The 144,179-nt window shown below is 42.4% G+C and overlaps 1 protein-coding gene across 1 annotated transcript; it reads left to right on the forward strand.

The window, feature by feature from the left end:
• Positions 1-42,788: 42,788 nt before the first annotated feature.
• chl1b (cell adhesion molecule L1-like b) lies at positions 42,789-103,141 on the forward strand. The gene is made up of 26 exons (XM_041963151.1): positions 42,789-42,908; positions 76,456-76,654; positions 79,222-79,330; positions 79,475-79,665; positions 80,272-80,394; positions 81,459-81,629; positions 81,893-81,919; positions 82,057-82,168; positions 82,376-82,557; positions 83,205-83,336; positions 84,050-84,190; positions 85,094-85,205; positions 85,497-85,663; positions 85,744-85,909; positions 86,012-86,136; positions 86,493-86,594; positions 86,926-87,123; positions 87,343-87,413; positions 88,204-88,426; positions 89,872-89,987; positions 90,226-90,430; positions 90,564-90,686; positions 93,578-93,757; positions 98,828-98,959; positions 99,880-99,952; positions 101,491-103,141. Exons 2-26 carry the CDS (start codon positions 76,555-76,557, stop codon positions 101,693-101,695), a joined length of 3,486 nt encoding a protein of 1,161 aa, XP_041819085.1. The 5' UTR covers positions 42,789-42,908; positions 76,456-76,554; the 3' UTR covers positions 101,696-103,141.
• Positions 103,142-144,179: the final 41,038 nt, after the last annotated feature.

A 144,179-nucleotide genomic window follows, 5' to 3' on the forward strand; every position in this document is an offset into this window, starting at 1 on the left:
GTGCATGATCTAGAACCTTGATTATTTTTGTCATGGATTTCTGTCAGATTGGCTTGGGAGGGGAGGCTGGTAAAAAGGTCTAGTCCAAGATAACAAGAACGTAACGAGAGATTCCAGGCAGCCATTAACGCTCCAAACATCGAAAGGTATGGCATTCTTGGCAGATGCAGCTACATGCTCCTTGTGCAATGCCAAGGACTGGGGCTTTTGTAGCTTATATTAATTAAATTTATACTTCGTTATGTTCTGAGAGAAGCATCATTGCATTCACAGGCACTTAAGAAGCCGGGGCCACTGTTTTCTGCAGAATCCTGAGCCCTTTTTGATCAAACGTCTACTTAAAATGAAAAATCAAAACAAAATTTTCATTATTCACGTTTATAAACACACGTACACAGGTAACAAACCAATGTATCACATTTCCCTTGTATGAAGCCCTGGCCCTGCTCATGTGGATACTGCTTCAAGGACTGGCTTGGAGGAGACAGAGATATTGGCCAGATGGGGTAAGGCTGGACGGTATATTAATGAAAAAATAATGAATATTAACAAACAAACAAAACTAAATGCTAAAGAGTGAGAATGGAGGCAGATGTGTCATAGTTTTAACCACAAATTACTTCAACCTTAATGCATCTTTGCATGATGTAAATATTCAGAAAAATCAATGTGTCAATCATTCATTCTCATTTGCTTGTTTCTTGCTGTTTAATATTCATATTGTTCCTGTGTTTGGGGTTGTTTACTGTGTTTATTATGCTTATTGATTAAATGAACGTAGTGCTATGAAAACCTTACATTTGTCTTCATGGCGGTAGTTACTAGCATACAATACACGATGAAGCATATGCTTGGGCATTCATCACCATACCAACATTAAGTGTGGTTGTTCAACACGGCAGCTTTCCACTCTGGTGAACAGTAAGTACGGTGAGTAAATAGGTAAAATGATTGGAGCACTTTTCACACACATAAGTCACAGTGTGCTTTACAACATGAACAATATGCAGTATAAGAATAAATATAGGAGAACTACCTGCTCACAGGTAGACCACTTCAGCCTGAAGATGTTGCGTATAAGCTGAGGAAAGGAATGCAGCAGTGGACAAGGAATACTAATTATGATTTATAATATAAGATCATAACATAATTATTTCTGAGATACATATCTTTGTTATGATAGTATCGTGTTTATAACATGGTGCTGGTATCCCCTTTTCTCCTGCACCATGATAAGTATTGTCATATTTTGGTATTGTGATATTTTTAATCTCGATATATCTCCCCATCCCTGTGTGTTATTGCAAAAGAGGCAACAAAAAGGACAGTGAGGTTGGAACCGACGCTCTATGTCAAGATTGAAAGCTGTTGACTTGACTAAAAGTCAATGTGTTACTGACATTTCTATATTTCAAACAATAACATTATAAACAGTCTCTCAAATGTCTCGTGACATGAGCTCTTCACTTGGAAGGGAAAACAAAATCCCTCTTCTACTAAGTGTGTACAAGCAGCTGAAAAGTAGTTGATGGAGGTTAACACAGCACCATGAGCCTGCCCATTATTTCCCTGTAGCTACTGTCACACCAGAATTAAAGTAATTGCAGGTACCTTGCATTTTGCTGTTTTGGGCTGTAGCATGCATGATGCTGAGAAGTGGCCTCATTTCAGCCAAAAGCAGGAGTGGCCTTTTGTGAGTCATCTACTTTTAGTTGACATGACAATAATTTTAATCTGAAATGATTACCAGCACTGTAAAGCTAACATGGTGACGGATGTGCAGTATGAAGATTACATGTAGCATCAGAACAAGATAACGTTTGCCTTCTTTGACATCCCTCTTTGAACAAATGTTGGATAAACAAATATTTCTCCAAGGTGATTGTTCAGTCTTCTGTGCAGATTGACGCGTCTGTCAAAAATACGACACGTACTCTCCGCAGAGCAGAGTGGAGAGCCGCTTCTGGGACACTTCTGAAACAGAGACGGCACGCGACCAATGGAATTGGGTGCATTGTCTAGAATGGCAGCAATCAGCTCTATCGGACGCCTTGCAGATGGAGCGCGAACATTACTGTTGTGGGACTGTTATTAAAACTCAAATAATGAAACCAGCCTCAAGACCCCTACACATACACACACACTTACAAATGTCCACGAACTGCAAGTTGAACACCCTCCTCGCATATCTGAGCGCCAGACTTTGTGGACATCTCTCTGCCAGCGTTAAAACTTTGCAGTACCACGGACAGCACTGTCATTTGCATATAAAGTCAGTATATTATACACACACATTTTGACATTAAAAAAACAACAGCAGCTGTACAAACAGCTATCGTAATAAACAAACCAAAAGTTTCTTACACTTCTCATGTCTGCCCAGACAAGGTCAACAAACTTCCTCGTCCTTGGCCAAGAAATCCACATATGTGGGCAGCTCCTCAGTCCTGTCCATGATACGTTAACACACAGGTCAATAGCAAGAAAGTACTGCATTTCCGATAATTTGTTAAAATGTCTCTTAAGACACCTCCACCTTAAGAGCTACTATTTGTATTATCTGTAACAATCCTAAAATAAACCTCTGTATAATACACATCCCTACCGTTTTGGTTTGCAAAAATGATAAACCTTTGGGTTTAGATCAGAGCAGACAGCCAACATGGCTGACACATACTGCACAGACAGAATGATGTGACTGGCACATATCCTCTTTGTATTGACAGAAGGGGAAAAATAAAAGCTCTGCTGAAAGCACAGACGATGGCTGCCGAAGCTGATGGAGGCTACTCTCAATGCTCTTCCTTGGTTACAATTCTTGACCAGTCACAGGCGTAGCTTTTTCATTTTTTCCAACAGAATAGCTGACTGAAGTGATGAGCTCTTGCTACCACACTGCCTCCCTCTCTCTCAGCGGACTTTGACATGACTCTGGGTCTGTGTGTGTGTGTGTGTGTGAGAGAGAGAGAGAGAGAGAGAGACCAAACCAGAGCAGCATAGTTTTTTTTTGTTTTTTGTTTTTTTCCATTTGGCTTAGCTGCTGTGAAAAAATGCTTGTAATTGCAGGAAAAACCCTGAGTTTTATAAATACCATCCACTTTTTACACAATATGCAATTGATTATATTTTTATTTTAAAATTTCGTGATTCCAGCATATTCAGAAAAGGCCTGTCTGGACATGGCTAGTGGTGCCACCTTCATATGTTCCAATGAGCTGAAGATATCAAACTTGTATGGGGCAGCTAGTGCTAGCTGGCCAGCACTGATACACAAGCTCAGCTTTAACCTCAGGAGTCCATCTGCAGAGCAGTACGGACAGCATTTCTGAGGCAATCAGACACGGCATCGTCCTGTGAACAGGTGGACATAGTGAAGACTAAAGATAATTCAATAAGCAAGCTGTGATCGTTTGGCTGATCATATTGTATATTATACAAATGTACATATATGAGTTTTAACTATTTGGCATGGCGTTGCTTAGAAATGACCAGATGATACGACAGCACAGTACTTGCACAAAAAAGAGGGCTTTCAGAATAAAATACCATAGAAATATTCTTCCCTGGAGTGACAGAGGTCATGACAGCATTCACACATTGACCTTTGTGTAGGAACAGGCAGTTGACATACTGCAATACAGGAAGAAGTTATGTATATGTATGTGTATATGAAGTTTTTCTTCAGGCCTTTAGACGGATTTCCCAAAACACTAAATTCATTCACAAAGTCGTGCATCACAACTCCAAAATATTAACACAACTGGCCACAGCACTATTCCAGCTGTCAAAATGCAAATGCTTAAGCATGTTTCACAAAAGACGACTACGCAATACGTAGACCCACCCCTTCTTTGGCCAAACCAATCATGCTTTTGTCATTCTGCTTAGCTACATCTCACACTCGTATCTGAGATACAGCTAAGCCATTAAGATGTAAACTGCAAAATACAAACACAGAACACCACAGCAGTTGTAGGGAGTATTGGCTCAAGATATCCATGGAACGCAGTCCTCCGTCATGGAAGGCATTCATCTTGTGGGCCTCCATGTCACGGGTTGCACAGGTGAACTGTCATGTCCAGTGGTCTACAGTCCAGGCACCTAATAACAGCTTCTACAACGTAGCATCTGTGGCGCTTTCTGGTGACTATTCTCTTAGCAGAGAGTTTGGCATCAAGAAGCAGTAGCAGTTTTCATTCTCACGTCTGTGAGGAGCTGCCTTTGTGTCCAAGCAGAAACCAGTCTGCTGCGTCTGGAACACAAAATGAAACCACTGTTAAATCACCCTAAAACTCAAAGTATGATGGACATGAAATAAATATACTGAACAACTTTTGAGTTGAAACTCTTGTCAAGAAATACTCAATGCTCATAACGACTGTATCAAATAAAGTGATGCCTTCCTTTGAGAATGTATTGAAATTGACAAAATCCACTGCTTAATTATGAGTAACTGAATGGAGGAAATGGGAAAAGCTGTAGTGGAAGTGAACTGCTGCAGAAATCAATACACTCACCAAGACTTGCCAACTCTTGACCTTAAAAGGCTTCCTCTTGTACAGGATCCCTTTCGTTGTAATTTCTAAGAATACTATCATTATTATGACGGAAATATATTTGAAAAAAGCTGATTGACAGTCATTCTCAGGACAGAGTGGACCTCTTCTACTCGTGAATAACATTAGATTTTCTGAATTCATTAATACTCTGCTGGCTCTGATGGGAATGTGGCGGGCTGGATGTGACTTGTGGGACACCAGTTGACTGTAAAGGCCGGCCCCACCAACTACTTTACTTAAGGCCACTGTTATGCATGATGAGCAATTAAATGTGCTGACCCTTTTGATTAATGTCATGACCCGTGCCATGCACGCCGGTTTTTTGTTTAGTTTTCTCTTATTGATCTCGGCTGTTGCCCCATTCAGTTATTAAGTGTTTGTGCATGTGCTGTCTTTGTTCACATCCAGGTCACGTTTCATGTTAGTGTATTCCTAGTGTTGTCTCAGCCATGCCTTGTTTCTTGTAAGTGTTTCCCCTACGTCTTCTAAGTCATGCCATGTTTTATGTGCTCGAGTTTCTAGTCTTGTCTTAGTCTATAGTCATGCCATGTTTTATGTAAGAGTTTTTGTATTGTCTTAGTCTCAACCATTGCCCCGTTGTGTTTGTGTTTTTGCCATTGTGTGTTGTCTTTGTCTGGGTTTTCTCACATCCTGTTTTATTTTGAAGGTTCATGTTATGTGTTTTGATTTACTTTACTTCCTGTGTTTTCCCTCCCTTGTGATTTTGCATGTTTCCACCTGTGTGTCATTAGTGTTTCCTCCTTGTGTATTTAAGTCTGTGTCTTCCCCCCTGTCCTTGTTGGGTCGTTATCTGCGCTAGCTTTTCGTCTTGTCACCTTGCCCACAGCCATAGCCACAGCCTTAGCCTTAGCCTTAGTCATAGCCATAGCCCCCATAGTGAGTGTTTGTCGTGTTTCACATAAGTGTTTCTTTGTTGTGTTATCTGAGTTCACGTCCGTGTCGTGTTTCATGTGTATGTCTCCTTGGTTTGTCTTTGTCTTTTGTTTGCCACAGTTCCTGTAAGTTTGTTTCTTGTCTTGTTCTTGTCTTAGTTCATGTCCATGCCCTGTTTTATATTAGTGTTCCACCGTCTTTTGTGTTGTTTGCGTCACCTAGATGTTTGCATTTCCCTTCCCATAGCCAAAGCCATAATTTTCATAGAGTGTTTCGTTGCGTCCTCCTTGTCCCTGTCTGTGCCTCAGTTCATGTCTGTGTTTTTCCCTTAGATTGTCTGTGCATTGTTGCCGCTTAGTGTTTGTTTAGTTGTTATTTCTGTGGACTAGTTTTGTTGTTTTGTTTTGCCAGATATAGCCGAATTTCAGTTCTTTGTTAGATTGTTCCTTGGTTGTGTTGTATTTAATAGTAGTGTTATTTTCCTCCTAGTTTTCAGGAGTGAATTTTGTTTCTGTTGTTTTGTTAGATAAGTCCAAGTTTTTTCATAGTTTCTTCCTCCTACGGGAGCATTTTCTGTTCATTATTTTACTCATTGATAATTTGTTCATCGTCTTGTCTTTGTCTACAGTCCTGCCCCGTTTTGTGTGAGCGAGTTGCTTATGTTGTCTTAGTCTTTCCCCTGCTCCGAAGTTTGATCTGTGTGTATTCATTGTTTCCCTGTGTTGCCTTTGTTGTATGTTTAGCCCTTGTCCATAGAGTGTGTGTGTTAATCATAGTTGCAGTAGTTGTCATTCCTTCATTGAGATTAATAAATTTAATTATTTTGAACCAAGTGCCCCCGCGAGTCTGCATCTGGGTTCTACCCATAGCTCCCATATTTCCCCTTAGTTTCCCCGTAAATCCCACCTCCCTGACAATTAATGAAGAACTGAATATATCATTTGCTATTTGAACATTAACATTGTTACCCCCCATGAGAGTTAACGTTGCTGATGCACTGTGTTCAACGGCATCTGGCATGACTAGTGCAACTGGCACCTTAGACACATCTACAGGTACTACTGAAAACAGTTTCTATGAATATTATATATACTGCACAAAATCTACACCTGTGGTCTGATTATCTACTCATCCAAAGATTTGTGTGACTTAGAATTATAATTAATAATTACAGATACTATCAAATGACATGAAAACAGGTAGCAGTTGTTTATATTCATCTTGACTTTGAGGTCTTCTGTGTCAACCTAAGCAAACCAGTTCTGAATGAAGAGTCTGTCCTTGTTCATTGAGAGAGGGAATTTCATGAAATTTGAGCTGTCATATACACAGTGAAGGCTTTATTATTAAAACATTTTATTTGAAGTTGAAGTGTACACAAATATGGTCAATATGCTACATTCCATACCTTATTCATCTCAGAATGTGATTAGTAGATGACAAAAGGTGTTTTTGTAAAAAAAAAAAAAAGAAAAAGAAAAAAATACCCATGAGCACAATGGAATTCGTATCTGTAGCAAACCATCTGGGCATCTGGGTGTGAACATGTTTTGTCCCACATTCTCTGCAGCACTTGAGTGTGAAGTTCACAAATTTTAAAGAGGCTGCAGTGGGATTTAGAAGGTGCAATTCAGAGTTTTTGCATGTTTGTGTGAAAGACAATCACACCTCCTCCAGCAATGTTCTCTGTGGCCTCACAAAAACATGTGTGACTACTTTCCTTTGAGCCCAGCTATTCTGTCACAATTATAGGTTCCTCTGTACAGTTTACATTGTGTTCCAAAAATACCTTCATGTGTTAATACGTACACCTCTTCTACTGATTCTGGATGATTCATCAAGAACAAATACTCTCTGAGCATGTTATTAATAAGAATAAGTTATTCTTATGGAATAGCTCATGTTAGCACTAGTTATGTGGAAGTGCTTTATACAAGATCTGATGTGAAGTAAGCAGCAGGTCACCTCAACACACATACTGTATGATCTTTACCTTAATTAAAGACCATCCACAACTCAAGATGTGATAAATGAAGTCATTTTTACACAACACCTTGGAAACATACTGTGTGACAGCATGAACAAAGTGCAAAAAAGAGAAATGAAAAGATAATTACATTTGAAAGACTACACTAGTGCATTAGCCATTGTGCATGAACATACAATAATGTATCAGTCATTTTGTATTGCGTGAACAGATTGTAACGCAACTTTAAAAAAAGATCTCCCCTTGACTTTCTCAATTGCCTGGGGCCGATCTGGCTAGCAAATTGGCTAGCTGTTTGCAAATTACTTCACCATTTAACGCTGCAAATGCAACTAACAGATCCATACTGCATCGATAAGATCTAGCTTGCTTGCTTGCTAATGTTTTTTCAATCATGTACGAGCCAGATTCTGATTCCTCTGATTCATCTGATGACCTGATCCTCTTAGGGGGATGGAAAGAGAGCAGGCATGATTGTCTAGTCTCCCTCTCATGATGATGCTGCGCTACCTTCCAGCAGCCGGTGTGATCCCACAACCCAAGCAGCATGACTTCAATCTGTTTAAGACAGAAGAAGTCATCCGGCTCCTTCTGGACTTGACCAACCTGCAGTGGAGGCATTCCATCACAGAATGGAGAGATGTGGATGCTGCTGACCTGCGTCTATACATGGTCCTGCTTTTTCACACCTGTGTATACTGGTCATGAAATTAGTCTATGCATGGCCTGTGGGTTGGTCACACCATATGGACCATCCTCCAAGTCATGGCCCATGTTAGATTCAGCCTCGTCAGCTCCAACCTGCAGTTTGATGACAGGCTGACACAACCTGTGTGTCATAAGGAAGACAAGCTGGCTGCCTGGACCCTCTGGGAGAAGTGGGCACATCTCCTCCCTGCTCTTCAACCTGGGCCAGGAGGTCTGCACGGATGAGCAGCTCATTCCATTGTGGGTTCTGCTAGTTCATGCCCAGCAAACCAGCAAAGTATGGATTTAAGATTTGGTTCATTTAAACATTGGGACATCCTATGCATGGAAGATTCCAGCTGGCAGTCTGGTGGAGGTGAACCAAGCGAAGACGGGCATCCTGGAGATAACTGAGAGGCTCCAGGGGAACAAGGTCATAGGTGACAGAACTTCCCAAACAACTGTGGTAGATTATGCAGAGAGCACTCCTGTCGTCCCGCTTTTGTTTTCAAAAAGACGCACACAGTCTGTCTTACATCTCCAAATGGAAGAAGATCATAGTGCTCCTGATCGTGAAGCACCATGAGCCAGCTGTGAGCGACGGGGAGAAAAAGAACCCATTCATCCTCACCATCTAAAAGAACGTCAACAGCCTAGACAAGATTAGACATCAGCTACTCACACACTTACTTAGTCTAGCTGAATTTATATGCTTGTCTCAGATAGTATGGATAGATAGTAGGACTAAGAGATAGTATTTCTGCATTTCATCATTGATATAAAGAATAACTGATGAATTTGTGTATGATGAGGAAAAATATTTGTATTGATTTTTTTCTTTCTTTCTTTTTTTTGCAGGTTGCACCCACATCTGCAGGTGGAGAACCTGTCTGTGGCCACTGGTGCTCTTTTATAACCTCCTTCTCATCTCTGCCTCAACGCCTTTGTGCTGTCCCTCCTGCAACCAGGCCAAGACATTCAGGAGCAGGCTTTTCATTGAGGAGTTGGGAAAAATGCTCCTTACCCCACAAATGTTCGGGAGACAACACCTTCCCCACACACCAGCCGCTGCCACTATGGTGGCAGGTCTACATTTTCCCGTCTGCTGTCAAGTTGTGCAAAGAGCAAAGCTTCAATATCTGATGCATTAGAAATACTAGCTGTGCAACATCCGTTCAGGAAAGACATGAATAACACTGAACACATTCTAATGCTGTTCTTATTTGCAGAGAGCGCATTGTATTAGAGTAGGGGTGGGGAACCTTTTTCCTGTCAAGGGCTATTTCAGTTTTTATAACTGAGTGCCATACCAACTGACTGAACACATATCACACTAACATAATGGCTGGAAGTGCTTCTCTTCTTTAAGGCATCTGATATCATATGGTAATGATGATGATGAAGCTACTTGCAGCTTGTTTTCCTGGTTTCGGTCAGTCTGTCTTGAGTGGAGTCTTTGCAAAGTCAGTTTTGAAAAGAGCTGCACTCAGCAGTTGGTCAGCGGTCATGTTGTAGATTGTCAGGCATATCAGCTGGTTCAGCTCTGAGAGGTACTTGGTAATGTCCGCCATGAAGGCCAAATCAAACACTTGCTATAACTGAGTTTCCTTAAGAGCTTTTCCTTTATCTCCATGAATTCTTTGAGGCAAACTTTGGAACAGTTTGCCTTAAAGAAGCTTTACTTTGTCTGGAGGCAGCTCCAGAGCGGCAACAAGGCTATTTCTGAATAAGGTTTCAGCTTCTAAGCTATTAGCTGGTCACCACAAAACTCTCCTGCATAACACTGTCTCTGTCAGAAAGTGGTCTTATGAAAGCTGCTTGTTGGGCCTCCAAACTCTGCTGTAGAGCGTAAACTCTATCCAAGCTCATTTGTCCTTGCAACTCATCCAGTTTAGCATGTTTTGAGCTGTACAGACTCTTGATTAGCCTTTTTCATCACTCATAGCACATTCCTACTTTTTGTTGGCAGTCCTCATGAGGCACTGACATAATATCAACTGCTACTTGCATGGTGCATTCGGGAACAATTGGAAGAATGTGTTAGTCTGCTTTTTAATGTTATTTTCCTTTTATCGCTGAAAAGAAGTAATTGTTTTTCTGTATTTATGAATCGCCTCAGGCGGTCGGATCAAATAGTCTATATGGCCCGGAGGCCAGAGGTTCTCCACCCCTTAGATTAATGTATTCATATTTGTTTATACCCACTCAGTGCAGCCATGTTGCTCACTGATGTGTTGTAGTTTTTGGACATCAATGGATTTCCATTGCATGGTTAAATAATATGTATCATATCTGTGGACAACCATGCACAATGTTTGTTAGATAGTTAGTTTCATTGTTGGTTTTAGTCTTTTCAAGGGATTGTTGAAAAGAAGAAAATTCTAGAATATTACCAGACTTAGAGACATATCTTTTTCAAGATGGAAACACATCACAGCAAAAATGATCAGGCTACTCAACAATCATCTGTTCGTTTTCTGTTTTTGACCAAATTCTTTTGAATTCTGCTTGAATTTCCCATTGCAGTCGCTTTATGCCATCTGTCAAGACCTCAGCTCCACCTCACAGAGACTCAAGTGACCATGACAAAAGGTAGGCTGTGAGAGGAAGAGCATTTACTGTACAACAAAGGAAGAGTAGCTTCTAGCATTCTCTTTATCAATATAATTAATTTACTTTACAGCTTGAAGACTTGAAAAGGTTTAAGAAAATGTTTGACATTTTACAAGATGGATAGATCTTGTTGAGAGTTAGTTGAGAAGGTTGATACCATACTGCTAATGTCTGGATGGTAATTATCAAGCTATAGCCAGCAGCTGGCTAGCTTAGCTTAGCTTAGCACAAAAAAATGGAAACAGGGAAAATTAAGAGCTAGCCTGGCTTCGTCCAATGGGATCCACTCACCTCTAAAGCTCACAAATTAAAGAGTTATATCTTGTGTTGATTCAGAAATCGAAGTGTAACAATATAAAGTTGTGGTTTTACCAAGAGTTATGTGCCAGGCTAATTCTTGGCCTGGAGCAGTACATTTCTGCACAAACATTATCTGTGCACATGCTCAAACAAAGGACATGGATATGTGCACACTGCAGCTACACTAACACTCACCTACCACCTCATGCAGCAGACGCTTCAGTGGCAGAAAAAGTGAATACTTTCCAAGAACTTGAAGGTTTCAAAGACATTTTCTTTTAAGCTGCTTTCCTTTGTAAAGGTTTTTTTGTTGCTGTATTGAGACTTTAATTCAGCATCGAGTGAATCATCTGCCTTTGTGTTGTTTACTGCCCGAACAATGAAGACTTCACTCTTGTGGTTTTAAATAAATGTGAGATATCATACATTATGCAGCAGTAACTGGATCTCTACATCTGTTCGACATCACCCTGGACACTGAGACCGCCACCTAATTAATATGAAATCTGCCTTCCATTATGAATGAGGGCCAGGTGTGCCTCATTAAATCTGGGCCCTCTATCGCCAAAACACACACACACACACACACACGCACACACACATACACACACACACACACACACAGATACACAGCATGACAGGTATGGTATGAAGTATGTGCTGCCCTTGACTAGCTGGTGACAAGTACTGAGAGAGGCATGGAGGGGACTCAATGGAATTCATAACATCAGGACTGTCACTGGCTGCACTCTCACTGTGGAGGATTCATTTATGGACATTAATTATTACTGTTTGCTAACTGCGCACTTTAAGAGGCCAGTTTGATCCCGGTGTGACTGTAGTGAGATATTTGAGGAAATGTTGTCAAATAAATCATGCTGTACGTGCAGACACTTCACAGTAAAGTAATTACACTGCATTAGATGCCAAGATAGTTAAAGCACTGCCGCGCTGCTGTCACTGCTGTTCTATATCTGCAGTCTACTCCTGCTGCTTCATTTGTGGCAGGCACGAGTCTGTCACACAGAGTGCACCAGGACATATTGTGCATTGTCTGTCTTTCCATCTGGAAGAGCAAGTTTTGATTTCACTGGTGGGACCCGCAGCGACAGGAGCCAGATGATTCAGGGATGATTCAAGGCCCAGCTGGTTGATTCCTCTGGAGCAGCCGACTGCGCTGTGGGACCGCAGCTTCAGCTCACATAGTCCTCCATCTGCCGCCGTGAAGGAACCACTTGAGAGAGCTGGCCGAGGCCCAGTACAAGCCTCGCGCCCTACCCGGCCCTGCCCGGCCAGTCCCTCCCGCCCCGGGGCTTCATCTGAAGTTGTCAGGCCGACCCCTCCGTGGCACCGTGCCAGTCGCGCTGCTGGGATCGCAGCTGAAAATAGCCAACCAATTCATCACGGTAGCTTGCCAGCAGTGTTTGTGCTGCATAGGCACTTCCCTTAATTTTGGGATCTGTTTCAGAGTGACCCGGAGAGACCGCTGACAACTTCACTAATACCATTATTCGATGCCATAGCTGTAGACCTCTATTAGGACTCTTAAAAGCCTCAGCATCAGTAGACACTGGTGGTCTTAACTGACAGCTATATCACTATAGAGCCATTAGCATCTGCAGCCGGGGTGATGGGTGACACCTGAGCAGGCATAAATCTTTGGCTCAAGGTCAGGACTTCAGGACTATGCAGCCAACAGTCAGATTTTTCAGACATCTCAGACTGCATCAGCTTGACCTCAATCTTTGGGCTGCAGCTGTTGCTCCTCCTGCTCCACTTAGCCAGAGAGGCAGACTGGCAGGCCTCCCCTGCATCATCAGAAACTCATCAGGGTTTTTTGGTACCCTGATTAAAGCCCTGCCCAGACTTCACATAACCCCCGTTTCAGTGCTGAAGGTTATCAAGCAGCACACAGGGAAGGTACCACAGAAAACAGAGGAAATATCAGAGAAAAAGGAGAAAAGATCCGTTTGAAACAGCAGCATTGTTGACTGATGGTGCAGCTGACTATAGGACAGACTCTGTAATTATGACTATTATTCTTACTATTATTTCATTACTCTTTTATTTTTGTATCCTTAATGGGTGTATTTAGGCTACAAAACCTAATTTATCCACCTGTGTGAGATCATTTCCAAACCATTCATTGTCTTTCATTACAGAATGAAAGTACAAATGTAATTATGCATGGTTCGATAAATTAAAATTAACTTAATTAAGTGAACCTCTGATTGGTTGTTGTTTGATCATTGTAAACAAGGAGCTAAGATGAAACTGACTTTGGACGACCAAAAAGAATGATTTTACATTTGTTTTCATTTAGCTGGACGTTTTGGGATATCCAACATTTTATTTCTAACAGATAAGAAAACAACTGACCGAATTTGTTTTCTTGTTTTTTGATTGGACATACATTTGTGTGCCACCCACATAACAATGATACTGAATTTTCTATTTATATATGATGTGTCCCAGTGGCAGCATGCATACAGAACAAATGTGGGCCAAGGATCATGCCTTGGGGAACACTACAAGTCAGATGGGCCACAAATTTAATTAGTAAGGTTTAGAGAGGTCGAGGGATATTTTGAGACTACTTTTCAATTGTCCCATGCTGTAAAACTGACCACTGAAAACTGAATACATAATTAACCTCTGTTACCATGTCTTTACCTTTTATTTGACCTGTTAAGTGGATATGCAGTATGGACAGATACCTGTATCCTGCAGACACTCACAGAAATGATTGGAAAGTGCAACTCCTGGTGCATCTGTTTGATAAACACACCACATGTGTCTGGAGAGATCAAAAGATCTGCAGCTAAGGCTCAAAAGCCCTGAGTGCATTAAGGATATATGGAGTGTATAGGGTGGCCTTTGTATGTGTTTGTATTTGGACTGGTTTATAAGGCACTGGGACGATTTTCAGCACTGATTAGGTGGGATTGTGTCATCACTATGTGGCAACCCTGGTGAAAAGAAGCACCCACACCAACAGAGATGTAATTCAAATATCTGGTAAGGGCCGCAGCCAGACAACACAACAAAGATTAAAAAAAAAAAAAGAAAGAAAATGGAATGAACAAATTGTTCTTTGGAGGAAAAGATTTGAAAGTAAAAATAAACCACTAAGTCATTTGTTGGAATAGCAAATGAGAATAGTGGTTCAATAATGGAGGAGGAAAAGAGACCAAATAGAAGACTTGGAAAGCAGAAAAAGCAGAAAATGATGAAAACGTTTTAAGATAGAAAACCTTCAATAAAGGAGTTGGAAGTGAGACAGGGGTTGTCAGCCCAGTCACACCAGTAAGAACCTTCACATTCAGACATTTGTGAAGGATACCATTTATGTCTAATGCCAATAATCAGTGCCAAGGAAGCAATGCGCCATTTATATAGCACAGTAAAAGTAAGGGTGTGGAGGTCAGACTGTGGATGCGTCACCCAAATGAAACATTAACACTCTTTTATGGTTTTAAGTATTATTTCAGCCCTTGACGCTTAACTTAACTATTCTGACAAACATAATTTGGATCATTATAAGACCCTTTGATTCCAACAGAAACAGGTCATTATACGGTTTAGTTGTACTTTAAGGAACCAGAGGGTAAAGAAATTTAGAATGAATCCATTTTAAAACAATGAACAAGCTTGTGTTATCGACAGTTTGACAGACCATAACAACACATACGCAGTCCTGACTGCATTTTACAAGAATACTTCAAAGTTATGGGATATCTGGCTTGATTGTGCTGCAGCTTTCAACCTGTTTTGAGTGCAGGCAGTTTTTCTGACGTGAGAACTAAAGGAGTAATTATTACCATAAAAGCATGAATACGTTTTGTCCGCATAATGTGTAAACAACAACAACCCAAGCATTATTATGAAGTCAATAAATGAAAATTTCTTCAGTGATAATTACTTATTAATGTCACACCACGCGGGATGTGCTCCCATCTTCAAAAAAACGATTGTGTTTAATTACATGTTTATGATGGTATTTCAAAATTGTCCGTTAATAAGGACATCTTGTTTACTTTCTACTATATTACAAGCCTTTGCTCTGCTATTAAATGCTGAGAGCTTGTATCTGAATTGATTCAGAACGTGATGTATTAACCGCTGCCATTTGTCTTACCACTACACTCTCTACCACTATTCACCATATCTGTTAGTATTATTATTCTGAAGTCCATCTTAAAATAGCAGAAATAAAAGTGAAGTAGTAAATGTTTCTACGCAGACTGAGAGATATAGAATAGAATATTGACAGCCTGTATACTACAAATCAGGGCAAGCTTAGCAACAGTATAATGGATCACACAGTGTTGAAAACACCACTGAGCTAAGATAAATAAATAAAACAAACAATAAATACATTTAAATATATTGTCAGAAATCAGCTTTTTGTTTATTAGGCATACCCCTTCCTGTGGACTCCCATTTGATACTGTAAGTGCTTAGAGAATGTACACAGTGATGTTATTTTCATAGCTTTCATTTAAGCCAATACGCAGGCTATATGGCATTAAATTCATTGCATCCAGCACAACAAACCTGCAGGAGTTGTACACTTGTCATTGTCAGTGGCACACAGTATGGCCCTCCACCACACGGCCAGGTGTGTGGATCCGTGCTGCGAGGCAAAGGCCATCCAGCCTTTATTAAGGTGTCATCTAGATTTCATCAGGATGGAGAACACTAAAGGCAGCCGCACTGAAAAGATTGAGTTGGGTGGTAGAGGGCCCATCAATAAGCGAGCTCTTTGAAACATTGCACAATAGACGCATAAAAAGGATGGTGATGGTCAAGGCTGTTGTGAGAGTACTTTCCATTTGGTGTTGGTGATAAAAATGATAGCGTAATGAGGACTTTTCATAATATCTATTCATTCATATGGCCTTTGATTAATCTCAGAGTTTGCTGATAATGTAATACCAAAGTTTGGGTTAGCCATTAATTCTCTACAGCTGAACAAACTGAACCATTGCATGACTGTATCTTTCTAGTCTCACTCAATCAAGGACATTCATTGTCTGGAGATGTGAAGCTGCTGTGCTGAAATGGCCCTGCTCAAGGGGATGACAGCTGTTATTATTCTCTGTAAACCTGAGATAGCACAAAAGGAAACAGGTGCCAGAGAATTTGTCATCTGTAACATGAAGCAAAGATCTAAAAAAAAGAAAAATGGAACAGTCTGCTCTGAAACGCCGAAACAAAAAAAAAAACCCATACGGTTAGAGTAAACTCACATGAGCTCTGTCTGAAATGTACACACTTCAATACCTCAAGTCACCGTGAAAGCTGAATCACACTGTAGAGCTGAATGAATTCAGATCAGCAGAGAGCTTCAAGCCGTTTGCAACAAGCGCTTATTGCTGCGCTGAGGCTGCTGCTTCTTTGTTAGCCAGGAATGGCTCAAGCCCTGGAAGTGACCACAAAACCATCAGAGCCTCTGCCTCAGGAAACATACACAGGATATTCCATTTGCCTTCGTTTTTAATACGGGGTGTTTGTTGTTTGAGTGGGTATTGTAAGGAGGAAAATGGCACAGCGTTCACACTCTCTTTTAATCTTTGACATTCCCTCAAGAAGATATTGTCACAGACTCCCTAACAAAAAATCCTGATGTGTCTTTTTTTCCCATCATAACAAGCTACAGTACTTTCATGTTATAATGACATGTTTTTCACATTATTCAGACAAACCTTAGAGTGTTTCGTCATAAAAAGAAACTTTTCTTGGTAAAATGCAAACTTTTCGTAGTTTTCTCATAACGTAACTCGTAACAATATAAGTTGGTTTGTTGTCAGAGCAAGAAAGTTTTCTATGTGGCTTTAACCATAAAAAGGTTTGTACCCTATAGATAACAGAACAATTAAGTACAATTAACTATTTTTGATGGACAGCGTGATTGAGATGCCAGACCTCGCCAGACCTTTGTGTGTGTGGGTGTCTGTCACCCCTCTTTTACACGAAGGATGATCTTTGGTATTCACAAAGGTGTTTTGGTATCCTTCAGCAAATGATAAGGCTAAGCTTTTAATCATGGGAGCATTAAACTTGTAACCAAGGAGGTTTTGTTGAGTTTTGTTGCTTTTGAATAAAGCATGTCTTACAATTATAAAATTACTGTTTTTGTGAATGGAGTCTGGTGGCTTTGGCCAGAGTGACTGGTTAAACAAAACAGATTTTACCCTTAAAGGATAACTTTAGTTTTTTACAACCTGGACCTTATTTCTAGCATTAAATACGACCATACGACCGTTTCCTCTTATAGACGTGATGCACAAAAATAGTTACTGGAATGGTTTGAACCTGTGTGGGTTTTTTTAGAGGAAATATTCAAATGTCATTTCTGGTCAATTTTGAAAACCCTTGTGCTGTGCTGGTAGTTGCTGAGCTCTGAGGAAAACAAGGCTGAGGTCTGAGGTTGTTTTTGTGACAGCGGTGCCAACAGCGGGGGATTTTTGTGGGGTTTATCCGCGGAGGGTTGAATCGAGGGCAACTGGACTGAAAATGTCTCCCCTCTCATTCAACGGGCCTCTTCTAACTCACTCTTGGGGAGTCCCAGGTATTTAACCTCGGTGAGTTCATTATCATGGTCATGAACCGGATAACCAAGACCTGCATTACTGAGAATCTTCACAAACGATGTGAGCAAAGTGGACATTAGCTCACGTGACACAAACCACTTCCCTCTATCCACTGCCACTGACAAGCTAGAACAGAAACAGATATAAAAAAAAACCTGATGGATAGAAAGTGTCATGAAGCCATCACAGCCATTGCTAATTTCAGCCATGTATGATCACAGCATTGCCCATTAGAGCCTGTTAGAGCCTGTTAACCCTCACAGCCCAAATGCTTCTGTAAGTGTCTGCTTTATAAATGCCACTTTCTGATGGCGTGTACACTGTTAATGGAAATACTGCATTCTGAACTACTTAAGCTCTGTTACAGAAGCACCGAGTCTCCTTGAGGTTTGAGTTGAGCTCTTGAAGAGATGTGATCTGACCTTACGGCTCAGGATTGATCTGCGGTAAAAGGATTTTTATAGTGATCTCAAATTTGACTGAGTCAGGCGCTCTGTATCATTTTCAAAATGACATTGCTGTACTTCTCCACGTTAATACATATTCCGTTGCCGTTTTATTTCAGTATTTTGACATCGTATTGACTGGCTGATATTTAAAGCTCGTGAGTGGCTCAGCGGTCGGTATATGTCAAGAGGGGACTCAATCACAGGTTTCAGAGAGATATCAGGTTTGTCCTTAATCTTTTTCCTTCTTTCTGCACCGATAATGTTGTCAATCTGGCTGTCTCAAGATGTTCCCTTCTCTTTGGCGTTCATCCGATACTCAAATCACAAGAGAAGGAGTTAAATTTGCACTGCATCCCTTTAATTTATTGAAATATTCTTTTAAAACGGGCAGATTTTATCCAGTTTTGGTAAACCCGAAGTACAATTAAATGATTTAATGTTTAATCCAGAAATACACTGTACCTCTGAAGTGTGCATGTGGGATGTTGATGCTTCTTTGCATCACACTCTGTTAGGCCTTGGGAGTGTTTTATAACCATGCCGGGGGAATCCAGCGCTACAATAAATCAAATGTGTTGGCCAGTAATTATTGCCCGTGCTCTCTCTCAGGGATCGAGGGATTTCGCTCGTGAACTTCCTCTCACTGGGCTTCGGAGCACCAGCCCTTGTGTGTTTTGAAAGACAAGTGAACAGAAAGCCGAATGTCAGTTTAATTGGTCCATTTGTGGCTCCCGTTGCACGTTCCTCACCAGCTGCAAATTAGTTCCAGGGTGCAGCTCAAGGACAAAGGGCTTGACACATTGATATGTGCACACAACCATGATCAGTTACTACGCAAGCAACATCTGAAGAACGTTGAGTGCTGCAGTGAAAGGGAACGGCTGTCTAGTGACACCCTGTTAGGACACTTTTAATGATCCTGAGTTGCATGTTTTGCATTTCAATGGGGACTCTGTTGTACAGTATGGATGCTCATGTACATTACGGAGCTTAGCCTGTGGTTTAGTTATAATAGATAGCAATGATGATAATAATGCTGTTTGCATCAATAGTGGATCATGAGACGCAGACCAAGGGCATCATGGGATGCTGATATTGCTCGAGAGCAGTTTTCCTGGTTCAGTGTAGCATGTGCAGTGCAGTCTCATGCCTCAGTCTCTTTGTTCTGTAGTGCAGTACGATGATGTAGGTGTACTTCACGCTCCAAACCTAGCTTTTTTTACATGTAGAGCTGGAAAACCTAGATCGCACATCGATGTGCATCCATTTTTGACTACCAGTGAAACACAGCCAGGTGGAAGAGCCTGCTTGACACGGGAGGACTTCAAACCAAGAGCACGCATCCACTGGAAACTGAATTTCAGTCCAACTGTGTTGCACTGAATCTGATATTATCCATCAGCACATGAAGCAGGTCTTCATTGTTTTTAAGGTGATTCCAAATACTCGACTGTGATCAGCAGGAACACAGCATGTCTATCTCTGCCACCACGGAGGGGAAAAAAGGGGAAAACTGGCTAAAACCAATTTTACATATTTAGCCAATATCAACTGTTTATTATCTGTCTGATATATTGGAGGCACCTCACTGACCACATTCTGTAAAACCTACAAATTGTGTTTTGATATTCTTAGCATTTTTTGGTTGTTGAATTCATTTGTTCATATTGTTTGGTAATGTTCTCTGCTCATTCTCCATTTAAAGGGCTAATGCATGCATGTATACTATGGTCAGATTAAGCTGCCAGGGGTCTTGGTGAAAAAAATGAGCTGTAGGACCCCTATTCACCCTCACATGTGGGAATGAGTCCATCCTGTCCAGGAAAACAAGTGTGTAGGTCAACTTGGCAAGAAGGTCATGACAACCCATATTTCTGGTTAGTGTTAGGCTGTGACCTCTGATGGTAATTATGATGTAATAATTACAACAGTAGCAAAGGAGGAAGTCAGGCGACGTAGCATAAAGAGCAAGAAGGACCGCATTTGGAGGAAGGTGGGGTGTATGGATGGGTAAAACAAACACAGGACAACAATAACATGCAGGTAGACGGCTAAGTACATACTTATAGAACTGGAATTACATCCACGGGCCACGATTTTCCTCATTTAACGCTGACTCCAGTCAGACCAAGCTGTGGAAGGCAACATTACGAGCCACACATATCTGTCGTTGCTGCAAGAACCAACTCAAAAGTCTTCATCTAATCGGACCATCAGAGGAAGTGAAGACCCAGCGGACTAAGTTGATGCGAATGTCTCTGCAACAACACATTAAAACTCTTTCCAAACTCTCTTTATTTTCGCGCTAATCGACTGCTTTTGAGCGCCAACACAAAGCAAAACTGCGAAGTTCAGCAATAGATTGGATCGATACATTGTTAATCTGTCAGTTTTGCCACTTTTATGTTGCTTTACTTTTTATTTTGTTGGTTAGCCTAATTTACGTTAGCATGTTCTGTGGCTAAAGTGGCTAGTAATATCAATGGCAAACCCACTCGCTGGAGCAATTCTGGAGTATTTAATATTGAGGGACCGTCAGGAAACTGAAACTGCATGAAAGTTAAATCTCACTTAAAGCCGATGGCATAAGCAGAGCAGTAGGTTTGATGCTGGAAACTGTTTTTCCCCATCTTTTTTGTCGTCTCAAATAGCCAAAGCTACTGTTATCTCCACATTTCATACTGCAGCACAAGCTCAGCTGGTTTTGTTGCTACAGGAAAGTCTCCTCTGCTGCGTCAGTATGTGTGCCTGTCGCTGCCGTATGGAAATGTTCTTCATAGACATGTCCCGTCATACACTGACCGCTGTGCTTGTATAATATACCTCAGGTCTTCTGCCAGACAAATGCTGCTGAGATGTCTAATCCACTTGTCTAACTCTAAGAATGAATCACATTACCTTTACTAATTACCTACATGCAGGTTACATGCAGGTCTATACCTCATTTTTATTCCTATTTGGAGCCAATAAATGCATCTGTTTTGTTTTTCTTTCTTCAAATAAGTTCTCTTTCATTGCTAATAGAGCAAAAAAGGTAGAATTATGTGTTGAGTTGAGCTTCCATTTTATTTCTGTAATACTGTGATATAATACCGCACAACACATATTTGGTTATATCGGGTCATATTGTCCTCCCCTGCTGCCCTTCCAGTATGACCACTGGCTTTGAATTATTGCATCAGAGGGAATTTTTGACAAAGGTTAGGATGTACTTACCATGAAGCTGCATAAATGGATTTTTTTAAGGTTCAGTGGAAAAGCTATAAATACAACATGTGACACACTATGACTTTATATAGCGCATTAATAAAAAATAATAAAAACAGTTGCCTGGTTACACGTCCAGTACACATGGATCAGCATTTTCCTTCATTTAGAGACGTGGCTCCTGACAAATCAAAGTCTAATATTCACTGTACTCTTAGATCTGTAGCTGCTAAACCTGTTCACCGGGTACTTGCAAACTTTGTCCGCCTGTTGTTTGGTACTGAGCAGATAGTGTGGTAACCTCATGTGCCAGATTGGCTTGTAACACAGAGCAGTCTGACAAGTCATCTGTGGAAAGTGTTTGGAGGTGATTGGATGAACCATCTGTCTATCACTGTCTACGATAGGCTAACTTAAACAGGTCAATGAGCCATATGCCATAGCAGGAGAGCGAAACTCTTCCCGAAGCCCAACAGGCAAAGAGAAAAAGCCTTTCCAGCTCTGATGCAACCGGTGCTATAGCAATGTTAAAGCTGATCTTTGTTTTCGAACAAACAGTCATTCCTCTTGCTGTTGACACACCTACACCACGGCCGCCGGTACCTGCTGGTAGTTCCCCATTTGATGCTGATTGGTCCAGTCCATGGTGATTCAGCCATAAGCTCGTACCTTTAAGTACGGCCAGATGGATTCTTGGCTTGCGCGATCTTGTGTCATCTCATGATCTAGTGCAAATTCTATACAGCTTTAACCCAATAGTGCTTATAGTAATAAGACAGTAAAATTACTCGGGAGGTCCATTAAATTACTGGCTCATACTATACTTATACTTATACTGTATACCTGTATGTATGAGGAACTTGATTTATGTCTGTTTTCTCTAAAATATGTTTCCTATTGATACAGTCTCTCTAATATCTTCTTTATTTTATTAATGTAGCATCATTATCAAATCACTATGTTGAGGAAGTTGTGGTGTGCATAGTTGATCATCATGGTTGACATTTTCCACTATGGAAATTATATAATAGTTCATTTTATATACTTGTTCATTTTATGATGCCAACTGGAGTTCATTGTTTTTATCCACCTCTACATCACTGGTATGGTGCTGTGCTGTTCATGCAGCCGTGAGGAGGCTGTGGAGAGCAGTTTGCTCTAATGCCACGCTGCCTCTGCGTGTCGCCCTGCACTGATAATTGCGCCTTGCATTGCAATCGCTTCGGCGCCATATCCCATCGGCGGGTGACACAGGTTGTTTTTCAAGCTGCTTCTTGGGACGGAGCAGGGCTGTAAATAGTGTAATGTTTCTCTCTCCAGGGAGCGCTGAAGCATTGTTGTATTCACTCTTGCAATCTGGGAGCATCACAACACTATTTTTCACCCGGAAAAAAAAAAAAAAAGAATGAAAGCCTGGCTCTCTTTGCTTTACAGTACTTTCATCCCGCAACAGGTTATTCACTGGTGATGTGTCTTCTCTCAGGTAAAGCTGCATTAATTTGTTGTGCTGCGGTTAAACCAAGGATATGAGGTAGGCATGGCCGATTCCAACCCATTTTATTGAAGTCTGCGATAAATAAGTACCCAAGTGCCGCTTTCACCACCTCGTCTGCTCCTCTGGATATACCTTGATCCCATCGCAGCCGTTTAGAGAGGGTAGAAATGTTATTGCTCTGTCAGTTTTATCTCACATTACCGGAGCTGCACAGTTCTGGGACACAGGAGCCAGGCCAGTGTTCTACAGCTGCTAATGTTCAGAAACATTGGTTTTTCTTTCAGGGCTGTCTCAATCTGCAATGCATCATCGCATGAATATGAGCAGGATCTGCACTTGGTTGGTGACGATACACTCGCATTATATACGGTAAAAACATTTGGACATATATTGAGTAAAATTCTGCAACCCAAAGACCAGGGACGTCTTGACAGGGACACAGGAGAAACAAAAATTCCAGAGATAGACAAAATGCTAACGTAGCTCCCGTACCAAGGAACATTTTAAAACTATCATCGTGAATTAAAGACACCGCTACAGAACAAATTCTCAATAGCTGTCTATGAGCTCCAGCCTGCAGGCTGTTGGAGGATAATTAATGTCAAAACAGCACAGTGGTACAAACAGACTTGGGCTCCGCTCTCGGCCTGACACGGCTACAACGCACCAGCAGGCTTCAGAGCGCTCGCAGTGTTTCGGTGTAGACACATTCCAGCAGACTGCACTGCAACAAGCCGCCTCTGACTAGCCCTCTAATGAGGTTGGTGACTGTCAACAGCCTTCCCCAGTGCTTCTCCAGCCAGCTCGGGTGCTTGCTCCCTACACTGCCCCGCTCCCTCTGGGCCTGCCACACACTTTACACTGGCTGCACCGATTAATCAAATAAGGCCTTCTGCTGCTCACTTTTGCATTTTTTTTTAAAGGTTGTAGCCCTTGAGAAGTGGTCCTGACGGTTGTAATAATTGGAAACTCTGCTGGCCTTGTTAGCAAGGCTAAAATAGGGTGGCGAATGTGCTCCAATGCTATAATTAAATATTTGCAGGAGCAGCGGTGTTTGTGCACGTGCAGATTATGGACACATGTTGTTCATGACACATTTTTTTTTTACAAGGCTGACTGAGCCGTATTTCATTACAGGCCACATCTTGCAGCCTACAGTCTCCTAGTTGTGTGTATGCTTAACACTCAGAGCCGTGTGAGCACTTTTATTAAATTCCAGTACATTTGTTCCAGGGTGAAGAGAGGACTGAAATGTTCTTACTACATGCTCAATGTACAGATTTGAATTCAAAACATATCTTTATAATACATATAGATGTATTGTAGCTGTACTTTGACTGACTAGTGACAGTAAAAGCACAATTTCCTCCCAATTTCCCAATCGCACCAACTGAGCAACAACCAATTCAATTTTTGAAAGAATTTGAAGTTTGTGGCTACAGCAGAGTAAATATTTTAGCTGCCACTCACTACTGACTGTACAGATTTCACAAATAACCTTCGAGCCAGACAAGCTGTTTTCAATTAGTCCCAAGGAACAGATGTTTTCATTCTCACATGGCCTCGGCGCGCAAGTATGTAAAATCAGTCTCATTAAGCCAGAATACAGTACAATTTTTCTGTTGATTAAAAACAGATTTTCCACAATTCAACACAGCTGATGAAAAGTTTTATGTTTGTTTTATCGTGTACCTGGTGTCTTTGGGAAGAGTCCACAAGATATAAGATATATTTTTTTTTATTCTTACAATAGACGCAGTGGTTGATTTGTAATAAGCACCACCAACACCATCATCACGTTACTGACAATTGATCTCTGAAGTCCCATGCAAGACATATCAACTTGAAAGGTGATGATGATTGATCTCTAAGTGCAATTCAGAACACAGCATGGCAGACAGACACAGAGACTAGCTGGTGAGCATAGTGCAGACAGATATTTCCCTCAGGAGTTGGTAGAGACCAAAACAGAGCGAAGAGAATAAATGTTGGCCTTTCACCAGGGGCCTCATGGATAAATCACTACGCAGCTTTGTGGCGTATTCACAAAATGTACGCAATGAAATCTCCACCTGTATAAAACTGTGTGCACACCAGCTCCTGCACACATAAATCCCAATCAACTTGAAATTGAGCGCACATGTACGAGCCACTTACTATGCAAATGACAATAACTACGCCCCTCCTGTCACCTTCTGTCCAGATAACAATGGGCAATCCTGCTGAACACACGAAAAAGGAAAACCTCAGCAAGTGTGAGATCAAGGTGCTGTTCACTGAGGTGAAGGCCAGGAAAAATGTATTATTTTGTTGTTTGTACTCTGGAATCGGTAACAAATGCAAATTGGCCGAGTGGCAGACCGTCACAATGGCAATGTCAATGTTTTCGGCTCAGAGACACATACAATGGCTGAAAAAATACAAAAAAGGGTCTGATGTGAAAGTGGACTTCAAAAGACGAGTCAGTAGAGTGTCGCCGCCACAGGTGGGGGCGCAGGCAAGCCGGAGCTGATGCCACATGAAGGAAGGGTCGCTGCAGTTGTCGGAGAAACCCAGCTATCTGACATTCTCATGTGAAGGCGGCAACAAAACCATACATCTGTCAGTGTCGCATGTCACAGTCCAGTGTATGCCCAATAAGCAGGCTGAACAAACTGAGTTACACAGTGTAAAGCCGTTTACTGTCACAGACTGTAATGTGGAGGCCGGGGAGTCAGGCAGCAGGGACACATCACCTCCTGTGCATCATAACTGTACGGTCCCTGACGACCGTCCGCTTCACTGGCCATCTTGGTTTGGCACACCGGGTAAGGCGCGTCATCTGTGGGAAATTAGCTTCAATAGGTTTTCATTGCGCTCAATAAGCCAGACGTGCTTGAAGTGAGGCGGAGGGCGCATAAAGCTATCGTGGCAGTGTTGAGGATTTAGAGATGGCTGCCTGTATCTATTTCCTAAGTGGCTTTTTCATTCGACACCCTCATATTTCAGACAAGTTATGAAGGGTGGGAATAGTAGCATTTTCCTCCAGTGTTGGGAGAACTGTAAATTGGAAATGACAGTGCCAGCTAGGTTTTGGCCTTTCTGGTGTTTCACATTATCCACATAAATTATCAAACTTTTATGGTGCAGCGGACATAATGGTGGCTTTTCGTGGACTGTGTCAGAGACGGAGCACAGTAACTGTAGTGGAAACGTTATTTTAAAAACATTTGGCGAGTTTCACCACTTTGTAGTTCGCTGTCGCCAGCTGTCAGAGCCAGGCGAGACTTTGCGGGACAGGCCACACAGCCACAATCCTTTTTATTCATCCCACGTGTGCGTGAAATCCAGCATACGCAGCCTTTTACACCACTCCAAATGAACGATCGTGTTGCTCTGTAGCTGCTGGATGTGTAAATGATGCGTGATTTTATTGTCGAGTACCACACAACTGCACTTCCTTCTGTGGGTCATTAAAGGTCATTCACCATAATGGCGAATCACTTAAAATGCTAAAGAAAATGCAAAGAAGTTGGTAGAAGAAGGTGTTTTGATTTATTGTGCCATTTTTTTTTTTCAGAGCCCCCTTTCAAGTCAAGCAGTGAGAGTTTATTACCGTATTGTAAATAATGTTTTCCTTTTATTGTTTTCTGTGGATATCTGCCTGGCAACTGCGTGGTGGCTAAATCAAGCCTTTGCTTGAAATTCAATTCCATTTACTTCCATTACATGCCTCCACTTCTGATTGTGATTGTGAGTGTGGCTGAGGAGCTGAAGGGTTTAGTAATATAGTAATTATAGAAGGAGTAAATATACACATACACAAATGATCACAGACACGTAGTACAGCATCACTAACTCCTCAAGCATGTATTTGGTAGTTCACAAACACATTTTGTGTGAGGATAGCACTGTCTGTTGGTCTGCTTTCGTGTTAAGAGCAACATCGTCTCTAGGGCTGAGAGTGGGGGCAATTGTGTTTCTTAGTTTTAAAGAGGCACAACTGCGAATAAAGAGAAAGAGCAGCGGATCTGCAAAAGCTGCTGGAAAACAATACAAACAATACAGTTTCTATCATCGCAGGCTTCACCAAAAATAACCTCTGTGGTCAAAACATTTACGCTCTGACCCCTTAACTCATTAACTCATGATAGCCATTAGAGCTTTAAACGTTATAGTCTGGTGATTTTGTTGTTAAGAAGTGCTGCCTGTGTCTCGGTTGATAACCTGCATGCTCCAGTCAGCGTCAGAAAAGTGGTCAATATGTGCAGAGGCGTGAATTGCATGTTTTGGTCTGTCCCCACAGAGCGACCGATGCCAAATTGGGGGGCTGGCGGCAGATGGTGTGTGGTGCGAGATTAGACTGGCACTGACACATGGCAGGAGGCTGCGCTGGTGCGAAGTTGCTGTGGGTGAGAGCGGAGTTCAGAGATCTTCTCCATGGGAATTAGCAGTAGCGTTGAGGAGGAGTAGATTTACATACATGTCTGTATCACAAGCTCTGCTCCACACAGTGTTTCTCCAGCACCTCGGGGGAAGAATGTTAAACGCAATTTTTTTTTTCTCTCTTAAAAGAATCCAAACAGTCAGCACAGAGTAGTGTATGCTTTTTATGCTCCATTTCTCCCTCTGGACTGAACTGTGTGCCAGAAGTTTATATATAAAACAGGATGAATTACTAAGTAATCACTGACCGGCCCTGTTTTGCATACGGCTGCGCTGGGAAAAATAGACTTCTTTATGTTATTGCTACCATAAAGTAGGATGATACTGCTGCTGGAGTTCATTAATAACAATCTCAGCCCATAACTCTTTAAGAAATATGATATGTTTTATACATTCAGGAGCACACTGCAACAACTGTATTTTACTGGGGCAATTAAGGACAAGAACCTCGCTCAAGGGCATGAATATGAGTGACTCTTTGGATTCATCTCCCTGGTGTTAAATCGCTAGGCTATTGACCCTATGTAATACCCCCTGCTGACACAGTAGAAAAGGGACTTTAATTATATATTCAAGAGAAAATGGTGGGGGGGAAATAATGGGATACCCCAGTGGCAAGGGGATCTCAAAGTCAAGAGGAGCTTGAAAAGAATATTGAATTAAAAACATCACATTTTTTGATGGTGAGAGGACCCTCTACTCCTCTGTGGGCAGGTGTTAAATTATGACGCTTGATCATTTTCAGGGATTTGACCAGACTGACACTGGCTGCTATCATTTTTCATGGGATGTTTAAAAAAAAAAAAAAACAGTAAAAGCAGCTATGTCAATACAGGGATACCCTGGGATTGCATATAAAATGACATCCCATGGTTTTAAAGATGCTGGATTTACAAGAAGACTGGTCTCAAGTGTGTAGGAACAAATACGGCCAGAGGAGGGCAACTGAGACAACAAAAATGAAAGGAAAATGACTTTTGCTGAAAATTTGTAATTCTTCATCCGACCAACAGAGGGAAGCAGATCACAACTTTTATCAGCAGCCTTTCCTTGAAAAAGGGGGTTGCATTTTGAGATCTTTGACAGTTTCAGTGGATCGTACCCATGAATCAATTTGTGTCAGTCACTGACCACTGAGGAGACATCAGAGGTTATCTTTTCTCAACAACTCACCCTCAAATTACCATTATCCTCTCAGGATTAAAATGCTGTTTGACAAAGTAGACTGTTAAACATTAATCCCCGAGCACATCACTGATTTTAGCACTGATGCAAGGTCACACTGTGACACAGATTATTAGCACAGGGTGAATACAAATCTACTAATCAAAGCCTGCTTCTTGTTAGAGCAGCCAATCTACTATTCAGCACAACAAAGCACATGTGGAAGGATAAAAAGCACCACAAAGATTTAACCAGAGCAAGGAAAAGTCTTTTTTTTGTGTGTGTTAAAATAATAAAAAGATGTACTGAAAAAAAAATCACATGAATAAATTATGTAAAATATGTAAATAAATTAACAATTTGTGAAATACTTTGCCTCATTAGTTTTGTTGTCCTTTACTGGCGTTACTGGCGTACAATTTGCTTCGACATTTTATTTTAAAATGTCCTTTTTCAAATGTTGTTCAGCCCTCCCTCACTTTTCAGCCAATCACATCAAATTCAGTGATGTTGAGCTCATATTAGCTCGAACAAAAACAATGGCAGAGTAATTCTGAATCAGCCACACGGTACCCAGACACCCCAACTAACCCTCTGATTTGAAAATAATGGAAATGTTCCAGCACTCGGATAAATATGTCCACAAATCGCTGACATTTAGACAGGAGGGAACACTATAATATAACATCCCTGTATTATGTGAATTACAACACAAAAGGGCATATAAGTTCAGCACTCAGTTATTTATGTAATACTTAAAGGATACGTACAGATCACTTCCACATTATGACTCAGTTGTGATTTGGAGAGGCTGCTGGCAGGTGAGATAGTTGGTATAAGAGGGTGATGATGAAACTGGATGGCAGAGCTAGAAGGAATACAGTCATTGGAGGAGCATGTTTCTGCACCTCTTTATACTCAGCAGATTTATTGCTCTTCCCTCTGCGTGATACACCGAAATCCATGTGGTATATTTTACAAAAAGCTTGACTATGACCAACGCTGATCCTCACTAAGTATGATAAGCCTCCTCTGATTTGATGAAAAACATGCACAAACTTTCAGACTTTTTGACAGGTAGGCTACGCCATCCATCTCTTCCTCTTTTCCTTCTTGTTTCACTGCTGGGTGGCGTTTGAGTAAACGTCACGAGATGTTACAGCTCATGTTCTGAATACTGCCACTTGCTGTACCAGAGGGGGGTGTAGCATTAGCAAACACATCAAATAGATGTTTTTTGTTGTTTCAGAAAGGTTGAAAATACAGGAGAATTACAAGCAGCTATTTTTACAGGAGGACAGCAAGAAAGAAGAGTACAATGCTTACAATAAACAATAAATGGGCAAGTATGGGCTGCACATGCTACCTAGCTAGCTGGCTAACTAGCCTGTCTGGGCTGCTTGGTTTACCACGCAGCATCATAATGACAAGACTGAATTAAAACAGCTGTTAGCTTTTTTAATTTAAAGTTTATTCCTCCACATTTTGAATTCAAAATGTTCCTCAGAGAAAAAGCCACAACAGCTACCAAACAGAGCTAGCTGACATTGCTAACACTGTCTCTTCAGTTTGATGCAGAGAAGGCTAATAATCCAAGCTCACATCCCTGGCTAGCTAGTTAGCCAGCTGGCCAGGTAGCGTGTGCGGTCTCGTTAAGCTATAGCTAGCTCAGCTGCGAGCTGATTGGCTAAATCTAGTAGCAGTTGTTGATCGTGCTCATGGGAGACATATGATTGGCTGAAAGCTGGAAGGGTGGATTGAATGATGAGCAGCGCCTTCAGATCTATACTGAAAGTCAAAATCATACTTTTGATTGATGGAAACAAGAAGGTTACCTACACCCACTCATAAATGAAATAAATATGCTCCTCATTAATTATTTAAAATTGACATCCTTTTATTGGAGCTTTGCAATACAAGGGTTCTAGCTGCTAATTTTTCTAATAAATATTCATTATGTGTAGTGAAGTGGGAAATAAGTAGAGACAAACATGGTTCAGGGGGTGGTATTGTATACAGAGAAGAGGGGATGAGGTTTGTGGAGGGAGGACTTTATCAGATCTTCATCTGAACACAAAGAGGCGAGACAGAAACTCAATTACTGGGAAATGGAAGTCTCCTGTCGTGTGACAGTGACAGTAGGGGGTGGGGGGGGCTGTGACTCCAAGATGATACCATCAAAGTTCTCCTTTATTTTGCTTGATGAGGAAGAGATGCCGCATCCCCAGAGCTGCCTGAGGGCACGCTGATGTCATCTGCCTGTCAGACACAATGACAGGAAGCCTCGCTGCTGCCGGGAGCCGCGCGTAAATGAACGAATGAATGGACTCTGTAGCTGGATTCATCAGGTCCCACAATGAAGCCGGTCAAAGCAGTGATAATGGACAGAGAACACATCAGCATTTTCCCGGATACTTGTGACTTGATATATCCTGTGCTGATGATAAGCCCTGCGCTGCTTTTGGTGAATCCATTTTGCTGTTCATTAGCGCTGGTGTAATGCTGTTTGGAATTCACATCGCAATATCAGAAGCTCTCCGGCGCATCTGGGGGTTGGGTTCGTGGCGGAATTGCTCTGCTCACGCTCCACCCTTGAGCCTCAGAGACACAAAAGCTGCAAGACAGAAAAGCAAGGAACTTCTTCAGAGTATTTTCGGAGGCTCATGCAAATTATGTGTGTGTGTGTGTGTGTTTCGAGGACTTTGTTGCACGGACTGATTTATCAGCAGGGCCTTTTGTGACGGCCCCCAGCCTCCAGCACCTCTTGCGCTGGCACAGGGAGTGGAGACAAACACGTGGTCTATAGCGATTATACCTCTTTTGAGATCTACAACAGTCGCATTAGAGCATTTAAATGGAGCCCTGAGCTGTCGGCCTTCACACTGGTGACAGGTCACAGATGCACATATTTTTAACTGACCGCTGCTCTTTGAAGCAAAGCGCAGAATAAGACACCCATGAATGCTTAGAAGCGTAATTCTCCCTGATAAAAATAAATCCCATGCTCAACTACTCACCGCTGCCAGACAACATTTAATGAGATGCAGCCAGATTGCTAATTGACTTCCTGAATTCCACGTAGCCTATATCACCATGGCAACTAAACCAGCCATCTCTTTTCATACTCATAGGAAAAGAAGAAAAGTTTTTTTTAAGCCTCCATTCACTGTGTTCTCTTTTCTTCGCCGGATAATACATTGATGATTACATTTCAAATCTGTACTCATTCAAGACTATTAACTGCTAATGTTATTAGAGGAATAATGAGGTTTAATCAATGCAGCACATGATTACACAGATTCTATCTGTGAGGAGCACGAGTATTAATGACTCAGACGTACAAAGCAGGGTTGTGAAAGGAAGAGGCTGTGAGTTAAGGCCATTACAAGAGTGATTGCAGTGGAGGGAGAGGGAGGAGGAGCAGACCTTGTCGGAGTGTCTGGCTCCCCGCTGACACCAACATGGCCCTCTCTGTTCTCCGTCAAAGTGACATCAACCAGCCCTGAATCACCGCTGCCGGCCTCCTCCTGATGGCGCCTCTGTGAATCCCGCTCCCTCATTGACACACCGACCCCCCCGTAGACCAGCTCATGTGTCCACATCAGACGGGTAACAAGATCCAGGATGTCTCGTCCTGCTGGAGGGACACAGGAAACAAGCTTCGCGGCAACACGCTGTAAATTGTACGAGAACGCGCTACAGACACCGGCTCCTCCAAACAAACTCTTGATTTGTTTTTGGTGTGCTAAGCTTGGCTTCCTCTGCTCATGCTGGATGTCAACATCAGTGTCAACCTGTAATTTAAAAATATGTATCATATTTCATGCAGAGTTTGTCAGCCCTGATGTCGGGACCCCACACACGGTCAAAACATATAAGAAGATGGGTTTGTAGGAGATCTAGTATGCATTTGTTTTATTTTTATATTCAAGGGGTACAATTTGATATTGTGCTTCCATATACAGTAGTTGGGAGATGGCAAATTAACAGAATGACCAAAATCAGGAAAGGTCAAGATATCCGGACGGATCACCACATTTAGTCCCTAATATTCCCACACTGCAACTTGTTAGCATCTTGCCATTAGACGTCCACATCTTTCAAACCCATGCCTCCGATTTGTAGCACAGGCTTAAATGTTAAAGGCTAAAAATTTCAAAGTAATTTTCAAAGTTTTCATCAGTGTTCATTTCATCACAGGATCAATGGGACTAAAACCTAAATAAAAATGATGTTAGCAGTCTTGTGCAGAAGCAAGCAGACCCAAACGCTGTAACTCAGACTCTGAGACAGAGAATATGTGAAAAGGCAAAGTTTAATGGTTTGTTTAGCAATTGTGCAACAGAAGAGTCCACGGGAGATCCACATGAAGAGTCAGGACAGACTGACAGGGCATAGGCAGGAGCATGAGGGTGAGCACCTGGACACAAGCAGCTACAAAGGCAAAACAGTGTCAATAGAGCTCAGGAGTCTCAGCGATGGGAAACAGACGATTCAACAAATACTGGGTGAAAGGCAGGCGTCTTTATACTGTGACAGCAGGTGGGTCTTGATTGAATAATTGGTCACAGGTGTTCTCAGGAGAGGAGGAGGCCGGACTAGACCTGCAAGCCACGCCCTGCAGGTAAACACACACACACACACACGCACACACAGACAGGAGACAGAGGGGAAGGGAAACATGAAGACAAAAAGGCAGATCTGGACAAACTAACCCTTAAAAACCAAAACATATTTCAGTATTGGCTTATTCAGCCACCATGCATCTGCAGAATCACACAGTGTTTGCTCCTGATCTGTTTTTTAGATGCTGATTTAGCTGTTGTTAGTAATGCTATGTCTGCAAATCTGCAAACCAGTTTCTTCAAAGGCAAAGAGTAAAAGTCAGTCTGAAAAATAAAAGTGTCAGCCGAACAGCTTGGACTAATTTATAAAAACTGACCTAACATCAATGTCAAATTACCAAGAGCTCTCGCAGTGGCTGAAGTGTTACCGTTGCTTTCAGTCGGCTATCTTTTGTGCTTCTATGCTAACAGTAGGAATGAGTGCAGGATCAATGCAGGCTGTCAACCATCCAAGGCTCCCACTGCAAGGCTGTTAGCCACGATAAATGCTCACATCAAAGACGCTGACATCTGCAGGAATGTGCAGAAGACAGAAACATTTCCAATGTTAAATGTTAAAATTAGACTGACATTTTTAGTGATGGAAACTGAGCTAAAATGTGTGTAGTCTTTGCCGGCTGAAACTGGAGCTAACAAACTAAGGATGATCAAATGTCTAAAATGTGACCAAAGATAAATACAAATCAGATGTAATTTTGACTAGTATGAGTCTAAAACAGGTTTTCCATAATGCACCATGTTAATAAACAATACATGTAAATTCCCTCCATGCTGTTCTAAATGGACTAAAAGATATGTCTTAAATTTCCATGACAGCCCGTCAGCAATTGGGAATTTTGGGATGTAAAAACAGGGTCACTGTCCAGAAAACGCAGAGAAACACTGATGCAGTGTCCTCTAATTGATAGTTATTTTGCCACTGGCTGAAAATGTCACTTTTCACACTTAATAATGCCATTATGGCACAGAGATCATCATGTCATGTCACGTGCAATATCTAATGCAAATGTCTTCACGTGCTTGTGATTACAGACGGGAGGAGGGAGGGAGGAAATACTGGAGCAGTGCATTTCTGCCAACACGTTTCATATTTAATTTTTATTCTTATCATCTTTGGAGATAATAGGAGATTGTGTGAATTTCCCCTCCGACTGATGCTCCAGATATTAAAGGAAAAGTGTGGAGGCACAGAAGCAAAAGTGAAGGATTATTTCTATCGATTTCCATTGTTTCTTTTTAATTAGCTCCAGGGCTTAAGTCTTGATTAGATGCGGTTCTGGATCTAAAGTTATTGATTTGTTGGTAGACTCTTTTAAAGGCACTCTGCTGGTTATTACCAATCCCGCCAGCTCCCCTGTGGCCGGCGTTTGCCCCTCTCCCAAACATGTAGTCACCCCCTGGTATGGCTCACGAAGATATTTAATTGAAACAGACAAAATAACACCCCTGTTATCCCGTGGGCCCAATTCTATTACCTTCTTATGCACCTCCCCTGAGAGCAGTGTGCAGTGACAAGTCAAGGGTAACACTGGTGCATCATTCACACCTTCAAATCTCATATAGGAATCATCATATAGCCTGCAGGGACAGCAATGAGAGATGTTTTCCTATTGTACAACAGTAAATGACATCTTCCTTATCAGAAACCTGACGATGTTGTTTACCCTCAGCATCCGTTCACACAATAATGAATTAATATACAAACATCGCTGTGTGTAAATGCGTGTCCCGCTTGTGTTCTCGGAGATCTGATACAGCCATGCCTGTCGACCTATCTGCCCAAGTACAAGCGGAAAGGCAATTATTTGCATGATCACACAGTCATTGTGTTGCATCCAACCACAGAGAAATTTAATTACCTAATGGTAAATTCTTTCACAGGAGAAGAGACTCGGCCCCGTCTTTTCTTGCTGCTGTGCTTCATTGCTTTCACAGCACAGAGTGGTCAGTTGCGTTTGCAAGTCTTGTATGTCAAGATAAGCTCCCTCCACATGAAATTCTGGTAATGTTTAGTGCACAGCTGTGAAGTGCACACAGTTCCCCTCTGATTTTCAACAATGGAAGATTATAAATTTAGTAATAGATCTGGAGCATGGACACTCGAATCAATTGTTTCATCTCAGTGGTCGCAAAACGCTAAGCTTCAACAGGCAAGCACTCTCATGCACATTCATAAAAACCAAACATGCTCACATCTAATGATAACACTGTCTTTATCAAGCAGTGTGTTACTGTAGGAAGAGAGGGAAAGCTTATTCCCCATTTCCTCCTTTGTTAAATGATTGACGGCCGTTTGGCACCAGTCTCTCATCTGAGCTCAAATTTCATAGCTGCAATATTTGGATTGCTATGGAAACAGCTTTCATACTGCGAGCCCCCCCTCCTGCCTTCAGACACTACTACCAGACACTACGGTATCTCCCAGCCTTTATTGGGTGAGAGGATGCTCCTTGTCGCTCTCATAAAGGAGCAAATGATCCCACGAAGGCAAATGATGAAGCTCTACAAGCAGAGCAGTGGGCCGTCTCTGGGGAGAGCGCCTACGCACAGAGCAATCTGCCACGGAAAAAACGCCCTCTCCCAACCTGCTGCTGATATTAATTACGAATCGAAAGCTACGGCTGTGCCTCCGGCGCTTCCTGTGCGACGCTGGAAGGTGCTACGAGGCTGGCTCGGCAGGGGCCACGGGGAAACTACAGATGCCGCTCGCACATTGTCATAGTAGAAAAGTGGGAGAGGCTCTTGCTTCATTCTGATCTCTTTTGCTGCAGGTGGATTGGTGAGAGCCGGGCCACTGGAAGTCTGAACAGAAAGCCTTCGTGCAGTAAATCACAGCTGCCCTCGATGATCATACAACATGTGATCAGACTCTCCTGTGGCGACTCCCAAGATGTATTCCTGCAATATAGCCTACAGCATACAGTGAATAAAAAATGTTGCTTGCAACCTTCATCTGTTCTACAACTGGTTCCTAGTGGAGCATCTTTATGTGTGCAATAGCACTATTTCATTCAGCAGTTTAGTGCCTACCAGGTTAGAAATGATACATTAATAAATAAATTATATTTGCAAGAGCTCATGGCAAACCAATGCAATCTGTATTCCGTGCATTCTCATCTGTGATGCAGGGTCTGTGCATCAGTATTAAGCAGGAGCTAGGACATTTTAGACTAGCTTAGCATGAAGACTTGAGGCATGGGGGAACGCGTTTTTTGCATTTAAAGCTGAATTATTGTGAATGTATTCTTTGTTTAATCTGTACACAGAGAGAAATATAAAAACAACAATAGTCTGAGGTGGAGTTACAAGCTGGAACGATTCCTTGACAAACAACAGTTTATCCATCTGAACACCGCCTCTGAACACCTGATCATGAAGCACAGGTTTTCTATTGGTCTCTGTACCAACACATGGTGCCACACGCAAGACTTTGGGAAGCTTTGCAAAATCACTGCTGGCTGCTAATAATTAATCCAGCATGCAAGCCCCTCATATTCTTTTAATTTGTTTGTTACAGATAAAACGGACATTGTACAAAATGTTAATTAGTGAGCTCTGGAGGCGTTGTTCCAGATATTTTTTTATGCTCGGACAAATCTAGTTTCCAGTCCTCATGCTCAGGTTAACTCTGCTCTGACTGAGTGTGTGGAGAGTGTAGGAAATGCACAGGTGTTGCTGGTAACCCCTGGCTCTGTGCCTCAATGTGTCCCGTAAACCATGACAGTGTGACGGCGAGCCAACATGAACGATATGAAACTGAAGCAGCGACATGGAATTCAGCCATCATTCATTTAATTATTTACACCTGCACTGTTTCTACTGTGACATGGAGTTTACAGGGTACAGTTCTAGGAAATAACTTTACTTCAATCTAATTAACTTACTTACTTACTTGTGTGTGATTTCTCTGTGTGTATATGATTGAACCATTTCTTCCTTCTTTCTTGTCTTTTTCTTTCAGTATTTGTGGACCAGCAGCTGTGCGTGAACAACTTGCAGCTTGGAGCACACACATTTGATAACACAGTCTTTCAAAAGGAGATTTACCCTCCAGTGGCTTCAGAGCTGACAGGCGGCACTTTATCCTTCCTGACAACTTATTGTTTGTTTACATTATGGTCTGGGTGAGGTTTGGCCTGCGCCATGCTGCTGTGTTTTCGTTTTTATGAAAACAGATGGGTATTTATTTTGTGTTTGGAGCTTCAGTCAGACTAACACAGAAGCGTTGTAACTCTTTGCCTTGATGATATTCATGAATATTCCAAGTGTGGGGTTTTGTGCTGCACTGACTTTGTATTTTCCCGTTGCATTGTCTTCTAAGGAGGAACTGATGACTTGCCTATGTGGCCTGTATTACATATAATGCAGCCACCAACTTTGCTGCATGAGGCTGGGGGAGGAGCAGCTGAAGGAGTGGGTGATTCACATCAGCAGACCACCGCAGCTACACAAGGTTCAGTGCCCTTCCCTCCATTGTGATAAAAAACACATGCTAACTGTTTGTTTGTGTAAGTGCGAAATGGCACCGCTAATGCAATTTAACATATTGGATCATCACCGTATTATTCACTTAAAATAAATATCAGCAACAAGGATAGCAGCATATAAACAAAATGTTCCAAATGGGAATGAGTGCACATGTTAAATCCTTTGAAATGGCCTTTGAATTCTGCTTTAGATAAATAAAACACTGCAGCATTGTTATGGGCTTTTGGCGACACAATCCATCTTCATTTTTGATGAAAGCCTATGGGCTGACTGGTATAGAGCGGCAAACAGCACACAGCCTGCATATTTACTTCCAGCTCATTTATTCTCATTATGCAGCCCTGCAGCCGTCAATGAGGGGATTTCTGCCCCACAGTGATATTCCATGATACAGAAGGGGAGAGAGGGGGAGAGAGGGAGAGAGAGATGGGGGAACACGTCAGGAAAAACAAGACGGAAGCGGGGCGATGGGGGGTGCGTTCATTCATGCTCTGCCCGTGAACTTTGACACCTTTGACAACGTAGGGTCTGTTTTCAGAGCCTACGTTGACGGCACCAGCTCATTCTTCTCCCCTCGCTCAGTCTCCGTTGGAAATTTCACATTCGCTGTCACGTAATGAGGCCCTGCCCTGTCTAGCTGGGGTGGTGCCATGATTTCATATCTTGGGTTTACTTCCCCCCAGTAATTACGGTTTATATGGCCAGCAACGTGTCACCTGAGAAATAATGAAGTCTGAACATATGTTATTTATAAAGGATGGAAAACTGTTTTTATAACATGCATTACAAAAGTGTGGGTTGTCATCCAACCATAATGTAAGAAATTCGCTAGACTGGTGATGAAGAAACAGAAACACAGCAGAGGAGCAGATGGTGCATCACTCTACAGTGTAACCAAACAAATTCACATTGTTTAAACAAACAAGTCAGTCAATAATAATTGCGACTGCGCTCTGATACCACACTGTGCATGGAGCACTAGCAGGGCACAGCAGTGTTGGTTACCCTGCTGAGCAGCTGGAGGTGTCGCCTACAGCTCATCCAGCAGCTCCGTGGCTGCTTCTTGTGCCCACTGTCTTGTTGTTTGGACACACGATCGCTGTAAGTGTTTACCTTGGCGACAAATGCATCGCATTTCCTCTGGCTGCTTCACAATAAAAGTCGTTCCATTTTTCACCTGTTTGACGCTTTTCGATGTGAAACTGCAACCGTTTGCACTAGCAGTAGCTTAATACAGCTCTTATACAGCGTAGAGCGTGAACAGTGAACTGTGAGACTGATGACAGTAAAATGACATTATGCTGGATTTGTCTGCTTGCCCTGTTTCCTGTGAGTCCCTCGTGTGTGTGACAAAAAGCTAAATCCAGCACAGTGATGGCAGAGCTGCCACTAACATTGAAAATTATTATTCAGAGAAATAATTACAGAATTTAAATACATTGAATGGCTATGGCAAAAATGGCACTATAAATAGGATAATTCGATTTCATGAAAATCTTAAGGATTATATGTTTGACTTAGTAAAAAAAAAATCCAAGCACTGAGCTATGTTGCACTGAGCTAACTTCCTTAAATAAAGACATTTCTCATGTGAAATAACTTTGGCAGAAAATTGTGTACAGGATCATAAATGTCCCACCAAAGTATGAGCCTCTGCAGGGTCATCTGAGAATTGGGCCTTAAGCTACTGGATCACATTTACCTCTTAAAGATGAGGTAGTTCCTGCTGAAAAAAAGGAAGCAGATGTTCCGCCTAATCTAATTTGATTTGATAAGAGCTCTCACTATAACACGCAGCACCTCTCAAAGATATCTCGTTACACTTACCGCTCAGTCGGGTCATTGTGTAATGCATTCAGTGCGATTATGATACCCTAAATCAGGTTATTTGGATTCAAGTCAATCTGTTCATTTCCCTTCTTTGTGTAACAGAGAGGTCTTGGTCTTCCTTTTGTGGTGCCAGTTGGATGAAGATGAGTCCACTGTGGACAGAAGAGGAAGATGACTGGTCTCAAAACTCAATATTCTGTGACTGTGTTACCTTTAGCCCTATTATGACCTGCAAATGTGAGCCAGATAACCACAGGAGAGTCTCTGTTCTTGTTGGGTTTGGAAGATATTTGCAAGGAAAACTTTTTAATCTTAGCTACAGTATATTCAAACAGTTCAGAATGAAAACTACACCAAGGCATGGATTCAGGGCGGTACATATCATTTGAGACAGTCTGATGGGTCCTCTCAATGTCGGACTAATGCCAGTGTTCAGTAGCATTTAACAGTAGGAAGTAGCATGATTTATTTGTAGCAAAGTGGACAATGAGGGTGTAGAGAGGTCAGGCTGGATGAGCATGTAGTGAGCTCAACTTTCTCTCAATAGACAGGAGTTTGTGTCCGGTGACAGAATGTAATTCATGTTTGCCTATTTTTAACCATCAGTTGCATAACCTTAACCGTGCAATAACCAGTTCATCTGCAGAGCAACAAGCTTTTGCTTAACTATACCATAGCTGCCATAAGTAGATATTGTGCAAAATGAGAATATCGAAAATGTTGGCATTGGATGTACGAAATATTAATTGCAATCTTGGTATTTCATAGACATTGTTGAATATTTGTATACTCTATACCTGGCAGTGTACTGAAGACTCACTGTTTCTGAAATCCTGGCGAGGGCCCAGCATGGATTGTAACAAGCAGCGGTCAACTCAATTTAAGAACACTAGTGATAGGAAGCCAACAGAAAACTCCACTAACTAAAGGTAGGATAAATGACACCACATAGTAGCTCTGGGGGAAGGAAAGAAGGCTCGACAGGTTTGAGATCCACACTGAAACCCATCACAGACCACAGCACAAGCGACAGCTGTCTCCTGACACTGACGTTCAGTCATATGAGTGGAGGAAATGGATGAGAGCTTATAGAGGCAGGAGCAATGCGTCATATCTAGAGAAGATAGAAGAAGTTACAATTCCTGCATTATGTCATTAAATACAAAAACTTTTCTTTTTTTTTACTCTAAACCCTGTCACCTGGTAGTGCAGTAGTCTGGCAGATATAAATTCAGCCACTGACTCAGAGATGACAGGGAGTGAGTCTCTGAACATGACTGGAAATGGTAACGTCCTCATTTCCAGGTTGGAGATCCTCTCCATTTCTGTCTGGGGGTCTGAGGTTATTGGATAAATTGATTTCCAGCCGACCTTTACTGGCCGCTCCTGTGATGCAAAGAGTCCTTAATGATCTTGTGCTGTCAGAGGTGCTGAAATCACAGATCCCTACAGAGACTATTAGCCTGCAAAACACAGGCTGGCATTATGATGAAAAGGAGTGAACAGTGTTGATACACAGAAGGTTGACAGTAACAGTATGAACACTTGTCAGTGAAATGCAATCCAACACAACAGCCATGCAGTGAATTTTAACGTTTCTGAAGCTTGAATTGTTCTATTTTAACGAGACCTCAGAATGCTTCATTCAACCTTATGGTAAGTTATGAAGCAATCATTTTCAGTGTTGGGATAACATTAAATTGTTGGGGAGATAACTTTTCTATTGTTCTATTGAGCTAATATTGAGCCAGTTTCACTTTTCACCGATATAGGCTATAAGTATGGTGAAAGAAACAGTACAAGAAGATATATAAATAACATTTAATCTTTAATAATTTACAAAAATTCATTGTAGTTGTATTTAAGGCTTATAATCTGCCTGTTCATAGCTTACTTATTTCAGCTTTTGTTAATATTGTTGTTGTATAGCTGTTTTGTTTTCACTGAATCATCACTTCCACTGAAATTTACTCTTTATTTCCTGTTAGTGTTGGTGTGGTTTTGCCTAGTTCTTTTATCAACTGGGTTCAGGACACATCGTCGTCACAACTCTTAAATGACTAAACTGCGTGGATCTTTATAAATGCTTAAAGATCACCTTCAGACATGTTTTAAGCATCCACTAAAAAGTTCAACCGCAGAGTTAAATTTCTACAAGTAGCCTCCGTCTACTCCTCCCTCAATGAAAAAGTCTGAATCTATGAATAAGAATTATTTAATTCAAAAGCTGAACGACCAAACGTAAGATATCTCATACTTCACTAAAAAGCCAGTTCTCAGTGCACTGTGAGTTTCAAGTGTCACCACACTTATGTACGTTGCGTACTGGACCACAGAGGCCTCTTTCAAAGCAGATATTTTGACATGTCACAGCAGGAAATCACAGGTGTAACGAACAAGCTAAATGATGGCTGAATGTGGCTGCTTCAGTTTCAGGGTCCTCTGTTCATGCTGTGCTGGTAGAGCAGAGGCATTGTTAATGTTATTAGTAACACTAACAGCTTTTCCTGCTATGAAAGTCAAAATGTCTGCTGTGAAAAAGCTCTATTGGCCTCCAAACATAGGCTAATACAGTATGTCATTATCATATTTAAAAAAAATTTCAAATATCAGTACTGGTATTGGCCTGAAAAATAAGTCATCTTAATACCCCTGTATATATTTTCCTTCATGGTTCATACTGCTAAAATGTCTTTTTGTTGAAAGCTACAGTGAATGTGTCTCTATTACCTCTAATGAAAACTTACAGCGCTGATCTAGCACTAGCTTTGGTTAAAAACTGGGCAAAATGAATGAGCAATGTTTCTCCTCTGTTGTGACTGCGAAAGGTGAGTGCTTTGGTTGACTTTTGCTGATGAAACAAATCAACAGGCCTGCATTTAAATTAAATTGATTATTGAATAAAAACTATATAAATAAAAAAAATATAGCTAAAACAAATGAATAAATGAATAATTAACCATACACCCCAACAGGCATAATACAGTTGTAGCCTACCTGATAGGGAATATCAGGTAGGCTACCACCCCATAGAAGACAATCCACAGCATCTCACTGTACAACACTTGTACATCACGCCTGTAGCCCACCGGACCTCCACTAAATGTGAAATGTGATTCCCTCTCATCCATCTTTGAGCAGCATCCTCGCCCCCCCCTCCTCCTCCGCCTCCTCCCATTCAGACCTGCTCATTCCGGGGCTGGGGAATAATGTCGCTGTCGCTGTTTTGGGGCTGGGGGAGCGCTTTAACCCGGTCACAACGTGAGGAAGTTGCTCACGGTTTTTCTGCGTTGCCATGGGGTTTTGTGAAACCTATTGACTGCGATAGGCTCCCTTCTTTTCATTGAGTCTGTCTTTGTAGAGGAGGAGGAGGAGGAGGAGGAGGAAGAAATCGCTATTACTTTTTCTTCCAGAGGCGGGGGTTCGGGGAGGGGGACGATAGTAGCATCCGAGGAGGGAGGGAGGTACTCCGGTTCACACCAACTGCGAGGCAGAGCGGCGTTACGCTACCAGTGAATCCTCCCTCTGCCCTCTTCCAGCGGTGGAGAGCATTCAACTTTCTGAACGGCTGCATGAGTCGCACCTGAGGGTGAGTTTCCACTATTTCTGTGTTGTCACATCGCCTACGAAAAAAGAAAAACGAATGGGCTTTTTCCACATTTTCTCCGCGTTGAGTGCTGCTAGTTGTTGGACTTGTTTTAAATTTAAGCTAGCTTTGAACGCGGAGCTCCCGGCTGGTGCCGTGATTCGAGCACGCGCCCGCACTGTCTGTAGGCTATGCTACCCTTCGTGGCAGGTGGTTTTAAATTGAAGTTAAAAAAATAAAATAAAATAAACAAAAGCGGGGTGACGAAAAGAGGGAAATTTGTTACAGACAAATGTAGTCACGACTCTTGTTGCAATATATTCATTGTAATTTCTACACTTCCAGTATAGTCATACCAGTGGTGTGGGAGATGGACCAGTGGAGGGCTAACCTAGCTTCACCAGGTTTACCCACCTTGCAGAGGCAGAATTATCCCACTAGTTAGCAGAAAACATTATCATGGAGCTTTGAGACTGTTTTAAATGAACTACATGATGTAAGAGTGCTAGAGTTGATGAGTATGAATGAATGTCGTTCAAAGTACTCTTTTACACTTTTCCTTATTTATAGGAGTGCTTGTGATGCCTCATAATAATCACTAACTGGAGATCACACTGTCCGTTACACAGTAGTGATGCCTGCTTGTCACTGGCTCGCATGCTGAATGCTGAACCGCAGAGCTGAATCATACCATCTCATCCAGTGTGGTGAATAGCATTATCTCATTCTCCACCGGCAATAAATGCATGAATTTCATCGTGCAAGTGTTGTGACAGGCACAGGGATAGTTATGTTTCGTAGGAAAAATGCATGAAGACACCTGCGTGGAAGCCCTGCTGATGCTTGAAGTACAGTCATATTTTGTGTGCAGACTGTAATGTAGAGAAACTGCACATGCCATTTCAGCAGATCTGTTCTTGTAGTATGAAAAGGTAAGTGATGTTATGTGGCACTAGAAGCAGCCTTGAAAGTCTGTGTTTTTCCATCTCAGCTGACACTCTGACAAAGCACTAACAATGTATTTTCGAGCAAAATAAAAAGACAACAGACAGTTGTTTTCACAGACAAATTACATTCCTTTTTTTAATTCCCCTCCACTCTTAAGGAAATTGGTATTCATTACGTGCATTTCTGTTGCACAAGTGTAAAGCACGATGGCCCAAGATTAAAATGACTGATGAGGCTTCGATGAGTGTGATTAAAATCACATTATAATGACATTTAAATAAGATTGGTGTTGTGGTTGTTACCTATAGCCTTGGTAATTGATGGGGACGTGGACGGAACAGTTGTGCATTAGGCTTGTGCTTGACGTGTTGCATTTATAGACCAGATATATCTCACATGTTCAACATAGTGATTCCCTCAATATGAATATTTACAAGCTATGCAAATTTAGCACACTGCGTGTGCAAGTGCTGTAAATTCAAATGTTGGTTTCCTCTGTGTTGTTGTGTAGTGTCTCAGTACAGATTATGCCTTTGAGGGAATCCCAGGAAACACAACTGTTTCATAGTTTACCATAATTTGATATATGTATTCCTTTTGATGCTTTTCTCGTATTGTTCACAACACAATCGGCTTGTCCTATATTGCCTGTAACACAGTTTGTGGTACATTTTCCAAAAATGAAGTTTGGGGTAAATGCTTTCCCACCACCACTCCGAATAGTACTAGCAGTGCTGCTACTCCTAATGCTGATCTGAGGCTGCTTAATGTTAAACACAAAGACCTTCTGAAGGTCACACTGCCATTAGTGGATGTAATCATCTCAAGCTGCTCTTCAAGAAGAGCAGATCCTATTTATATTGTCCCCTGTTCATCCCATCAGGGCAAGCCATAAGCACGCAAGTTCTCCAGTGTTTATAGCCAGAATTATCCGAGATCAGGTAAGTTGCCTGAATTTCATTTCTAGGCCAAAGACAAGAGCCTCTAATGGTACTTGTCATCACACGTGGTCCCCAGCCTCTCTGTATTCAGGGCAGTGGTGCTTTGTGTCCAGAAGTAGGTCGAATGCTTCTCACCAAACAATTTGAGTGAGAGCCAATAATTGGACAAGCAAAGTGTCGACCATCTCCCAGCCGGTTCATGTCAGCCAGCCCTCTTACCACTTAATATGCAGCTCTGACCTGACGCATTTCATGGACCTTTTTCATCCTTTTAATCATTTAGATGACAAAATACAGGAAACAGAACATCCTTTGTAGCTGCAGACAAACTCATTCTTTATTTGTTAGTGGCTGGCATACTCAGCCACTAACAAATTTCTGCTCATACGTATGCTACAAAACAGCCAGTTATGTTAATGTTAAGTCAAGTTAGTTTCATTTATATAGCTCAGTATCACAAATCACACATTTGCCTCAAGGGACTTTACAATATGCAAAGCATACTGTAGCATACTTGTCTTTAGACAGACAGACAGACATGAAATATCTATCATGTGTACAGAAAAGATCAACATAGTAAAGTTAAAGTATAGACAATCAGGATGACAAAATTATAGATAGATCGTGAACACATGAAGAATGGGGTCTGGGAGGACGTTAAGAAACTTCCACCATGGAGACCTGGAACCAGGACAGACTAAGACTACACAAACAACCACAGGCAAATCTGAAACACAACAGATAGGAAAAAAAAATGGTACAAGACCTGAAGTAGTCAAAGAAGCAACTTACTGAAAGTTAGGGTGAAAAGAATTTTTTAGTTTGAATTTATAGGTCTCAAAAAAGTCAGAAAAGAGGCCTAATACGGAAAGGCCCTGCACCCCACTGACTTCTTTTTAACTCTTGGGACCAACAGGAGTCCTGTATACTGAGAGCTAAGGTATACAAGGTTGAAGGAGATCAGACAGGTGTTTCTATTTAGAAAGAAAGGAGGTCTTGGTGATTTCTTAAATGTGCCAATCAAAAGAGAGGGTAGGATCTAACATAACACAAAGCTTTCTGCCTGTCATACTTTGAGAAATCACACAGCTGTTGAGAGTTACTGTTGCTTGATGAAACTGGATTCTGTGTCAAGCAGGGCCAATGACCAGCATATCATATGTATTAGATTGATAATGATTTTGGATTGATCGTTTGCCTTTATAGGCACTTTAAGCTGATTATCATTAGGGTAGCAGAGGAAAGTAATTTCATAACCGCGTATGATCTGGCCTAGAGGTGAATTATAAAGAGAGGAAAGCAGAGGGCCAAGAACAGAGCCCCGAGGTACTCCATATATCAAAATTTTATGATGTAGTACTACTATAGGAAATCCACTGTGTTCTTTCATATATGTAATACTTTAAACCAGAATGAGGCCAGACATGGCAAATGAATTTTACAGTCATTCTAGGAGTATACACTGATCTGTGGTGTTAAAAGCTGCTCTGAGATCCAGTAATAGAACACTGAGATGGAATCCAAATCCGTAGTAAGCAGGAGATCATTTACTACTGAAGTAAGTGTAGTCTAATGAAAAGGTTCAGAAACGTCACTGTTAGTTATGTGGGCAGCATGTTGCTGTGCCACTAACTCCTTTCAGCACTTCTGAATTGAATGGAAGGCTAGAGACTCGTCAGTAATTATTCAGCCATCCTGGATCAATGTGTGTTTTTTAAGTAGAGGTGTGACCACAGCAGGCTTGAAGCTAGTGCCAGTCACAAGTGATGAATTGACACATGAAGCAATGTGGATCCTTCTGGGACCTCGAGTACAATGCTGCATGCAGATTGAATCAACCACACAGACGAGTGATAAAAACACCAAAGCTTCCACCTTGTGTGTGTTTACCTTGCAACAGACATGCTCGGACTTAACGTTTGTGTGTGCACTCTATTCTCCTGTATGAGAGGGGTAGGGGTTGAGAGTGAACAGGAGAGGCACAGAGAGTCCTTTCTTTGTGTCCGCAGTGTATACACCTGGCCTTTAGCAGAGCAGACTGAAAGATGTATGTATCAGGATTCAGTTCAGCTGAGGCGGCCAGCCTCACTGATACATGAGTGCAGGTGGAGCCAGGAAAGACTGGAACCTGAATTCTCCACGTCTGATACAGAAGGTTTAGTATCAGATACATTCTGTCGGCAAATTTGTGCATTAAAGCCAGTCTAAAACGATCCTCTGTGTCTTATCTGTGCACAGTCTGTCGTTGATGCATCTCTTATCAGCATTAGCCATGTAATTTCGGGCTATAATTCAGTCTGTCGGATGGAACCTGGAGTATCAGATGGCAATTAGAGATAGGAAAAAGCAGGCTAACAACAGTGAGCAAGAGTGAATTGCTGTATCAAACTAATTGTCCATTTAGGCTGCCTGTTATCACCCTATCTATTGCTGGTGGAGATGCTATAAAAGTGATGTCTAGGAAGGGTTTATCATACAGCTGTTTGAACAAGTACACTGATCCATGGATATAAAGTGTAAACCTAAACTGTGAAAATGACAAACGTACTGATACCCGGCTGTGCTGAGACGTTGGAGAGAGAGAGTTTGCATCCTGGAGTGGCTTGCAGACGTGGCGGAAAGGTGTGGAGCCTAGCAAGTATCCAGGCCCTAATTGAGGTTCAGCTCAGGCTCCAGCACTACAAGCAATTACAGTGACGACTCATGCTCCCTGTGCTGCAGGCAGAGTTGAGAGTGCTGCAGCGGCGCCGTACCTGAGCCCTCCTCTTTCATGTTTGTCACCGATGACAGCCGGAAAGGCACATTCTAGCCAGTATGTTCTGGAAATGTGTTTGGTTACATGAAAAATTCATTTCCTTGCCTGCTCTCTGGCAGTGTGCATATTTATTTACCAGATTTTTTTCATTGATACGTGACCGTTTCAGAGGAGAGATAGGGGAGTGGAAATGATTCCCTGCATGCAGCCTGTGATGAGGGATGGAGGAGGAGATGCAAGGATAAGAGGTGCTGATCATCAGAATCAAGGTTTATTTCTTATTTAACAGGCCACTGCATCACTGGGGCGACTGGGTGAACATGATCAATGGCTACTTGTGCTGCACGGACAATTAATCAGTAAAGTTAATACTGAAGGACAAACCGGCAGTGAGGTCAGTGTTATCTCATATGTTCAGTGCTTCTTTTCCCAGCAGGAGGGGATGAGAGGTCGGTAGCCAACTCTGCCGATGTGCTAAGCACACGTCTCTGCCTGAAGGTATAGTTTAGCTTGTCATTATCCTTTCTCTGTGGGACTGAGATTGTTTTCTCAAAGCTGGAACATTTTATCCAGACACATTGTGCTGCCAGCTACAGGACTTGCGAGCTTTCCATGTCTTTTATGATGTATTGTGTTGACATGTCATCATTCAGAAAAAAATAAGACTTGTTATTATTACGTCCAAGCGACAACATTTACACATCTTCCACTTGTTGTGTTATTATCCTTTCCTCCAGGCTGTTTGTGAATGTGTTTTTCATGGGAATTTTCCGTCCTCTATTGGATTCAGTGCAATGACAGTGATATGTATTGTTATTGTGCCTCATAAGGCTTTTGAATAGTATTTTTTATGTTTAATTAATCAGTTTACATTAGGCTCGCGTGAAAACCATAACCAATAAAGAGAACCAACAAGGGGATGTTTTATGAGAAGAATTTTAATCCCCCGTGCATTGCTGTCAGCTTCAAACTCATTTTGCTGTAGTGTTGGCCTGATTTTTGCATGTCTGCTCGGATTTCTAACAGCATTGTTGAATCACAGGGTACATATCCTCTAAATTCAATGTTTATGTTAGGAACCTCGGTGAAAAGGGCAACACAACCATAAGATTCTCCAAGGAACAACAAACGTGACAGCTATGCCTCAAAGAGTAAGAAGTTATTGCCCTTAAGCCACTCGGATACAGGGATGATTTCCATTTCAATTGCGGGTTCAATTTGGGATAACTCATGCATACAGAGGTAAGACGAACAAAGAACGTAGGAATAAAAGTGACAAATGTAGAGAATGGAACAGAGGAGCGCTGTATCATTGGCTTTGTGTCCCATGAAGGGTATTGTGTGCAGCTGCATGGATAAGGTTGCAAGGGGACCCCAGGGACAGGAAAGTGAAGGGCACTGAGGATGAGGGAGGACACATGTGACAGGCAGGGGACACAGAGGACGTACCGGGACAGAACTGAAACACGTCTCATACTATGATGTTGCGACGCTGGTACTATTTGCCAGTTAATTTGATGGAACTGTCCATCTCAATTTCACACACCCCAAATAGCTTGTTTTCTCCCAATAGTAGTGCAAAACCCCAAACCCCATTCAGTTTAACATAATATAAAAAAGCAGTAGATTCTCATATATAATAAGCTGGGACCAGCACATTTTGTATTTTGACTCAATTAATCAATTCTCAAACTCTTATTGCTTCATTTTATGACCATTTATGTCAGGACTGATTTTCCACTGACAGGCTTCGATTGTTATAATAAGTGTGTGACACATTATGCTGACAAAGATACCTTCTTTTTTAACCATTTCTCTCGCCAAAGCCACCAGACTCCATTCACAGAAACAGTGATTTTATCATTGTAAAACACACTCTGTTCAAATGCAACCAAAACAAAATTTAACTCACCAAAACCCTCTTGGTTCATCTTTTCACTGTTCCAGCAATCATCACTAGCTGTGGATTGGTTGAATTTAATTCACCAATTTGGGAGAGGAGTGAGAGAGGACATCAGAGAAGCAGCGGGGGAAACAGGGCATGGAAATATTTAAAAATTTCACATCTAACTAAGGATTTATTTTCACAGGACATTATTGACAGGAGAGCCTTAACAGTTCAAGATTCAAGAGATTTTCCTGAAAAACCATTTGTTATTCATCTATTTGCTCATAAATTTAAGGATTACAAGTGAACCTGATGAATTGTTGGTGGCACTAGATGAAACAAGATCCCCAGAGTTAATGAAATTCATCCTGAGGGGGGCATGAATGTGTCACATTCCATGGCAAATCATCAAACAGTTGTTGGGACATTTCACTCTAAACCACAAGTGGGAACATCACAGTGTCCGAGGAACATCAGTAAGCTTTATAATCTGGGGACCATGAATCTCGCCATGTACAGCATTTCACGGCGCTCCATCCAAATCCAGTCTGCACCAGTGTGATGGACAGACTCTCACTGATATCCATTGAGCTATGCTGCTAGCAGGCTAAGTTAGGTGTGTAAGGGCCGAAGCTGTTTTGGTTCTGGTGCTTAAAATCAGATCATGTTTCATGACATGCCATAGCAGGAAAAGCACAGGTGAAACAGTTGTTAGTTTAGTTTAACAGTTTAGTTAATATTGTTTCAGTTCCATGAAGTGTTCTGGTGAGATATGACTGAAGGCCAACTTGCACCAATACCCTGGAAGTAGCTCAAATGTCTGCTGTGGTCAAAAATGGTCAATTAAAGTTCACTAAAACCTTGACATAGTTTACGACCTTAAGAAAACCATTGACGAATACAGTTTCAAAACTTCACACAATTCTCTTTGCACAGTTGGAAAAAAACTGCTGTCAAAAATGTGAGTACAAATCTGTACTTGATCATTTGTAAGAGATAATGTACCCCCTCGTTGGTTGAGTAATATATGTCAGTGTGACAGCGTATGCAGCAAAGGCAGCAGTGCCCTATGTCCAGAGGCTTCTCCTGGGACCTCATTACAGAGTGCTGATCTCCGTTGGGTGCAGTAAATGGACTGCCGGGAACCCCATGCCAGCACAGCTCCATGTATGTCGATCGGTGTGAACATGCGAGCCTGCTGTCTGCTTTGCATAGTAAGAGGCTGTTTACTGGCCCAGTGAGGCCTGGAGTCAAGCGCAGCGCTATCCTCCAAATGGAAGATTAGAGAGCAGATCAAACATGATTAGAATCATGAAACAAAGGATGTGCTGCTGAGTGGTCACTCTGCTAAGTGGGCTGACACACAAGAAAGAAGTGTAATCATTTTTTGTTTTCTGCTGCAGCAGTTGAATCAATTCATTTGTCCTGAATTGTTGCTTAGCTTCAGTCATAGCTGGAGAGCGTGCAGACAGCATAGATTACCTAATACGAGATAACCTGGCCCTGCAGCGTTGTTCTGTTATTGGCCATCAGGTACACCATTTCAGTATTTAACTGCAAGTACATAGCAGTCCTTTTTATGTGTCAGAACTTAACTATTTTCCACATAACTAAAATGTGCAGGGGGGGTTTAATGTGAGTTTGTGAAAGTCTTTGCAGTCGTCCTCTAGGGTCTTCTACAAAGAGCCAGAACTCAGCACGTCTATTTCTCAAAGTACTCACCCCCAGATAGGGCGAATGTTGAGTGAAAGAATCTTGCCAAGCTGGTAGGAATCCAAATTAATTCATCAGCTTGGGGGAGCTCCACTCCCCATTTGTACAAGTGCGACCCGCAGACCATCAGCTATGAACCACAGACCTTCTTGACCTCATTATTTTTACAGCTCCAGATTTTTTGGGCAAAAACCAAGACTTCATGCAGGGCATGTTTCTATGGCCTCGTATCAGATTGCAAACGATCTCACCTTGTAACATTTTCTGAGGTTTACAGTGGAATTCTAATGAGTATCGGGGGATGGTCTTAACCGCAAAACGAGAGCAGTCACGATGTCTCATTCTAGTTAGGTAGAGCTATTATGTTGAGGCTTAAAGAAAATAGCTTGGTACAATATTAGTAAGCATTTTAGTCACAACTTGACTCATTTAAACACACAAGAGGGCAGTGGTAGGGGTAAATAGGGTTTAATTGCATTAGCTAATCAGTGTAATGCAGGCTTTCCTGAAAACAACTACTAGAGTAAAGCTAATTCTGAGTGGAGGTCTCATTATGAAATGCCACCCAGTTTAACTTCCACTGTAATTGGAATTGTGTTCCTTTTAGAAAACAGCGTGCACACTCTGTAACGTACCCGCTTGGAAAACAGGATAGTGTAGACAGTAGATTACAATACGTTTTTACTTTGAGTTTTTAAGAATGTCCCTATGCTCCTTTTTGTGTGAAACTTGGTTCTCTTTTGTAATATAGTAGAGACTAGATTACAATAGTAAAATGTTTACTTTCACAGTTAGATGTATCTCCAAGTCTTTTCAGGTTTGTCTTGAAATAGCTTCCTCGCTTTGTTCCTTCACAGACATACAGCTGCAGGGTCTTTTCTCTCGGCCATGATCCCAAGAGTGAGGAAACATCGTATTTTTATGGATTGTGTGAACTATTGTGTTTCTCCAGAGCAGAAAGAGAAATACAGAATATCTGTAATAAACTGGCACAGTGAACTTAACACAACCCTCACCCTTGCATGACCTAAGAAGGAAATCTCTGAAAAAGGAGGGTGTAGGAATATAATGATGACATTGTTTTGTCACAGAGGCAGTGTATGATTAACAGTCAAATGCTAATTTGCTGTGTTGGGGAATTGCAGATATTTTTTTTGGGGGGAAAAGCAGATGTTTGTTTCACATTAATCCTGTTAATATTAAGAGGAACAAATACTTTAGAGATAAAACTAGTGCCCTGCAGCTCAGTAATAAGTTATTTTGGCTTGTCTGCATACATTCATCAATATAATTTCCTCTTATTTAAGGTTGTCCTTGAATTATTCTTCCTTGCAAATTGTTTTTGGCTTTACTTGTTATTTTATGCCAAAAAACATGAATAAATAGCTTTCTGTAAATTTTCAAAAACAAACAAATAAGAATAGGACAGAAAAGATCAAATAGCCTCTGGTTCCTGTTCTGCATCTGCAGGCTATTGTACGAATCTGGGTTAAACCTGGTATGAGTCACATTCTGTAGTAGTTCAGACTCTGGTCAGGTTCAAACAGAATCCACATCAGTCTTTGTCCAAATTTCTGAGCTCAATCAAAATTCTTAAGTCTGTGTATGAACAAACCCTGCGCCATTTCAGTGTGAGAGCTTTGCCAGTTAGAAATGGCTTAAAGGCTTGAAGCAATGGCTTTGACAAACAAAAACAGATCAATAGAGGTGATCCCAGAGAAATCCTACTTTGATATCCTGGGCTTCAGCCTGGAAGTGCCCCCATCAGTCTTCATGTGACATGTAGACTGGATGGATGCTCACCCCTCTGCCGCTTTCTGCTGACCCTTCTGGTTTCCTGTGGTGTGTCACAAACCAGAGGCAGTGCGTCATCTTCCCGGTAAGGAAGTCAGGGTGGTCTTCAACTTCAGCAGCACAACTACTTGAGATACGGCACTGTAGGCAGTTTGTTGTCTTAAACATTGACATTTGCATTTAAATTGACTTCATGCCGCCGTGATTTATTTTCTTGAGTGTGACAGAGTTTTGTCGCCGGCTTTGCCTCTAATTCTCTTCCATCTGCCACAAGTACGATAACGGAAGCAGGATTATTATTCGTCGAAATTGTGGTCTAACTTTGTTTCATAGTGGGCTCGAGACACACACCAGCCACAGACCACTTGTGTCTCGCAAATTCTCTCAAAACTGCAGATTAAATTCTAGTCAGTCATGCGTGATGGCTTTTCTCATGAATTAATTGTCGTAAAGTAAAAATATGTCTTCACGTTTAAAAGAAAATTAAACAAAGTTCAGAATGGTGTTCCTGTGAATTTTGAACATTTTACATTTCTAGAACTAGAAGGTAAAAGCCACACAGCCACTGTATGGTACGGGACTCTGTTGACACTACAGTGCAGATTGACTTTCAATGCAGACTGTGTTCTCACACATTTTCACATGTGCTCCTACACTGATCTCGCCCTGTAGCTCCAGTGTCACTAAAAGGGGAATAATGCCTGTTTAGCGTATTTTCCCGCCGAAAAATACGTTTTAATCCCAAGTTCTTTCAAGTCATGCTGATGTCACTGCTGTGATTTATCCACCGTACAAAAATAGAGCAACAAGAGACTGCCAGCTCTGCAGGGGTCATGATAATTTCGGGGGCCGTGGTGCACATGGGATGACAGTTTGACACAGGATGTTGGCAGAGATCACCTCAGAAAGCACATATAATTGACACCATTAGTCTTGAGGTCTGTCAGTTTTCTGACAGCTGATGAATTCACGTGTGCCTTCCCTCCACTATAGATAACAAATTCATACCTCCTGTTTTTAAGCCATTTTACACCTCAGTAATCCCTTTCTAACAGCTACTTGCACCAGCTGAGGCACAGTTTGCACCCGGTGTCATGGATTTGTGATTGTCCTTTCCAGAGTGTGAAGTGGGTGAAGCACTGGCCAACATGCCCGCATGAAAGTCTGTCTACAAGTCTGATTCCCCCAGGGTGTGTATCCTTGTCTTCTTGTTGAACTGGTGCTGTATAGGCCCCTTGGCGCTGCTGTGTGGTGTAACTCACCTGCTGGTGAAACATTTGGATCATATCCCTGAGCATTGAGCAGTCCCTGGTTCCCCATTTGCAGCCAAACCAAAGTTACAGATGGCTTTGCTTCCTCCTGTGGTTCACCAGTGGAAGAGGTGTGGCGAGTGTGAAGGTCACGGGCAGGTCTTCCTCCATTGGGCCGTGTCGAATGTCATTACGAACACACGGAGGCCTCTTTAAGACTTGAGCCCTTCTTTTTCTTCACCACCTGCAGAGCGATGGGATTTTAGCCGGGGTCGAAAGTGTGCCAGAAGCAGCGCCATTAACCCTGTGCATTGTGCCTTTCTATGAAGGGCAGCCCACTGGCAGACACTTCCCCTCTTCATAATAGAACAGACTGCATTCCTTCCAGTGAGCATGGACATACTTTGCTGGCTCTCAATGAACCTCCATGCAGATTTTGCAACAGTGGACACGCTTTTCTTCCTCATTTTTCCACTCTGTTAAGACAAAGCGGCTCCTCCTTTGGGTTGGTTTCATCTGAGTCATGAAGTAAACAGCATCCTTCCTTTCATTCGCTACACAGCCAAAGCATAAAGAACTATTCAAACAGCGTGAAAAACAATGAGTCTTCTCCTTCTGTCTGTGGGAGTGTGTCTTAACTGCACAAAGAGAGGCTGATGCTCAGTCTGTAAGTTGACAGAGGCGTGTTAGCATCACAGTGAAGAGAGGAGGATTTTCTAGCAATCACAGCGGTGGTATTTTGATCTGCTGCATCGGGGAGATGTAAAGTACTACAGGGATGCTGTTTGCACTTGTGTGATGGCATTTTACACACATGCCGTGTTCGCTTTTGAGAACCGTCTGTGCTATTCAGATATATTATTCAAACATGTTGCTGTCACTCAAAAAATGTTAAACTCACAGACCTTGAAGCTTTTTATGAGGTTAGTTTGTTGCTTATTTCACAACATTAATCTGATTTACACACATTGATAATGGCTGATGTTTGAGCTGTAATCTCAATCCTCTACATGGTTTTCTCACACCGATGGTAGAACAGCTGGGAATGAAAGAATCAGTCAAAAAAGGATCAAATACATCTGGACCCTGGTACGTCATTTTGCGACTGCATGCATGCTGCCCTGGAGAGATGGAAAAACACTGGCTACTGTATGTGGTGTGAGTAGTGGATATTCATCTGCTCTGTGGAGATTGTCTGCGAGGTGATTCATAGTGTATGTAGCTGGAGGAGCGGACTGTTGCTGGGAGTGCGCATATTGCCAGTGGAGTCACGTCTGTCTGTCTATCCTTTTTCTGTGAATTGTGAATTGCGCCAATACTGATCGAGCCAGCCATGAGCATTGCTCTGGGTGGGGGAATCCTTTATGATGTTCAGCCTGAAAAGACCCCACACTGGTTCCAACAGGAACCATAGTGTGATTTGTTTTGCTCAGTAAGCAGTGAAAATGGTATCAAAATGGTCCCCCCCCCCCCCCCCTTGCAGTGGCTGATTTGTAAGTCTGCATGTCTCCAGTTTCCTGCTGTGGTGTTAAAGCAGGAGGTGGGGGTATTTAACTGATGACATAGCTTTGCTTCTCTGTCACTGTCAGTAAACAGCACCCAGTTTGAAGGCTGGGGTTGGCCGCTGGAGTCTGCTGGCTTGATTGATTCGCAGATGCTTTTCCTTCGGACAGATTGCTCACTTTTATAACAGGAGATATAAGGCAGAGGGCTTCAACAGCAGTGTAAAACATTGTTTGAAAGAGAGCGAGAAACAGAAAAAACAAGGTTTGATCAAAGCTTTATGTGCTTCAGTGCACAAAGGGATGTTGCTCTGAGTCATTTGGTTCCTGCCTTGTAAATGCAGCGAGGCTACTACAGTCGAGCGTGTCGGGGAACCCTTCCCTGCCTGACCAGAGCCAGGAGCTCCGGTGCCGAGAATGCCGAGCACAGCAAGTCCACAGCCATCATCATTAGAGCTGCACTGCTGTGGACCCTAATGGCTGTCCCCATTCTGCTGCCTAGGCACATTCAGAGAGCTCATCTGAGACTTGAGGGTGTGAACACGTGAATTAATTCAAGAGAGATGAATTCACCGTTCCTGTTCCCACTTTGGAGTAGGATGCAGGCCGTAGCAACCTTTAGTAGCGAGGAGCCACCACAAGTGCATTAGTGTTGAAATCCCCTTTTAACCACCCTCGACTCATCAAAGGGCGCTAATTGGGGAGTTTGTCCTCCTTTATCTTCATTTAGAGGCTAGAAAAGATGGCATTGTTTATGCGTTTCAATATTGAGGAAGGAGCGGGGAGGGGAGACAAACAGTGGTGGCAGTGTTAAAGGGGGGATGGGGCTAGTAAAATTGATGTCCTATGGATATGCTGCTCCTAGACTCCTAATTGTGTTTTAAGATTTCAAATAACCGCATAAGCATCTTCAAACGGTGAAAAAAAACCCAGCATCAAAAGGTGGTGTCGTAAATGTCTGCATGCATACATTATTTCAGTAGAATGATGATTTATTACCTCAATTTCTCAAGAAAGTGTTAAATGCAATATTTGAAAATCAATACGGGGTCATGACAAGGCACATTCATCAAGTTTGTTTATTTCTTCAGTCGTGGCGAAAAGCTTTACATGGCCATCTTTTTCCAATTACATGCAAAGGTGGACATAGTCTCACCCCCTCTCTGTTGTTCCTGTAGTGGCAGTATAGATTTTCAGCCATCCAAATGAACTCTTTGCAGAAGAGCCTGCAGTCATTGTCGCCGTTTGCCTGGTTTTAGGCACATCCATTCCCTCCTCCAAATGTACACTTTACAAATCAATAAGCCTCCACAGTCATTGTTCTCTGTGTGCTCCTGGGAGTTTGTGGTGAATTCACTGTATATCATTGGTAGAACTGAATCAGTGTGGTTTCCTGTTGCTCTGGCCACTGAACAGACCAGTAAATTGATGTCATGGCTCAGACTCTATGTTTTATTATGGCCTTATATATTTATTCCAATCTGTTTGATCCAGTTAACCAAATAGGATGCTGGGTTTGGCAGGATTTAGCAGGACTTTGCCCTGGATAGTGCATGATTTATGAACTGACCTCTGAATCCAGTGTGATGCTGGCAAATAGGGTGTCATTGATGATGATTAGCCCAATGGCTGTGCTCTGTCCTACCTGATGCCAATCAATACTCGTATTGCAGGCAATCAATCCCCCATATGGGTCAGCGGCTGGAAACGACAGTGCTGCTTTTTGGTTGGAGTCTAACCAAAACTGGACTGGTAGGGAGCAATGCTAATAAAGGTTTTTCAGGAGAAGAACATTCAAAGGGCAGTATATCAGCTGATGTTTCTTCAGTTTTGGGTATCAAGCAGCAGTGATAAGAGCGGGGGTGTTTTACAGCTACAGCTAAACTTCATTTCCTCATCGGTTATATTCTGCTCTGCCAACTCACATCTGTTGTATTCCAATCTGTCTTTGTTAAGCCAATATTTGCCAATATTATCAGGCCTCTGATAGATCAGCCTGCCTCCAATTTTTGGTTTTAATCATATTACCTTTGATTCCTGACCGATAAGGGTAATCTCATTAGTCTTATGGAAACAGCAAAAGCAAAAACACATAATTGGATATTCTGGCAGAACACTACAGTCACTGGTCCAAAGTAGTTTAATTCTACTTTAATCTCTCTAAATGTCCTCTGACAAACTTGTCCTTTGCTTGTTTTTTTATTCACAGATGCAGCCTCAAAAGCAGTTGCCAAGATACAAATTAGATGTGTTTTTAGACGTGCTCAGATTAGTCATGAGGGCACTGAAATAAAGGTCGATGGTTCTGCAAGAACATGTTCTTTATCTCTTGATGACCTTTCCTCACCCCCCCTGCTATCAAGTGGCCAGACTTTTATCTCCAGAAATATGTGCAGCACACGTGTCAATATTGTATCTGTTTATATTAAAACTGAAAAAAAAGCAACACAAATTTCATCCCAAAATAACAAAACATGTCGAGAACTAAATGTATTGAGATGTGTTTAACAGTGCTTGTTAGAGAGGTATACTGCGTTTTGATCAATTCCGGCTTTCAATAACCTCATTTTGGATTAGCAGAGCGCTTGGGCGCTGCAGACCAACTGGTGATAGGGAGTCAAATTTAGGCGCATATGCATGTTGCTAAGATGCAGTGTACCAGCCATTGCTAGTAATTAGGCAGGGCTGGGGAACATGCATTATGGATGATGTGGTCATTCTAAATGTGAGACATAAACTGTTAAAGGCTATAGGATGTCAGACAGTGAAGAGCCTCTCTCAAACTGACTGCAGATCATGCTGTGACCACAGCATGAGATAGAATCAGACCAATCAAAGCCTTCGTTAATGGAGCCAACAGCAGAGGGGAATTCTGCTTGATTCTATCAACAGATTCCTAAAAGCAAGAATTCAATAAGCACTTCTGTCTTTATCATATCTCACATCTGTATGGATGTGAAAAAAGACAAAGTACCAATTGAAGTGTAAATTGTGACTATTTAGGGCCTGTTAGAGACGTTTGTCCTCTGTCACAGCTTGAAAAGGTCATAAATGAGGCACAGTCTGCTCTTATTGACTTGTTCTATATATCACACAGGAACCTAGTCAGGCAAATAATATTAACATTCAGTGGTTGTATCTGTACTCCACGTTACAAACTTTAACAGGCACTAACAGGCAAAAACACGTGACCATTCCTAAAATCTTTGTGACGATGTTAAGAGAGGATAATGGTGCTTTTTTAAGAATGTTATCAGTGGCATTTTTATAAGTCTACATAAAGAAGAAGGATTGTGCATAATTACTGAATAAAAACAAAACGTTTTCCAGGAAAATCTACTGTCAGGAACTCTGTCCACGCTGTCCCAGCTTCAATATGTCCAAAACAGAGCAATTCCTAAACCTCCCTTTAATAGAGTCTTTCAGGGAGGCACAGGAAGAGGAACAAATGCCTCTATTCAGTAGCGTCCAAAATGCTAATGCCTCCGGCTCTTAACACGTTTATAAGGGTTCCCATGTCACGACATGGCATAGTCCTCCCTAATGGTGGCTGTGGCTGGGGACTGCATGAAAAAGCCAGACACATTACAGAACATGACAAATATGACAACAAGACCGCTAGTTTCTTGGGGAACAGGCCATCTGAATCCCCATCTTTCCTTCTGGAAGATGCACGCAAGCTTGTTATGTCACACTGAACATAGAGGTTTCTTTTCTTCACAATGCCTGCAGTCACAGAAACATCTGTTTGGAACCGACCGTGGACCGTGACATTTAAAATATCCATAAAAAGTTACTAGCGTTGTGTGGTTTTGTTACTATAACAGCCGACAGATCAGTGTAGTCATAGACTTTGTGGACTTGTAAAGGGGAAAAACGAGGCAATATAGTGACCAATAGCACAGGTGTTGTCACTGGAACTGCTGGCCATTCCAGCAGATGATATTGAATTCCAGTAAGTATGTGCTCCTTTATGTAAATGATGGCAACACAAGGTTCTGTATTAGAGAAACTTTCTGCAAGCAAATAAATGAAGGGCAGGCAGGGTTTAGTGATTGCTTGGGAAAGTAATTACTCCTTATCTGTATGGGTGCTGGAAGGCAGTCTGCAGAGCCACGCTCCAGCCTCCTGGCCCTGGATTGATGTTATGTCAACTCCTCAAAAAGTATTTCTTGAGTGACATCCTGCTCAACCTGTGGAACAGGTTCAATGTTATATTGACCAGTTTTAATGATTAGACAACAGAGCACATCAAACTTTTCTCTCAACTCCATTTTCAATGTATCATTGCATGACCCAAAGCATGCAGCTGATTGAAACAGACAAGACATTTGATTGGCATTATTGAACTATTCAGGGGATGAGACAGAATCTCTGTAGCTGCTATTGATGTTTTGATAGAGAACACATGACAAACATTAGTGCAAATGGATTGTGCAGTGCTCGGACAACGGAGTGGCATGTTGCCATCAATGCCACTTTTTAACAGAATGAGTTAGTGTATGGGAATGCATTTGCCAGAGCAGTGTCACTGTTCTGAATTTCAAAAAAAACTTATAATTATACACAACAATCACATGTGCACACTAGTGTCAAAATTCCATTATTAGGTGCATTCATTCAGTCATGGCCGGCTGCCCACTTTGTTGTGCGACAGTAATCCCTGACCTCATGTTACCTTCCATAGATATGATTGCAATGGCAGCAAGGTGGACAGATTTCAAATCTACTGGTATTAGATCAACACTCAGTATAGGTAGATAACATGAGTAGAGGATCGATGGATCCTTATATTTCTATACTTTTTATTTCTCATTTTAAACATAATTTTCAATATTCAAAATGAATCCCAGTAAGTCTTTGTGTGTGTTTGTTTTAGAAAATCAAAAATGATGAGTTATAAGCACTGAGTCTAAGTCAGTAGAGTGCAAGTCTCTCACCGTGTCTAAAGGCTGCTGTTCAAAGAAACCTTGAGAAAAACTTTGTCAGATGTTTAAGCATTCTGCTATGAGCAAGTGGACTGCTATTGTTCCAACACAAAGATCTCTTACCATCGCTTAGTCAATGCTACATCCTTTTTGATGACCCACCTTTGTTGTCATTGTCCCACAGTTCTTTTCTTCCATAAGACTGAGTGTACACCACATCTTCAGCGTCACATCACTGACATTGCTTTAAATCTGTTGACATGTGCATCAAAAGAAATAATGAGACTGAGGTTGTGGGTACCTTTTAGTCCAAAAGAGCTCTTCACTCTCTTGTGGTTTGCCTTTGGATGGCCTGTTGTGGACCTCACAATGCTGTGTGTTCAGTCATAAGTTAACCTGATTAGCCAGCCGCCACATGGAGCTACCGGGAGGTCAGCTGTGTGTCTGGCTCGCTGTCGGCCAACCTGTTACAGGACTGCGGTCCAGACCACAACACAAATCTATACCAACGTTTGAAGCAGCATTCATGATTACAACACGTCTCTCTTTTCCAAGCCTATAGATACAGATGGCACGCCAGCGCTAATGATTTTATCTCCATTTTCTTTCCTCACCCTGTCCTGTTGTCGGTTCGATTTTATGATTAAGCAAATTCGATTTGATCCCACTGAGTGCAGAGGCTAGACCGCAGCGTGGCAGCTAAATGCTGCTGCTGCATCACTTCTCAAACATATACTCAGAACCACAGGACGCCGGTCTCCTTTTGTTCTAACTTCATACCTCTTGAGACCTGAATTAACTCCTTTGCTCGTGTGAAATATAGAGCTTTTACCTCTCAACCTCCCGCAGCTTAACTCCTAATGCAGCAAGTAACAGTGGAAACTAAATGCATATTCTGCATGGCTTTCCTTAAGGCGGCATAGCTTCTTGTATGCTCTGAATTCTCAAAACCCCCTTGAACAAGATGAATGTGAAATGGAAACATGAGAACTGCTGCCAATGTCACCGTTCATGACTCTTCTAATCTGGACACAAATTGCATTGATTGGCCTCTGGAGGGGTGTTATAATCATCTCCTCCAGAGTTCAGCCTCAGTGTGCTGACAGTTATTGAGCTATGACATACAGCATAGATGCAGTGTGTCTGGAAAAGCTGATGTTGTTGTGTGCTTACAGGGTGATAATGTTTTATATTTTTGATAGGGAAGAAAACATTTCAGAAATGTTCTAATAAGGATGTGTTATTTGTTGCCCAAATTTATATTGGGTCAATAGTACTTTATTTTTCTAAAACCAGTCTGGTAGTTTATGTATTTTGACTACAAAAATGAATGAAAACCATTACATGAACTGTCTGTATTATGTGTTTATCTTCAATTGCTCTGGCCTTTATTGTTTTCTTCCCTTCTACCACGTAAAGAATATTCAGAGCTCTTTTATTGTAAACTGCATCTCCCTGTGTCTCCCTGCATCAAAAAACTTTTGGAAGAACATCAAATCTGGATGGACGTCAGTTTAAAACTATCTTACTATAATGTAATACTGGGACTGGATTTTCAAGAAATATCTGTCAGGCTCAGTCAGAAATCGGTGTAATAACAATACTAACATGTGGGGAAAATACAGCAGTTCTCCTCTTTATGACTTTTAGTACAGCAAACAGCAGCCCTCCACCCACACACACAGAAGACACAAAGCTGTGTTCTGTCTTCAGGCAGAGCTTTTGATGTTAGCCTGACAAAAGCACCACCTCCAAAAGCCCCTTTCACTGGATGTGCCCTTTTAAAGTTGTGAAAAGATAACTTTCTGGGTGTGCCTCGTGTTTTGGTTTGAAGCAGGCATTTGTTTCATTTGTTCGAGCATCCTTTCAAGTGGCAGCAGCTTTTAAGAAACACTGAGAGCTTTAAGCTCTTGATTTGCAGGGACAGTCCACATCTGTCATGATGGTTTGATGTCGGGTAGATATTTCAGCATACCTACATTGTCCTGTGGTTACACTTCCTGTTTTATGCTTTCTTCCACAGATATATCACTGCCCTTTACCACTGGTGCACATTAAAAGTAAAATAATGATGGAAAGCAGCCATTTTTATGATTGGCCAATATTTCTCCAATGACAAACCTGTACCTGTTTTGCCCCCAGTCACCAGGTGTTGCTTTACGCTCATCCATAAATTACTCAGCTACTCTGTAATTTATTCAGCTGTCCGTGTTATTCATGAGGTTGAAGGCAAATGTCAGGTTCTTGCACTTCCTCAACAGGCCCCTCCAGACACAGTGAAGAGTTCATATTGATTTTAAGTTTTATAAGCCACTGCTACCCTGAGCCTGAAATGCCCCGTGTTGGACTTGATTTTCCTGGAACATATGTAGCATAAAACTATAATCAGACACTGATAAGCACAATCCATCACGTGAAGCCAGAAAGGATATTTGCATTGTAGTGCGTTTCCTGGTGAGCTTTATAGAATTGTGCCTGTGGGCTACAATCCTTGCCATGGGCTAATTGGCTATCAAGAGAGACTCTGGGAATAATGGGGCTACGGGTTTCCCATCACTGCGTGCTTCTCATGGTCAAAAGCAAAGAAACAAACAAAGAAATGTGTGGTGGTGTTGCATGGCACATTCTCCTAAATGGACACATTTTAAGGTAAATATTGGGGAATCAAGGATTTCCCAGTGTTGCTAAGGCAAAGCAGCGTTTCAGCCCACACACACTGAAGCAGACCTGCAACTGTTCTTTTTATGTGGTCACTGAATGGCCATGAGGATGCAGCTTGAAAAGTAGTGCAGCCGGCCTATTGATGAGCACGTCTTTGTAAAAACACACAGACAAGGCCTTACCGTCAACACCCCCAACCCTCCACACACACACACACACATCTTTAATTCATCTCAAATATTGGTCTGCCTCCTCATCTTTTGCTGTGCGTCCATGTGAGACGGATCCCACCAACATTTTCCACCGCAGGATTAACTGTGTAGCGCGACAGGCCGCTCTGCCTCACTGCTCCTAAAGGGCTGACCCCGAGATGTGTGTGTGAAGAGGTGGCCAGCAGGACTCTCCTTAAAAGGCTATTAGATCCGTACTGCTTATTATGAGTGGGTGTGCGACTAAATTATCAGCCCTGCTTTCCCTTGTTATAGGACTATAGGTGGAAAAAAAGCCTGTTTTCCGGAAATAATTAATCCTCCTTGTTGGCATAATGATGTTGAGGAGAGACACGTTGCTGGACCTTCGAGTGTTTCCTGATGAAACCTTTTCTCTGACAGGTGGGCTGCGACTGATGGAGATGATCATCTTCTCATTTAGCTTCCTGCCTGCAGGACCTTTCAATCACATTAGCACTGAGCCGCCCTCTCTGGAGAAGGGGATTTGATTCAGGCTAGTGTGCACATTTGCGAGACCGGGTCCGTGCATGAGCGTGTATGTTTTTGGTGCACAGCGGGTGTGTGTCGATGGCTATGTGTGTGTGTGCGCTGATCCCTCCAACCATTTGGAAGGCTGTGTGTCCAGGGTGTAACTCAAATCAGAGCCAAGTCTGGTTACCATGCCTACACATTTCACTAAGAGACACTGCATTTATCTTAATGAATTCATTTTCAAGCTTATGTTTGCCTCTGTCTTCTCCGTCAGCTGTGTACACACTCTAAATAGCTGTAGAGTAGAGGCCTTTTCTATTGCTGAGTGTGACCGGAGGGAAATAGCTTATTGATTCTTGGGGGAAACATGATTAAACTGAGGTCTAAGTGGACACTTCATCTGAACTTCATCTCTACAGGAGAGAAGATAAGAAAGTAAAGGAGCTGCTCTGCTTTTGTTGAGCTTCTGGTCCACTATTTTCTCTTTGATGTGGTTAAATTCATTGCTGCCCTTTATTAGAAACAGGTTGAGACATTTCTCTTGACTTCAAGTGTTAATTTAAAAAAATGGGGCTGCAGAGTTTTGGTTAAACATGTCATTTTGGAGCCGTTGTCACATTAATGAAGGTTATTAGTCTTGAAGATTACAATAATTTTCTTGCACTTTTCACACCCTGCAACAATTTGAATTGTCAGATTAGGACGCGCTTTTACTGACATGCAAATATTAATAGCTGTAATTAAATCAATACAATTTAGATGATGAGTGTTTCCTTAAATTCGCTGTTGAAGTCGTGAAGGGTAGGTGTTGTGCAGCCAGAGATGGAACAGACGTTGTTTTGCACATTGTGTTCAGTAGGTGTGCTAATCAGGAGTAGAGATCCCCTGATCGCTGCCATGATCACTGAGCGCACCATCTGTGGTGCTCTGATGGCCGGCAGTCTGGCTGAGAGAGCTGGATGACAGTCTGGTACTGTCCCTGTCCTCACAGGGCTGCAGTCAGCCCTGCTTCACACTCTCCTATGAGTGTGCTGTTTTATTTGTCTTGAAAGACCTGCAACCACTTAACACTCGCTTGCAGACACTTCTAAAGTTACACCACTGTTACATGTGAAACACTTTGTGTAGTTCAGACAAACCACAGAATGTGTTCAGCCCCCCTCCGATGTTTTTGATGTCTTTGATTTATGTGTTTTCAGATATCTGTTGTTTGATCAGATTCTTTGTAGTGTGCCGCACTGAATAAATCCGCTGTCAGCGGGGATCTGGAAATAATTGAGGAGACTGTTAAAGTGCCACAGTTAATGGACAATTGCACATAAATGTGAGCAATGTCATTGCTGGAATTTTGTCTGTTTTTCATTTGCAGTCACAGGTCATAAACAGTGCCAGTCACATCTCTGGCAATAACGCACAGGCGCTCGGTGAGTTCAGATGGAGTTTGTGATGGAAATCCCAAACTGTGACCTGAAATGAATACATAAACTCGCTCATGTAGCCCGCTGCAGTGAACAGGTCCGCAATGCATCAACCCAGCACGACTCTTCATCAACGCCTAAGTGATCGGTATGAAGATAGGGACACCTGTTACCATGACAACTTATAAGAAAACCATACAGAGAGTTGCAGTGGTTTTCCTATTGATTCAGAGCTCAGAGAATACAGCGCATGGTATCAGCCACAGGCAGGTTGCCCTCCTTCTATCTGCGAGTGCCAGGTTAGAGGCTTATTGACCGTTTTTGACAGACTGAGTAACAGACGACTTTTTGGTGGAATGGGCCGTGTGCCCAAAGTTCAATTAAAAGCCTCACACTGTGTGTAGCCAGCATGTTTGCCAAATGGTGGGAAACGTGTAAATCAGTCTACATGCTACCTCAGCAATCTGGGTGTCCTTCAGGGATATTGATGGACTCTTCAGCGCATTAATATTTACCAAGTCTGAACAGTCTGAAGCAGATTTTTAGGTTTCAGTTGAGCGCCTGCTTTGGAAACATGCCGTGTTTCCACTGCATGGTACGACTCGGCTCGACTGAACTCTCTTTTGATTTTCCATTTAAAAATGGCAGCCCACAAAACTGCAGATGCAATGAATGAAAGGATCTCAAAAGGAGAGGACATCGTCCATTACTCCTGTGTATACGTGCCACATTGAAGATCAGCGAAAGAATCCTGCTTACATTGGAGGTGTATCAGCTGCAGTGGAAAAAACTAAATCAAGAAAAGCACCTGGTACCAAAAGCGCTTCGGGGTGAGCCGAGCCGTACTGTGCAGTGGAAATGCAGCAGGAGCTGTATTTTCAGGCTGTGAACTGACTGGCCAAGCTACATTTTCCTTTCTCTGCTCTCAAGGCACAGAGCGAGGGAGCAACATGGCTTTAGTTTTGAATGAGCCTGGTGCTGTTTGTGCTTTCCTCTCAATCGGCGTGGTCTTTCCCAACGAGGGCAGCAGGTCAAGAGAGCATTATTTTAATTCCGCTGACACGATACGGCCGCAGACCTCCATCTTGTTGTGGTCAGATAACATTTAGTGATCGCTGCTCGAGGGAGATAAGAGATGCGTCATAAATTAAAGATGCTACAAACATTTGCCCTGAGAGCGCAGTGGATTATCTCATTTTAAATTGAATCTCTGAATGAGTCCTACCCAAGTGAAGTCAGGATGTGCGCCCCGAGCCATATCAGACTGGGAAATGTGACAAACGACACATCAGGTGCCGGGGAAGCATGGTGACAGCAGAAAATGAGCCGGCTGAATTCGTGAGAGCTTATTGAGTTGTACGATCTGCTTACACTTTCTTCCTGACTGCTTTTATGGAGTTTTAACAATTGGTTCAAAGTGTGAATAAATGTTTGCCTTCTTGCCTCTGTAAGTCATGTCCAAATCAGTGAATCAGCTGGGCTGCAAGTGTGAATGAGCCGGACTAGCGGAGAGAAAAGGGAAGAGGCTTTCCCCGGGGCAGTGCCCAGGACAATGTCAGGTCTGTCTGGCCCAAGTGCATGAACACTAAGCTTTTCGGAACTGGCAGCCCGCCCCGGTACCTACCCATCTCCCCCGGCTTCCAGAGCTGTCCAGCCCCGGAGCACTAAGCATTTGTGCAAAGTTCATAAGGCTTCCCTCTGTTTGTGTGGCCATAATGGCAGCTCCATCCTGTTGTAGCTCAAAGAGTGCTTATGGGCTCTAAGGGCCTTGCACTGGCGCTGCAGAGGCGTGTGAGTGTTCTCAGTTACTGACTTTGGCTGACTGCTCTCATTATGAAAAGACCAGAGTCCCCCCCCCCCCACCCCCCCAACAGCTCCGAATCTCAGCCTCCAGGATCAGCATTCCCGTCATCATTTTCTCTGTCTGTCTTTAAAACCCAATTTACTGAATGAAACCCTCAAGCTAGATAAAATGAAAAGTCAGTCTGTTCACTTCAGTCCATTCATTTACTCTAATAGCGAGCAAAGAAAGCTACATCTGTAAGTTAAATCAAGATTATTTATATTCAATATATCAGAAAAGGCAGGCAATGTAGCCTACTTCAAATATAATTAGCTGAGTCAGTTGAAATTCATTATTTTTATTGGAGTAAAATGAACATATTTAAAATGCTCATAACAGGCTGCTGAATGGCTAAATATATCTATCCAGTCTTATAACGGTGCACAATCTCACCTCCACTATACCCCAAATGTCAGCATTTGTGAGGCCCGAGTGATAACAACCTTGTTATATTTGGCTGCAAGTTCCATCCAAGCAGCCATGCCTTTGGTTGGGTTTTCACCACGGTTACGACCCACATCAGCATAATTCAAGCATGACCCTCCTCCCCCCTTTCATTTTCTGCCTTTCTCCTGGTTAAAGCCCAAGTCTCAGACTAGGGTCCACACCATACATCATCCAGACTGGGATTGCTTCCTCCCTTCCCCCTCGTGTGTCGTGGGAGAGGCTGCGGGTTTTTGTGTTGGGCTGGTGGAAGGAAGGCTCTTATCGACAGTCTCAGCACTCCCCGTGCACTGAGCTTTCCCCTGACATGTCACCAAGCCTCCACTCGAGTCCATCCGTATGGTGGAGGAGTCGGGTCCCTGTTCACCAGCGCCGAACAGTCAGGTCCACTGGAATCCAGTGGCAGACTGAAATAAAAAATCAAACACACATTAATTCAGTATCTCTCTACAGAAGGAGAGAGGAGCGTGCTTCAAAGCTCCCACTGCACTGGACTAATGCTGGCCGACAGTCTTCAGCAGTATTAGCAATTAAGGAGATTGTCACCGGCTGACAGAGGAAGATTGCAGCAGGACCGAAATTTAGCAGATTTTCACACAGCAGGTGATCTCTGCTCCCCCAACTCAACTGCTCACATTTTTTCTTCAATTGATCATTGCAAAGAAACACTTTTCATTGAGTCGTCAGATGCAGACAATTTTCATGATGCTGGGGCGGGGGGAAGCCGGGGGTGGGGGGCGAGATGGAACTTGCATTCCTCCACTCTCCTTTGTACACACCCGGTGAATAGCCTTTAGATCGGGCTTTGTGGGATTGATTGTCAGTAGCTTAATGAGCGCCTCTGCCAAGCTAAGGGCTTTGGCAACATATGTGACTACAGTGGCTCTGTTCCTCTCTGTCTGCAGCCTGTATGACACAACACAGAGCGGGCTCAGCTCACCGTTTTACCTAACTCATGCTTTCCTTTTCTTGTGGATGTTATTACCTGGATCGGAGTAGTTCCACCTCTCTTGGGGAATGAAGTAGAATCTTGTAAGTATCCCATAGTATCTGGGGATGTGTATAAAGCTGTGGCAGCAGATTTGGGTTGAGCATGTTTTGGTCTTTCCACGAGCAGGAGACGTCGAGTAGATAAAATCATCGGCTTATGATTCACAATGTGAATTAGTTGAATTGCAGCAGTTACGTTGGATTGTTTTATTGCCTTTTGTAAATGTAAAATGTGCTTAAATGTGAAAACCGAGCCATGTAGCGTGTTGTAGAAACATCTGTCATTCTAGCTGTTAATTGATAATGAATTCTTTCATCATAAGTGAAAATGTCACAATGTTTCCTTGCTTTCTGTCAGAACACAACAATCAGGGTCATTTTTAGATCAGCTCTGCGACTAAGCAAAGTACTCTTCAAAACTTTCCATATCCAAATACTCCTCACAGAAAAATCTGCGATTTATAGTAATGAAAATGTTTACTGCATGAGGCGTGCCACATCTGAGTCAGACGATGAAACATTTCCATGTTTCATGGGAGATATGCGACAAGTTACAAGAACCATCTGTAGTATTTGCAGGCTTAAATTTGGAATTGTACCAATCATGTAAGATTTATTGTAAGGAGTGTGCAGACTATGTAAAATAATAGTTCCTCTAGTCAATGGAAGTTATTATTGGGGCTGCACTAAATAGTTTGAAGCTTCATTCATAGTATTGATGTTCAAATTCTAAATCAACATTTCAATGCTATGCTGCCGTGTTTTTTTGCTCCATTCTGTTTAAACATAGCATGTCTGCACAGTTGCAGATAAAGATTATAGATAATGCTATTTGTAGAATTAGATTCCACTGGTGGCTGCGTAGAATTGTTTCTGACTTGTGTGATCCAATGTCTAATAACTAAGAGCACTGTGGAGTCCAACAGTCAAAAGTAATAAGTTACGTTTATACAACCACAACAACTAAAAATGTATTTTGTCTCTAACATGCGGCGAGTGCAAAGGTGCTGCAACGGCCCAAATTACTTCCATCAGGAGAAATGCAGTGCAGCTTCAGAGATGATGTCAATCCAAAATGTCTAACGTCCATTTAAAACGAGCTGCAGAAAGCCAAAGCAAATACATTCACACAGTCTGAAACACACAAACTCCAAAAACAAATGCAAGTGAAAAACGCTGCGGTCAGCACAACAGAAGTTCTCCAGGCCTCTATGGGGAGCTTGGTGTTCCACCCGAGAGAAAGTTAGGGTTAGAGTTTACTATATCATCCGATATGAAGCTGCTGATGTGCGGTTTATGGTGAAAAGGTTTCAGAGGTGTTAATTGAACTGAACGGTGGTTTTGGAGGCTGCAGCTTGTGGTGCTGTATTGCATTATACACAGAGGTGTGTCTGTTGTTAAGCCCACCCACACTGTTATAAATGGGGTAGACAAAACAATGGAAACACCTGACAGTGTAGCAAAATGCAATTCGCACCACCACAGCACCACAAACTCCATCTTCCAAACAGCTGAATCGACACCACTCTGAAACAGTTTCAGCACAAACTGAATATTGTAGCCTTTAATGCAGGACTGTTAGACGGCATTAGGTTTCGCCAGGTGTAGCAACCTACCTTTTATATCTGGTAGCATTCGGCACAAGCTGATAAATCTGAGTCACTGACACTTGATTCTAGAAATCTAAACAATAGCCTTAAAATTGCTGTGATTTCCTCTGTAGTTTAGATTGAATTACATATTATTATGGTTTTAATGCTGATGTGTCTGTGGAGATTTTCGCCTTGTCATATTTAAACTGAGCACACTCCATCCAATTTGTCTCAACACAACTTCAGCTCGACCCCGTTCAGTGATGGAGAGCCACAGGAACTGGGCCACGCATCCGACAGCTTTGTCAAACAGCTTACCCGCAGTAACGCTGTCCAGATGCTCGGCTCGAGCGCGGAACAGGAAATTCAAATGCAGAATTACAGTCAGCAGAGGACCGCTCATTCCACAAGCTGAAATGATGAGTTTGACTGTATGTACATTGAACACCTGAAGGGATTAAAAATGGATGAAGCAGCAAAGGCATATCTGTAAAAACGGGGTTGTGCTGCTGTGCGTGCTGTAGGTACATCAGAAATTGTTGGTTGTTGGCAGAAATAAATTGCTTCGGGGTCTGATGGAGGTAAGGATTTGGGATATAAAAGCCATCGATCACGTCTTTCCGTGGCACAGTTTCGTCTGGGGAAATTGCCAGCATCAGTCAGACGTAGTGAATGGAAGTGGAGAGGAGCACGCTGTGTTAGCTCTCACAAAATAATATTCCAGTCCCTGCAGTCCAACTTGTGAATTCATCTCTCTGCCGGCTACTCAGCGAGGATCACACGCTAATGTGATTATTGTCCTGGGCAGGGGACACTCCTGTGGGACTTCAAAGAGAGCAGATCAGAGGGAAAATGAAAAAAAAAAGCTGTAAGCTGTGATGCACACAGGTGCAGTGCACTTTCTCAAACCCTTTCTCTAGCTTTAAACATATTAACAGGTTCAAAGTGAGGACTCTGACAGCATCGGTTATGTATTTTAAGCTCACACAGCGCATATGTTCACACACGTGATTTATTATCATGTCATGTGACGTAGTCTGGTGATCAGTTAAAGTGGTTTCATTCAGCGTATAAATTATGCAACAGACTAGAATTAAAAGTCAGTAATCCGAAGCAGAAATGGAGATGCCGGCGTGGTTTTTATTCCTGCTCTGCCTGAGACTTCATATTTAACAGAGATAAACAGCTTTCAGACACACAAAAGAGCAGCTAATTAGAGGCAAGAGGGAAAGCCTTCATGCTCTTTGTTTTGAAAAAAGAAAAGCATGAAGACAAATGCACATCGCAGACCAGATGAAAACCGCTTCAGCCGTTTGTTCTCTGGTTCTTTTAAATGACGAACATCATAGATTCAGGATGTCCAGCTGGCGACCCGATCGTCCCGCTGTAGCGTATGCGGTTCCATGAGGCTCCACAGGGTCGCTGCAGGTCCTACATGGTGTAGCCCCCTCTCTCCCTGGTGAAGAGGCTTCATGTAGGGTCACGCAGGTCGTTCTTCATTAGTTCATATAGACCACAGGGGTCACACAGCCCACAGTTAATCATTGTAGCCGCTCTATATGTTTCTCCAACCGAGCCTCATTCCTCCACACCTGAGAGCCTCCTCTCATTCCTCCACCCTCCTCCTCCTCCTCCTCCGCCTGTCACTCCTCTGCCCAGCTCTAGTCTCCAGTCCCCCCACCCCGCTAAAGCTGCAGACCCCTGAAATATTAATGCTGTGATAATTGAACTGTCATGCCTTCTGAAGTGGGGTAAAATTGAGGCAAATCTCAATTAGACAAGCATATTATTTAATTTTGCTCCCACTTCCTAATCTCATTTAGCGTCTTGTTTCTGTTTTTTCTCATGCTATTAATATTTTAATAATAGATGAATTGCATGGCTAAGCTGGTAGTAGAATACTCACCATGCGAATCATTGCCAAAGGTCAAAATGCAGTCTGTCTCAAATTCTGAAGAGCCAGGAGGAAAACCAAGATCTCTGAACGCAGAGGAAAATGAATCGCTACGTAAAAAAGTTCTGCCACTCATTCAAGCTTTGTTTTTCACTGAGATGTAGACAGAGTGTTGGATATGCAAGCTAAATGAGTGATTGATTGGGTAAAAAAAAGAACAAAACGATGACCGAAAAACTGCATTACACACATCAGAAGCAACGCGAGTCAATTGCCGCTTAGTGTTAATCAGCTCGACCGTTGTCTTAATTGTTCGTGAATGATCAAATGGGAATCAGTGTGGAGGCATTATCAGGACTGCAAGAGGGGAGTGTGGAGCCGCCGTCTTCCCGTCTCAGGTCTTTAGCAAAGAGAATATTTTAATCCAGGCTGACAAGACGAGGATCTGCTTAATCCTATTACAAGCTTGCACATTAAACTACAGTAGGCCCACACTTCTCTGCCTGTTGTCTTTGTGTGAGAAAGAAGCAGATGGTGCCAGCTCAAGAGCCTACTGTAGTGAACTGGTGAATGGTTGCGCCTGGACCCCACCCCCACGTCACCAAACAACACATCCACCAGTGTGCAGAATGCTCGAGGAAACAACTTGTTGTTGTGCTGCTTTTTTTTTTCTTTTATTTTCCTTCGCGTGTTTGTTTACTCTTGCTTTATATTAGTGAATGTGTTTCTGGGTCAGAGTTAAGGTGTAATACTAGACCAGATGGCTGAACTATAAGAGTCGAGAAACAGACAGGGCCTGCCAACTGTATCATAGACGTGTGCCAAAGTGAGTGGAAACTGCACAGTTATCAGAGAAACAGCATCCAGCAGGCTGAGCATAGCTGAAAGACTCATGTATTAATCACACTAACGAGAGAACTGAAGAGAAGAAGAGCTGAGCGATAGACCCTAAATGAAGGCCGATCACCACAAGCTACATTCTTAGCAACCTGTCCCATCCTATCACTCAGGAACAATGCCATTTCTAATCAATGATGTGACTACTAAATAAATAGAGGCCAATATTGGGCAATCACACATACTGTTTATCAGAGATATAACTAAACAGAATGTGATGATTTGCTGATCCTTCAAAAACACCTGTTTGGATCATTCCATAGGTAAACAGGTTGTTGGTAACAGGTGATAGTATCATGATTGGGTATGACAGGAGCATCCTGGAAAGGCTCAGTCGTTCACAAGCAAAGATGGAGCGAGGTTCACCACTTTGTGAACTGTCAGTAAACAGGTTGAATGCCTTCTGTTTTTATTAACGTTTTGCACATCAAGACATCAGTGGTACGATACTTTACTTTAAGCCCAGGTGGCACACTCGGTGAATGAGATGGTGCTTTACTGCAAAAGTCCCACATTAAATAGTATGTATGATGTTGACAAAGCCGAACTTGTGCGCCAAGAAAGATGGGAAATACCACAAACTACATTTGTCATCTGAAGCATTGTCATCCAGCAAAGCATGCAGAGAGCAAGCCAGCAATTAGACTCATCCCCTGGAAGCAGAGAAACACCTCAGTAACAAACTAGAATGTTTCTATGTGCTTTTACCTCATTAATAGACTCCTTGCATGTTTTTAGCTATATTAACATCAGACATCATGTTGCCAATAGATATAGATCCCAAAAATTTGGGGTTTTAGCTGATAGAAAAATAACCCAAGATACAAGCTGCAAACATTTCACAGTGCAGGATGTAAGGACAGCTGAGAGTATTAAGAAAAATTTAAGCACATCATGTATCAATCATGGTGATGATTGATACATGATCAATCAGGACTTTGGAAATCTGGAGTCTTGAAAACTGCCTGAGTAGCTTTTTATTGTGACACAGGCATTAATGAAATGTTTTATGAAAAAATGATGCTCTGGAAAATTAGGTTACCATGCATTTTCATGAAATTGGTCTACACTGCAAAGTGATTTGGTATTGTTGTCGAGGAGAAAGTTTGTCAGAGAGCGCTCTACATCTGTCACTCAGAGGGGGCTTTAAAGTACAGAGGCAGATTTCACTTCACTTCACTCATTCCCCTCTCTGTGCCCCCTCCACTGCAGAGCTTCTGTCCCCTCTGAGCCTTGGCTAAGTAAGGTGAAGGTTCATATTGGCCTTCCCACAGTGAGCAGCTTTTAACCTCCTGCCAGCTTCATCAATCTCAGGCCGGTGTGATCGCCGCTGAGAGGGGCGGGGATTAAGAACAGCCCGCGGCCTGTAAATCAGGCGAGGCTGAGGGGGCCCCTCTCGTGTGCACCATATAGGTCCAATAGGCACCATACCCTGTGACTTCAATGTAGACATCAACGCTCACAGCAGTAAAGCCTCAAGAGCGGACCTCCCTCAACCAGATGGCCGAGCTGGTTCTCAATAAATGTTTAACGAGGGGCGAACAAATTAAATCAGAAGGAAAATGATCAAGCACAGTGTGAACAAAGTGTAATCCATCTACGGTGGCGCTGGGTTGGTAAAGGATTTTGGCCAGCACAATAGGACAATGAGAACACATTGTCTTGTGGGGATTGTAACCCCCCCTCACTCTCCTTTTAACCAGGCCAATCTTACCAACAAAGCACAAGCCAATTAGCACTAAGCCTTACCTTTTGATTCTAATCTGTGTTGAGCAACATAAATCACCGTGTCTGGGAACGACTGAAACAAATAAGGCCTGAGGCGTTTTCTCGATGACTTATAACTCTGAGACTCCTACCTTCAGCTGGAAGTAAAGTCAATAGGCCTGAATTGTGATGGAGTGGGGCTGATGTGTATTATGTATAGCGCACACTCAGTCTCGAGCCCTGGTGGTGATGCTGTAGGTGGGCGGGGCGGGGGTCACGAGTTGATTCAGAAAGGCCAATATTGAGTCACAGGCAGAGCTGATAGCATTAACATGAGGCGCGGTAGGAAAGTTCAGAGTGCACGTTCATCTGAAAACAGACCTGCGCTGAGTGCATGAGATCGACTCTTTTGTTCCCTGGTCAATTATTCAATTACATCTCTTGAACAGCAGTTTGACCTCAGTGTTTCCTCAGTGTTTTCCGATTGAATTCGCCGAAGCAAGAAGATTAGAAAAGAGCAGCTGGAGTCAAGCACCAGCTCTTTTTCCTGGACGACGCACGAGTTCAACTGTACAGCTTGTGTCTTGTTCACGACTTTTAACATCACAACTGCCTTTGACATCAGTTGGACGCCCTAACAACACTGATACAGTAATTCTAATTACTGGGCTTCATCAGTGTTTTGTTAAAGCAGCTCTGTTCACTTTGTTAGCAAACTCCCTGTAGACCAGCAGCCTTATGAGCTCACGTTTCTCTGAAACGCTAATGTCGCTATTATTTTTCTTTTCGTTATTATAGTGTGTGTGTTAGCTGCTCAGCTAATTACTCCGGCGTGACCCGCTGAGCTGGGTCACAGCCAACACGAGGAAGACTAATGAACTGACACCCCAGAGGGTTTCCAGAGCACTGCCGCAGACACTAAGATTCCCATACATCCTCTCTTCAGTCCTCCTCCTCCTAGACCGGACTGATCATGTGCTCGTTCCGGTCCAGACTCCAGTCTGTTAGCTGGAAAATGATCCAGTGGTCTGTTCCATGCAGCCTGTCGGCGTGTGAATGCAGACAGCTTACTCTCTCTGACTGTTAACTACATATGCTATTTATGCCGAACACCCCCTCAGGCAGCCGTATTTGCTGCAATAATAGATAAATGTGTTGCTGCATTGTTAATCTGTTTGAGTCATTGTTATCTGGAACATGCAGGCGCACATCAAAACAGCGCCGTGATTAGATCGGCTGAATAGTATCTTAACTCTGATGGTAATTTTGACTTCACTTGGGTCTGGAGTAAATGCCTTTTCTTCCAGTAATGCTGAACATCTGCCACGCATTAATAAATCCACAGGCCCCTTCATTTTTGTTTATTTATTTATCACCATTGTCGCACGAAAAACACACTTTCTGCGGCACACATCCACAGACATCGAGCTACAAAACAATTGGAGTCCCAGAGGAAGCGGATGATGGGAGGCTTTAATGTGAATGTTTCAAAATTTGAAGTAGCGCAGAAGAGAGTCCCTGTTGATGCAAATGAAAGTGTGCGGTGCGCCTGGTTGTGCCTGGCTGAGCAAGGAGCAGTCGGGCTCCCAGTCACGGGGGATTTGTTGTGTTTGGGGTTCGCCTTTCTGTCTGCCAGCGCGTGGGTGGATTCATGGGGCCTTCTCCGTCTGTGCTGCTTTCACAGGTACCGCATCTCCGGCACGCCAGAGAGATGAACTGAGGACACAGGAGAGAGAGACAGCGCGCTCGTTTCTTGAGGACGTCCGAGATTCACAGTGAAACCATGAGGTTGCAGGGGAGCCTGGGATTGGTTGCCGTGCTGGGCGTGATCACCTGTATTTGTGCCTTTCATACGACTGCAGCCATCGACATCCCACTGGAGGGTGAGTGCAGATTTGTCTTTGTTTCAGTGACTGATTGTGACTCCATCAGCAGTTTTCATAGTGACTATTTTCTACCAAAGAAGAAGTAGTCCCTATTAAAAACAACGACAGCATTTCACAGGGGAGTTAGCTACACTAACTGGACATGAAGAGATACCTTTAGAAAGTAAATTAAATCTGTTGTCCATCTTTTGGAAGAACAGATTCTTTAAATCATTGCTTGTACACTGTAAAACATTGTCAACTGGTTCATCATATAAACACAGGTTCCACAGGTTCTCCAGTGGAACTGAATTAAGTTCACTGATCATAAGAAAAAAAACAAGTTCATTGGATTTAAGATTAACAAGCGCTCAGGCTCAAGGGTTTCGGACTCAAAATGCAAACTCAAACACCAAGGATGGTTTTAATAACAAAAGTGTCTCAAATATTTACAAGGGAGAACAGGAACACAAACAAAAGATGCTAAGATTTCCATCAAGGCAAAAACAAAGATAATCAAGACTCTCTGGCAAGGCAAAAACAGGCAAGGTCATGAGACGATCTGGCACAGGGCAAAGGGAGACGCGGACTATATATACATGAGGTAGCAAGGAACAGGTGGAGACAATCAGGGCGGGGCAGACAATCAGACAGGCGGGAAGGACACCAGGAAGTCAAGGGTCTGAAACGAGAGGAGAGTTAGGTTTCACAATAAAACAGGAAGTACAAAACAAGACCACCATCGACAGAACACATTAACAGACACGACGAGACATGACAAAGATTTCTTTTAAGACATGTCCTTAACATGCATTAAGAGACACACAGAAAGTTTCCATCATGTATATGTTTCCTTTAACCTGTAAGAGAAATGAAAGTGTTTCTGGAGAGTTTTACCACTCGTGTATGCTGGGAAGCATCATCTGATGAGTTGAGTGAACACTCAAACAGTACATAAAGTTCATAAGTTCTGTGGCTCTGAAAATAAAAATCTGAAGTAAATTGTCTTGAAATTAGTAGAACATTTATATTAATGACGAAACATGAGCTGTTTCCACTAAATTTGTTCAATTGAATTATTTATTAAATTGCATTTCTTAAAGTGTAACAATTCAGCACGAGTGAGTCGAATTTTGACACTCAATTGTACTTAAACACACATCATAGGCCACTTGAAGCCAGTCATTGGCGAATCAAGAAGATACAGTGAAGTGTATAAACAAGGGAAGGTCGTGCATAAGCAGTCTCATCTGCAGAGAGCTCGTCCTTGGTTTAACTTGAAGTGCTTTTATCAGAAAAGCACTTTTGAATAATTTAGAGAAGAATAAATCACACCATGCAGAGCAGTTAGAGTCATCAAGCATTCTGTGAATGGAATATATTTACAGCTATTATCTTGTTTGAATCAGGTTTCTTGTTTCTTTTGTGTTGGATCTGCATGTATCCCAGTTTCCTTGGCAACGCATCAAACCTCTCCCTCTAAATTATTCAGAAATATCTCTTAAGGGCCTGATAAAGAACAGTTCAAGCAGGTTTTGTTAAAAAAGGCGAAAGCATTTTTGCGCTCACTGATGTCAGAATATCTTTTTAATTCAGTCTTTTCGTTACTTGTGTGTGTTTGAAAAGGTTTACACTGAGAATGCCTTTGACATGACGGGATTATTCCCAAACTGCTGACTCTTTTTGTTTTGTTTATTTCCCCCCCGGCTGCCATGGATTTTGTAGTTTTAGGTCATGTAAACAGTAAGTTCACTCTGCCATACTGTAGCTGATGTTAGTAGCATCCTCGGCTCTCTCCTCTTAATCTCCTGGGTCACTGTTGAGCACGGCGGATGCCTTACTTACAGCCATATGTGTTGGATTTGAATCTCATGCGCATCAGTCATGACTCTGTAGTACTGGTGTTTCTGTTTCTGTGACTCATGGCATGTCCTCATTTTCCTACACGTGGTCACACAGTGCTGTTAACACTCATTGTGTTTGTTCCATGATTAGCATGTGCCACAGCTCTGTCATCATAATGTCATCCAAGACCAAATGGGAGAGTTTTATGCCAAAAAAAGATCAATTTAACAAAATGACCCATTCTTTTAAATGGCAAATCATCAACTCTATAGACAAAATAATACATTTTAGTTATTTTAAGTAATTGTCATGTATGTTTTGGGATAGAACTCTGCATAAAGATAACAACAATGATTAACTTCGTACAGTGGTTCCCAACCTGCGGGTCAAGGCTCCTCAAAGATGATTCTGAGTGTCACAATGACAGTCAGACAATTTTAAAAACATTTGCTTTTTCTATGAAATATTGGACACTTTCACCGCTCCAGCCTTCTTAAAATCCTTCAAACTGAACAACCTGAGAGCTATAAATTACTCTTGAGCTGAACTCATAGGTGTGTCCTCACAGGTGGGGGGGGGGTCACAGGTAGAGCTTGCTTTGTTTGAAGGGGTCATAACCAAAATGGTTGGGAGCTGCTGCTTTAGTATCATGTTGAATTTGAGATGCTTCTGAGTAGAGCTCTGCGTTGAGGGCTGTGTTGTGTTTCTCACATTTTCACGCTTGTTTGTTTGTTGCCCAGTTGAGCAGCTGCCCACCATCACAGCTCAGTCGCCCAGCTCACTCATCGCCTTCCCTTTTGACGAGAGCTTCCCCATGACGTGCGAAGCCAAAGGGAACCCCGAGCCAGAGTGAGTACCGAGCCTGCGTCGCTTCAGGAAGAGAGCGGTTTGCCGTCAACATGTCGTGTTTGGATGCCTTGGTTTGGAACTTTGGAAAATGCTGAAGTCTTAGCTGAAGGACTCGACATTTCAATACTGCCTTTCTTTATGTAGGTTCAGGTGGACAAAGAATGGCCAGGAATTCGACCCCTTTCCAGACCCCCGGCTGATGAAAGAGGAGAATTCTGGGACCTTTGTGATACCCAATAATGGGAACCTTACAGAGTACCAGGGAACCTATCGCTGTTACGCCTCAAACAAACTGGGGACCGCCATATCGACGGAGATTGAGTTCATTGTGCCCAGTGAGTAACATACAATCCATCTGAGAGTGTGTGTGTGTGTGTGTGTGTGTGTGTGTGTGTGTTGGGTGCTCTGTTACAGTTCTTTCAGAGTGATTCACGGCCAGCAGTTGTGTGTCATGACTGCACCTCTCCATTGTTAGCATTACATTGGACGTGGCAGAAAGTCTTTGAGGCTCCTGAGCGCCCCCCCGCAGCATCTCACCTATAACTCTGCACTGGAAAAAGCACCGAAGATCATCCAACCTCTCCATCATTTCCATTGCTACATTTTTCAGTTTGCTTCTAAGCACAGTCCATAAATTCTCGAAGAAAGCCTCCTCCAAAAAGGGAGTTTGACTGAATTTGGCTGGGCTTCAAGCAGTCAGCGGCGGTGACAAGCCACAAACAATAGCAGCAGTGATCTCTGTTCTGTTTCTGCAGGCCAAGAACTGAAAAACACCCCCATAGAAATCAATCTACTGAATGATACAGAGCTCAGAGATGCTGTGCGACCCACTACATTCACAAAGGATATTACTGCCACCTTCTGGACGACTACAGAACTGCATAGATAATCGTAGTAATTCTGGCTTCATTCACTCACTGTATGCTCTGCCTTTTTCCTAGATGTTCCAAAGTTTCCAAAAGAGACACTAGATCCTGTTGTGGTGGAGGAAGGCCAGCCTTTTATTTTAGAATGCAACCCACCTAAAGGAATTCCTCCTCTGCAAATCTACTGGATGACTATCAGTAAGTGATACCTCTTGTTTGTGATACTTCATAGTATGGATTTTATCCTCACCCATAATGTGCTGTACTGAGGCATATTTAGACAGTAAAATAATTCATGTTTTTGAAAAAATCTCCTCTCCTTAACCCCTGAATTGATCAACTATTAATTACTCATATTTGTGAATTAAATTAGTATTACATTCAATTAGAGGTCCCAAAGTTCCCAAAATAAATACTCAATATACCAGGCTGAATTTTGTGAAAATTTGTATTAAATAAAAAAAAAAATAGCCTGATGTAGTATATTTCATCAAATTAGTCTTCCTGTGAATGATTCAATCATATAGCTTCAATAAAAAACTGGCACAAGCTGATAAAGACCATACTGTATATGTGATAGTGTCAAACAGTGTTTAATAAGATGGTTTTTCCTAACCTAAAGGCACAGAATGTGGTGGATCAAGTGTTCAGCTCCTTTACTATTCAGCAATGCATTCAACCAATACTCCACTATAAGTAAAAGTCCTGATTTCCAAATCTTGCTGCAATAAAAACAGGTGTATTATCAGCAAAATGTGCTGAAAGTATCAAAGTAAAAGTGCCCTTCCTGCAGAAAAATCCCCCCTATGACTGATATGCTATTATACGTGACATTATTAGATTTGTACTGATGCATCAATGCCTCACCAGAACTTTACTGTTGTAGCAGGCTGAAGTGGAGTTTAACCACTTTATGTACACACAGCTAGACTTCAATCTGTGGTTTTTTTTTGAGGAGCAACATGTGACAAGGGGCCAAGGTAGACACATGTATTTTATAAACAGTGACAGGCCATAACGATGGGGAACCCCTGGTTTAATGTATTAAGCCATTATATCTTAAAAATATGTTTTCAGTAAGAAAGTACAGTTTCTCATGATAAAGTACAAGGATCTTGAAATTGTACTTAGGAGCAGTATTTGAGTAAATGTCTTAAGTTACACTCTACCACTGCTTCACTGGGAGAGAAGGTCATCCTCGGGTTCAAAGGCAAACGATCAAAAACACAAAAGAAGACCCATCATCCTCTTTCTGTGCACAGATCTTCAGCACATAGAGCAGGATGAGAGGGTGTCTATGGGCCTGAATGGAGACCTTTACTTCTCTCACGCTGTGGAGAAGGACAGCAGGAGAGACTACTGCTGCTTCGCCGCCTTCCCGAGAATACGAACCATCGTCCAGAAGACCGCCATGTCTGTCGTCGTTAAGACAAGTAGGTGTCGCTCCAGCTCCTTCTTTGTCTTCACTCAGCGGCGCACTGACCGTTCAAACATGCGCGCTGATGTCCATATTCATTGCCACGCTTCAAAAGCCATCCAAGTGTCACACTGTTGTGTTTATGTGCATCTCCTTGGTTACATGTTGTGAATTTGATCTCGGTGATGTTTGTCGTATTGTTTCCACGCTGTCCTCATGTTCATTTTTTTTTTGTTGTTGTTCTCGTTTCTTTGTTTGTCTCATCCACCTCCATTTCAGAAAAAAGCGACACGAGTCCTGAAACTGGTAAGTTTTTAGTTTTCAGAGTAAAACACCCTTGTGCTGTGCTCTCTGAACATCTGTGTGTAGAAGGAAAACTTTGGAAACTGCATTACACACCTGATTTCTATTATACTGTCTAATTCTGTGCTCCTCTTCTTTAGCTAATGCAATCCTACAGAGAAGACCCTCTCTTCTGACGCCCTCTAGTGGCAAATCAGAGACACATATGGTCACAGGAGAGAATTTGAAGTTGGAGTGTATTGCAGAGGGATTGTAAGTAATACTGATACTAAAGTTTTTCACCATTCATCTCAGGAACCAAAACCAACACAATTTCTAAAACTGATGTGACTGTAAAACTTTATTTCTTTCAACATTAAAGATTTTAAATTGACTGTATTGATTCCATATCTGTGAGTCAATGTTCATATGTCATTTTCTGCCATGTATAGGCGATATCTAACTCTTTGTCCCTGTTAGTCCAACTCCACAGGTTGAGTGGGTGAAGATGGGTCACCGACTTCCAGTTAAAGCAAAGCTGGAGAATCATGGGAAATTGCTGATTGTGCCGAGAGTTGAACAGGAAGACAGTGGGAAGTACATGTGCAAGGCAAAGAACGCGCTCGGAGAAGCTATACATTACTTCACAGTGATAGTAGAAGGTAACTACAGCGTGCTGTGAAGTTGCAGTGGCGTCACATCTGTGTGAATAAACTAGCTCTCACTTTTTTGTAAAAGCAGAAAAGTAGCTCTAACAGTATTCAATGGTCCTTTAAAAGGAGCAAGGTGAAGTTGAGAGGTAGAAGACGTACTCCGTGTAAAAGCATGAATGCGGCAATGTAAAAACACTTTACTGCAGGTAAAAGTCCTGCATTCAGAAATGTACTCAAGTTAAGTACAGAAGTATGATCAACTCACAGGCTGGAAACCACTCATATGATATGCAACAACGTGCTGTGTGTCATGTCTTCCTGTCTGTCCGTCCATGACGTTCCCATGAATGCAATATCTCAGCAACACCTTCTCCCATCAAAGAGCTGATTAGAATTTGGTGGTCAAGGGTCACTGTGACCTCACAACACGTGTTTTTGGCACAAGGTCAGTTTCGCTGTGACATCGTAATGGTCTGCAGAAACACTTGTCTGTCTGTCCTGGATAGACCTGTGAGCGTTTCCGGCAGCACGACTCTCGCATTGAATAACATATATTGCATAACTGTTCCTGTGGTTGAGTCTCTGTTAATGCTTCGTGTTGTTCTTATCATGACACTCACCAGTTGGATGATATCATGCTCATTGTGTCTTCCCAGAGCCTCCAGAGTGGGTGTTTGAGCCTGAGAGTCAGCTCAGCATGATTGGCTCAGACGTGCCCATCAAGTGCTCCGCCACCGGGAACCCCCGGCCCACCGTGACATGGAGAGTGAACGGCCGACCGCTGCAGGGTCAGCCCTATAGCCTCACTTTAGTACTGACAGCTGAAACATTTTAAATCAACAGAGAGGTGTTGATGTTGTCCTGCTTTACCCTTTAATGTAAATGACTCCATTATATCTAAAATGAGGGGGAGAGAGTGAAAAAGAGGGCAGGAGAGATTCAAATTCTTGCTATTGTGAATTCCCCCATTAGTGATCAATAAAGTCCACCTTAAAAGCAGATTTTGATGAAAAGTACTAGCATCTTAGCATGTTTTATTAAAGGGGAACTCCAAAGTGTGAGTCTAGACCAAAATGTCTGCTGTGGGTAATATAGGCATCAGATTTTGGAAGGAAGGATGAAGAACGTGTGGAATAAACAAGAAAACACCTCTAGTATGATCTTAAACAGCATAATCCTAAATGTTGAGTACTGATAAAATCCTGATATGGAATATTAGCTTAAGCAACAAGGTTAAAGAGTTGCTCATTAAGACTGTAGATGGTTTGACAGGATAAATAATCAGACCATCATTCAACAAGGTAATTAGCTATAATACAGCAACAACTCCTTTATTGTGTGTGTTGTTGTGTGGTGACACATGTGAGATAGAAGAAGAGTGTTTTGAAGTTGGAGAGGTTTTGAGTTTAGTTACCCTCGACTATGACCTGTCTTAAAACCACATTACAGATGATCATGTGATACCGTTGTGTTGACTGAATGTGTCTTTGGACTGTCACAGAGGCCCCGGCTGCCAACAGGAAGGTGCTGGGCGACACCATAGTTTTGCACAATGCCAAAGCATCCGACAGCGCAGTCTATCAGTGTGAGGCCACCAACAAACATGGGACCCTTCTGTCCAACGCAAACATCATGATTATGAGTAAGTGCGAGAGCTTGCAGATCATGCTCGTCATCAGTTTCGGTTTTCATCGCGCGTTCATCAAGCACACGAGAACTGGATCTGAAGATTCGTTGTGGAAATTGTTTGTGAGCGTCAGACTTTGTGGCGAGTCATTTGGAGACTGCTGACTGATGTGTTAAGCGAGAGAGCTGCTGCTGATGTTGGCACATGCCTACAAAGCGGCGAGGAGCCCGGGGAAGGAGGGCCGTCTACGAGCTGTACTCCTTCATTCAAGCTAGCGGTTCTCCCTGTGGAGCAACGAGCCCGGTTCCCTGCCATTTATATGCTAACAAGTTCCCCCTCAATCCCACACTGATATCAGGGCCATAAGACAAACATGTGCTGCTTTACAAGTGCAGATAAAAAAAAAAAAAAAAGCAGAAAGGACAGAATGTTGCTTTCTGTCGCTCTGCGCAAATGTGGGGAGTTTGTTCTCGGTGACACAGGAGTTAATAAAGCTGGACAGTCTCTGAATGCTAAGTCCCAGCTGCTGCCTTTGTAAACAATTAGGAGAGACAGACCATTTTAATGGGAGGCTTTGGCTACAACTGATAAGGTACCCGCGCTCAGCTAACTCATTATTCCATTGTTTTCTTCTTTGATTTCATTTTCACTCTGACACATTTCTGACAACCTGACAGCTGAATCATTTCTTGTCACCGAGGAGCCTACAATTAGCACACAGCGAAGGCAACAGTGTTGTCGCCTCATTTAACCCACCATTATGTGCTTATTCCTTTGTGTTGTATCTGGTTTGGGAACTGCCAAAACTGCAGATCTGTTCGTGCTCAGGTCCTCCATGGTGTCATACCCGCTTTAGGGCATCCTATGCTGTTCTGACAAACTTAGGCCGACGATGAGATTCGTGCATGCTGTTTGCAGATCTGCCCCCCATGATTTTGACCGCGGCGATGGAAGATTACTCTGCTGTGGAGGGGAAGGGAGTGATGATGCACTGCAAGGTCTTCAGCTCTCCTCCTTCTACTATCATCTGGTAAGTAGAAGTAAGTAGACAGTTTGTTCCTGTCTCCCGCACACCAGCAGGGAGCAGTAGATCTCAGCTGGTCAATGCACACAGTCCCTCTCAAAACACTGCTTTTATTGATGACCTGCTGCTTCTGTAAAACACGCCAAAGTAACCCCGTCACTCTATTCAGCAACTATTATTTCTTCTTTGCTGCCTCAGTGCAGTTTTAATGTGTTTAAACTGCTGCCGTGTTCATAGTTAATTTGGCCCAAGAGAACCTCGAGTCTTTCATGGATGTCTGTTCTGAATGTTTTCCAGGAGCAAAGACGACTCCTCCGAATCCGTGGAGGGGCCGAGGTTCACCCTTCACGACAACGGGTCTCTGGAGATCTACAGCGTAGAGAAAGACGACGCGGGGCAGTACACGTGTTTAGCTAAAAACATAGAGGGATCATCCGCCATCAACGCCATGCTCTACGTGAGAGGTAAGCAGCGTTAACTGTCGAAGTCTTCGCTGTGGCTCACGGCCCTTCAAATGTAACTAATACAGTCATGCCTACGGTAGATCCCACCAGAATAGTCGTGCCCCCAGAGGACCTGAGGATCTTAATAGGTACCACGGCCCAGCTCTCATGCCTCGCGGAGTACGACAAGTCCTTCAGCAACGACTTTGAGCTCCTGTGGGAAAAAGATGATATGGAGATAGCCCTCAACTACACCGAGAATTCAAGGTGGGATAATGATTTTTTTTTACAGCATTGTGGACTTAATCCCAGTCATTTTGCTTTTCAGTTTTGTCAGTCAATATGGTGTCTCCGTCTTTCTGTCAACAGACACTTTGTGGAGGATGGTATTCTTCAGATTATCAATGTAAGCCACAGGGACCAGGGTGTGTACACGTGTGTGGCGAGAACTCCGGTGGACCGAGACACGGCCTCAGTGCTGCTCGTGGTGCTAGGTGAGACCAGTGTTTCTGCTCCGAGCCAAAAGACCAGAGACCCCCGGTGCTACATTAATGTATGACACATTCATAAATGGATCAATATGTCAGGAAACCAAAGCAGAGCACGAACACACGGACCATGGCTTTATTAGCGCGGTGCAGCACAGTGCCTGACAATCACCCTTCTGAGATATTTTTGACATTTTAAAGTCTAAAAGAAATAGTGGCAGCCTCATGCAGCGATGCAGCTCGTTCCACATCCTCTGGCACTCGGGATGATTTGATTGAACATTTGTTCCCTTGGCCTTTTTTGCCGCGGAGATTGATGCGCCTGTGATTTTCCAAAACCATGTTGTTGTGATGGTTTTCAGATGTCCCCGATGCACCTGAGCACTTGGCACTGTCTGAACACGAGAGCAAAAGTGTGAAGCTGAAATGGATCCCTGGAGATGATCACAACAGCTCGACCACAGGTAAGAGGAGCATCTGTGAGCGCGGGTGTCAGCACATGTAGCACAGTCCACGCTGAAATCAGTGCTTCTCGCAGTGGATGGTAGTAATGTGACATACACAATTTTGGCCATCATTCTGCATGTAAATGGATTTGTTTGATACCATCTTGTACAATATGAATCTATTATTGATTCATCCAAGCGTGAGTTATGATTAGTCTCCCTGAGGAATACACAAGCCCAGAGCAGGGTTTGAGGAGTTTTCTGCACAGCTGGCAGTTAGATAAGCAATCCTTTGGCAGGAACCGTAGCAGCGAGGGATGGCTCTGATTGTCTTTCTGCCCATCAACAGAGTTTATTATCGAGTACGAGGAAAGCCAGTGGGAGCCAGGAAACTGGAAGGAGCTGCTCCGAGTACCTGGGAACCACAACCAGGCCGTCCTCAAACTCCACGGCCACGTCGACTATCGCTTCCGGGTGTCTGCTGTTAACACTGTAGGGAGGGGTCCTTCCAGCGAGCCCACGCAGAGATACAAAACCCCCGCGGCAGGTGTGAGACGTCCTCCTTTTGCCGTCTATTATACTTCTTCATAAGGTCCTCCAGGCCACTTGAGCTGCCAACGCCGCCGCTCTGTGAACAATAAAACACTCAGACCTGCCACATAATTGATTCCATTTTTGTTGAAAATCTGCTCTCTTGTGTGCCTATTCATCAGAGATTTCTTCCACGAACAATGCCGACAAAATCTATATTCTTTCTTTTCCGCAGCTCCTGACAGGAACCCTGAAAATATCAAAATAGAAGGTCATTTACCACATGAAATGGATATTAACTGGGAGGTAAGACACAGAGTTTGGTCTTTTATCATCATCAACAGCTCCCTTTACACGGTTAATTATTCACGTCTGCTACAGTTTTTGGAAGCCAAAGAATTTCTCTGAGAGAGCGTATATGAGGTGTTATCAATGTTTCATAGGCAACTACCAATAGAAAATAAGAAATAGAAACGGTCCACTTTTGAAATTTCATTCCGCGGTACAGATCTTTAGAAACACAATTTTCTGGGATCACTCTGAATAAGTTTCCATTGAAAGCTGCTCCTTGACTTTGATTAGAAAGAGAAAGGGAGCTACGGAAAGGGGATTTCTCTTTTAACACGTACAGTAATATATTCAGCTTTATTGTAGAAACATAAATCTCTCCTTCACTTATTATCTGATTGCCCTGTTATGCTAACGTAGGCCTCCGGATCCTGGATTCATGAGCTCTCCCACTGTTAATGATTTGCTTTTGTGGATAATGGTATCTCGTTCTATTTCTCACGGCCCGGCTTCAGTGAAGAGATAAATCTTTTCATCTGTGATGTCTAAGCAAGCCCCATATCAAAGGAGAGCCATGCTGCTAGACCAGGTCAACTGTTCCATTGTTTTATTAGATAGCGGGATGAAACACTGCCAGCGTTCGAGGCACAGTTCACTGGGCTAGCTTGTCATTTTTATCCCACAGAGGCAGTGACATTGAGTGGTGAAATACAAGAAGTGTCTTATGCAACTGTGAAAGTCTCCATGAAACTATTCTCACCATTGTTCTTCCTCTTTATTTTCCCTTTCTTTTCCTTCCGTTATTCAGCCCTTGTTACCCATTGAGCACAATGGTCCCGGTCTGGAGTATAAGGTGAGTTACAGGAGACAGGACGTGGAGGAGGACTGGAAGGAACATACGGTGAAGAGACACTCGTTCGTGGTGAAGAATACTCCCACCTTTGTGCCCTATGAGATCAAGATCCAAGCCAGGAACCACCAGGGCTGGGGCCCCGAGCCCGAGATAGTGAGAGGCTACTCAGGAGAGGACTGTGAGTCGTGATAGCCAGTAGTGATCTTTGTTATTAATGTCTTTTTTTATTAGCTGCTTGGATGGAACAACCGACTATGAGTAATGTGAAAGGGGTCGCTCACATTGAAATGTCACACAGCTCAGCAGTTCCCCGTAGCTCTGCAGCTTCACCGTCTTTTAATTTGTTTCATTTTCCCACTGCGACTCGACTCGGTAGCTAAAGCCTCCTCGAAACATTTGCATATCCGTGACACCATCACCTAATTACATCCCTATGTACAAGACTTTTAAAATGAAAAAAAAGAAATTAAGTCAAGCTAAATCTGACTGACTAACTGCTCTGGCTTTAAGTTGATCTCATCTCATCAGCATGCAACTAAATCTGAATGCGTCTCATTTCTAAGACTTTCATGGAGGCTGCTGAACTGAGGTGTCATGAATAGAGAGGATCCACACACTGGAATAAACTCACTCTTCTTAACTTTGTCTATTTTGAGAAAAAAATAAAACTTAAATAGTCTTTATGGACTGTATGGTCTGCCCCAAAAGTCACATGTTTTTGTTTTTTTTTGCTAAACGGGTTTTCTAGTGATGAATCAAATTAAATACAGCGTGTCCTGACGGGAAAGTTAGACATATTTGCATCTGTTTTCTTCTTTCAGTTTTTTCAGTAAAAAAGAAATTGCAAATAGTCCTGGTGCATAAAACTGATTATGCGTCTGGAGTTTACTGACTTAAACTTGTGCGCTTTCTGAGCGCTGAAGTTCACAAACTTTCCACTCACCTCTCGCTGCCATTTGGATCTGCCCGAGTGCGAAGCGGCCAGCGTAGCTTTAGGATATGTGATTTTATGGAGAAAGATGTGGTTTAATTAAAAAACATGTTTTTTCCCCCTTTCTGCTAAACTCTGATATTTTCAGCTGCAAGTATTCAGACGGACTTTGTGAAATGATTTATTTATGAGCTTTGTGATTTTGTTGAAATATTTTAAACTTGTTGAGTTTGACTCCCGTGCTGTAGTATTTCCAGCTTCTCAAGAGAAAACCAGTCTGTACAGACGTTTGCTCTATTTTCTGTGTTTAGCTTTCTTCTGGACTTGTCCCCAGGAAGTCACCTCAGGTTATGACTCTTCCCCTTGTGTCCTCACTCAAAGTGCAGTTTTTACACCCTTTAGTTCAGTAGTTTCATCATTTATATTAGATTTTGTGGCTGCAGGTGGAGTCCAGTGATCCAGTGATATCAGTCCCTAATAGCTGTTCTTGTAAATATGTGATCACAGTGTAGCTAGTTGTAAAGTTTTTTTTGGTATTTTTTGTTCATTTGTTCATTTCTGATGTAGCTTCAATGAATTGCAGTTCAGGAAAAGTCAAACTACTTTATCATAGTCTTTCCTCACTGCTCTTGTGTTTCCTCGGCTCACTTTCGGCTCACTGTAGATTCTGATGTGTGCGCTTGCCTTCGCAGTTCCCTCTGCTGCACCCGATGATGTAGCCGTGGAGGTGATGAACAGCTCAGTGGTCAAGGTTAGCTGGACGCGTGTACGCAAGGACAAGTTACATGGACATCTGGGAGGCTACAGGGTAATACCTCAAAAACAGACCTGTGCTCTCAGACACGGCTTAAAAGGAATGGCCCTGACCTCGCTCTGAACGTTTGCTTCTCTTAGCCCTCCATGTCTCCTGTGCTCGGCCAGCTCGGTGCACAGGCCAGAAAAAACAACGCCGCCATAACTCATCCAGCATACCCTCATAAAAACACTGTACATATTTACAAAGCTGTCCGCTGAGGATGCCTCTCCGCGTCTCATTCCCAATGCAGATAAGCTGGTGGCGTCTGCGCAGTCTGGCGGACTCGAAGAAAAGCCACGGAGACAAACGCACTCTAATGTTCCCCGGGGACCGGAACCACGCCACGGTGCCGGGACTGACACCCTTCTCTGAGTACAGCCTCATCGTCATGACCTTCAACGGGCGGGGCAACGGCCCGGGCAGCCATCCCGTCAACTTCAAAACCCCAGAGGGAGGTAGGATTGTGGAAAAACAGCGTGGAGTGTATTGATTCCCAACTACTGAAGGGAAAATCTAATAATAGCCAAGGAAACTGGGTTGCAGAATTTGACTGCTTACTGTGTGTTGTTACCTTCTTTGCCCCCACAGTCCCGGAGAAAAATCCTGTTTTCAGGGTCACAGATGTACAGAGGCACACTGTCTCTCTTGTCTGGGACCCGCCGTTGGAGCCTAATGGGATTCTCACCGGGTACCTCCTCGAGTATCAGCTCAGTACGTATCCCCACACCTCGTGCTTAGACTTAACTAAGTCAGATATAATAGTGATGCCACAGGGATATATTGTTTTTCTCTCGTGGTTAATGGTGTTTACATCCCTTTGTTCTTTTTCAGCCTGTACTTACTGTACTTAATAAAAAAAAAGAACTGAGTGCACAAGCACACAGGCCATATATTTCAATTTGGAGACAGTGACTGCATATCAGAGACCTGTGTTAGTAAAAGAAAGAAGGAGGATCTTTGGCTTGTTGGTGATTGTCTAACCCATGATCCGCAGCACAGAAAAGAAAATCATTGCGCTGCTCTAATAGGGCCGGGGTCATACTGAGATCACAGAGTGCGTATAGGAGACATGTCAGGGTGATGCCTGCTGGCCTGCGTGTCGCGATCAAGGCTCGGCCAGTGCTGACCAAGGCCGCTGTGACACAGTCTGTTATGGTTCACTTTTACTGACCCGATCCTGTCCGCAAGGGACATCTTCACCATGGCTCACAGTCTCGGGGGATACCATCACCAAACACATCCCATGTGTGCGCACACTTTGCTGTCCTTAAGCAAAAGTCAAAACCAAGCTAATGACTAACTTCCAACAACGTCTTAGTGCTGCATTTCCCGGCTAATTGAGTTTGATTTGGTGGCTGCACAAGAGGGCCCAGTGTCATACAGTGTTTGAGGAGAGGACGTTTTCATTGTGCCACAGCAATAAAGCTGATGGGCTTGTTGAAGTGTGACTTTTTTTGAAGTCCCCTTGAAGGAAGTCATGTGCGAAATGTTGATGATAATGCAGCCAGCTGTCAGCGGATCATCGGTGTGACATGTGAAATCTCAAGCTGCAGCGCAGCTGTTTTAGGGCCACGCCCATCTTCACAGCGTCTTCTTTAATAGCTTCACGTCTCACAGGTTTCACAGGAGGGGCTGGTGTAACGACACACTGAGCATGCAGGAATACAAGCGTTCTCAAACGGTTCAACTGCTTTGAAATGGCACATTTTCTGTTTTAAACCTATTGATCATTGTATCACATTGTCAGCAAAAAAGATCAGGCATGCAGGTAGACATGGAGGAATAGCCAGGAGATTACGACTACACTTTGTAGTGACAATAACAGCTATTTACTGACCTTGTGCAGACAGGTTTGTCAGTGCCCTTTTCTAAACAGACTCCTGAATGTAAAGGCTAGATGTATCCTAAAGTTCCCCTCGCTGCTGAGTGGGTGGCGTAGTCACGCTGCCTTAAAGAGCTGTTAACCCACTCCAAAGCCTGGGGCAGAGTAGACCAGTGCAGACTAAACAACTATCAGCCTGCCTCTCAGGAAGCCAGTCACACCACTTGACAAGGCAAAGATAAGGGTGCCGCGAAGGAGAAGCTGAGAGCTCACACTCAGTCCATTCTGTCATTTCTGAACATGCTTCCTATTTGTTCATGGACGTTTACCGTTATACATATAAAATACTTGTTGTATATTGTATATTATATATTATATTATATTGTATATTGTATATGTGTTTATCTCAGCACATTTTTCAGCACCTCTTTGCTTGAGTTGCTGTAGAGCAACGTTTGAACTCCACTGATCTGAAATATCTTCATGAGTGGAACTGAAAAATGTCCTTGGCTTCAGTTCCCTCTGCTTTTCTTGCCATTTGAGCTTAACTCGCACTAACTCTCGCGTCACTCTCAGATTTCAGCACTGGTGATTCTTGGTCTGTTTCACACTACACAAGGCCCGCCATATTTGGCCCAGCAGGGCTGAAGAATTCTTGGAGATATTTTTGTCTGAAGTCAGTGGAAGAGCCAAAGTCAGCAGCCTTCAGCCAGTTTCCCTCCATAAGATCATATCCAGCAGCTGTCAGGCCTGAGTGTTTCCAGATAAGGGGGAAAGTGTCCATCCACCGGGCAGAAACATGATGCTTGTGGCCTCCTCTCTGTAGCAGCACGGATTGCATAATTTACCACAAATGGACCGTTTTTGTCTCTTGAGACAAAACATAAAACAAACCAAAAAAAGAAGGTGTGATGTCTGATAACAGTGGGCGGTGGCCCGGCAAAAAGAGCAGCAGACAAATACATTCTTGTCATTGTTTCTGTTGCCTCCTACCAGAGAGACGTAGCACCTCTTTCACAGCAAAGGTCACCTCAACACCTGCTGTGTTTGTTGTTGTTACAAAGAGCATAAATGCCACCTCCCTACCTACTGGGCTGCTTTACGTAGTGAAAAATGAGATCCCATCACAATGTAGATAGAGACAACACCAATAAATTCGAGTTGCGAGTGTGCTCTTTGTTTGAATCTGTTTGTTTGTTAAATGCTAAATAACATTTCAAAGGAGGCATTAAGCCAAACAAGCCAATGACAAGTTGTCTTTTGTCAAAGCCAAAAAAAGCAAATGCGGAAGCCAAAGTGACAAGTGACATTTGCTTTCTTTGGCATTGCAGAAATGTCTTGTGATTGTCAGCTGGAAATATTTTGAAATGCCAGTGGAGAGTTGTGTGCTTCCAATCAGAGTGCAAGCTGAAAGTTAAACATCTCAGCATGTACAGGAAGTACAGGAGTCACTCAGTCACTAGTAAAAAAAAAAGAAGAAACTTTGGCTTTTTCTCTATTTCTGTCAACCTTCTTTGAAAAGCATGCATGAGTATTTGCAGCTGAGCTAGTGCCCATTAACCCTCAGCGAAAGTACAATACCATCAGGTCAAATAACTGATAATGAGCAAGAAGAACTGGGTGCTATATCGACCGTAAAGTGTTCCTTGTTTTCAATTTTTTTTTCAATGTTATTACAAATGAATCTGGAGGAGTGATCATGTGTTACCGCCTCGTACTGCTGCCGTTTGCTGACTCTGATCTAAAGCATCAACCCCTCTGTTGCCATTTTTGCATCTAGTCAACGACACCGAGGAAGTGGGGCCGCTGCGGACGGTAGACATCAGCAGCCCCGACACCACCAACTGGATCCTGCGCGACTTGGAGCCTGTGAGCAAATACAAGTTCTACCTGCGCTCCTGCACCACGGTGGGCTGCGGGCCCGTTGTCAGCGAGGAGTGCACCACTACCCTAGAAACAAGTGAGTGATGGAGGGTCCAGAAAGCAATTGACGAGGTGGTGTACGTGCGGGCGGTATGGGCGGGCGAGTCTCTTCCTGGTGGAGAACACTGAGGAGCTTTGAGGTGCGGAATCAGCCGGGTAGAATTCAGACAAAGCGAAGAAGGTGACGAAGCCTTTTCACTATTGCAGAATGGCATTGAACTGGTGGAATATGATATATGCCTGGGCAGCCAAGCTTTTCATATCTCCATGTAAGTAATTTTTGTGGATAAACAATTTCATATGGGCGTAGTGGAGGTTTTCATTTGTCACTGTCATGAGAGAGCAAGTGCTTATTGATTGGACGGAGAGTGTGAGCTATGAAACAATCAGCAAAGAAAGAAAATTGCTTTGAGCAGGAGGGAAACTGAAGGTTCTGATACTGAAAATTGTGTAATCATGGAAGAGTTGATGGGTAAGTAATCATAATGAGCCAGCTTGTAGCATGTAATCCCTTATTTTCAATTACATATCATTTGTGGAGGACTGCACGCCATACTTCAGCTGGCTCAGAGTCAAGCTCCTGTGAGCTTGCGGTATGAACGATTTGGACGGGAAATGAAACAGGAAACCGTGCGTGGATGCACCTGAGCATCAGTAAAATGGACTGCAGCAACAGATACTGTCAGCACAAGCAACTGGGTGGCACTTTTAATACAAATGCGCCCCGAAGAAATTTAGTATGTCGTTCAAGTTGGGTTATGCAAAAACAAAAAGCTGCTGAAACTCACTGCAGGTGCTGAATATGCGAACGATTACTTAGTGTTTACTGGAAGAATCCTTACAATCACAGAAAGACTCTTAATTGGCTCTTTGGGGTTGTTTATTTGCATGCTGGAAAGCCAGCAAAAATGATAACAGGGAGAAGGACTCTCTTTTTTTTAATGTAATGAATTGCAGTTTTGTGGAGCTTCTACATGAGTGTGATTTGAGCCTGAAGGTTATTCATGGCAGCTGTACTGTCTCCGTGTGTGTACGTCCATGTTGTTTCTGTTAATTGTCCTCTGCCTGCTTTCTTTTCCGCCACTAAAAAGTGCACTGCTTTAAGCATTTCCTTTGATGGCACGGTGTGTAATGTTAATGCGCGCAAATCTGTAAACGTCTGCTTAGCGACGCATTGTTTGTCCCTTCTTTTCATTCGTTCGTTTCTTTTTTTTTCTTTCCTGCAGCTTCCACCTCGGCTTCCACTGTCCGCCTCAGTATGTAGATCTGTGTTCCCGTAGAAACTGTAGAAACGTCACGCCGACACACACACACAGTCTCAAGCTGCCCTGAAAAACCGTTGATAACACACATTTTGGGATTATGCACTCCTAAATTTGCTGTTTGCTAGTATGTGTAGCAGTTCTGGATATTATTTTAGGTAGTGTGTGCATGCTTTAGATTTAGAAATGTGGACAGGTGTGGACGCTACAGGCCTGAATAAATCATCAGGTTTTCAAGCGTCAAACAGTTCAACACATTTTATTTTGCCTGCGCTGAATTAAAAAGCTCCAAACACTCCTCTGCAGATAATTGACCTTGTCTGCTGTTTGCCCTTGCCATCAGCAGAGAGCACTCTGATGCCTCCTTTCATTAGAAAAATGTCAACTTCTTCTTAGATAAAGTTTGTGGCTTCCTCTCGAATAGCAATGATAATGAGTAACCTAATTATAAATTCATATTAATCTTGGCTCATTAGTGACTGTAAACGAATATTGACTTTTATCCCAGCAACAGCAGACTGAACACAACTTGTCTCAACTCAAGCTGAGGAAATAAATGATGCTTTAAGAGCCGAACCCAGGAAGAGCGTCAGACACGCCACACATCTGTCCTTCTTCCTTTTAATGATCAAGATCAATCCAAAACACAACATCTCACCTCGTGTACAAACAACATGTTAAAAGTAGTTTTTGGATGTTTCAGCGTAGAAGTGTAGTCCTCATTATTAGTCACTAATGTTAGAGTTTAGCTGAAAGCAGCATGTGTGCTAACAGTAGAACGTAGCGCCCCTGAGCTCTATTCCAACCGATAACCACAAGGTCTGTCTTTCTTTTCAGGCAAGTCAGCTTCCCCCTCACCTCCAAGCACTCCAAAGTCCCCAGTGACCAAACCCACTCGTTCCACCATAGGTAGAGCTGCAGTCTCACACAACGAGCACCGAAGCACAGCGACAAACAACAACACTGAAATAAATATGGAAAAATATGAAACCAGATACATGCTTTGTCAGGACGTTTTGCAGTTGCTAGGTGACATGATAACCCCTGGACTCATTTGGTTGGCTGTTGGCTCAAGGTAACTTGATAGCACGAAAACAAAGACACACAATTCCTCTATGTTTCGCAGGCTAATTAAGCATTGGAGGCATTGTTTTATAGTTATCTTGTTTCCAGTAGAAAGGGGGTTGTAATGTAAAGCAACAGCTCAATTGTATTGTTTGACAAGTGCATGCTGATGAAAAAGCTGGTTTTAGTTTCTCTGCTGTACCACGGGGGAAATCTGGGAAACTAGATCTATATCCTGAGCCGACTGTGCAGCTGTACAGTGTAGTCACTCGAGGGGGACAAATATGTCTAATTGTCAGTGATTGATTTGTTGGGCCCCGGTCCCCCCTGTACACGTCACTGTATTGACCCAACAGTCACCTGACATTTCCATATAATCTTCAACTGGGTAAACAGCAACACCGCTCTGGGACGAGAGGCCGTCCGTGGCGGCATCTGAGCCGAGAGGAAATAGCGAGGAGGAACGTCCTCCTGGGCCGTGCCGGGGAGGAACGGCGCATACTGGGAGGGTGATATTTACAGGACACTGAGATAAGTGGATAAGTGGAAGCTGCTGAAAGCTCCCGTATCAGAATATTTTCTGGCCTCTCCTCATGAAAAAAAGCCTCCTGACTTTGAAGGGGCGTCTTGCGGGGCATCAGCTACCTGCTGGGTGAGCATCTGCTTTCTGCAGCATTTAATAGCAAGCTGGGGAGCACGGCGACAAACCGCGGCAGCCAGCCTCGGGATATTTTTAGTTCAGGGGCCTGTGTCACTCAGAGTCACTGCGCAGTTCCAATGATTGGAATTACCGTACTTGCAGACTAATCTATCAACATTAGTCAAAGAGTGTCATTTGCAGCGGTCGGGATGGGCGGCACGGACGCAGGTGTCCTCGCGTGCTGAATTATCACCCGAGCAAATAATGCACCTGAGCTGGAGACACAGCAGAAGATTTGCATGTTTGCCACGGGGAAATGAAGTGGATTGTGCTTTGTTGACTAGCTTGGACAGCTGCTGTCAAAGCATACTTTTCCCATACTAATGATGCACATCATTCACTGCACGATTAGATTCTTTTTCTTCCCACTTGGGTTTCAAAAGGCGACATTTCATCATATGTCTGAGGCAGATAAAGCAAAGCACAGGAGACATTTGCTCTTGCTTTCCAAGCAAATGACACAAAAATATGATCAATAGCCACTAATAATATAATCAGTCTGCGGCTACCATCGAGTCATTTCATAGACTTAGTGATTAATCTATTGATCGAAACAAATATTTATAAGTTAATAGATAATGAAAATAATAATTAGTTGCAGGTCTACTTAACATCTTTAAATGGGACTGTTATTAGGAAAATAATATTAAACAGAATTTAATAAAGGTATGTGGTATAGTATTTCTTTACCAGAATTGTTTCGATGGCTCTGGCTCATAAATATTCTGTTGGCCTCAGTATTTCTAAATCCCCTGGACCTGATTATTACAGACAATTTCTGAATTAGTGTTGACCAGTGTCTGTGTGTGTGTGAAGTATAATAGTTCTTATGTAAAATAAGACCCATAAAGAAATATAGACCGTTGAAAAATCATCACACAGTTTTGATGGCACACCTCTCTCAGGATCTCTGTTGATCTCCATTTAGAGTTGCACGCTCCACCTGTGATTTCATTTCCATAATCCACATTACTGATGTCATTTTTATTGCTGAGGGATTCACATGATGTCCCCCTCTGTCAGAAGTAATTGATGCCTCCCCACACTAGTGTTAGGAAACAGAGGAGCACCCTCGCCTCTTTTATAGAAGGTGAAGAGCAGCATCGTTCATCTCATAATGCCAGCGCTCCTGACCCCTCCGTGATGGCTTTGTCCTTTACTAACCCTCCTCTGCCATTTCTCTCCCTTCCCATCTTCTCTCATTTCTCCGTCAGTCCCGGCCCTGCTGAATGTTAGCTCAGCTGTTAGTGACAGCTATGCAAATATCAGCTGGATATCTGGAGGAGAGCACACAGAGTTTTATATTGCGTATATGAACAACCGTAAGCTCACATTTTCTCTGTTGGTTTCTTGATGTTAGAGTGATTCTATGTAGATTCTGTAGGTGAAACATTTCATTATTTTAGATGTGTCGTGTCTGAAATGGTGCTTCATGTCTGCTTGGTCATATCTTCACTAGATTCTAGAATAGTTTTCTCATGAGTACTAACCCATTCTGATCGTCCACCCTCTGCACAGGTGAGGGTCTCTGGAAGATATCAGAGGCCTTAAACACCTCTCAGACTTTCCACATCATTGAAGGGCTGGAACCTGGGACAGAGTACACTGTGCGCCTTATTCCTAACAGCCGGGTCGATAATTCTAGTATATTTGAAGACGTTATCTCGACCGGGTCTGCAGGTGAGGAGGGAAACAAAAAATCGCTCCAACTGAAACAAAAACAAGAGAAAGAAAAGCAGGCAAAACTAATTGACCTCTCATTGAGCAGTGCAGATGCACCCAGCGCGTCCTTGAGCAGCGACTTCAGCCGCGGCGTGTGGTCCTTCGCCGTGTCACTAGGATTTAATTTAGCCGCACAGCCTCGCTGAGAGGAATTACATTTGTACAGCGTTCCTTACTTGATTAATTAGACAAGCAGGATTAGCTGTTTAATATTAATACTGGAGCGTTTGCAGCGGCAGCTCACCCTGCCACCTCCTGCCTCTGCATCAGATAGGCTTTGTCGATTGTAAACATTCAATCAAGTGTCCTGATGAAAAGGCCAAGGTGTGTCAAAGTCACCGGGCGTTGTTCCCCTCAGGTCTGGCCAGCATCCACGGAGGAATATCCACCCAGGGCTGGTTTATCGGCCTGATGTGTGCCATCGCTCTCCTCACACTCATTGTGTTGATCGCCTGCTTTGTCAACAGAAATAAAGGAGGAAAGTATTCAGGTAGGTGCTCGCTCACAAGCACACACACACACACACATCACCCAGCTCGAATACTAATCGCTCCTCTGAGCTTCATTATATTGCCATTTTGCAGTTTGTTGCTATGATAGAAATGATCAATCATCCTAGAGGCCATTACAGGAATATGTAAGCTGATATGTTTTTTTTGTTTCTGGCCACAAAATTATTTTAATGCAAATTCATACAGAGAAAGGGCTCGTGTATTGATAGGAAAATTAGCATTTCTACTGGATGTCCAGCATTTGAATTTTGCATTATTTAGACACGCAGCTTTTTCCAGGGACAATCTAAACAAAGTGCAGCCCGCAGCGAGACAAAATGCAAATGCTGCACATGGGGTGACTGCGCAGGGAGTGATGACATAAGCTCTGTGGTATCTCAGTGTTATTCCTCCTGGTGGGGACACGAGAGCCCTTATCGGCTTTTATTATTCACAGCTAATGGCCATCAGGTTGTCGCCTGGGCAGTGATCGCTCCGCTCGTCAGCAGAAAAAAGAGCGGGACGCAGCTCCGTCCTTTGTTTTCTCATTAAGTTCTCATTATCACCCGTAGCTGCAAACGCCTTTTCTTTCATTTGCTCGAGCCATGTGCTTTTAGTGTTACATAACATATAGATATACACATTTTCACTGTATTTTGTATTTGTATTTAGTAATTTTTATCTAAAATGAGATTAATTATTAGAAATATGATACAGAAATGTATAGAACTTTTCTGGAAACCTTTATTTGACATTTTGCAATCTTTTCTAAGGCTTGCACTGATCTTTCATTCATTGAATAAGTGCAGGGAATCAGGGACTGACACTCAACAATGTAACAGTCAGGGGACACAGTGATCTTCATCAGCTGCCGTCTCTTGTGGAAATCACTGATATCTTCTCTTCATTTCGTGAGCAGTAAAAGAGAAAGAGGACCTCCACCCAGACGTGGAGTCCCAGGGCATGAATGACGACACATTTTGTGAATACAGGTAAGCTTAACCCTCCGAGCACTATTTCACCACCTCACTGCAATTCACGCGCAACAGTGTATGAATTTCTCTTCTGCTGCTAGTCCTTGCCATCCTCTTCTCTCAGAAATTCTCTCTGCATCTCTCCTCCCGCCGAAAAGACAACCCAGCATGCACGAGGTGCGCGTGGAGACTTACACTTCTCCTGTTCAAGACATTTGATGGACTGAGTAACTGGAAAGTATGTGATAAACAGCGGTAGCATCCCTGAGCTGTTTACACATCCGCGTAGTGATAGCATCCCTTTATAGGACATTGCGAGCTTGGATACGGTGTTGTGTTGGTGTTTGTGATAGACGCCACATCATAAAGGGAGCCGCAGGGCCGTTCAAGATGGTGCCATTTTCTGTCCGGGTGGAGCTCAATGCAGGCTGCCCAACACACAGCAGGAGGCTAAAACCAATCAGTGTAATTGAAAGCAGCTCATCTCCAGGGCAGTAATATCTATGCACGTTTCATTAATCCTTTAGTGGTCCAATTCATAACAGTCTACCGCAGTATGAGTCCCAGTGTAATTCTCCAATCAGTGGGATCTGCACAGCACAACAAATGCTGATGTGATGAAGTCAAAAGTGGCTCAGTGTGACAGGATTTATACTTTGTCACGTTGACTCCAGGAGCTGTTTGCACCAGCTTAATAAATCTTTCACAAAGTTTGTGTGTACAGTCCTTACAAGTGGTAACTACCAGCGAGTTTCAGCTTTAAAACTTAAATAAATTAAAGCGTTTTTTCAAGACCTCAGTAATGTGGAAACCTGTTGCTCAGAACATCTGAAATCAAACACAATCAACTGCATAAACAGGAAGTCCCTTTAGCTTGTAACATAACTTCCAAAAGTAATAGTTCTGGGAATAACTTTGGGAAATGCGCTTAGTCGCTGTCTTGCCGAGAGTTAGCTTAGCTTAGCACAAAGACTGGAAACAGGCAGGAACTAGCTGAGTCTCTGCCGTTTCCTGGCAACCTCGCAATGACCACGTGACTCCAGGAAGTTACCGCTCCCAGCTATGGAAGAGATTTTAAAAAGCCTAAGCTGGTGGTAGCTTCATATTTACTGGACAGTAAAATGAAAGTGAATTCAAGCTGGTGCAAGTGGCTCCAGGGTTTGGGTCCGGAAAGTTTCTCACGAATCTTATCATATAAAAGCAGATAATATTTAGTGGTGTGACACTTAAAATGCATTACAGGACCACATCATGTGCAGCCTCAATAGTCAGCACCGGTTAAATGTCCCCTTCAATATCTTGTTTCTCCTCCAGCCATCGCTTTGTCATATGCATAGATGCAGCTGCTGTGAGATGATTAATATTTTCTCAACATGTGCATCTCTGTGATTATCTCCCATTGGTCAGCCAGAGGTAAATGCTAATGTCAGTCACAGAGGCTCATCGTAGAGGCAGTGATAGCTCGAGCCTGCACACTCCCGTCCTCTGCAATAAGCCATAGAGTGAAGCCATGGGTGAAATGAGGTGATTCTGAATCCACTGTGCCTCTCTCGCAGCGACAACGACGAGAAGCCACTGAACGGCAGCCAGCACTCGCTGAGCAGAGAGATCAAAGCGGGGGACAGCGGGGACAGCCTGGTGGACTACGGCGACGAGGACGTTCAGTTCAACGAGGACGGCTCCTTCATCGGCGAGTATGCCGGGCGAAAGGAGAAGAGGGTGTCCGCTGAGATCAAAGCCGCCGTTCAGACCCCAGCATGAGGAGCGGAACCGCCGCCCGTCGTCCCCTGGACACCGTTTTCATTAAACCTGCTGGGAGGAACAAACGAAAGAGGAAACGAACATTATCCATACCGAGCACAAGTTTGGTGTCAAATGTAATGCGTCATTGCCACTTGCACACTGCCACTCTCATTTTATAAAGCTCTGTTTTGTCAGGTTGCAGCAGAATGACCATTACTAAATACTGTGTATATATAGTGTATATTGTGTGTGCTGAGTGTCTTTTTTTTATAATTATTATTACACAAAAAATGTAGAGGGCTTGGTTTTCTCTGATTTTTATCTCCATTTCTTCAGTTGCAGTACTGTTTGTACAAATGTTTCACTCTCCATTGCACATCATTGTGTGCAGCTTTGCCTCCGATGTCGTCTTGTAGCAGACCTCAGATAAGTGGGGATATCAAGTTGATATTTTTCAATTGCAGCAAAGATTACTGACCTTTTATATTTGAAATGGATTCATTAAATATGATGTAAGATGTGTATAAAAGTTGCCTATTAACTTATTTTTTTCCAGTGGTTTTCTACCTGACAAAATAACAAGGGCATTTACATACTGTATCCTGACATATCATAAACTCTGAGTGTGAGTCATGAGTCACCCTGTGAAGTTAGAAGAAAATATAATTTAGTTCTTGTGTCTTGTTTAGCATTTAGATTCATTGGACAGTATAAACCACAAACCTCAGTCTGTGCTCACTATAGCTGCCCATTACACATCACTGCCACAACATCTGGAAGAGATTTTCAAAAATGTAATCCATTACACTTAACCATTATGATTCAAACTTCAATCAATCCAGTTTATAGACAAAGTATTTTACAAGGCTGCTGTATGATGTTTCTCTGAAAACATGAGTTATACTGCACACTATATAACGTCAGTGGACTTATGCAGAGACATGTTAGACAAAAAGGTTGTAAAAATTGAAGCAGTCCTAATGTTGTCATCAAATTCCACGCCCCCAGTTTTGTAATGCAGTAATTTGCAGTCTTAAAGCCCAAATTAAGACCTTGGTGACATCACACTGACATCATCAGGGTTATTCTTTCAGACTTGACAAAGCTCCTCCAGAGCCACAGAACATTATACAATGTCATTTGTACACTGACTCATACTGTCGGAATGATTTCAATGTGTGAATCGGTGGAGCGCCCCTTTAAGAAGAAAGTGCACAGTACCTGTAATGGATGTCTTTTTTTGTAATCACATTTCTGTAATTTGGTTGCATGACATTTGCCCTTCTTCCTACCCTGCTGAGATACAACATACTGTAGTCACTGTTCCATCAGTCTAAGCCAGCCTTACTCTGTTACTTTCAATGCACTGCCATTCAAAACACAGTCATCATGTGGTTCTGCATTAACAGTAGCACCATATTCAGAAAAATTGCAATGTTTTGTAAAGGAAATCGCTCATTGCATGTCCAGAATGTTAATTGGTGTTTTTGATGTCATTAAATTGTTTTACTTTCTTACATCCTGGTAATGTTCTGACTGCCTATTTGGTAATAAGTTAATTTAAACACAAGATACTTGTGCTCAAAAAGAGGATTCATTCTCAGTGAAGAACCTTGGAGCTCTAATCTGCCTCTATACCTGCCAAAGAGCAGTGATTCCTAACACGTCTCTGGGGGTCATCAGGTGGAAACCTCCCTTCAACAGTGTTTCGCCTACTTAGTCCCACTACACCTCCAGGATGCTAGGCGGTGAACTCCGGCTTCCCAAAGTCACCCCCCCTAGTGCCAGTTCACACTGCTCCTACACAATCCAAACAGCACTGCCACGTTCAACTGACCCAGAGATACTCCAGGTAGTGGCCAGCACCGATGCTACCATTTAGCTAATACTAATGCTAAATGCTAACCGCTACCTGCTAAGAGGAACACAAGAAGACAATAAAGCTAGATTCACCTATATTGTTAATGTTAACTGCTAACTAACTGCTAGGATACTATCATACTATCACCGCTTTAGCTATTGTTAGCTGCTACAATGCTACCACAGGCCTAGATGCCACATGTAACTGCCGATTGCCGCACTACCATCATCTACCCCTGCCTCTCACCAACTGCACCAATAAAAGCGGGGTGGGAATACAAACCCTGGTTCGGGTAGGGGGTAGAAAGTTTAGAGGGTGCTGAAGGTGGAGGCCTAAGCCACAGACCAGATTTAACAGCCCCTTCTAACATTTCCTTCAAGAAGCAAACAAAACAGGAAAACAAACAAAAAAAAAGAATAAACAAACAAGCCAACTCTGTATCTTACAACACAAACTCACCTGAACAGGCCGCATGGTCCCAAAGAGAGACTCTAGCCACCCTCTTCCTGGATCTCTACCTATTGGGAGAGTGAGAAGATGGGGCGGGGAAAGCAGAGCAGAGGAGAGGTGTCTTGTTCAGACTTTAACCTCTTCTCCTGCCAGATTAGGCATGCATGTCCCCCCCCTATTTCACCCCCCAACTACTATTATTTCTCATGATCCATATCCACTGACTAGACCTAGCAGCCTCACCTGACATCTCCCTCACTGTCTTCCTTAAATTTTGCCCCCTGTTTCCGCCAAAGATGAATACATGACTGAGCGTATCTCCCAAGTCAGCAGTAAAATATGACTTGAGAGACAGCGGTTCCTGGTGACATACCCTGATTCCCTCTGAATAAAACACAAGATGCTTGACAAATTGTTCCCATTCGCGGTATGACTTTAACGAATGTCGTGCATCTTGTTTGATGACCTTGACTGCTGGAGAGAATCACGAGAAATCAAAGGAGCGGGCTCAGACAAGCAGAGGGTCGTGGAGCGAGAGCTGTAATCATGTCTGACGGTTGATAGCGGGGGAGTCTAAAGTGTCAGTGTGAGGGTTTTCACCGCATGGGTCACATCTGCCTCATATACTCTGTCATCACTCGGCCGGGTTTGACTCAGTCGCAGTAGTTACACGACCCTCAGGTGTTGATAACGGACCCTCTGGTAGCCAGACTGAAGGTCCTCGGCTCTTTGGCAACAATGCGAACAGCTGGGTGTGCAGACAGTGTTGTGGGAAGCTACTTCCAAAGCTTAATTCTGCAACATAACAATTATTGCTCTCCGGAGGGAAACTTAATTACATCACAGCTAGAGAAATACAGCTTTGTCAAAGCCTCTTAGAGAAAACACAATATGATGCAAAGTTAAAGGAGTTGTTGGATTTGAAAGTTAATCGTACAGTCATGCGACACTCACACTGCCATATGTACATACACAGAAAGAGTTATCGGCCTCTAATAATTCCTGCTGTCCACGCTGGCTGTGAAGTGTTTACTTCCTAGCATGATTTAAGCTGGGGGACGAAATCCACAATCATTCTTTATAAGAAATGTGTTCTAAACTTCAGCTGAAACTAATACGAGGCTTCAGCAGCCTGAGTTAGCTAAATGAAGTGGCTTCATGGAAAATCAACCAATAAGCCTCTACACTCACACAGGCATGTAAGCACTGTTTTAATCAAATCACAACCTGTTCTTCTCTATTGCCACTTACTATACTTTTGATGATTACAGTTCTCACTATTATTATTTGTTCAGACACTGTGTGATTGAATACAACGTCTGCTGGAGATGAAAATGTTTCAGCCTCTCAAAGTGCAAGTATCCCACAGCTCAGTGAATCTGCTTCATGGAGGTGAAGAGACGAGAGGAAAAAGTTCTGAGTTCAGTCAGAACACAATCACGGGGTGCAAAATTTTAATCTGAGAAGTAATTAGTAACTAAAGATGACCCCAGATGGTCTGGACTTAGCTCCAGACCTTAGTACATCTTAGTACACAGTCAGGCATGTCATCACGGCCAGCACCTTTAGTCACATTGACGCTGACGGTGGCAGGTCCTCTGAAGGCAGAGTAGACTTGACGGCTGACTCTTTGTTGAGGAGATCAAAGTGAGCATAAACGGTGTTAAGCTCATCTGACAACAACGTGATGCAGGTGCTGCTGGTTTTGTGGCCTGTGATGGTCTGGATTGCCTGCCACATGTCTTTGGTGTTGTTGGTGTTGAGGTCTCTCTCCAGTTTCTCCTGACGTCCTTGCTTTGCCTCCCTGATGCCAGCTTTCAGTCTCGCTCTGATGGTGTTGTATGCTTCCTTGTCACCTGACTGAAAATCTGCTTTTCTTGTTTTTGGCTCTGCATTGAGGCCTCACCTCTCCACTCATCCAGGCTTTCTAAATGAGGAACGATGTGGTTCAGCTGCAGCAGCCGCTTTAAAAGTTTTTTTCTGACAACATCTGGGGAATAAAATCACATTACTGTGATCCAGGATGGTGGAGCAAGGTCTCTGTGAAGATGTGGGCTCAACAGTCATCATCTCTCTTTGCTGAGTTAGTCTGAGTCTTCTTTCACTCGTTTTTTTTTCCTGCGACTGGACATTATTCAGGAGAGAGCTGGTAGTGGAGCAGCCTCAGGTCCAAGCTTATCTCAGCTCTCCACCCTCTCTTCTCGGGGTCATTACTCCACTTGCGGTGGCGTTTGGTACAACTGGTCTGGCTGGGTGGTTGGAAGATCTTCTCATGGTGCACTGCACTTAATCAAATCCCTGCGCTTCCTTTTCTGACACTGTCTTTCTGTCACAAGTAATACGTGCTCCAGTAATGAAAGAGAAAAAATATAACCAATTAAAACAGAAATGCACCAATGTTTCTAGGGAACTACTGGCCGCCTCATTTGCACGCACTGCCATCACCATGGTAACAATGCAGTGAAATTGCAATGCTAAAAATGTAAATGTTGTAACATATTTTGTCAATGCAACACTTGAAAACTTGGCCGTGAGGATCCCTCCTCAAGTGATCGGTACAGTTTTGGGATCATTCACTCACGAGGCCACATAGTGCTGGTCCGTTCCATTCATGGCGTCACATGATGCAGCGTGGTGGATGTCTGCGGACATAGACGTGTTGAGGGCAGCCACAAAAGTTTTCACGGGTAGAGGCAAGAACGTAACGTTGAAACCACCTAAATATAAGGTGTTTAGCTGATGCTCCATCTGCAAAATCACCAAAACACTCTTTAATATTCAGCATTCAGACCCGAAAGGCCTCCTGTTAAAAGGTGTCACAGAAATGTTGGCAGTTACAGTGAAAACAGAAAGGATTCGAGCAGTGACAAGGATCCACAGAGGGGCAAAGAAGCCCAGTAACCATGTGAAGTTTTAGCGCCATTCCTGCAGCATAAGCCACTTATCCACTGTCCATCTGTAGGCTCAGCATGTTCCCAGCACACATATTCAACCATATACACTTCTTTTTTTAGCTTCAACCTAATTGTACATCTTTCTTTCCTTTTTTTCTCCTTAAGATGTTAAAGTGGTGCACACTTAGTTCTCCATTGTGTATGAAATGTGCTGTATAAATTAAGTTTGCCTTGCTTTGCCAGTTGTTAAGACAAACCTTTCAAGCCTACAGAGGGTGAGTATTTACACGTAAAAGATGCTTTTTGTTTGGAATATAACTCATCATTCAGTTTTAGACTGCGTTAGATTAGATTGTGTTTTATCTGCATCGTGCCTTGAGAGACACACACGGACATGGGAAACACACCAACTGCATGTATCTTAAGTAATAATTCTACCAATGTTTACACAACATCAGATTTAAATAGAATTACTACTACCGGTATTTGGTTTTGTTTGAGGCTTTCTTAAAATGCACCTGCTTCCTCCCTGATTGGTTTTGCCGCCTCAGAAATGTAGTGACATGCAAACATGGAAGATGTGGCTCTTAACACATGTACAATACACATTTCTGCGTCTGCACGTGTGTGTGTGCACTCTATACATCTAAACTACTGTGCTACTGGAGCTGCATGTTACATTTACGTTCTTCAAAAAGGCTTTTTTTTTTTTTTATTTTAATACCATGACTGAACAGACAGACCACACTACTACTGACTTTAGAAAATAAAGTATCTCTGTGACATGTTAGGAGTGCCCAACATGAAGGATCATACAGGGAAGTGAAATTATTCACTGCATATTTGCAAGGAGAACTTGCACTGGGTAATTTCTCAGCACCTGCTTCACATCACATCGCCAAGTGCTTGCTCATGAGGGAATGGTTGGGTCTCTGTAGCTTTAGAGTTTGGTCTGTACCTGCTCTATATGGAAAGTGTCCTGAGACAACTTTGGCTGTGATTCGGCGCTATATAAACGAACTGAACTGAAAAATTGAAATGAATCAGTTTATCATAAGTTAGTGCTGTTTGTACATTTCCCTGCCTGGGCTGTTTTGTTGTCTGCATAAGAATCAGCAATGAATAGGTGAAGATGGTTTCATTGTCTAATGCCAGTCAAAATAAGCCACAGTATGTGTACTTAATTAACAAATGAGAACTTTAAACTTTGCATCAGCAATCACTGTAACCCTCAGTCCAACACAAAACTAGCTGTTTTTTGTGAGAAATCAGGATTCCGCTTGAATTCTACCAGTCAATACTTCAGCTTTTCACACTACAAGTTCACTGGCTTTGTCTAAGGTTCAAAAATACGCCTCCAACACCTCTACAGCTCACGAGCGAAGCCACTGTATCCTCCAGCAAACAGAAATGTTAAAAAAAAAAGCTATTTGTTCTGCAGTTATTTCCGGACAAACAGCTGTTTATCCATCTGCTCAGCACTTGTGCGCAGCGTCTCTGGCATGCGGCGAGTTAGCTATAGTTTTGGTTTTTGTCTCTGTGCAGCACGACGACACCCAGCCATGCAACCTCCAGGAGGCACAGTCACCTCACCTGAGGATCGTTCACCAAGACAGAGTCGTCATTTAATGTGCAGACTGTTGTCCATCTCATCTCACTCATGGAAAGAAAGTGTTTCCAGAATTGTTAAACCATTTTCTGAGACTGCATGGCACAGAACTTTGTATTATGTCAGCGGTGGCTGGTGATTATTAGCCTGAGGCGGGCGACAGGCAGTCAGGGCTTCTGCTTACACACAACCAATGTTTTTGTCTGAGCTTTGACTCCGGCCATAGATACATTTACTCAACTGCTGAATCAGAAGAGCGAGCACACTCTGTCCAGCAGCTCGGCTTCGCTACTTAATCTGTTTCGTTTCTGGCAGAGCAGGAAAAACCCTCTTGAAACAGAGCAAACCTGGACTTGAAAAAAGGAAGGAAGGGTTACGGTTACATATATATATATATGTATATATGTATAAAACGCTGAGTGCACATTCAGTCACATTTCATGAACATATAAAAAAGTGCAGACAGTTCAGCCGATCACGCCATCTCGACATTGACCGCTCCTTTCTTCTCGTGTTGTTGCCGTCTGCTAGACTGCACCATTGGAGCTGGAAATTGGCTGAAATTGCGGTAATGGCCGTGGTGTGTCATACAAGGTTACCACACAATGTTACATGTCAAGTTGAATGAATGCAATGTGTTTCCCTCGTATTGTTAACAAGAGTGGAACTGAGTGGTTAAAAGTGTCTGCGTCTTTAACTGATGAAATGCAACTGAGTCAATCAGTCATGAATATAGTGTTGTTTTATTGGTCTCCTGCGCCCTGTTTACACACATTGACTTGTATTAGATGGACGTGTACCAGGAGGAAGCCATTAGGAAAGAGAACACAAATTAGAGCTAATTTCTGCAGTTGATTTCATATCATCCGACTTCATCTGAAGTGGTATTAAAATGCTGAAAAAGTAAAACCTAATTCAATTGCCTTTTAAAAATATTCAATATTCATGATTAATTAAGCTTTGCTGATTGAATTAAGCGTTGTGGCTGATGGGGCGCCACACACTCCATTGGCCGGCCATCGTGATGGAACAAATTTGATTTTCTACCTGACACGACAAATCTTTTGGATCAATTTGACAAAAAAAAAAAAAAAAAAACAGTAACAACAAATTCAACTAAGATATGTCTAATAAGTCTTTAAAGCACCAAAGACAGTCAGCTCAATTAATTGAACTGAATAGACCGTCAATTATTAATGAAACACTGACCGTGATTTGTGGTCTAGTTCAGTCGGTAGAGTTTAAGGCAAACACCGGTGTTTCTAAAACTGTATCTGCTCACTGTTTTTGTACCAGGAGGTCCTTGAGAATGATGACTTATGTGAATGTCACGATCAACACACACACAGTCCCATTGTGTTGTGTGCATTGGGTCGTGGGGGTCACATAATTAATTTGACGATGATGTATCCCTGTGAACTCCTCTGTGACACCCCTGGAGCAGCACTTAGGATAGAGGTGAAAGGATTTGCCTGTAATGTGAAAGCCATAAAGCATAGTTGCATATATTTAACCAGCATTTTATGCATTATATCCCACAGATCACTCCCTGACCCCAGTCCATTACAATGGCAATGTCAAAGGCTTAAAAAATGCTCTATTGTGTGTCCGTACCTCTAATGGACTTCGCAGTGGGGAATAGAAGCCGGCCTCTCTCAGGCATCGCCGTTTGTTGAGTGATGAATAGAGGAGAAGGAGGGTCAATGACTTAAAGCACAAGGTGGACTTTTAAGAGCACCAATGATGTGAGAGAGCCTTTTTTTCAGACAAAGCGCTCCAACAGTATTTCATCGAAATCAGAGTTATAAATAATACAAGACTCAAATGAATGTCAGAATTGCCTCAAAGGTCTCGGAGTGGGGAAAAATAGCTGCATTAAGTAAAGAGGAAAAATGGACTCCTTCCCCAGCTATATAAATTTCTTCCCATGTTGCCAAAAAATGCTGTAAGGCAAACATCATAAAAGCAAAGGAAACAGTGGATCCAATTATCATTTCACAGGTAGGGGTCTGCATGCTGTCGCCACATGCTAGATGACTTTATATTCCCTGATAAAGACATGTTACAGTCTCTTTCTTTCATAGACAGACACGTAAAGCCACTTTCTTACCCATTGCTATTAGTGCCTACACCAGAAATTCTAAGTGGAAATTCCACTAGTGGATGTCTGATTCATAGTCAGGTAATGAGAAATCCTGCATTAGAGTGGCAGAGAGGACTCTGTGCTGCACAGCTCAGATTCATTTGGAGCGCAGTGCCAGCACAGGCCTGCGACTCTTTCAAAGTGCTCAGGCATGTGGGACATCTGAGGGACTGATCTCAACGTATCGCACTTGCGCTGCAAATGAATTGGTCCCCCAGGTCTCCGGAGCTGTCAGCAACTCACATTGTATGAGAGCTTCATTCATCAACACATTTTTCCCTGTGAGCAGCAACTTCTGAAAAAAAAGAGAAAAAGTCAGAAAGAAATGTAGCAAAACTTTTTTTTTTTTGGTGTGCTGAATATGTAGCTAGATGATGACCTGTTGCCATGTATCTCAGGTTAGGGGTGTAATGCTAATGTTCTCATCCCAAATATGCGACCAGCAAAGTGTGCTTAGTTTTCATTTGGGTGTTTACACACTGAGTAATACTATTTTTTACTTATTCTAAGGAAAATCTTCATTTCTGTGAAGGAGCAGCACCGTTTAAAACCAAGTCAGTATTTGATTGATCATTAATTTGTTGAAATTCAAATGTCAAATTCAGATTTTTTTTTCCCAATTAAAGATATCCTATTTTATTTTCAACATTAAGGAAATATTTATAACAAATCTATAGCATTGTTTGTTACAGCGGAGAAATAATTGGGCAGCGAAAAAAAAAAAAAACACTCCAGGTTCTGAAAACTTCACTCTGAAGCCACATTTCTGTAAGAGAAAGTGAGTCTTGATCAATGGGGGTTTTCATTTGTAATCTATATTTACTCTGTATCATCGTTTTCCTCCCATTGAAACGGACAGAAAATTATCTCATTGTATCTTGAAAAAGAGATTTTTCATCTCAATGAGAAAAACAAAGGTTAAATAACATTTCTTGTTAAAAACTTGACCGGAACAATCTCTACCCACACTTCAGGTCGAGGCAGGACCGACCCGTTTGGGAGGGACCGCTCATTTCCTCCCCTACTGCACACACGGTTTGGCCGAGTTAACCCACACTGACCTGAAGCGGGACCGAAAAACAAAAGGGAAAAATGAGAAGGAAGGTTTACTTCCAATACAAGCCAAGACCATTTGGACTCAACAGTTGTCAAAAATGATAAGATGACGGTTTTTTAAGTGCAGGGTGAAAGCTTATGCACAGACAGGCAGACCAGACACACCATTTCAGGGTCGACCACTGTCATTTATTTTCCCTTAATTTAATGAAAACACATTTCGTCATACACTGTGGACTGTTTCCTTTCAGTGCTGCTGTGAAGCCGCTTTTATCTCTCCAAATCTTCAGAGCTCAGCTAACCAGGCACTTAAACATATGCTTGTTCAGACGAGGAGCGGTTTGAACATTCAAGCATTTACATAGCGTTTATTGTATGATACTTGAGCGCTGACTTCCTTGTGACCCTACTCGAGAAGCAGTTGTGAGGGTAATGATGATTACACAGCAATGTCAACTGTCAGGGCCCAGCACTCGATGCTGTGTAATCCAAAGTCTGAGGCAGCGCTGCGCTTTCTTTCTGGGGAGGTGATGATTTACTGTAGAGGTGTGGGAAGCCTGTGAGTGTTTGTGGAGGGGCTGTGAGCGGGCCAGTGCAGACTGACGGATCTAGCACAGACAGATGCTGAACGTGGGCTCGGCTGCCACTGATTTGGGGAATGTAGGCTACGGGGGAACACATGGCGGGGCAAAGGTGGCGGGGGACCCAGGGGAGGCAGGCAGATGGGCCTATATTAGACATCTCAGAGAGCTCTGCTTCTCCCGGATGCGGCCCAACACTGTCAGGTCAGAGAGTGAAGCACTGGCCTCTTCAGATCCAGGTGGCTCCATGTTTGACCTCACTTCTCCATTCATCCGCAGCCACATGTTCACGCCTCGTTCTGCACCGCATTGATGAGCAAAAAGGGAAGGGAAGGGAAGGGAAGGGAAGGCAAGAGAAGGGAAGGGAAGGGAAGGGAAGGGAAGGGAAGGCAAGAGAAGGGAAGGGAAGGGAAGGGAAGGGAAGGGAAGGGAACCCTCCCACCCTCACCCCCTCCTGATTTTTCTCACTACAGGAAAGGAGCTTGATATTTCCTTCAGTCATACCTGTCAACTCTCCTGTTTTTCTCAGGATTCTACGCTTCTCTTACTCTGGCCTGCCATTTAAATGTTTTTCTGTAAATCTCCCGTATTTGTACCTTCACAACAAACAAACAAACCAAAAACAAAAAGGTTGACGGGATGATTTGACATGTTTGCTATTTCCCTCCGGTGCAGCAGATGGCAGTGTGCAGAACATTAGCGAGGACGAGGAGCAGTCACTCAAATGCAATAAAAGAAGAAGAAGAAGGACAAACATCATGAAAGGCAAGCTTTTTGTAAAATATGCCACACAGATATTTGTGTATCATACAGAGGGAAAAGCAACACATCTGCAAAGCATAAGCGTGCCCAAGAGATACAGAAACAGGCTCCATTAATGACCAAATGTACCAATAATGATCATAGTATGAGTACCAAATGTATGTATATCTGTGCCATCCATCATAATCACCCTCCCCTACCAATTGCCTCATCAGTAGCTTCTCTGAAAATCACAAGTGAAGCATAATGTGTACGAGGTGTGTTCACATCCTTCAAGTCATACACAATAAAATAAACAAACTGAGTGCATAAGTCCACTTAATGAAGGAGCTAGTTAACTCAATCCTTGGTTGCCTGGTGGTGACTTCAGGATTCACTGTGTGTACTCATCTAAATATGGACAGTTGTAAAGGTGATGTGACGGCCCAGGGCAGAGAGCCATAAAATTTCCCATCTCCTCAAATCCCGGTGGCGAGAGGCATGAGTTGGAAGAGAACAAAAACAGAGCTAACAGAAATTGAATATTGGACCAGAAACTTCAAATAAATGATAATTTCTTTCCGTAGCTGCTACACGTGTGAACATGCTGCCCCCAAATCACCAAAAAAATTAGTTACTGTAGGAAATGTGGCAGAGACGCATGAAATCATAAAAAACGCTGTCACAGCTCTTATTACATGTAATGGATAGATTAGTGGACACTTAAATAAAGTCAAAAGTTCAAATGATGATTAAATCCCATAAAGTTGCTCCACAGTAAATACTCCCCATCTCTGTGTAATGGGAATTGATACACGGGAAAAAGGGTAATCCAGGAGTTGCCTGCGGCTTGTATTCAATAACAATGCAATTTCAGAGCTGCTTGTATTATTTATTGAAGTGCTGGTGAGGGCACTGAACAAATTTTCTTTATTGTCCAAATGGCTCCTTCAAGTCCAACTTCACTGTATTTTGGTTGGGCAATTATTACCCTGGATGCAACGTCCTCTGCAATGGACAAACAGACTTCTCGATGAAAGTGCATGTAATGCTAATGTTAATATAATGTATCTGTGGTCATAAGGCCGTTCAGAGCATTAGCAGTTTAATTTACTGGCCATCTGGGCAAGTATAATGCAAACCAGCCAGATTACAATATGCATGGTTTTGATGCATACATTAGCATTAGCACTCATTCACATAAAGCTTTATTGTGGTGCAGTAAGGAATATTCATGGTCTCTTGATCCTTCACCTGTGTTAGACTTGATTTTAAAGGCTGGGCAAGAACAGGAGGAAAATAGCAGTCTTTGCTAAAACTCAAAATGATGCATCAAATGTGCAGGCAAAGCAGGATGAAGCACAAATAATTAGAGCTAATTGTGCGAAACACTCTCTTTTTGAACAGGAAATCAATCCAGCGCCTCGTGGTCAGCTGCTGCAGTTTTACTGTCAGCATACTTACTGTGCAGCCAATTTTGGCCCCATCAGATAAATATAGGTTACAGAGTGGTCCTTTTAATTTTAGTAATGTATGTTATCCTGCAGAAAGTACCGTAGAATAATCAATCAGACAAAGCCTCCTTTCTGACACGCTGCTTGGTATGAGGCGTGGTGTTCCCCCTGGGTCCCAGTCTTAGCTCAGGGTAAGACTAATGACTCTCCGGCTTGAGCGGCCTGAGCCTTGCTGTGGCCCTTCCCTCTGCCTCCCAGCTGCTGCAGCGCCAAGGAGAGGGCTCCTCCGCTCTGATCCAATCAGATGAGGGCTTGTGCTATCTGCTGCGGGCTCGCCTGCACCGCCGGCCACCTGCACGGGCCACCTCGCCAGGGGCTGCGGCCTCCAGAGGCACGGACAGGCCCGTCAAAGATTTGGTCCACATTTTTCACAGCAGTTACGGCGGGATAAGCTCCAAGCCGAGCTCCTAACATGGCACTTTGAAATATCCTCCTACTTTGAGAGGATCAGGATCAGTCAGAGAAATTTAGGCTCTGTTGCTTCTGACCTTCGGGAAGAAAAGAAAGCAGATAAAATAGTAAGCAAAGAAACAATAAATACGATTTTATTTTTGCTGACACATACCACAAAATGGCCATAATAAATCTCCAGAGAGCAGAAGAGGGTTTGAGCCCACAAATTCAGCTGAGGAGGGCAGAGTTTTGGTTGTCAAAACTCACTGTCTGTCCTTTATTCCCTCTGTTTCAGAGTAAAATGTCCTCAGGCGGCGGCACCCTTTCCACCTGACATTAACATGCCGCTCGGGCTTTATAGTTCATCTGCGGCATACACATTAAAATCCAATTTCTCTCTCCCCCGCCAAAAATTTGTCATGCACAGCGTGTCCTCCTCCAATATTTTCTTCTAGAGCCACCGGCGCGTCTGTCATTACAAATGCATGGTGGGCATATCAGCATTGTTTGAACTTACAGAATTTTATTTCAAATTCCAGACAAGAAGCCGAGGCTTCATGAAGACACCATACATGTCACCCCGAACTACGGGGGAATGTGCATTCGACATGACATGCAGGACATTTTCATATTACATAACGAGGTTTAGGTTTGAATAATTAAATTCATCGTCAGCATCATCTAGTTTCACTTGCGTGTTGGAACGAGCCAGATGTTTTCTTCAGGAGACCAAAAGAGAGCTGGACAGTGAATATTGGACGTCTTGCACTTCATTCATCAGTTGACTACAAAGCAAAATGCGTGTGGAAGTTGCATGTGTAGCAGTTAAGGAAACAACTAAACCAACATCTTGTTCTGTTTTCCGTCAGTTCAGTCAATTACCTACATTTTAGTCATCAACTTCCAAGTTTTAAGAATTACACCAAAGAAAATTTTATCGGCCAAAAAAGCTATAAATTTTTTTTGTATAAATATATGGAAAAAAAATTCACATTTATACAAGATTTTTGTGTACCTTCTAGCTATTCTCACCTGAAGTACAGGTGACCCACTTTGAACATAAGGACATAGGCTCTCTTTTGGACGGGACAAAGACATGGAGAATGTCTCAGCCTGGAGAGCTGAAGAGCTACCTATTAATGCCCAGGAATGTTGCCTTGGAGGAAAAGGAGAAATCAGTGCACATTTTGCTGACTTTGAATAAAGTCAAATCTTTCAACTTTCTACCCTTCACCTGTTTCAGGTCACTGGTCAGCCCTCTGTCGCCTGGGAACCCACAATAATTTTGCAAAGCAGTTCCCTTGCGTGCCACAGAAACTGAACAGGGGCAAACTTTGCATCCCGCCACGTCCGGTGATCGCTCACATAACTGTCAGCAGTTTTGACAGGTGCTGTTTCTGGGTTGCAAAGCAGCTCCACAGAAAACCGATCACTGCAACATCCACTAGTGTGTGGATTATCCAGATAAACGAGGGCAACGTTTATGGAAACAGATGCTGCTGTTTAATTTCCTTAATGTCATTTTTTAACGCTGTGAGACAGATTTACATCCTTCTACATCAGATTTGGGTGGAAGCAGAAATCGAACAGACAGACATGTCAAAATGTGAGCTACTAAGACACTGCACGGCTAGAAATCACGACAGATAGAGGGGTTGAACCAGACTTTTAAAAAGAAACCACGGCTTCAAGAGGACCTCCAGACCATACTTTCATGACAAGTGTTTTGCTATTTGAGTGGCTTACTGCCTTTTTTTTTTTTTTTGAGTATTCTATTTTGTGTAGGCACAGCCACGCACTGACATCACAAAAAACGCTCACTATACATTACAGACCTAACAAAGATAAATTAACAAACAATAAAATAAATTAAAATAAAAAGCATATTATGATCGAGGAAATGGAGCATGAATCATCAATCATGTAGCTGATAAAAGGTTGCCACATTTTATAGACAAAATGTAGCATTTTGGTGAGTAAGCTATCCCACTAAGGAATATCTGGCCTTGTGTTTAATGAATCTGAAGACACTTGCTGTGAACATACATTTCAATCAGAATTTCTGTGCCATCCTCTCCTCCAAGCAAGTCACCCAAAACGTGTGCAGGAGCTCGCAGTGATACTGTCCACAAGTGAGTGTCACTTTGCACCGCAGCAGACAGCCAAAGACGCAGCACTTCAAAAGAAGGCACCATCCACCGGCGGTGCCACGGGAAAGATTATTTTCAGGAATGATGACCTCGTTGACATTGATCTTCTCTGCATGAGAGGGGGGGATGAAAGATGCCAACAGGTGAAGCTTATCTGATGTTGGAGCAGATTATCTGATTTCATTGTCTAACTGACCGGAATCCTGCTGCTACTGTTTTGCTTCTGCAGAGCTCACATATCTTAACTTGATCTCAGTCTATAAATCAATTTGAGGCTTTTTGTCTATTTATGTGTGTTGAGAATGCTCAAGAAAATACAAAAGGTTCATCCATAAATGCCTCAACTTCACTGATGAGAGAGGAGATGCCATTCCACAGCCTCGTCAGAGCATTAATATGTGACTCACACGCTTCCTTGGTCCAACGATATTGGGGATATTAAATATACCAGTTGCATTTGTCACTAAAAAAATATGCCACAAGACAAAGTACTACAATGACTGCTTTGTTGTGAAAATCAAATAAAGCACTTTCCTCCAAGAAAGATGAAGTTCCATCTCATTGGTAGGGTAATGATGTATGCCACGGGTCAGGCAGGGAGAGGCGATAATGATGCTAGTCATTTAACGTATTTACGGGCGTACGCTGGATTACCATCTGCAATTTTATGGTTGATTTAGAATCACTTTATCCTCTCTTTTATAGCCGAGATTTCAGAATCAAATGTGCATCAGCCTTCCCTTTATCATCTCGTGTCTGCTGAGCCAGCAAAGGCCAGTTTATTTTCATTGAAAAGGGGAGTATTTCATTTTGTTCCCATACAACCACCTTTAATCCAAGTCTCTTTTCAACGGGAGGCCTCCGTGCTCTGCTGCTGGCTTCCTTACCACTGCTCATCATTGCTGAGCCTTGGACTGCACGCTGTCTTTACAAGGCTGCGAGTCAGTTCATGATTTGAAGGACTGCGCACTGCAAAATCACCTCCTTTATTATTTCTCACATTCTGTGTCTTAAGTGAATGTGCTTGTGTTGTGAATGTGATGTGCAGACGAGTAACAGTGACTGACAGTCTGTGAGTCAGACCATCTAATGCATGCTGTATTAAGGATGTACTGATCAAGTACTTTTGGTCCTGATCCCAGTAGAGGATAACTCTTCCAAATTCTGCTAGAACCTCTCTCCCGCCATGTTTAAAGCATGTGAGATAGGAGTGAGGGAGCAGTGACTGTAGGAAGGTTTGTTCTTATGGCTACATAGTGTGTGAGATTCAGGGGACGGGGGGTAGACTGACTGACCGCTGCTCAGAGTAGCTCACTGACAGCGACGGAGAGCTGCTACTCAGAGCTAACCAGACTGTCTTTGCATGTCCTGGGAAAACAGAGAGTCTGGTGGTGCACTGATGGGTACTAGTAGGATGTCTGTGGCCCGTTCTGATTGGGGGGGGGGGTCAGGTCATACCTGTAGCCCTGCTGTTTACAACAATGAACATAGTTAGCGTTTGTCAGCCCTAAACGTCTTTTTAACGTCATCTATTGCCACCGAGAAGGAATAAACCTCGCTCATGTGTATCATTGTTTCTCTGTAGGCTTTTATCAGGCTCCCTAATGCTAACGCAGCTAGCAGCCATGTGCAAGAAAACAAAAACAAAACTGGAGCAACGTCACGGTTAGAGAGCCGAGAATTCTGCTGAAATGCAAATTTCTCCTCCGCGATGAATAAAGTATCTATCTATCTATCTGAACCAAAATTTAATATCAGAGCAGAAACATACGCGATAAAATAGAGCGGAGTACCTGTATTCACCTGAGCTTGTAGCATTATGCCAACAGGAATCTGTGTGATTATGTGCACAGTGAGGAGTTTCTCTTTAATTGAATAATTGTGAAACATCTTAATTGATTTACATCTTCAGCTCAGGAACCAATCGCCTTGTTCTTACTGAACATAGATTAACACCAGCCTTATCCTTTCAAATATAACTGAGCCTCGAGTTGATAACATTTTGTCACGCTTCATAAATTTTGCTTCACTCGGCTCTAATTGAGCACATTACCTCAATATGTCGTATGTAGTTGCGCCCGACACCAATCATATTGATTATCATTATTGTCCAATAGCTTCTGTCTACAGTAAGTAACATACTGTGGGGTATCACACAGACAAGCAACTGGCCTGCTGGTTGTGATGCCGTGGCACACTGCCAACTTCACACCTTTCCCACCTGTCAAGTCATGAGCAGCGTACACTCTGGTTGTCTTTGAAATTAGCAAAAAAAAATTTGAGCAAACAGATGGGTGGCGGGACCTGTGTTTACCCAGATGGCTTTTGAATTGACAAAACAGCAAATGCAATGACTAATACTGTTTGCTCTGAGATAAAGAAGTTTTACTTCAAGAAACGTGTTTCCTTTATCCTCAGATTTAGCCTGATGCATCGTTTGAAACAGAAGGTCATATTGACGATGCCAAATTCTATTAAAGGTTTGCTAAGCTCTAAAGAGGTGATGCCAACCCAGTCACAAGAACGTGGCGGCAACACAGAGTCAGTGTATCAACAACATCACACTCTCTGCAATGCGGTGTGTGCCTGCTGGGCAAACACATGGCATTCTCCCCCAGAATTCAGACACCTTACCTGTCTTGCTGGTAAATGACTTTTTACTTTGCCAGTTAGATTGAGTGTGGGGTTTGGGGTGTTACTCTGGAGACTAGATGCAGCGAGTCTGAGTCTCCTTTGTTCAGCATTACTGCTTCATCTTTTGTTGGATTTAAATTATTGTGGCAAAAACATCACAAATGTAACTGTAGGCATCACTACCTGCATGTCTAACTGATAGATTCAGCCATATGCCGCGGATCATTAGACCACACTCTCCAAGACAGGAGTGATATTTAAAACATTATTGTTCTCAGGAACTAAAGGAAATTGAGGCTCCATCCCATCAGTACCAAGTTGGATCAACTGTGCAGCAGCAATTTCAACATTAAAGTTGTAACGCTTCAGACTCCTTATCTCGGTGACGAAGGCATTCCGTGTTTTGCGCCTGCTTCGCAATTAAAGCCACCTCATGTTTCACCAATTCAGTGCTTGTAACGTGACGCAGCGGTGGGAAATGTCAGGATTTGGATCGGCAGCAACTTAATACAGGAGAGAGTTAACAGGAAAGAATGAGGCTACTGTCTAAATCAGATCAAATAAAACCAGCATCCCTGGATTCAATGTTGTTTCACGTGAAGGCAATTGCGGGAATGGCGGACTCCGCCATTAATAATAAAGACGACAATACAGAGAGGGAATTACATTCTGCTAATACACTGACTGGCCGTTGCTGAGAAAATGTCCATCATAAATAGTATCAAGGATTCTAACTTTAATATACTGTATGAGATCATATTATACAAATAGTACACCATCAAAGCTGAGAAGGGGTGTTGCTGATGGAGATCCAGGCTGTCTTTCATCTCAGTGGTAGGAAGTCCAAGTCTAATAAACATGCTCAGATTGTCTTTATATGTCCATGGACAGAATTTCTCCCCGTCTAGAGAGAGAGGAGGTGGTGATCACGAGGAACACATGACTAGAAGGCTGATTCAGAGGCTAAACAGCAGGAACAGTGACACGTCTGACCTTTAACGGCTGCCGAGTCATGAATGTCCCCAAATATAAAGGTGAGGATCACGGTGCTGTGGAGCATAATGACAAGGTCTGTCCCAGGCGTGCGTTCCTGGGAGATCCGGATCAGCGTTTCCCTCATCATTTCTACTTGATTCTGTTTTGGATCCAGTTTTGTGTTCAGAACTTCCGTTGAGCACTGAAGGTGTATCAGCTTCTATTCAGGTCATAGAGACTTCCCACGGATAAATCAGGTGAATCTTATCATATACTTTAGCTCTTTAACAGGGTAATTAGAGTCGCTTACATGCCTCTCTGAACCTGTTTCGCTCCTTTGTTCTCTCATCTAGGCTTTTATCGCTTTTACATGCATTGCTTACCATTTATTGGTGCCTCGTCCTCATGTGCTGTGATCTATCTGATGTAATACACAAACTCCCCTCTTGGGATTATTATTGTTCCATTATGTTCTGTCCTGTCCCACAGAAGCTAACAGTTGGGCGTAAAAGACGAAGGCAAAAAAGTTTGTGTATTTTGTAGCTCTGATAGAACAGTAATTGTAGGTGCTAATGTTGGTAGTGCTAGAAAATAAGATCTTGGTTTGGTTACATGCTTGTTCGGTGTCATGTACAGTAGGTTGTTCCTGGAAATTGTGCTCCATTGTACTTCAGTCCAGACTAAAGTTTGGATCAAACTTCATGGGACTTATTCTCCTGTGTGGCAGCAGGAGACAGAGACATCGAGATATAACACATCTTGAACACCAACCACACAGCATCGCCTTTTAGGAGGCAGGAGTTACCTTGAGCTCAGTTAAATGGAGGCTCTACAATCTGGATTTGCAATTTCAGTTGATGTCTTGACACTTAAGTATACTTGAAGGCAACAAAAATAGCACAAAGTGGACTTAAAGTTTTTTCTTTTTTTTTTTTTTTTTTTTTTTACCTGGGATACTAGAGGGGAATCTAGCAAGATTAAGATACAAATATTTTCCCCAAGAGTTGATGGAGACCAAAACAGAGCTACAGGGTTGCTAGCAAGTTAGCCAAACGAACAGCACAAGGTCGTAACAACTGCAATGTGTTTGCTTTTTAGCTCGTCGTGGAGCTTCACCTCAAATGGCTAAAACAGCAAACGAGTGAACAAACAAACAATTCATGCAGCTTTGGAAAAGATATACAGAGAAACTTAGCATAACAATAACCCAAGCAGTGTGGCACACATGATAGTTGTTTATTAATTAGCATATTGCATATATGCTAATTATCTGTTTATTCATTAAGGTGATAGTAGGCTAATCTTTGTTTTTATTCAATTTGCTTGAAAAAATAAGGGGCGCAATCCTAAAACGGCTGCAGGCCTCAGAAGCTGCCACATTAACTTTGATTTCTAATATTTTACACAATAACTTATAACATAGATTGTCTAGTCTTGTGGTTGCATTGCATTATGGTCTGTTGAGACTACTTTCTGTGATAAAAAAAATCTCTTCTTGTCTGTTAAACTGGGCAGCACTGCAGCGACCCATCTGCTGGCCTTCTCTGTAATTTTACCTGCAGTGCTAACAGTTTGTGCCGTTAGCAAATTTCCTCGGGAGGAGCTTTAACACAGAGAATTGTCTTGTTTGGAAATTCCAGCTGGATGAAACCTCTCAGTATTCTCCAACACGAGTACATTTGCTTGTTGTACTGCCAGCATTGTCCGTAGTAGCACTATTATTCTCGCTGCTTTTCATCTTCATGTTGAAACATATTCTCTCAAACAACTCTCTCAAACTCCAGTCTCGACTAAAGCTGCTCGTATCAGTGTCATGCTAATTTGTTTAAATTATAATTTGGGGGAAAATCATCATATTGCAATTATATGCCTGGCATATTCGAATATGATTATACTTTACAAATAACATAGCTACGGTACTTCTCATTTAAATGATAATTTAGTGTCATTGTGTATTTTTATGTGCATGCAGAGAGCTGGGACAGCAATGTGGGTCATTGGAAATTAGGCATTTAAATGACAAAGGATGCTCACGCTGGGACGAAGCGACGGCTCTATTCACTTCCGCCCAATTTAAGTCAAAAGTCTTTCATCAGATTTCGATGTGATGAATGAGAGAGCGGCCCGGGCTGTGCTCTACTGTATACCGATGCGACGATAGTGTGACAAATGGCTGTGGGCCTGGCGACTACAAAGAACAGTAAACAGAGCTGGAGCTGCCACCGCTTCACAGCCGAACTTTCCACAGGGCTTCCTCACACATCATTCATCTCCTTCATGGCTTGATGAAACTGTAGAGAACGCACAATAAGGATGGCGTAATAGTTCATACTGTACGCCAGAGGACACAGTTGCTTTTTTTTTTCTTTTTTTTGCCACAATTTTGAAATATGGCCCTCGTGCACAGCAGTTTCCTTCCTTAGATCAATGTGGAAGGTTGGATTTTAAGCAAATAAACAGCTACGAGGAGACATTTACTAAGATTCCTACAAAACACAGGACCAGAAAAAAAAGATTTTAGCTGTTTTTGGTATTTTCTTGTCTGTAAACTAATACCTTCGACGGACATTTTATTATCTTTTTAGCATTAAACTCAAGGTAGAAGCAAACCACTGCACAGAGGATCACCACGCAAAGGTGGTAATCAAGAAAGTCTACGACAGTTATTTAAATTTTCACATTAAATGCCATCTCCAGTTAAAGGATGATTTAAATGACAAATGAAAATTACCTCTAACAAGCTGTATATTTACATTTTCTCATGACATGTGTTCATTGTATCATGCAGACATGTCTGCTTCCTTTTACTTTAATGTTACTTCTCTTGTATTTGTTTGTATATTTAAATCTTTGCTCTCACTGATAAACTGGGCTGACCTGTGAATTTTTCAAGAAGGCAACCCTGAATGCACCTTTTAGCTGAGGGAGACACTATGTGTTGGCTGGGTTGACTGACTCACTGACTGTGGTTGGTGCTGCCATTAGTGTTGTCGTACATGACACAAATTAAAGTACTTGGGTGGGAATACCAAATGTTGTGGTTAAAACAAATACCACTACAGAACTGCAGTACAGGTCAGAGGATAACAGAGAGGTGGGTGCCAGCATTTCATCCTCTAATTTTCAGGTTTGTTCTGGGAAGCAGTCTAGCCAACTTTGGCAAACACATGTTATAAATAAAATTGATGATGGCAGCCATTGTTGCTAAGCAACATTTTTCCAAAGACCTCAGCCATTGTACGTCTTGCCTAAAAGAGACAAACAGACAGACAGAAGTTTGACTGAAACAAACCATGTAATACAAAAACAAACACAGAAAAGTGTTCGCTCCAGCGCAGCCGCTCTCCAAATGAAACGCTTGCCAGGAGGCTTAAGTCAACTCAGCTTGTAGCACAAATGCAGTCCATTCCCTTCAACACGGTCGCCAATGCAGGGAGCACCAAACCCTCTGTGAAGCCAATTTCAAATTGGAGAGCTGTGATTCCAGCTCAGGCTCCTGCTCGATGGGTGAGAGGCCCCAAATGAAGCCCTGCACACACACAAGCCCATGTGGTGGAAAGTAGGGGCTTATCCTTTTCATTCTGCAACTTTTATTTCAGCCTCTTCGCACCTTCAGAGTGGACTCAGCTGTGTATAACATGCAAAACACAATTCATCAAATCTAATGACATGTGGAATATCTCTGAGAGAATAACACATAATTATAAGCATTATTGCATCATTGCCTCAAGACGAGGCATAAAGCAAAATAATGCTTTTATGAAACACCCATTAAACGGGTGTGTTCACCAGATAATCACTGCCTGCAGGTTGAGTGAAATGAGGTTAATTAGAAGGCCACTGGAGAATAGAAATACAATAAAATAACAGAACTTAAAAAAAGTCATGATGTGTTGTGCAAACTGGGGATAATAGAAAGTTGACTGATTTTGGACTCCAGCACTTCAAAGGGAACGGTCCAAACACAGTTTAAAATAGATTTACCTCATTATTAAAAGAGTCCAATATTGCTTTTTGCAGGAGGCCTCGTGTGTGTGACAGCTTAGGTATAAATGTATTAATGAGTTGTACATTTTGCTTGTTAAATGTGACACTTGCATGGAAAAAGCAGGAGAAAGTGTATGATCCATATGATCAAGGATGTTTAAACCTGCAGCCATTAATGTGTTATAAGAACTGGATGGTGTTAACTTGCTCAGATTTAGCTGATTTGTTTTTTTTTCCTTGATATTTGTGCTTCTACAGTGAGTAAGTACGCTTCGTAGTTAAATGATTTGTTTTTTTGTCCGGTTTGATTGTGTTTATTGATGGTGTACGATCAGGAGTCTGCACAGGGTGTTTTATTTTGAAAATCTGGCAGATTCACAGCACTGTTCCGTCGTCTAACTTCCTGTCTCGCTCGATCAGCTTTGTGCAGATTGACGCGTCGTCCATCAAAAATAGACTGGGCGTGTGTTCTCTGTGGAGCAGAGTGGAGATGTGCTTCTGGGACGCTTTTAAAACTGAGATGCTCCTGGTGGAATTTGCATGCATTGTTTGGAAGGGAAGCTATTAGCTCCGTTTCGAGGACAGAATGTGCCTGGTGGAATTCGGGTGTAACCTCCGGTGGCCACTCACAGTATTGCAATGAAAAATCCCCTGTGGCCCACTGAGTACTTTTCCCCATAGACCACCACTGTAAAAGATGGTACAGGACACCTCCAGCAAAAAAACATGTTCAAATATTATATTTTTATTGTATCTAAGACATGGGGGATCATCTCTGTAAAACTTGTCCAACTTGTTGGACAATTTCCAAATTGTTTTGAAAGAGGTCAACGCTGTGTATGTGCAAGCTACGCACTTTCGAGTTGTGTTTTGGGATTGGTTCACAGAGGCATGATGGGATTGACACTTATGCACATATTCAGTGGCCACATACCTTCGAAATTAACCCAGAAGCTAGAAACTTATAGTATACGCTAGTAGAGCACTTCACATTAGACTGAAAACGTGCCATCTTTGGGTCCAGTATCCAGCTGAATGTCTGCAACAAGCTCTGCTGCTGCTGTCTCGGTCAAAACTGCAAAACTGAAAAGTTAAAAAAGCAAAAACATACAGACTTGACACATACAGGCTGATCACCACTCACTGTGGTGTAGGGTTATTATTGTGTTATTAATGCTGCACCATGTTTCACATACTGAACATGTACATCCCCGCAATCTTTAGAATCAGCAGCTGTCAGTATTTTGTGCCGAGTGTTTTCATGGCTTTACCTCCACAGGTTGATTGTGGGTTAGCTGCTGTTCTGCTGCACACAAGAGGACACCAGCAAACCATGCATAAAACACTTTAGGATGTATTCATAATGTATGGTTCAGGATGTATGCTTTTTTCCCCATGCCATTAACATGTCCAAAATTTGATAAAACGTTGTCATTTAATATAATCAACTCCATTTCCCCTAAAACACAATAGCAAAAGTATCTTGTGAGCTGTTTTAAATCTAAAATAGGAACACTTTCAATATATAAACAGGATTATAAGGTAAGACAAACAGTCATTGTGGATAGCTTTGCGAGGTATCACCAAGAGTACAAAAGACACCAATCCTGAGGACAATAACTCTAAATAAACAATGTTTTGGAGAGAGAATGTCTTTTTTCAGAACAAGAGTGCTCAGCTTCCCCACAGTGTCATTTTTCATTTTTCTTATCTTCTGCACCTTGAAGGCTGCCACAGAGGAAAAGTCTGCAGCGCTGCGCTCCAGGAAGGCTTCAGCGGTCTCCAGAGAAAAAGTCTTCGTTTAGTATTGAACAGTCCAGTAACCATGTCTTTGAGCTCTGTCTGAGGCCACTGCCTCCTCTCTGAAACTTTCAATTGCAAGCTCTGTGTTTTGAGGGGAAATGCCATAGCATTTCCTCAAAATCTCTGTGGATATCAACGCTTTTTCACGTCAGTGTCTGGGCCTTGAATTGCTCGCCCACAAATATCACGGAATTGAAATTCTTCAGGATCTGTTGACAGTCGATTTAAGCACATAGAAAAAATGAAGAGGGGAAAGATTTGTCAGGGCTGTTCACTGTTTTTATGTGACTGACACTGGGGAAATGGGAAACGCCTTATTTGCTGTGGGGTGGGATTTTGCTTTTGCTGACAATTTTCACAGTTTTGAGTTCTGCACATCGAAGTAAGCCTGAGCCACTTGATAAAAGCAGAAAAAGCAATTGCCACTGTCATCTGCAAAATGGGATTTGTAATGTATAGCCAGCTATTTCTTATCCAATGTCTTTAAACTTACAGTATGTGCAACAGTAGAGCCTGTTTCATCGCTATATGAACTCCACATACTCACATACTGTAAAAGCCGTTATTTCTTCCAGATCATCTCTGCCGGTTTCTGTCAGGGGCGGGCGTATAATGCAGCTTTTATCTTCCAGCTGTGTCTTGTGGAAAAGCCACAGTGGCTTTCTGCTTTTCAACATGGCAGAGGGTAAAGAACGCGAGAAAGAGGATCAAAGAGGTTTACCCTGAATTTGCATTTGCATTTCTTTGTGCACTCTTTTCAGCATGTGGAGGGAAATTATTCTTAACCCCTTGACGCCTGAATTTATTTAGAATTATATTAAAAAATTCATTTGTGTTTTTGCTTTCAAATTGATCGTAAATTAAGAGGAGTTTGTTAATTTTTCTGTAGCACATACAATAGATATAAATTTAGGTATGATGCAAATTGGCGACAACAGGCGTTAATGCTTGCATTTAACGCCTGTTGTCGCTAATTTGCATAAAAATACTTTTTTCTCAAAATTAATAAATGTGCATCATAAAAGCCACAGAATTGACTTACAACCATTACATTGTAACAACAACACAACAGTTGTAGTTTTCTCTTTGACCGGTCCGACGAGAAACCAGCGCTTGCAAAAGGTTCCTCTGTGTGTGTTGAATATGCACAAACCGGCATTAGAGGAATGCATGAGCGATTCAGCTGCAGTGTGGATTAAAGCGGTATGATGCGAATTCACAACAATCTGCTTTAAGGGGTTAATTTGTTTTTTATAAGAAAGGACATGAGTACAACACATCGTCAGATTTCTTTCAAGGGGAATAGGCAGCTCATGCACCTTCTGTTGGAGCAGTAATACATGTTTTATAAACACAGAGAAACGACTTAGGTATCGAGACTTGATGTGCCAACTACTCGCTTCTATTCATTCCAAGAATAATCTTTGTTGGAAACTTTACATCCTGTGCTCATTCACTGTGGTGACGTGTCATCCAGCAGTGAAAAAGAGCAACAATGACCACAGCTTGATCAACCTTGAACTGCATGACCCCTGAACACAAGCGTTAGAGACTGTATTCAGCAGCACTGACGCTGATCAGATTAGCAAAATGTTGCTCGCTGCTGATGATGTGTTGATGACATGTTTCTTGATGGTGACCCTGGTGGTCACAGGGGTCTTTGCTGGCAGTGTGCATCACTCATTCATTGCAGATTTCTATCATGTTACTGACAGACAGTGGGCTCTTTGCATCCTTATCATTATTGCATTTTAAGATGCATTCTCTCAATATTTTCTTATTAACAATGCATCAAATAACTCAATTACTATATGCAGTGTGAAAGAGGTTGCATGTCATGACAAACCTCCCATGTGAGAATTACCACCCAGCTTTGCGTTCCCCCTTTACGATGCATGTTAGCTTCTCTCAGTTCATTGTTTAGGTTTTATGGTCTGTAACTCAACTGCTTTGGTTCACTCTCACAGCTTTCATCACCCTTGTTTACTGCCTCGACACACAGTTTTGTTAAAAAAAATTGTGATAGCTCCACTATATGCTGCCTGCCCAGCATCCAACAGCTGATGAAGTTTGAGTCTAGCTGGTGGAGCATATTGCAGTTAAAGAGCCATAAATGTTACGTAAGTAGTTGGTGGAGACCAAAACAGAGCTAAGAAAAGAGTATACATTGAATTTGCATTCATCAAGTAGATAGAAACACAGTTTCAAATGATAATGTTGCTCTGTGTCTGCTCGATACGTCCTTAGGAATCTGTTTTACTATATTAGCCGGAACAGCTTCAAAAGATGATAACATGTCAATGCTGTGTTTTCAGCTTTTTCTGCAAATCCAAAGTGGCCAAAACCTTTTATTAAAAAGGTTTGATTATGTTTCTACTGTACATGATTGGAGTTTGCTTCAGTGAAGGTTGTCTTTAAAGCGACAGGTGGAGCCTAATCATTCTAAATAGTGGCCCACATATCCAAGATATTTTGAAGTGTTGAACACACACTCAAAATCCTTTCAGGCACCGTTATAAACAGCCTGTAATCCCGGGATGTCAGTATTAAAGTAAATATTGAAATGTGTATTACCAGAGATTGTTTATGGCCACACAGATTATAACCACAGATATCAGATGCAATTGGCAGGTGCTGATGTAATGCGTTCCCCTAACGATCCTCTCATACAATAACCAGAGCCAGAGAGAAGCTCAGATCTCAGAGGAGTCTTGACACCAAGAGTGTGCGTAATCAGTGAAACATTACTGATGTGCCAACTCACTGAAATCATTCATTTGTTTGGCAGATTCTGGAGATTTTCATTTTGCCTCAAATAACCATCAATTTAATAAAACAACAATTTATACAGTTGCGGAGATGATTGGAGTTTCCAACAGTTGATTTTTTTTATTTTGCCTTCTAATTTGTACCTTCAGCAATATTGGACATTATTGACCACAATGCTTTTTGGTGATGGTCTCCATTTTTATATCAATAATAATAATGACTGATGAGTGATAAATTAATCAGGTAATACTTTCTAATGTTCCAGTGATACACTTATAGTTAAGAAAAAAAAAGGACCATAGGCAATTTCTTATTATCAAGCAACTTATTCAACACAATGCATGCAACGTTCAATTAGAAAAATAGAAAATGTATATGATAAACATGTAAATATATATACTATACTATCTATTTTTTGTGTAATACAACGTTCTTCTGTTTGTGACGGTACTGTAAGTGTAAGGTGTCTTTTGCCAGCATGAAATCCAGAATTAGTTGCTAAGAGACAAGACTATACCTGATCCAAAATCATGAGTGTTCAGCGGAGGAGCGACCTTTGCACTCAGTGTTCTAGCACGCAGTAGTGTGAGATCATGAGTCCACAAAATGTCTGATGTGTGTTATATTGTCCACCAAGTGGCATGGGTTCATCCAGCCTTGACAGTAACGTTGTGTGTGTGTGTGTGGAATATGATAATTTCAAATACTGCAACCACTTTCACACAGCACATGGGCCCTCTACGAGTAGAATGTGTTCCTTTTGTGTGATCGAAACTGTCAAATCCACATTTTCACCAGTCGTGTGAACACGGAGGCCTCCTGGGACGTGGTTTTGGAATTGCTCAAAAGCTGTTTATAGCTTTTGGAGTGTGTACAGGGACTGGCTGTCAAAACATAACACTATCATATCATGGAGACTGAACTTTTGCTCATGGCATGAAAAAGTCATTGTCATACAGGAAAGGCACTAGAAGAGGTGTATATGGAAATTGGGTGTCAAAGCTTTTGAATATATTGCCATTGCTTTTTTTTTTGTAGTTTTGACCATTGTTTCTGCTGGTTTCAAGGTCATTTTACTCACCAAAGTGACTGCTGATATCTGTGAGCACTGTGATACCCCAGCTACAAAGTCAATTGTTTGTGACAGCAGCTCTAGCACATGCTCGCTGCCCTCAGCCTGTATGCCAGGCTGCAGCCCGCTTGCTGAAGAGACCTCTCCAGGGCCTCCAGGCTCACCAGATTCATTCATGTACCGCAGTCAGATAATAGACTCGGCGCTTGTTAGCCGGTGGATATTATTCCGAGCTGCCTGCAGACTTTGGAAGACTCGCTGCTGAGGTTTGATTGATGGACAACTTTTTGTGCCTGCTTGTGTTATTAATTGTTTTCAAGATTCAAGATTTCTTTATTGTCATTGAGCATGGCATGTCAATGAAATTTGCATTGCAACCCCCATGTTAGAAACAAGATAATTAGAAAGATAAGAAAGAATCTAAAATAAAATTAAGATACAAGAATAAAATAAACCAACATGCAGTAAAAATATTCGTAAATGCAATAAAAAATATACCAGAAATGAAAATATACTAAGAAAATAAAATATACTATGCATTTTGATTTTAAATTTTGAAATTGAGCCATTCTTCACATTCAATATTTTTATACAATTTTGTATGTAATGTACATAGCCTCCATAGTTTTCTTTTGTATCTTTTTTTGTCTACTTGTTCTTTTTTCTGCTTCTCCTTTTCATTCTTGCTGCTAGAACGAGTGATTTTCCCTGGCGTGGGATGAATAAAGTCTTATCTTAAATACTTTCATTGTCTCCAGGTCATTTCTTGCTTCTGCTACTGTCATCATACAACAAACATACGTTTCATGTGGCCTGTGGCTTACTGATTGGAGAGATAGTGTGTTGCTTTATTTCCACTCAATACCCAGAAATAATTTTAGTGTGCCCTGCACTCTTGAGGCCCAAAGGGGGCGACAGACCAAATACTCAAAAATTCTAAATATACAATATTACATACAAGATGTAATAAACTGGAATTTTTATTCAGTTGCCTTCAAGCTACAATATAGAATTGAAAACCTGCTCCCTTTTTGTTTACAAAATTCTTCTTGAAATCATATGTTTACAGCATTTACAGTTTACATTGTCATGCATATGAAGGATTAGTGGCATTATTATTATTATTATTATTTTTACCCATAAACACTTTAAGATTATGCTATCACATGTGATATACTCTGAGAAATCTTCTTTATGTGTTTGAAAGCAGAAAGCAATCTTCTCTACAGTGCTGTTTGCTTGGAAGCTCCAGTGCAGTGGATTGACATCCTTCTTTGCAATCACAAAGGCAAATATTGTCATTTGAAGATATTGAAGTTAGTCAGGGAGCTATGAAATAAAAGAGGGAACTGTGCACTAAGTAGCGGGCGTTTCGATACACACTTTTAAAGCATCATTAGCGTCGTCATTACACAACACATAACATAGTCACGCTACAGCTCCATCTAGTTTAATTAGTATGATTGACCTTGTCATGTCAGCATCAGCTCTGCATGTGTAGTGATAACTAAAAATCCACTGGATATTCCGCTTGCTTCTGCAAATGTGCTTGTGATATGTGAGCCTGTAGCTATTTAAAACACTGCTTACCATGGCCAAACAATGCTGCAATTCTAATCTATTTTACTGCCATCCATCCATCAGAGAGCACAAGTGTCTTCATTTATAGGGCTGCAAGAAGCGAAGCCCAAGGTGAGTTCTCACAGTTTGAGACAGTCTGACCCTCATCAATGATTTGTGGCTCCTACACAGGCCACCACTTTGCCTCCTCGCCCCCTGCTTTGTTTAGAGGCCTTGAGTTGGCGCGCAGTGGCTGCAGGATCTTACGAGGTGGTGACAGCAGGAGCGATGGGCCACTCGGCCATGACGGGAATTAATGAGACATGGATGGGTAATGAGATTACAAAGCTGTAGCAGGAAAAGCCAGAAATGAGGATTACCAGGTACGAGCTGAGCAGAGCGGGGGACGCACCTGTACGTGCAGCCTGACAAGCACTCTCAACAACGCCAGCGCGGATGGAGACGTGGCAGCTGTGCGATCTCATTTGTGGTGTCTGGGACTCCCACTACTCCCAGTGGCATCAGGTTCACGACAAGAAAAGACATCTGCCAAAGCTGTCTCCTCATCTCCTTTGGGCTTTCGCTGAAAAGACAGAAGTAGTCTGTAACAAAAAACAACAGCTACAACATTGTTCTGGATAATCAATTACCAATAGAGATTTGGAAGTTACGTTTATGAATCTTTACCATCATGTGCATCTAAACTGTTCTGAATAAATGCTCTACTAAATATCTAAAATGTAAATTGGATGCCAATCGTTTATATTATTACACATGGTGACACGCTGTATGATGAATGACTGTGTGCAGAGACAATGGCCATGACCTTTACATATTGCATCATCAACACATTAATAATGCATTCTGTAGCACTTTGCTCGGTGCCATTACTATGTTTCATATTGTGAGTCGAGAAACAACAACAGTTCATTCTCCTGCTTTTGCTTTCCAGCTTTGTCTGTCAACCAGACCTTAAGGGCCTGTTTAAAAATTAATGAGCAGTGCTTACACTGTAAATAACTGCTGGTAATGCACTGTGGGTTATTTGAAATGTAAAACCTACTGTCATGCTTTGATTATCTATGTATCTGCCCTGAGCATGGATTCGAGCGCGGAAGCAGCGTTCCATGCAGTGTGGTTGCTGGCCGACTTATTAAGGCTTGCTGTCACTGGTGAGCATGTTGAACAGTTCCCTAGAGTTGAGAAGCAATGGGTCTACTGCAACAGCATTTTGGGGGACGCTTCATGTATATACATAATGTGATGTAATGCTGCAGAGGTAATTATTTTTTGGACTCCAAGGATTTGCTCAAGCAACATTGCACTGTTGAAAATATGTCACAGGGAGATTGCTTTTCAGGAATGTAAAACGTCCATTCCTTAATTTCACCAAATAACATGACAACACTGGCTGCATTCAGTTATTCGTCTGTGCTGCTGCTACTGGAAAAGCCTTACGAAGACACATTTTCAGCAAAGAACTTCATGCAGGGAACTTCATGCAAATAGCTCCAGGATTCTACCATCAATCAGCGTGTCAGTACTCATTAGTTTTGTTCTGGATGTACCCTTAAACAAGCCCAACCTCGTGTCTTTGTAATTGTGTGTCTAGCCGCTGATACCAGGCTCGTGCCCAGCGAATAATTAATTTGGGTAAATTGTGCTGCTTTAAGTTGGAGTCCTACTGTGCTAGTCTCATGGCCACCCTTATTCTATATCAGACTGGAAGTCTATTTTCTGCCCCATATCAATTTTTCATATGCAGCCATTTGTCCTCAGGGGACGAATGTCATCCCAACACTGGATACTGAGTTTTCACCTGTCCCCATGGCACTCCACTGGCATTTCCTGGACATCATGAGGGAAAAGACTTGGTTGTACTAGTTTTTACTTAAAAACTTGTCCTACTTCTATCTGACACAGCCCTGATTCTTTGAACAATTGGGCTGCTTTGAGATCTCAAAAAATATTCCACCCATGCTGGGGTTTTCAGAACACACCTACCCTGCATACCAATGATCTCAGAGTTTTTTGTTTTTTTCATTTCATTCAGTTTTTACATTTTACCAGCAGTCACAATTGACCCTGTACAGAGCGACACGAATGAGTTTCTGTGGCACCTGATTATCAACCTGCTTGATGAGTCTGGGCTCTGCCTCCCACCCACACTCACTTTAGAAAAAAGGAGCGAGGCTTGCTCCAGATGGCCATGCCCTTTAGAAGTCTCTCTCTTCCCTGTAATGGAGCGAGTTGGCTCTTACTCCCCAGACTGGGATCAGTCCAGGCGGCTGCTGTTAATGAGGTGTTCCCTCCTCTGTCATGCTGGGGTTTCTGGCACAGCATATACCTTGCTTCTGTTTTATCTGCCTGTGTTTCTGCTTGGGATCAGACACGAGGAACCGGGAAGCAGGTTGGCCCCATGAAACCAGGAGCTTCAGTCTGTCGCATGCATGTTGTAGAAATGGCTAACATGCGAACATAATTGTATATACACACAGCACTACACAAGTTTTCATCTGAAGAGCAGCCAAACCGCAAATTAGGTTTAGAATATACAACAATGTATGTGACAATGTTGATTCCCTCCAAACTAAATGATACAATTTATTTCCTTTCTACTGATTATACGATGTGACTTTCTTCTTTGTGCTTTGATTCAATTCAGACTAGTCGTCAAATGAGAGTTTCAACGATCAGACATAATTGACACAAATTACTGTACCACCACTACTACTACTACCTCTTCCATTACCCCTTCTATGGTTTTTACTAATAGTAATGTAAATGAAGTCATCATCAATAACGTTAGCTATAATTCTGATGGCATGTCAGGGTTCTAGACTCAAAATTTAGCAGCACTTAAATCGACATGTTGAGTTTTTCCATCTTAACTGCATTAGCGGTAAATGCTTTGATAATAGACAATTCACTGAAATAACAACATTTTTATTTAAAGAAAAGAGTCACAAAGTGAAGCAATGCTTAATGAGTAAGTCATTTTACATTAATTTTTAAACCATTTATTACCATTTTTCAAAACCATTTATTCTAAAAAAACACCAATTAATAGATATTTTTAAAATGTGTTTAAATAATGTTAAAACTGTTGTGTTTTTGCCTTTCTGGGGAGAGAGAGAGACAGGAGGGAAAGAGAGAAAAACTTAGTCTTACTTACTTAACTCAGTTAGTCTAAAGTTCTCTGGTTTATCAGTGAAGTGTATGAACTTCATTGTTATGGTTGTGAATTCTTGGTTCCTTGCTACACATTGTTTCAGGCTGGAGTTGGAGAGGGGCGGTGCTGATCACCTTGTTGAGTGCGTTGAGACACACCTGTCTCCAATCACCGGCCCTTTATAGTCAGCCCTGTTGTAGTGCCTCTCACTACTCACACTAGTGATCAGTGGTTAGTGATTAGTGGTACTTTAACATTTCCATTGCTGTAAAATAAAAAGTTAACACTTACATTACCAACACCATCAGTATTCATTGCCTAGAACCTGTAAAGAGAAAGAGTTTTTCTTCTAGTCCTCAAGCTGTTTCTCTATTATCTACTGTACATGCTGTGGTGACATTAATAGGTCCGGCTGGATACACAGTGTGTAAACCTTTTGTCTCTTACTGGTTTTAAGACTTGAGGCATGCACCAGTGCTAGATCCCTAAATGAAATGATGTGAAGTCTGCAGAGTTACTTATCATCACCTTTATGAATGACCATTCTTCCCCCTCGGCTGGTGATGTATACTGGAGACAAAGTGGGTACCTTCATCCCTGTGTGTTTTAAGAGAGCTGCCCATCTATTCTGTTGTTATGCTGCTGTCATGGTAGAGCGTCACATGCATTACAGTTTGCACAGGTTAACCCTCCTAATAGATATCGGCCAAGAAAATTTTCAATTCAGTTAAAAAATTTCAGTGTGCTGCTCTGTAGTGAGGAATGGCTAGGTCTTTAGACTAATTTGCTTGTCTACAACCAGTTTCACTGGCAGTAAAAGCATGCCTGGACTTTCACAGTCAGTAATTGCTCTTTTTTCGAGATGAAAGTAGCCTATGCTTAAGTACGTGTTATTCGATCTGAAAACCAGAGTCTGTACTTGGTTATGACAATGGCTTGTAGAGAATTAATATTGTTAACTTTATTACATTGGACTGTCCTCCATAGGAAAAGTGCCACAGAGTAATTAATTAATGATAAAAAAAACATAGAAAACAGAATTCTCTGTTTTAATGTGCAGAGAATTTAGTGAGCATGGAGCAAGAGGTGGCTACTAAATCAGCAGGCTAGTATTAACTACTATGTAGAAGTAAGTACTAAATAAGTAAGTAAAACACTTGTTATGTATTGCAACTCCAGATTCTGAGTATAGGTGTAACCCTGTACACTGTACAGTTGCCTCTCTCAGGTCCTCATGTACAGTCACACCGTCAGGACCTGAGCCAGCATTTTTTTCAGCCTATGCCGGTGGAGCACAGGGGCCTTAGTCTTAGAGGGCTATACCTATAATCATATAATCTGGAGTTACAATATATAACTAACATTGTATTTCGTATCGCGTGTCGTATTTCACCCTCTAAGGGCTGTCAGTATTGGGGCTGAATGATATTACACCCCCTCCACACAGCACTGCCCCTGCAGAAGGGTGGGATGTTGATTATGTACCGCATGGTCCCATGCAGCCCACTGATCCGAGATGATGGAATTAAAGGCACACCGTTTGGCATGTGGGTAAAAGTCCCAGATCTGACAATGCATCATCTGCTGTCCAGCACATTTAAAACTGAATGTGTCAGGGAGGACTCAGACACATGGTGCTGATAGACATGGATGAAAGGGCACAGGATGGCCCAAGATGCAGCTGCACAGCTGTGTGCTACTCTCATCCCACTAAGGAGCACCATGGATGAGGCTAAGGCTCTTGTGGAGTGCGCCCACACACCTACAGAGGATCTACTGCCACTGCACCCTGAGTTTGTGTGATGGCATCAACCAGCCAGTGAGAGACACTGTGGCAGGAGAGGAGGAGGAGGTGCCACAATGGGTGCCTATGGAGGTGCAGGGCACTTCTTCCTGGAGTAAGCATCTCTGTGCTGCTGACAAGGCTGAGCTGTGACTGTGTCCCAGGAGGTGTGCCTCTTCATCCTCTTATGTTCATTGGCTGCTTATGCAGGTACTTTGAAAAAGTGGTCCACACAGCCCATCGGGGGATATGGGACCATCCAGCAGCTCCCTTTTGATAAGAAGGGGAAGCTGCGACATGTGCTGTCAGATATTTCTTTGCATAATAGTGTGCCATGCCATAAACCTGGATGCAGCCACCAATGGCATAGACTTCTGAGTGCTGTGGAGCTCCTGGCTGTGGTAGGGACAGGGAAAACCACAGATGTGAAGCCCATCCTTGAAATTAAACACCAGGTCTCCCAGTGGGGGGACAGAGGAACCCAGAGGAGAGTCCAAGATGGAAGGATGCAAGCCATCTGAATCGTGCCATCTGGGTCCCTTTCCTGGATGTCTGGTAAGTCTTTACTACAGATCAGCTTGTTTCTCTCCAGAGGGACATCATTGTGGTCAGTGGAGTTTAACTCCTGCACAATGCAGGAAAGGGCAAGGGAAATATGGAGTTTAATATCATCATTGCAGCCCAATCTGTGACAAGACTTGCTAAAGAAAGATAGATCTGGGTGGAAAAAGGAAGATACACCTTCTGCAAAGAAAGCCCATTGGTGAACCCAGAAATAACCTGGTCCGCCATCTTACTGAATTGCCCCAGGGATCAGCGAATGCCTAACGACAGCACAGCTAAAGGTGGACAACAACCAGCTGTCCACTGTTGTGGGTGCATATGCTCCCATTCTGAACTCAAGAGAATGTCAAGGAGGTTTTTTACTCCAGTCTAGACAACGTCCCTTCAGGAATCCCAAAAGAGTACAAAATCATCCCTCTGGAGGATGGGACTACAGAACATGGAGCAGCACTACTGGGAATGATGGTGTTGGAAACATCAACTCCACTGAGGTTCTCAACACTGTGGGGAACACAGTCTTCTTATCAGTACCACCCTCTTCAGACAAAAAAAACAAATTCAAAGCATCCTGGATGCATCCTCGCTCCAAACACCAGCATCTAATTGATTATGTCATTGTCTGAGCCAGAGACAGGTGTGATATACATCACCGGCAGCAAGGACAGAAAGGAGTCCCAAACAAAAGTACCTACTTTCAACTTCCGGCACGTCACATCAATACCCACACTGCAAATAAGTTTGTGGTTCCAGAACTGGCCTCTTCAGTCATTTGAAGACTCACAATAAGGACCCCAGGAGGAACACCTGCCTGGACTTCATTGTATTTAGCCAATGCACAAGTATAGCCTCACAAAGCTGCTACTGTGGCTGGAAACTCTTATGCTGTTTCTACACAGGAAGAGTTTCAGCTCATCTGTCTCACATGTGTCTTATGGAACAGATGCGCTTCGACTTTAATCAATCCAGCTGTCTTCATGGGGCACCTAACGGCTTGTGTTTCATTTGTTCTAAATCCAACTGATTGCGTATTTATTACTCTGGTATCATCCTGCTTATGCTACTCCTCCTGTGTAGACATGGTGTAAGTATTCTTTAGACTTGTCTTCCTATAGGTGTTGTTTCAATGACATCTTGAGGATGATGGCAGGTTTGTCTGCCACTTCTCTGGATTAGTTGTTTAGTGGTACTTGATTAGTTGCTTAGTGGATTAGTTGTAGCTTACTAAAAGATTTTTATTGTTCTCAATGAGAGCCTAAAAGTATGACCTTCAGCACCACTACTTTACTACTTACTTTGCTACTTTGCCCAATATGGCATAAGACTTAATAGCATTATTATTAGCACATTTGCAAAGAAAATGTACATATAAATAAATCTGTTAAGTCCACTTAAAAGTCCACTTAACAGTTCTCAGGAGTGATTGCGAAGGACACCCTCAGATGCAAACCAAAAGGACAATTGATACTGCTGGCAAGAAGCAGCCCACACAGTAAATATAGAATCCATTAAAAAACCAACAGAACTATTATTACACATTTAGAGCAATCACATACTGTCAATTCAAGGTTACATAAAATCTTTCATGTTGTTATATGTTCTTCCTCAAGCAGATTATCTCTGGGCTTGAGTGCAGATGCTCAGTCACCTGTTTTATTTAATGCGCAAAGGAGATCAGTCTGAGGATCTATTGTTGTGCTTCAGAAGGAACACTGAGAGGAAATCTCCCTCTCCCAGTGTGCTTTCCCTCCTGCCCAGAGATGCCTCACAGATACTCTAGGGGTGGCATGTCAGACGAGATAGCAGAAACATGTCAGGATAGCTTTTCATGAAAAAATGATGCATTGTCCATCACCTTTGAATCTGGAACAGAACATGCTCCACACTCCACTGTCTCCATATGCAGTAAATGTACAGTGTGCATATAGTTACTGGATGTGGCATTAGAAAATGGCAATAAAAGCAATAATATTCCAACTTTGTTCACACATTACTTTAGTGAGTCTTGATTTTTCCAGTAAATAGAGACTGTATGCAATGAATCGTGCCTCACCACTCCAGTATGTACTAGAATTAAGCCTCTTGAGTTTTTTTCGATATAGTATGAACAGTTTAATCAAAAAAATAGCTGTTTTTCCCTCTGGCCAAACTAAAGGTGAATTATTTATGGTTGTGCTTTCTATTAACTCTCACATTTTACTCCAATTATGCTCAGAATATAGTTTAGCTTAAACATTTCTGTACATTTTGCATTCACTAAATTATAAATCTTTCAGGTCTGCCTGACCAGACTAAATATTTGGTGCACTTCATGAAAGGTTTCAGCATTCATGATACTAGAAACCACAGACAACCACTGCAGCAAACAGACTGTCTTCTATTGGTCACCATGTCTCGTCTGTGGTAAGATAAAAGTGGGTCAAAAACCCATGTTTGCTCCCTTCCTTCACACATGAAGACCCTTCTCCCTGAAGAGACAATTAGAGGGAGAAACCTGTGTTCCCTCAGCAGGCAAATAAAATTTCAGAGACGTAATAAGACAGAAGTGTCACTTAAGGCAATGGTAGAATCCACCACAGGCACATTACCAAGTGGTTTTCTGATTAAAGCTGCAACAGCTATCATAAATTGACAAATGGTGGTGGGGTTTCATACAATCAGAGTCATTATGTTCCTCTGCAGTTGCACAGCTGTTTATAGAAAACGCATTCATGTGATCATCTTTAAATGTAGCTTTTAAGTTTGGGGGAGGGTGGTGTAAGCGCTGATAACAGCTTGAAGTGAAAGTATGCGAAGGCTCTGTCTCTGCGGGGTTTATCTGCCAGGAAAGGAAAGGCTCTCCTCTGGTCCCCTGTGAGGCAATTTGTTGAGGCAGCACATAAATTACACAGCCAGGCTTGGGTGTCACTTATTACAGGCAGGTCAGATCCTGATTGAAAGGTCCAGATATAAAAAGCATCTCTGATTTGTCTCTTTTCTCTGAAATGTTGCTCACACTGAGTGGGAGGAAATGCTATGAATCATTATCAACAGCCACAGTGTACAGCAAGCAGGACTCTGGATATGTGCACCTCATCAGTGACTTCAGACAAGCAGGAGTCTGGTTATAGTACACACAAAAAAACAATAGGGTTTGCCAAATGTGGAATCATGACAGGAAGATATCTACTGTATTTGAGAAAAGGAAGGTGGCTGATACTGCTCAGCAAACACTGGAAGTGTGTCTGTGAGTGAGTATATGTCAGCTGTTACTGTATTTCCTCCACTGCTGACCAAGTTACTTTGAACCTGTTCTCAATTGCTCATTAAAAAGAAACTGTACTATCATACTAACTACAAAACAAATGCACCATTTGTAATTGGTTACATTACTTTCAGCCCACCAGACGCTCTGCTTTAATAGCCAGATGCCTACTGTTTGATGTGCACTGCTGACCGTCAAACATCTCTGAACTTCAGCGTGTGAGGCCGCGGGGCACGCACTCCAACGCTGAATCAAAGCACGTGAATATATCTTACAAACTGCTCACAAGCTAGTTAAGAAAGGAAGAACACGCCCCCTCCAAAGTTATCCGATTTACACGCTGCGTTGTAAATCTGATAACTTTGGCGGAAGCGTGTTCCTCCCCTGTGGTCAGAGGCCAGCTGCCTCTCACAGCATCCAGCTCTTATACTGAACCCGTTTCCGACACCAAACATTCATTTCCTGTCATATCAGTCTACTTCGGTATCATTTATGTCATATGTAATTCTAGTTTTTCCCTACATTTTAATTTCTGCACTTTTTTTTTTATGTCTTTGCCATGTGCATTTGACAAATAAGGAACTTAACTGTAAAAACTGGCCAACCTTCAAAATGCTGAAGTAACAGAAGCAGCCGTTTGCTATTATTGTCTAATTTATAACTGATTCAAGAAGGTTTGAATTCAAGAAGGGGGTGGTGCCATGGACCCAAAGCTAAGACAATGAGTAGCTAGCAAGCTAATGTACTTATTAGCAGCTTTTTTTTAATCCGTATTTTGTTGACAGAACTGTTGACATTAAATGTTGTACAGTTTATGTATATGAGTCTTTAAAGCTTCATTAATGGATTTTTTTTCTCTTGGGGTGAACACAACAAGCTGTAAACACAACACTGACATATTATCCCTTTACAAACTTGTTGTAGAGAAAGTGATAGCAAGCAGTTGCCTATTTCCACACTGAGCAAAGCACCACCAGCACTCATTTGGAGTCCTGTTTTGTCCACCTGATTAATGTTTTGGTCACCAGCTACTGAAGGATTTATCTGTCTCCTTGGCGGCTGAATGCTGTGCTATGTTCAACAGCTAGTCACTAAAAAAGTGTGACTCACTGCTGTTCGGTGAGAAAATGCTGTATAGTAAATCCAAGCTGTAAATGACTGAAAGACTGCAGCTTTGAGGGATTATTCTCTTCTGGTTTGTCACAATGAGTGAATAATTCTACTTTACATTTAGTCATTTGACCCATTGTTCATATGAAAATATCAATTAACGCAGCTTGAAAGAGCTTCAGTATTACAGCGACTACATGTTTTTTCTAAACTACATAAAAAAGATGGATGCAATTATTAACAACACCTGTTTAAAAAAATCTGAAGCAGGTGGGATCAAATAATCACAAAATGAAATAGATGTTCTGTGAGAGACCACAAGCATGCCACAAAGCATCTTATACTGTATCAAAGATTAGAATAAATAATCATTGTGCCATGGAGTGTGTACTGTGAGGGTGATAGGTGAGCCTGCATGTCAGTTTTCAGCACTAAATAATCAAATTCAATTGCATGTTGCATTGTAATTGCACACGTCTTTGTTATGGAACAGTTAGTTGAGGCAAACAAACTGGTGTAAACTCTGCTGGGGCTCGTGGCTCACAGATTAAAGTGGTTGGGAATATAGGTCTTTGCCCTTCATGTTTTCTATTTAACCCTTGCTGAATGAATGTGATTATGCAAATGACGATCGGATATCAAAAGGCAGCTGTCTCATTTTCTCTTCACAGTCAGTCGATGGAGATTTGGTTGAAATTCAGGACTAAACTGTCCTTGATATTGTAACAGCACCTGAACGACAGGCTAGCTCTTTGGACTATAATAGCTCTCTGCCGCTGGGGTTAAACAAAAGCCGACGTTAGTCGTATCTGACCTGCACACAATAGCCCAAACAGCACGTACACGTACGTAGATACAGACATCAGCATTCTCAGAGTGTATTGGTCGCATTACAACAGTTTCAGCAGCGGAGTAAACAACGCTGAAGCATCTGGAGTTCTGGGTGTTTTTCTCAATGACACCAGTCACTTATGCTGTGTTATGGCACATTCACACCAAACATGTGCCATAAGAGAAGGAGAGATTTGTTCAGTTCAGTGGATGCTATGTGTGATGTTTTAATGCATGTAACAGCAAATAATGAATGAGATGTCTAAAAATGTGTCTCAGTCCTTCTCCATGAAAACTATGGTGCAGTTTGTTATGTGTGGGAACTTAATCAGTCTAAGTGCTGTAAGTACTACATACTGCCGAATGCTTTTGCCTTTCATTTCGGACTAAACTTTATTACTGTGTGGACTGTGCTCCCTGGCAGTGTTAAGGGCTGCACACTCAGTGGACTCTTTCAGTATGTAACCAACGTGATAATCTTTTTCTTAGTCCAGTGCTCTGTGTCTCTCAGTGCAGCCATATTAAAAGAGTAGTATTCGCCTCCTTGCTAAGAAAAATAATATATACAGACTCTCATGTCTGTATAGTAAAAATAAAGCTAACACCAACAGCTGATTGCCTTAGCTTAGCACAAAGACTGGCAATAGGGGAAATGGAGGGGGGTTACTTTATACCCCTTTCCAAGCCGGGAGTAGTAACTTTCTCCAGTGTCTGCTGGTTGCCTAGCCACTTCCTTGTGACAACACTTCAGGAAGACCCCCGGTGTCTTCGAGTGATGTTGAAATGTTGAACCCCTCGTAAACCTCTGTGTTGGTTTTTGCACATTAGTTGTTTAATTTAAGAGGAAAGGCTGCCAAAAAAGAGAGAGAAAACTTCTTTATTGATATCATGCATACAATACACCTGCAGTCATGCTCCTGTTGGGATTTGTCTTCATACATTTTTGGCTTCTGGACTTTGAAATTGTTGCAAAGACGTGTAAAGTTATACAAATGGCAGTCTGACATTTTTGTCTCTCATCACCACCTAAATTTGTAATGTGGCAGATTGATGGGTTGATGGGAGACCTCACGTGATGTTTTCACAGGATCTGGTTTGCCTTTGTTTTCATCCTAACACAATGAAATAACAAACTATTAATCAACTTCCAGAAAGTATGGTTTGGACCAAAGAAAATGTCTAAGGCCAAGACTAGTCTTAAGCTAAGTTTATGCAACTGACCCCTGCTGTTTCTGCTGGAACCCCCTCCTTCGTTAAGAAAGCAGACTGAACACGCTTCAATGAAAACCATAACTGGCAGGCGATGAAAAACGTCACGTTCGCACTCAAAGGATTGAAGCCATCTATAATATTACTGAGCTCTGCAACTCTTGCCCAGGTTGTTCAGTAGCAGGAATCTCATATTGTAACACTTGGTGTCCCACCGGATTAGGCAGTAATTACATGAAATGAATACTTTAATTATGTAGACGCTGCTGATAACTGCATATTTGCCCTTGGTGTAGTTCGTATTCCTGGATCCTGCACACATTCTCCACAGATCATGAAACTGAAATCTACCCTTGCCACTTCCTTTCTATTTTGGGGAGGGGCTGGAATTTCACAAGGG

This window comes from Chelmon rostratus, chromosome 2 (assembly GCF_017976325.1).
Source record: "Chelmon rostratus isolate fCheRos1 chromosome 2, fCheRos1.pri, whole genome shotgun sequence".
Classification (NCBI taxonomy): domain Eukaryota; kingdom Metazoa; phylum Chordata; class Actinopteri; order Chaetodontiformes; family Chaetodontidae; genus Chelmon; species Chelmon rostratus.

Coding starts and splice junctions, on each gene's coding strand:
- chl1b (XM_041963151.1), top strand. CDS start 76,555: ATGAGGTTGCAGGGGAGCCTGGGATTGGTTGCCGTGCTGGGCGTGATC. Junction 85,206..85,496: donor CCTCCTTCTACTATCATCTG/GTAAGTAGAAGT, acceptor AATGTTTTCCAG/GAGCAAAGACGACTCCTCCG. Junction 88,427..89,871: donor AGGCTACTCAGGAGAGGACT/GTGAGTCGTGAT, acceptor TTGCCTTCGCAG/TTCCCTCTGCTGCACCCGAT.